General features: G+C 36.5%; 16 protein-coding genes, 1 long non-coding RNA gene and 16 other non-coding genes across 45 annotated transcripts; 23 read left to right on the forward strand and 10 right to left on the reverse strand.

The window, feature by feature from the left end:
- The first annotated feature begins 7422 nt into the window (after positions 1 to 7422).
- On the forward strand, positions 7423 to 10341 carry LOC110784132 (scarecrow-like protein 8). The gene has a single exon (XM_021988550.2). The coding sequence runs from the start codon at positions 7719 to 7721 to the stop codon at positions 10065 to 10067; it is 2349 nt and encodes a 782-aa protein (XP_021844242.2). The 5' UTR covers positions 7423 to 7718; the 3' UTR covers positions 10068 to 10341.
- A 5135-nt stretch (positions 10342 to 15476) lies between these two features.
- LOC110784073 (protein PATRONUS 2) lies at positions 15477 to 18268 on the forward strand. The gene is made up of 4 exons (XM_021988475.2): positions 15477 to 15632; positions 16805 to 17286; positions 17393 to 17454; positions 17846 to 18268. Exons 2-4 carry the CDS (start codon positions 16851 to 16853, stop codon positions 18005 to 18007), a joined length of 660 nt encoding a protein of 219 aa, XP_021844167.1. The 5' UTR covers positions 15477 to 15632; positions 16805 to 16850; the 3' UTR covers positions 18008 to 18268.
- A 2827-nt stretch (positions 18269 to 21095) lies between these two features.
- LOC110784131 (uncharacterized) lies at positions 21096 to 28861 on the forward strand. 4 transcript variants are annotated; one of them, XM_056838339.1, is made up of 6 exons: positions 21096 to 22764; positions 22930 to 23019; positions 23407 to 23705; positions 23822 to 26021; positions 26124 to 26535; positions 27246 to 28861. In XM_056838339.1, the coding sequence occupies exons 3-6, from the start codon at positions 23517 to 23519 to the stop codon at positions 28684 to 28686; spliced, it is 4242 nt and encodes a 1413-aa protein (XP_056694317.1). In that variant the 5' UTR covers positions 21096 to 22764; positions 22930 to 23019; positions 23407 to 23516; the 3' UTR covers positions 28687 to 28861. The 4 variants fall into 4 exon arrangements, with proteins under 4 accessions (XP_056694317.1, XP_021844241.2, XP_021844240.2 ...); XM_021988549.2 differs by having other exon boundaries at positions 21247 to 21730; XM_021988548.2 differs by having other exon boundaries at positions 21247 to 22764; positions 23822 to 26535.
- Positions 28862 to 30400: 1539 nt separating this feature from the next.
- Positions 30401 to 32172, reverse strand: LOC110784072 (germin-like protein 1-1). Its single transcript, XM_021988473.2, has 2 exons — positions 31945 to 32172; positions 30401 to 31193 (listed from the first exon to the last, which is right to left on the reverse strand). Exons 1-2 carry the CDS (start codon positions 32054 to 32056, stop codon positions 30652 to 30654), a joined length of 654 nt encoding a protein of 217 aa, XP_021844165.1. The 5' UTR covers positions 32057 to 32172; the 3' UTR covers positions 30401 to 30651.
- A 1506-nt stretch (positions 32173 to 33678) lies between these two features.
- On the reverse strand, positions 33679 to 41498 carry LOC110784129 (ferric reduction oxidase 4). Of its 2 annotated transcripts, none has more exons than XM_021988544.2 (8): positions 41408 to 41498; positions 39225 to 39324; positions 38891 to 39082; positions 38549 to 38783; positions 37832 to 38159; positions 37146 to 37386; positions 34995 to 35710; positions 33679 to 33997 (listed from the first exon to the last, which is right to left on the reverse strand). In XM_021988544.2, the coding sequence occupies exons 2-8, from the start codon at positions 39290 to 39292 to the stop codon at positions 33858 to 33860; spliced, it is 1920 nt and encodes a 639-aa protein (XP_021844236.1). In that variant the 5' UTR covers positions 39293 to 39324; positions 41408 to 41498; the 3' UTR covers positions 33679 to 33857. The 2 variants fall into 2 exon arrangements, with proteins under 2 accessions (XP_021844236.1, XP_021844235.1); XM_021988543.2 differs by lacking the exon at positions 41408 to 41498 and adding an exon at positions 39444 to 39594.
- On the reverse strand, positions 41361 to 46822 carry LOC110784130 (uncharacterized). 4 transcript variants are annotated; one of them, XM_056838342.1, is made up of 6 exons: positions 46474 to 46822; positions 44474 to 44700; positions 43690 to 43800; positions 42871 to 43023; positions 42510 to 42757; positions 41361 to 41495 (listed from the first exon to the last, which is right to left on the reverse strand). In XM_056838342.1, the coding sequence occupies exons 1-6, from the start codon at positions 46746 to 46748 to the stop codon at positions 41487 to 41489; spliced, it is 1023 nt and encodes a 340-aa protein (XP_056694320.1). In that variant the 5' UTR covers positions 46749 to 46822; the 3' UTR covers positions 41361 to 41486. The 4 variants fall into 4 exon arrangements, with proteins under 4 accessions (XP_056694320.1, XP_056694319.1, XP_021844237.2 ...); XM_056838341.1 differs by having other exon boundaries at positions 41364 to 41498; XM_021988545.2 differs by lacking the exon at positions 41361 to 41495 and adding an exon at positions 41721 to 42202 and having other exon boundaries at positions 46474 to 46816.
- Positions 46823 to 49708: 2886 nt separating this feature from the next.
- On the reverse strand, positions 49709 to 56686 carry LOC110784127 (uncharacterized). 2 transcript variants are annotated; one of them, XM_021988542.2, is made up of 6 exons: positions 56235 to 56686; positions 55284 to 55510; positions 53423 to 53533; positions 52609 to 52761; positions 51904 to 52145; positions 49709 to 50358 (listed from the first exon to the last, which is right to left on the reverse strand). In XM_021988542.2, exons 1-6 carry the CDS (start codon positions 56543 to 56545, stop codon positions 50035 to 50037), a joined length of 1368 nt encoding a protein of 455 aa, XP_021844234.1. In that variant the 5' UTR covers positions 56546 to 56686; the 3' UTR covers positions 49709 to 50034. The 2 variants fall into 2 exon arrangements, with proteins under 2 accessions (XP_021844234.1, XP_021844233.1); XM_021988541.2 differs by having other exon boundaries at positions 52606 to 52761.
- Positions 56687 to 57971: 1285 nt separating this feature from the next.
- LOC110784126 (uncharacterized) lies at positions 57972 to 62320 on the reverse strand. 2 transcript variants are annotated; one of them, XM_021988539.2, is made up of 5 exons: positions 62130 to 62320; positions 60309 to 60402; positions 59220 to 59293; positions 59011 to 59137; positions 57972 to 58591 (listed from the first exon to the last, which is right to left on the reverse strand). In XM_021988539.2, exons 2-5 carry the CDS (start codon positions 60321 to 60323, stop codon positions 58319 to 58321), a joined length of 489 nt encoding a protein of 162 aa, XP_021844231.1. In that variant the 5' UTR covers positions 60324 to 60402; positions 62130 to 62320; the 3' UTR covers positions 57972 to 58318. The 2 variants fall into 2 exon arrangements, with proteins under 2 accessions (XP_021844231.1, XP_021844232.1); XM_021988540.2 differs by lacking the exons at positions 60309 to 60402; positions 62130 to 62320 and having other exon boundaries at positions 57972 to 58602; positions 59220 to 59234.
- A 3472-nt stretch (positions 62321 to 65792) lies between these two features.
- On the forward strand, positions 65793 to 68708 carry LOC110784125 (probable receptor-like protein kinase At5g24010). The gene has a single exon (XM_021988538.2). It carries the CDS (start codon positions 66047 to 66049, stop codon positions 68525 to 68527), a length of 2481 nt encoding a protein of 826 aa, XP_021844230.2. The 5' UTR covers positions 65793 to 66046; the 3' UTR covers positions 68528 to 68708.
- Positions 68709 to 69873: 1165 nt separating this feature from the next.
- LOC110784124 (NF-X1-type zinc finger protein NFXL1) lies at positions 69874 to 74271 on the reverse strand. The gene is made up of 2 exons (XM_021988537.2): positions 74000 to 74271; positions 69874 to 73701 (listed from the first exon to the last, which is right to left on the reverse strand). The coding sequence occupies exon 2, from the start codon at positions 73565 to 73567 to the stop codon at positions 70025 to 70027; it is 3543 nt and encodes a 1180-aa protein (XP_021844229.2). The 5' UTR covers positions 73568 to 73701; positions 74000 to 74271; the 3' UTR covers positions 69874 to 70024.
- Positions 74272 to 78097: 3826 nt separating this feature from the next.
- LOC110784123 (deSI-like protein At4g17486) lies at positions 78098 to 82953 on the forward strand. The gene is made up of 4 exons (XM_021988536.2): positions 78098 to 78632; positions 79958 to 80219; positions 81368 to 81435; positions 82442 to 82953. The coding sequence occupies exons 1-4, from the start codon at positions 78498 to 78500 to the stop codon at positions 82721 to 82723; spliced, it is 747 nt and encodes a 248-aa protein (XP_021844228.1). The 5' UTR covers positions 78098 to 78497; the 3' UTR covers positions 82724 to 82953.
- A 2081-nt stretch (positions 82954 to 85034) lies between these two features.
- LOC110784122 (uncharacterized) lies at positions 85035 to 88027 on the reverse strand. Its single transcript, XM_021988535.2, has 2 exons — positions 87867 to 88027; positions 85035 to 86385 (listed from the first exon to the last, which is right to left on the reverse strand). The coding sequence occupies exon 2, from the start codon at positions 85918 to 85920 to the stop codon at positions 85291 to 85293; it is 630 nt and encodes a 209-aa protein (XP_021844227.1). The 5' UTR covers positions 85921 to 86385; positions 87867 to 88027; the 3' UTR covers positions 85035 to 85290.
- A 3137-nt stretch (positions 88028 to 91164) lies between these two features.
- LOC130471197 (small nucleolar RNA R11/Z151) lies at positions 91165 to 91254 on the forward strand. Its single transcript, XR_008931858.1, has one exon. It is a non-coding gene; the product is annotated as a small nucleolar RNA R11/Z151 (small nucleolar RNA).
- Positions 91255 to 91338: 84 nt separating this feature from the next.
- Positions 91339 to 91455, forward strand: LOC130471204 (small nucleolar RNA Z152/R70/R12). The gene has a single exon (XR_008931865.1). It is a non-coding gene; the product is annotated as a small nucleolar RNA Z152/R70/R12 (small nucleolar RNA).
- A 122-nt stretch (positions 91456 to 91577) lies between these two features.
- LOC130471210 (small nucleolar RNA snoR80) lies at positions 91578 to 91715 on the forward strand. The gene has a single exon (XR_008931871.1). It is a non-coding gene; the product is annotated as a small nucleolar RNA snoR80 (small nucleolar RNA).
- A 294-nt stretch (positions 91716 to 92009) lies between these two features.
- LOC130471187 (small nucleolar RNA Z157/R69/R10) lies at positions 92010 to 92097 on the forward strand. Its single transcript, XR_008931848.1, has one exon. It is a non-coding gene; the product is annotated as a small nucleolar RNA Z157/R69/R10 (small nucleolar RNA).
- Positions 92098 to 92254: 157 nt separating this feature from the next.
- LOC130471185 (small nucleolar RNA Z157/R69/R10) lies at positions 92255 to 92337 on the forward strand. Its single transcript, XR_008931846.1, has one exon. It is a non-coding gene; the product is annotated as a small nucleolar RNA Z157/R69/R10 (small nucleolar RNA).
- Positions 92338 to 92421: 84 nt separating this feature from the next.
- On the forward strand, positions 92422 to 92509 carry LOC130471184 (small nucleolar RNA Z157/R69/R10). The gene has a single exon (XR_008931845.1). It is a non-coding gene; the product is annotated as a small nucleolar RNA Z157/R69/R10 (small nucleolar RNA).
- A 66-nt stretch (positions 92510 to 92575) lies between these two features.
- On the forward strand, positions 92576 to 92660 carry LOC130471186 (small nucleolar RNA Z157/R69/R10). Its single transcript, XR_008931847.1, has one exon. It is a non-coding gene; the product is annotated as a small nucleolar RNA Z157/R69/R10 (small nucleolar RNA).
- A 73-nt stretch (positions 92661 to 92733) lies between these two features.
- On the forward strand, positions 92734 to 92819 carry LOC130471198 (small nucleolar RNA R11/Z151). The gene has a single exon (XR_008931859.1). It is a non-coding gene; the product is annotated as a small nucleolar RNA R11/Z151 (small nucleolar RNA).
- A 92-nt stretch (positions 92820 to 92911) lies between these two features.
- Positions 92912 to 93021, forward strand: LOC130471202 (small nucleolar RNA Z152/R70/R12). Its single transcript, XR_008931863.1, has one exon. It is a non-coding gene; the product is annotated as a small nucleolar RNA Z152/R70/R12 (small nucleolar RNA).
- An 88-nt stretch (positions 93022 to 93109) lies between these two features.
- Positions 93110 to 93248, forward strand: LOC130471212 (small nucleolar RNA snoR80). The gene has a single exon (XR_008931873.1). It is a non-coding gene; the product is annotated as a small nucleolar RNA snoR80 (small nucleolar RNA).
- Positions 93249 to 93789: 541 nt separating this feature from the next.
- LOC130471211 (small nucleolar RNA snoR80) lies at positions 93790 to 93927 on the forward strand. Its single transcript, XR_008931872.1, has one exon. It is a non-coding gene; the product is annotated as a small nucleolar RNA snoR80 (small nucleolar RNA).
- A 160-nt stretch (positions 93928 to 94087) lies between these two features.
- LOC130471182 (small nucleolar RNA Z157/R69/R10) lies at positions 94088 to 94172 on the forward strand. The gene has a single exon (XR_008931843.1). It is a non-coding gene; the product is annotated as a small nucleolar RNA Z157/R69/R10 (small nucleolar RNA).
- A 466-nt stretch (positions 94173 to 94638) lies between these two features.
- On the forward strand, positions 94639 to 94722 carry LOC130471188 (small nucleolar RNA Z157/R69/R10). The gene has a single exon (XR_008931849.1). It is a non-coding gene; the product is annotated as a small nucleolar RNA Z157/R69/R10 (small nucleolar RNA).
- A 420-nt stretch (positions 94723 to 95142) lies between these two features.
- LOC130471199 (small nucleolar RNA R11/Z151) lies at positions 95143 to 95228 on the forward strand. The gene has a single exon (XR_008931860.1). It is a non-coding gene; the product is annotated as a small nucleolar RNA R11/Z151 (small nucleolar RNA).
- Positions 95229 to 95317: 89 nt separating this feature from the next.
- Positions 95318 to 95428, forward strand: LOC130471203 (small nucleolar RNA Z152/R70/R12). Its single transcript, XR_008931864.1, has one exon. It is a non-coding gene; the product is annotated as a small nucleolar RNA Z152/R70/R12 (small nucleolar RNA).
- A 150-nt stretch (positions 95429 to 95578) lies between these two features.
- LOC130471213 (small nucleolar RNA snoR80) lies at positions 95579 to 95717 on the forward strand. Its single transcript, XR_008931874.1, has one exon. It is a non-coding gene; the product is annotated as a small nucleolar RNA snoR80 (small nucleolar RNA).
- Positions 95718 to 98621: 2904 nt separating this feature from the next.
- LOC110784121 (septum site-determining protein minD homolog, chloroplastic) lies at positions 98622 to 100096 on the forward strand. The gene has a single exon (XM_021988533.2). It carries the CDS (start codon positions 98796 to 98798, stop codon positions 99771 to 99773), a length of 978 nt encoding a protein of 325 aa, XP_021844225.1. The 5' UTR covers positions 98622 to 98795; the 3' UTR covers positions 99774 to 100096.
- A 3628-nt stretch (positions 100097 to 103724) lies between these two features.
- On the reverse strand, positions 103725 to 110817 carry LOC110784119 (U-box domain-containing protein 35). 4 transcript variants are annotated; one of them, XM_021988530.2, is made up of 11 exons: positions 110676 to 110817; positions 109750 to 109943; positions 109506 to 109627; positions 108990 to 109111; positions 108663 to 108874; positions 108242 to 108277; positions 107249 to 107832; positions 106754 to 106840; positions 106176 to 106580; positions 105154 to 105912; positions 103725 to 104226 (listed from the first exon to the last, which is right to left on the reverse strand). In XM_021988530.2, the coding sequence occupies exons 2-11, from the start codon at positions 109922 to 109924 to the stop codon at positions 104038 to 104040; spliced, it is 2691 nt and encodes an 896-aa protein (XP_021844222.1). In that variant the 5' UTR covers positions 109925 to 109943; positions 110676 to 110817; the 3' UTR covers positions 103725 to 104037. The 4 variants fall into 4 exon arrangements, with proteins under 4 accessions (XP_021844222.1, XP_021844221.1, XP_021844224.1 ...); XM_021988529.2 differs by having other exon boundaries at positions 106176 to 106601; XM_021988532.2 differs by lacking the exon at positions 106754 to 106840.
- On the forward strand, positions 105925 to 110678 carry LOC130469274 (uncharacterized). Its single transcript, XR_008929705.1, has 4 exons — positions 105925 to 106338; positions 108472 to 108577; positions 108762 to 108958; positions 109759 to 110678. It is a non-coding gene; the product is annotated as an uncharacterized lncRNA (long non-coding RNA).
- A 2162-nt stretch (positions 110818 to 112979) lies between the features above and the next one.
- Positions 112980 to 118546, reverse strand: LOC110784118 (serine decarboxylase). The gene is made up of 6 exons (XM_021988528.2): positions 118336 to 118546; positions 117770 to 118153; positions 115019 to 115250; positions 114725 to 114918; positions 114451 to 114587; positions 112980 to 113815 (listed from the first exon to the last, which is right to left on the reverse strand). Exons 2-6 carry the CDS (start codon positions 118101 to 118103, stop codon positions 113252 to 113254), a joined length of 1461 nt encoding a protein of 486 aa, XP_021844220.1. The 5' UTR covers positions 118104 to 118153; positions 118336 to 118546; the 3' UTR covers positions 112980 to 113251.
- A 12193-nt stretch (positions 118547 to 130739) lies between these two features.
- On the reverse strand, positions 130740 to 135368 carry LOC110784117 (beta-carotene hydroxylase 2, chloroplastic). Its single transcript, XM_021988527.2, has 7 exons — positions 134799 to 135368; positions 134587 to 134646; positions 133978 to 134049; positions 133285 to 133419; positions 132818 to 132943; positions 131653 to 131709; positions 130740 to 131128 (listed from the first exon to the last, which is right to left on the reverse strand). The coding sequence occupies exons 1-7, from the start codon at positions 135225 to 135227 to the stop codon at positions 131051 to 131053; spliced, it is 957 nt and encodes a 318-aa protein (XP_021844219.1). The 5' UTR covers positions 135228 to 135368; the 3' UTR covers positions 130740 to 131050.
- Between the last annotated feature and the right edge of the window lie 1362 nt (positions 135369 to 136730).

Below are 136730 nucleotides of genomic sequence, written 5' to 3' on the forward strand. Positions count from 1 at the left end.
TAAGAAGATGCGTCAAAATCAATCATAGGTGTGACAAAATTAATTTCCGCTAGTTTGGTAATTTCATATTTTCAACAATTGAGGAAAACAGATGGCTAATGAAAGAAAGGGTTTGATCAGTTAAGCAGAATGAGACACGTGTCCAAGCTTTAAGATATGGTTAATTATTTGACAACTGTAAGTGGATTGTCCCTTTATACATTCCATTTCTAGGAAAGACTGCAAAACAATACATCTTTTTTTATCTTCAATCTAAATTCCTGATTTTATTGCCTACACGCAACTGGAACATGATTATTGCTATAAAACACTTGAAATTAGTGTAAATATTTGGGTAATCTCACGTGTTTCCATATACCGAGAATTATACCCGCATAAATTGATGAATAACTCACCTTGTGATTCAGAGCGTATACATGCGTAGCTGTATTTGTTTAATACAGTCACTTCTACTTTATTTACTACATACTTCCTCTGTTCATTTTTACTTACAACGTTCCGTCGCTTTTACCCATGTCAATGCGCAAGTTTGATCATTATTATCTTTAATTCTTTTTAAGTAAAAATTATAAAATAAATAAAAATAATTTGAAAATACACATTAAGACAAATATAACAAGATCTCACATGACTATATTTTATCTTGCGTATAAATCACGAGTAATGGTCAAAGTAGAATATGTGTATAGTGTAAAGATCACAAACGTTGCGAGTACTAAAAATCAGAGAAAGTATTTATTTACGAGGTAGGAAAAAAATGACTCTATAAAGGCTAGCAAACTCATCTAAGCAGATTTATGCTGAGTCACTCTCAAGCATTTCGCATATAATGAGGCTCGACGTACCATGTGATATTCAATTCACAATGTAAACATATTTAATAAAACTGCTATGAGACAATACATCCTCTAAAATACGGAATTTGGATTTGCACTTCATACATAAACTTTGACCACAGTTTTTTTTTTACTACGGAGTAATATATAAAAATCAAATGTTATTGTGTAATACGTCATTGAGTTAGTTTTAAATGTATATTTTTCTTACTACATAGTATATCTATTACTATATACTAAAAGAGATACCAGGATTGACACGTGTCATTTCCTGGTGCGATTTTTTCCCGCCAAAATGTTTTTTTATTTTTTTACTTTAGAATAAATAAATTACATTACGTTTTTTTAGGAAACTAAGATAAAAATATATTTTAATTACCATAGATATGTACTGCATAATATATTATTGGAGGAAAGCTAAATCAATATTTTTTTTTTCCATTATGATATAATTTTATTTATGTATTATTATAACTTTTTAATCTGATAAAAAATATAAAAATATTGATAAATGAACTTCTAATGTTAGTCTACTATTAATAATATAATACATGGTAAGTAGACTAACATATAAGTTTATTTATCAAGATTTTACTCAATTCAAAATATGTTGTATTTGACTAACTCGGTTATGCTCGGGTCTTTTCGAAAATTAGTCTTGAGTCATTCGGGTTTGGTTAACGTTAGTAGATCGTTCTACATACAAGTAAACGACTATAATTTTTAACTTTGTGTAGTAATATGCAAATTTAGTTCATTTGAATATATTTTTTTACACAATTTTGATTTTATACTTTTTCATATATCATTTTTACTTTCATGTTTTTCTAATATCACAAATCTTTTAGTTATTATTAAAATAATAAATTGTTTTAGTAGTAGTCGTGCGTTGCACGGGCCCTAAACTAGCTTTTTACTAATATACAGGGTACAAATACAATTATGATCAAACTAGTGAATTGACAAATATATTCGTTAAACTGTCGCAAATATTTAGAAACGGATATATGTACATTTGTTATGTTCGGAGGAGCTTGCATGTGGTTATTAATATCTTAAAGAAATTAAAAGAAAAACAAATTTAAAAAGTGAATGAAATAGAATGTGACTCTCCATGCTTTGAGATGTTGACATTTGACAATAATTTCAAATTAACCGCGGGTTCAATTCATGAATAAATTAAAGATCGATGTTCCCATCTCAAGAAAAACTACTTAATTATTCTCTAATCTCCAGTTTTATCTAAGTTAATTTGACCAAGTACATTTTTACCCTAATAAGTAAAAATGGAGGTAGGGACTAGGGACAAACAATGACATTATATTAATAGTATTACATACAAATACAACGAGTCAAAACTCATATATATATATATTATTATTCTATATATATATATCATATGTTAACCACGAGTAAAAACTCATATATATATATTCAAAACTCGTTCCATTCTTTAGTACCAACAACCAAGTAGTATCGTTTTACTTGGTAATTAAACATTTCAGATGGGTACTCCCTCCGTTCCGGAATACTCGCAATATTTGGACTGGACACGTTTGTCCATGGACAACTTTAACCGCCAATATAAAACTTATAAAATATTAATATTTTGAAAATATATATTAAGATGAAGCCAACAATATATTATATATACTAACATTTGTTTTCATATATTTAAAATAGAATATGGTCAAAGTGAATTATATAAATAGTGCAAAAAGTCAAACCGTTTCGAGTATTCCGGAACGGAGGGAGTATAATCTTGTAGACTTTTGGTCCACGTACTATATTTTCTTCTAAATACATTATGTATTCCATGAGAAATGATTTTAGTACATCAATTAGTTGATAATGTACCACTCATGCGAGTAAAGCACAATTTTCTATGCTTTCACAAGGTGTGTGTCAACATAAATTTTCTTACTCCACGCTACACTCAATTAATGAAAATACTTGGATAAAGTTATGCCCTCCCTAATCTCACATAAACCACCATTTCTAGATTTGTATAGACCGACTTTGTTCTATTCACATTATTCTTATTCTTATTATTTGTTAATTAAATCATACCAGCTAAAACCATACTAGAACAGACCATAAGAAATAAAAATACCCACATAAAACATTCAGATCAGACTAGATCAGACCAGTCCATACCATAAGCTAGAAATATCAGACTAGGTGAAGAAAATACACTCGTACTCCGCCTCCCGATTTATATTGTACATCAACCTTAAATAATTTTTTTTTTTTAGTGTTAGCACCCGATTCATCTTTAAGGCTAATCCGAATTCGGAGCGAGTTCTTGATGGATAGGTTCTAAACTTCCAGTCCCTTCTAATTGTTGTTGCGAGGGATCGAACACGGGTCCTCCCCTACCAAACTTAACCTCAATCACCACTAAACCAACAGACAATTATTACATTAAATAAAAATTGTGATAAAGTATTTGCTACTAATTTAATTAGATGATGATACGTAATTAATGATCTAATAATACGGAGTAGTAGTGTTGTTGGATATGTGGGAATATTATAATGGTTGGGGGGTTGCTTGGCCAACATAGGCCCAGCTTTTGAGTTTGAATTTTGCATTTAGACGCAAGGCCCCGTGATCACACCGACACGTGGAGGTAAATAAAATCACTCACAAAATAATAATTAATATCCCGATTTATCCGATTTTGTGGCTAGTCTAGATATGTCATTGTTTATTCTATAGGATTCGATCCTAAGATTTTCTACTTTTTAAAACTACGTTTTCACATTTAAGGAGTATAAAAATACTTAATTGAATAATTGAAATACTTAATTGGATTAAAAACATATGGAGATAATGCAATCTATTCATTTTTAAATAATATTTGGCAATATTTTAGATGTCTCAATTAAATAATTCGATTTTCAAATTTACTACGTCGAAAATGTTACCAATGATTTATATTATGATAAATTACAATCGTAATGAAATACCATTCACAAACGATGTTCTATGAGTCATGAGGATATTTATGCATGGTACTTTTAACCAGTCCTTCAAACATCACATTAAATCAAATGTGGATTATTCCGCAATATTAGGGATACAAAGTAATTATTGGGAATTTATAGTTTGGAATTTGAGAAAATAATGTACTTTTTTAGTTGAAACAAAAAAAAATGTAAACATGTTGAATTGATATTGACCCTAAACTTTGGTAATGTTTAAGCATATTTTTACCAATAACCCGAATTGATCTAACTCGTTGTCACATTTGACTTCGCGCGGCCCAACCCAAACCCACCCGATTGACGGGTCTAATTATCATCCATGATCTAAGAAAGTTTTCTTTGGTTAATAAGAAAAAATTGATTCGTATGTTTACTAGCTAGTGACACGTGAAAACAATCTTACATCATCTATCCAAGAGAATTTGAAAATAAACATTACTAGAGCGATTTATACAAAGTGAATGGTACTTTAAAAAAGTTGGAAAGAAATCGCTATCATTTATTCAATTTTCGATTACCCTACCCAGGGACAAATTATGTTCACAATACGTAAATCAATTAACTCAACTTAATCCAAGATAACTCGTTTAGATAGATAAATGCATTTTGAAAAATCAAGTCTATGTTATTGAAAACACTTAACTTGCAAGAGAAATAAACAAATACGGTAAATGTTATTGTATTATTAAAGTTTAATACTTCATATTATGTCTAATACATGTGCAATAAGTTGGAATTAAAAGTTCTCAACTTTTAGCTAGAAATTGGACTATTTTGTAGGGTTATATAAACATAATCCAAATACCTAATAAAAGTTTAGAACTAATGTCCAAAACCTAACATGATAAATTTTCTAATTTTGAGGTAGAAATTATTCAAAACGTGACTTAAAAACCCCCACTTGATTTAGTTTCCAAATCCGCTACTAATCCTACGGCATAATTTATTTAAATTTAACCAACATCTATTGCACTCTCATAGTCTCATCCACGATACTTCTATATCATTATGATGAGATTCCAAAATTTGCACCTAAAAGTTGTTATGCTAGTTCACTATTTTAGCATAAGCTATAATAAGCTAAATTTGATATGGGATTACTTTAGGCTAAAGATGGATGTGGGCTAAGTTGGGCTTTGTACTGAGCCCAAATGCTTTAAGCTTAAACGAATCGTGTCGATGCCAAGCCTACGTTTTTTTGTGTCCGGATGTACCGAAATTCTACAAAAGGAGGTTCGGGCACAAAACAAGCCGATGTGTCGATCTGGACTGTACCTTCATGGGTTTCATGCCTAAGCCTACATTTACCCAATTTAACGCGTTTTGTTTTGGCTGTCGTCACATGTCATGCTTTGTGTTTTATTCTAAAAAAGACCCGACACACAATACACGATTTTGGACTCGTAGCAGACCGTACTTTTTCATGCCAGTGTCATACATCGGGTCGGATCTACGTGTCGGTCTGGACTGTTCCTTCAAGGGTTCATGCCTAAGCCTAATCTTACTTAATTTAACGCGTTTTGTCATGTCAATCATATCATGTCATGCTTTGTGCTTTTTCTAAAAATACCCGACACACAATACACGACTTCGTACTCGTATCATACCGTATTTTTCCATGCTAGTGTCATGCATCGGGCCGGCTCGACCCAATGCCATATTTACTTTATACTATTACCAATCTTTTGAGATCGTTTGTTTTAAATAAATAAAATAAAAATAATAAAAAACTTTTGGGATGAAAGTGGTGTACTATTGTGGGACCCACAAACCATAACCTTCCCATCAAATTGAAGTAGGCGCTCAAAAATACAAAAAAGTGTATTTATGATGCCACACGCGCGGAAGTTAAGAGAGTGTGTGAAGATATTAATAGCAGTAGTGGTATGGTGTGATAGAGCTGTACATTCTACTCATTCTTTAACAATATTGCCAAAAAAAAAAACTTAAATAAAAATAAAAATAAAAATAAAAATAAACATATATAAAAATATAAATATTGCATCTCCAATTACATTAAGGAAAAGAATACGTGTTTGGTGAGTCAGCACCGTCTGATTAATTTACTTTTGATTAACGTTAACACTCGTATTAACCAATCTAACGGCCAGGATTACGCTTCACACGCGTATTATTAGTCTATACGTAATTAACGCTTCCATGGTTAAAATCGATAATTCCATCATAATCCAACTTGGAAAATAGGTACTTCGTATGTTATTATGCGTATAGTCGGAGTATTATGCATTGGAGTAGTTTATACGCAAACCATTAACTTTCATTATAATATGCTTAAAGGGATAATTATTAACATTAACTTTTCAAATAGTCAAATTTATAGTATTGAATTTATATACGCAATTAAAACTTCCATGGTTAAAATCGATAATCTCACAATCAACTTTTAAGTTTTACGGAGTAAATAGTTTTGTTATTGTGGGTTGGTAGGGCCAAGGTTATCAAAATCGTGATTCTACTTTGAATCGGAAGGGACTCTTAGAATTGAATCGTAAAATCGAATCGTAGAATCGTAAGATTCTACAAACAAATATAATCAAGATTTTATTCTCAAATTTCATTTAAAGTGCTTATATTATAGGAAAGAACTTAATAATTGAAATATATAGTTGTTGAATAGTTATATAACCAATAATTATAAATATTTTTCTATTAATTACTTTCTCTATCTACCTTATTCAAATTTACGAGGTTTTCGCTAGTCGAGAAAAAAGTGTAGAATCATGTAGAATCGTGAATCGAATCGTAAGACATATTTGAATCGTAGAATCGTAAGACTCTATGATTTGAATCGCGATTTTAATAACCATGGGTAGGGCTAACTATTACGGAAATTTATATAACGATGTTACGGTTATGATTAGAAATACATGTAGAGTTAAATTACATTTTATTTTATGTTATGGAAGGGATAATTATTAGCATTAATTTCCCAAATAAGAGTATTAAATTTATATAAACCCTCATTTATTCAATAAGCGTAACTCTTTTATTAAGGAAAGTTTTACAATTTATTATAACAATTCTATTTGTGCAATGTGTTCACACTCACAAGTTTGCATCACAAGTGACAAATTGCTCTTATCCAACTTTTGATCCAAAACTCCATCTTCTTTTACCTTTTGTTTAATTTCTTTCAGGATCAATTACTAATGTTCGATAATCAAAGAACATAATAAAGTATGCGTTAAAATCACATATTAAATGCTAATTTGATTGTTTTGTTGAGTTACGTAATACGTTCACACTTTACAAGCTCGCATCATAAGTGTCTGATTGCTATTATCTAACCAACTTGACATTTTGATCCAAAACCCCATCTTTTTCCTTTTGTTAAACTTTTCTCGAGTTCTGACTCAGCCGACTATGTTCATAATCAAAGATCGGAGTAAGTATACGACAAAATCACGTATTAATTGTTACGGAATAATTACTCAACCGCTAATATTCGATAATCAAAGAACGGAATAAGTATACAATAAAATCGCGTATTAATTGTTAATGTGATTGTTTAATTGAGTTACGTATATCATTTTCCTAAAATAAAAATAAAATAATAAAAAAAACTTAAATACCACATAGACTTTTAGGAAAGAAAACTGATGGGGTTTTCTCTCTCCTACCCTTTTCCTTCTTGTTCTTCTTGGGTTATAATTATGAGAATCAATTCAATATCACAAGAGAAACTCTCCCTCTTTTTATCATTCAACAATTCATATATTCTCTCTCTCCCCCCTTCCTTTCCTTACATCACACCAAATGTATGAAATTTCTCTCTCTTAAATTCTGTTTTATCTTCCCTTTTGTCCGTTTTCTAATGTATTAGCCTCAAATCAAACAATCGGAAGGTGAGAAGAAGAAGAAGGAGGAAGAGATGGCGTCTGGATTTTCCGGGGATGTTTTCTACGGCGGAGGTGGTGCTGGAACCGGCGGAGGGAGGGCGGGGATGACGAGTTTCCGTCAACAACAACCGCAACAGCAGCAGCAGCAACAATCGCAGGGGATGTTGTTTTCTCCGATGGACCAGATCGCTCAACGGAGAGCGGATTTATTGATGGGGAAACGCTCTTTTGGTGATTTCCAAGCGTATCAACAACAAATCCTCCTTCAACAACAACCGCAACACCACCAACAACAACACCACCAACAACAACAACAACAACAACAACAGCAGAATCCGCTCTTGTTTTTGCAGAAACATCAGCAACAGCAACAACAACAGCAACAATCGCAACAGCAGTTGTCGTTTTTACAGCAACAATACTTGATGAGATCGGTAAAACAAAGAACAAATGGTTTCGCATCGTCGTCGCCAATTTCTCCTCTTTCGCCAACCATTGATCTTTGTTCTCCGACTAGCAATAACAGCAATTCTCTCTCCTCTTCTTCGGCCCGGTTTGGTGTTCCGATTTACCAGCAACTCCGTCAACAACAGTTTCAACAACTCCAACAACAGCAGCAGCAACAACAACAACAACAGTTTCTCCACCATAATAACCAATTCAACAACAACCCCACAAATAATTGCTTAATCCCCAACCTTTCTAATAATACTAGCAATAACCTCATCAACCCGACCCAAAGCCCGAACACGGGATTCTCTTCTTTGGGGTATTCAAATTACGGGTCGCAGCAGAAACCCGACCCGCAGCCTGATAATTTTTCCGGTGATGGTGGTGGTGGGTATTCGAATTTGGTTGAGCCAAAGGTGGAAGAAGAGTCAGAAGATCATAAGATCCTTAACACCTTACAGGAGCTAGAGAAGCAGCTTTTAGATGACGATGACAACGACGATGAAAACGATGACGTTTCAGTCATCACGAACAGCGAATGGTCTGAAACGTTTCAGAATCTCATGAGCCCGAGTGGGAATCCAAGCCCGACAAGCCCAGTTCCAAGCCCGAATACCACCACCAACAACCACGCTTGTTCTAGCACAAGCGGAAGCAGCAACACCAACATCATCACCAACAATAACAACATGATATCACCTTCTCCAACATCGTCGACCTCCTCCTGCTGCTCCACCTCAGCACCGCCACTTGCGCCACCTCCACCAGAGACTCTCACGGCGAAGCAGCTTATTAAGGAAGCAGCGACGGCAATCTCCGACGGGAAAAATGATACAGCAACTGATTTCCTGGCTCGTTTAGCTCGAATTTCGAATTCCAAGGGGAGTTCTGAGCAGAGGCTGGCGTTTTACATGGGTAACGCGCTTCGTTCTCGCGCGTGTCCTAGTGAGTTATCTTCCCCTGTCAATGAAATCTACTCAGAGGATCAAATGCTGGCGATGTACTCGCTGTACGACATCTCCCCTTGCTTTAAGTTCGGCCTCCTCGCCGCCAACCTGGTGATGCTTGAAGCCATCACCACCGCGTTGCAGGAAGGGATCAAGGTTCATGTAATCGATTTCGACGTTGGCCACGGCGCACAGTACGTTAATCTTCTCCGCGCATTGGCGGAGCGCCGCTCACAAATTATCCCTTCCGCCGGTGCTGGTTCCGCCGCCGGGTCGTACGATCTTAAAGTCACGGTGGTGGAAACCGAGGTGGACAACCGTGGGGTGAAGGACTCAGTCAAAGACGGGCTGATCAAGTTAGCTGAGAGAGTTGGTATCAGTTTGAAATTCGAATCCCTAACTCGGAGGATCACTGAGTTGACTCGTGAGTCACTCGGGTGCGAGGAAGGAGAAGCGATTGTGGTGAATTTCGCCTTCAAGCTTCACCGGGTACCGGATGAGAGCGTTTCTTCGATGGAGAATCTACGCGACGAGCTTTTAAGGCGCGTGAAAGGGCTTAACCCACGCGCGGTTACGTTAGTGGAGCAGGAGATGAATGGGAATACTGCACCCTTTATGACTAGGGTGAATGAGTCATGTGCTTACTATGGTGCCTTGTTGGATTCCCTTGACTTGACCCTACCCAAGGAGAACCCGGATCGGGCCCGGATTGAGGAGGGGATCGGGCGGAAGATGGCGAACTCGGTCGCGTGCGAGGGGAGGGACCGCGTGGAGCGCGCCGAGGTTTTCGGGAAGTGGCGGGCCCGGATGGGTATGGCTGGGTTTGAGTTGAAACCGTTAACCCAAAGCGTGGCGGAATCAATGCGGGCTAAGCTCGACTCGGCCCGGGGTGGGAACCCGGGTTTTACGGTCAAGGAAGAAAGTGGTGGGGTCGGGTTCGGGTGGAATGGTCGGACACTCACCGTCGCGTCCGCTTGGCGTTAACTTCACTCTCACCAAAAGGCCCAAACACACCCTTAAGAAACTAGTAGTAGTATATTATTATTATTATTATTGTTTACCATTACCTTTGCCAACAATTGTCATTAGTATAATTTTAATCTTAATTTTAATATTAGTAGTACTTAATTAATTTTTATTTTCCTTTCCTTTTTGGATTTTGTTAATGGGAGAGGGGAATGTAAGGAGGGAAAACCCCCACCAAACAAAGTAATAAAAAGAAGGTTGGGGGAAGTGTTTGGATGGATGTGAAAGAAAATTGTTGTGATCAATTATTAATTTTCTTGTTTTATTATTTTTATTTTTTATTTTTAAGCGGTTAAAGGAAGGTGGGATTGAAAAATAGGAAAAAGTTTGTTTGGCAAATTGGGCTGACTTGTATGGATAGGTTCTTCTCTTAATTGGCAAAATTATATTTAATGGGGTCCACTTTTTTTTCTTAGCATGGAATTATTTATTACTTCGCATATGATTTTTATTTTATTTTTTTCGAGCAAATTAGACAGGAATATTATTGCAAATCAAAGTTCCGCTAAAATTATACTCTGTACCGTGTAATGCTTTGATAATGCTTTTATTTTATTTGGCAAAGTATATTTGTTTTTCTCTTTTATACGTAGTATTAAAGTTATTGGATACTTTTGGAATTTTGGATCATATTCTTTGAATTTGTTCTTTTTTTCTATTGGTTGTTAGTGCAATAATTTATTTATTTTTAAATACCCAAACAATAGATTAGGCCAGTTTACCCCTTTTGTGGGATATGAATGGTTACTTATAAAAGCATGATTTGACTTAAATAAGAATTTTTATTATTATTTTTCTCTTCACCAATCATTTTTTGTGACATCGGTTAATCATTTATGATGCAATTGCAAAAATGGTATCATAATTTTTACCTTGATGCAAAAGTTAGGTTGGAACGAATTGGTTGCCAACTTATTTTGTCAATGCCAACCAACCAGAATCAAAAAATCATTTGTTACACTTACTTCACCAAATAAATGTTTAAAATATGATTTGCAGTCGAGTAAATAGTTCTATATACTAATAGATCGGATGGAATTAGGAAAATTACACTCACATATACAAATAAAACAAAATTGTTTGAAAATTAAACCTTTTTTTGTGTGTGTAATTAATAGATTATGAGCACTCATTAATCATTAGTTTTTAATTGGTTTGCTGATAAACAAACATCGATTTACATATCGTAATTCACCTAACTCCGTTTAAACTAAAGAGTAATGCATTAAAGACAAATGTATACAAGTACTCCGTATTTCGTATGTTTTAAAGATTTCGTTCTACTATTCTTAATCAGGTTTTTTTTTGATGTCGTATTATTTCCGCCTTTTTAGCATAAAAGATGAAAGGTTTATCCCATTTGATTAAGGAATTAACAATCTAAAAAAGGAAATTGGTTTATTTTCCATGAATGGAAGGCCATATTCAAGTACTTCCATTTTACTTATTGCCAAAAGTTATGCTACCAAAGCTCATGCAAGTACTTTTCTTCTAGGATAAATGTTAGAGTTCTTTCCACTTTTGATTGATTTGTGTATACCACAAAAACGTAGATATGGTTGTAATTGCAAACGTAACATTTGTGTATAATTCCACAGCTCCACTTGATAGTCAAGTACGAGCATGTTATTGTTTACTTCATCTGTCCCGGAATACTCGTAACATTTTGACTAGACACATTTGTCAATGCACAACTTTAATTATTAATATCTTTAATTATATATTATAAAAATTTATTAAATATTATTTTAAAAATATATATTGAGATGAAGCTAGCCAACAATATACTCTGTATTATATACTTTCATACACTATAAAAAATAGGGTCAAAGTGAATTATATAAATAGTGTAAAAAGTCAAACCGTTGCGAGTATACCGGAACGAAAGGAGTAGTACACACCTCATTGAGTAGCGGGGCTAGGATTTTAAGTCGAGGCGACAACGTATTATTAATTTACTTTTTCTAATGAATATAATGTATAAACATTCTTTTTTTCTTTTTAACTTTTTTTGGGTGGTCGGACTCATAGTGACTTCGCCAAGACACCCATTTTAATTTTAATTAAGTAGGCTTTGTTATCTTACTCTGGTTTAGTTTGGTCTGATTTGTCTAGCTTCTGATATAGTATAGTCTGGTATGATATGAATTTTCTTTTGTGAGTGCCTTTTAATTTGTTTTTTCTGCTCTGCTCTAATCTGATCTAGACTGATTTTACTAGTCTGATCTGATAAGTAATAAGAATTAGGTGAATAGAACATAACATTAATGTATAGATTGATAAGAAAAGAAAACTAGGTCGGGAGCCGGGGAGAGTGGTAAACCGTGTGAATTAACTTGGCTAAATTCAAACAAATAAATCAAAATTAGTTAACCATCTATAATCACCACGGAACCATGGACACAACAAAAATACCAAATTTAGTTCCTAACGTACATAATGCTCGACAATTTAAAGAAAGATGTTTGTTTTAGCATTTAAAGATTCTAGGTTCTATTGGACTGCCTGACACTTATTAGGTCACAACATATTTAATTGTCTATCAATTGAATAGTAGTTGGTTGACGTGACATGTTGCATATCAGTTTGATAAACGTTATAATGTTACGAAATTATTAAATTAACATTTCATTAAAAAAGACATGAATACTTATATGGGAGTCAGAACTATATACTCAAGAATAAAAATGGCACCGAGCCTGGTTGACCCTAGATACAGTTCAACCCATCATGAAAAAAGTAATGTCCGACATGAGCATAAAGTCGTGAGCAGTAGGCTGGACCCATGCCACATATTATTTAGAAAAACACAACAAGATAAATCACGTTAAATACAGTGAAACTAGGCTTAAGTACAAAGACACTACCCGACCCAGTACCATAACAAATACGCTCAGTACAAGTCGGATCCGTTCAGGACTGAGACAGGTGAGCTCGGCGCAAAACACACGCCCATCCGACCCACAATCATCTTTACCCGAACCGTAACGAAATTGCATGTTTTCCACCCTCACAAATGTTTAATTCATTGCATCTCACACTATTAATTAAGGGAGTACTGTTTTTCGTTTAATGAGGTAACAAATGACGTACATCATTAACAGTTTTTCAATATGCCAAAGCGTTTCAAGTATTGGTTATTATTAAAATGCAAGTCATGAGAATTTTGTTACAAGTTAGAATCAACTCGTTTTCCACCTAACAATTTCTCATCTACTTGCAATTTTATATTTAATTACTTCTGTTTTATGAGGCAACCACATTTTGATCCAGTAGTATAATTGCAGCTCAAGTTACCCCTTCTCAAATGATAAAATTAAAATAAATGCCTTTTATTGCAATGTATTAATCTCCACATTGACTTTTTACAATTAAGAATTTAAACATGAAAATATGAATTGGAGGCTGGAGTTGTTGTTAGGGCATGTGAAGGGCCATAACGTAAAATAACAGATAAGCTGAATCTGTCAAGGATCTGTTATGGTTCATGTCTTATCAAAGTTAACTTGACCAATTGCCTGTTGCTTCAGTGGTGATTGAGGTTGAACTTGGTAGGAAGGATCCCGTGTTTGATCCCCCCACAATAACAATTGGGAGGGGACTAAAACCTATCCACCAGAACTCGCTCTGAATCCGAATTAGCCATAAGGTTGAACTGTGTGCTAACACAAAAAGTAACAAAAATAACTAATATGACTAATATTCAATGAGCCAAAAAGGCAACTAATATGGCTATTTTTTTTTTTTTGTTCTACTACGAGAAGTTCCCCTACCACCTTCGGTGAGTAGACTAATCTCACACGGGAGTTTGCTTGGGTACCTCGGTGGGCAGCATCCCTCCCAGTTGAGATTTTTTCCATACCCAAGGCTCGAACCGAGATCTTGGTTAAGGAGCAAGAGGCACTTAACCACTCATGACAACCTCAATTGGTATACTAATATGACTAATATGATGAGTATAACATTTGTTGTAAATCTATATTATTAAAGCGTAGTGTTGAGGAATATGAGGGCTCTAAAACCTCAATCCTCATCTCTCATTCATTGTTATTTAAGGAAAACTAGTTTTAGGCCCGGGCGATGCCCGGGGTACTACATTAATAACATTCACAATTACTTATATTTTTTATTTTTGCAATGATAACATGAAACATATAATAGCTTAGTGGTAAAAGCTTCATCCTTTAAACTCAAGTTCAGAGGTTCAAACCTTACGCAAACATTGTTTGATTTTTTTTTTTTATGTATATGAAGATTACATGGAGCAAACGACTCATAAACATAGCGCCACGTGTCACGTATACTTTCTTTTAAACGCCTTTTAATATATAGTACAGATAAGATGGAGGTGACACTTGTCATATAATAATCAATGGTTATCCTTTTTAAATACTAGGTATAGATAGACTAGGTATAGATTAAGCAATTCAAAAACAAAACAAAAAACAACTAAAATCTTCACGCACAATTAATTGTGAGAATATATAAATTGGAAAGAAAAATAATTAAGATTACTAGACAATAAAGATCGAATAAGGAAACATTACATATTTTACACATTGAAGTTGAATTACACAAAGTTAACATCGTCTTTAAGAGATTTTTTATACTTTTTATAGTTATCCGTGCAATATCACGGGCACAGACTAGTATAGATCACCAGAACATGAATTAGAACAAAATTAGAAAAATTGTTGTACAATGATAATTAAATCACTGCTTTGTAAACGAAATCCGGTTAAATGGTTACTTCCCTTATCACTACATGCTTATAAGGTGAAACCTCTTTTTGAGTTTGTAAAATGGAACTTTTAATCTTCTCAAGATAGGTGTGAGTGTGTGACCTTGTTCCATACTTAACATGGAATTAGAGTCAGACCACAACCATAACTTACTAGATTTCCATGAAACATCACATGTCAATATAGATTGAAATAAGAGGACTTGACAGGCAAAGGATAATGTTGAAGTATTATCGCTAAATAACACATGTGAGTGTCCCATATTTTTTTTTTTAAAATACAGTAGAGCAAATTATTGTCAAAGGGCTATTCCCTTTATCGCTATATGATTTTTGATTTTGTAATATGGTTTCTCTCTTCTCCCGATGGTTGTGACCCAAACCCATATACAAAACCGACTTTTAAGTCTTTAACATATCATAGTCTATCCTATGATGGGCCAGGCTTTTTTTCTATGGGTTTCAAAACACGTTACTATATCCTTGAATTGGGCCAAAAATTAATAGCCCAATTAAAAAGCCTCAACTCAACTTTTTAGGCAGACATAACGCGATCCACAAAGTAAAGGAGGGTATTATCGTAAAACCGGCTTTGAAATGTTACCGTTATATGCAAAGAGCGCCTTTTTATACGTCCCACAAAAAGAATCATCGAGAAATACTTTTGCAATCTCTTTCACACAAACTCATACTGTGACATTTTTGTATCCGTTGAGAAGATCATCAAGAAAAGCGCCGGAAAATTCAATCAAATTTCCGATCAACTCAAGCAATTTTCCTAAGTAAGCTTCAATTTCTTCTTAAATCTGTTTAACTTGTTTTCATTTTTTACAATTTTTGTTTCGATTTACTGTCAAATTTGCGAATCGATGACTAAATTAGTGTAGTTACAGTGATAATTCCTGTAGAAGTTTAGTGGAAATAGAATAGTTTCTTCATACTTGTTTGTAGAATTCTTGACAATTTTTTGATGCCGTTGTTTGAATTCTGCAATTGCGATGTTTGGGGATTAGGGTTTTCCGACATTTGTTTTGTCCTGTTTATGTTCTTAATTAGAAGACGGTCCTTTAATTTTGGGATGTAATCCAATGTTTAAGGAATGATTGGTGATAAGCGCCTTCCTAATTTTAAAGATTAAACAAGAATTTAGGGTTCCCCTTTCAAGTGGGGTTGTTCGGGATAAATCCAGTGAATGCTTTGGTTGTAAATCTCATATTGTCAAAAATTATTGTCTGCATTGTATTAAATGGACAGAAATCAGATGCGTAGAGACTATCTATTGATTTTAGAGGATTTCCGATTATTGGAATGCTTATTCATAAGTAAACTCATGCTTTTGTAAAATTTTGGTGTTCATTTGTAGTGAGCTTAAATGGTAGTTTGGGATTGTTTAGGAATTAACCGCAGGTTTGGTAGGTGGTAAGAAATTTCAGTAATGTGCATTGATTACATGATGTTTAGTAGGCAACTAGTTATATTCTCAACAATATACATATAGTCTTGGACATAATTATCAAAAAGATTGCTGGATTGCTATGTTTGTTGCATTTTCTTGGTGCTGTGAATTGCTGTGTTTCTGTATCTTCCTTGTTCTAGTTTAGTAGAAGTAGCTACCACAAAAGTCGAAGATATTAAGATGATTCTTACTAGTGATATGTATGTAATCCTGATTGTATCACTGGATAATTTTCTTGCAGTTCATAAACATAAGTGAACTGATTCTGTCCATTACTTAGCATCAACACACAGTTTTGGACTTCATTATCAAAAAAATTGCTGGATTTCTATGTTTGTTGCATTTTCTTGGTGCTGTGAATTGCTGTCTTTCTTTATTTGCCTTGTGCTTGTTTAGTAGAAGTAGCTACCACAAAAGGCCAATAATATTAAGGTGATTCTTGCTAGTTAAGTCCATGTTTGTGTAATCTGATTGTATCACTGGATAATTTTCTTGCAGGTTCTAAAACATCAGTGAACTAATTCTCTCCATTTACTTAGCATCAATGACTTCATTTGACCCTATAATTCGAATGGATGAGAACGCGTTTAGAGCTCACGAGAAGATTCATCACCCTAGAGTACCCAGAAAACCCCTTACTGATATGACCAACTCTAGGAAACCACTTGCAACAGAAAAATCATCAGTGAAAAACTTCAGTGGTTTCAAAGCTCCAGAAAAGGTGGTTCCTAAGGTTGGCAGGAAACCTCTTGGTGATTTGACAAACTCGAAGAAGCTTCGCGCTCAAGAAAAATCATCCAAAAATAAAAACTGCATTGAGAATCTTCCTGTTGCTGCTGCTGCTGTTAAGAAAGAGCAAGTTCATAGTTTTGCTTGTGGGGAAGGTTTTCTGCACAATCATAATGACTGTATTAAGGCAAATCGACAATCTTTGAGTATGAGCATGGATTATTTCCTGGAAACTGTTGCTCTTAAAAGAGGTGACATTAAACACTAAAGTTGAAATTTCTGTTGCTGATTATACAGTTTCTACTAGGGTTTTTGTTTTCTGTGTTGCTAACAACTGTACATGATTTTTGATTTCAGATTCTTCATCAGTTGCTACTCCTCGGCTACCTGAATTGTCTAAGGCCTCGAACCACCAGGAGGTTTGTCCTAATAACTTGAATATCTAATATTGTCCCGCACCTTGCCCCGTTTCTTGAGAAATTTCTAAACAATGAACTAATATACGATCTAAAAATTATCTAAAAATAATGAACTATACGGCCTAAAAATAATGAACTAATATACAATCTAAAAATTATCAAGTGGCATTCTTGTAAATACATTGAACTAATATACAATCTAAAAATCACCTATGCAGTCTATTTGATATTTAAAAAAAACAAAAACAAAACAATGTTAATATAAAAAGACATTGTATATTTAATATTCAGATTGTATGTTTTGACTATTTCTTTACAAAAACACCCCTTGATTGGAGCTCCCATTTCTTATCCGTGTTGCTCATCTCACACAAGTGTTTCTATGTTTCAGATTGAAATTCTTCCTATGGAGATCGATGAGATGGACTTCGGAACTTGGGATATCTGCGGTCCTCCTAGTCCTCCAGCACCAAAGTCTCCTAGGTCTCCTATGTACTCGAGGAACTTTGAGTTTTCACCATTGAAGCTGAAGGATTCACCAGTCAGGATTTAGGTTATTTTCACATGAAAACCAAGTGATTAACATTCATAGTGTTTCTAGTTTGGTTCCAGTATTGTAGAATAAGATAGACTGCGGATTTCTTATGTTGGTAGAGGAAGATGAATACTTTCTTGTGTTATCTCCTCACTTTTGTTATTGAAATTGGTAGTACTAGTATTATTAGTTGGTTCAACAGTTGTTTGTTCTACCATTCTGTTGTAAGCATCATTGTTTTTAAAGAATCTGTTATCGACTTATCGGCACATATAAGAATGTTTTCGCTACTTTATTATAAGAAGTACACATGAATGAGGAATTTGATCTACTACTTCAAAAGAAGTACACATGAATGAGGAATTGGGAATGTAGGAGTTTCCCAATTGAGTCAGTACATTCACACTAGACCTGGTTATTGGATAGGGTAATCCAATGGATATAGGGTTAGGGTCAAGTTAATAGGGCTTTTATTGGGCAGGGCTCTTATTGGACAGGGCCTTTATTGGACAGGGTCATTATAGGGTCAAACTTATACTACAATTATTTTGAAAATTAAAATCGTAATTATACAAAAAATTACGTGTATAGCTTCGTATTTACTTGTACTTGCACATGGCTCTTTTGTTTTTCATTTTTCATTGCTCGTTTATTGACCCGCCCACTAATGACCCGCTATTGACCCGCGACCCGCTTTTGACCCGCCCATTATCGACCCGCTAAAAATGACCCTTTCAATACCCGACCCTCTTTTGACCCGCACCGACCCTGACCCGCCCCGCCCAATAACCAGGTCTAATTCACACTATCTTCTCAGACAATAGGTAAAAGCAACCCACTTTGTTGCAATAGGAATTCAGCCCAAAATGCGATGTGGTTGAATAACTATCAATATGTGAACATGTTTTCAATTCAGTGAAATGGGTTTAAAATAAACAGCCCAAGCCCACAAAATCTATGCCATGTATTTTTAGGAAACTACAAGCCTCTTGTGTCTAAGTTTAATCTTGCTAATCAAATGGGTCGAAAACTTAATTTGGATACAGGCGCACTATTCACTAATTTCAGACTTGGGTGGGTTCCAGTCGAGTTTTGATGGTTGTGGGTTGTGATTTGTATTTGGCCGCATGCCTTGGCCTGAACGAGCCATACCTACACTAAGCCCACTTGTTTTATGTCGGTCTGGCCAGGCCAACTTTATTATAGGATAGCGCGGGCAGGTCCAAGCCCCTGTGTCCTTGACTCCTTGTGTCGTACCTTTATGCCTAATCCTAATTCTACTCAATTAATCGTGCCTTTCCGTACCGCGTCGGCTAGCGAGCCAACAAAAGTTAATTGACCAAAAGTTAGCCAACTAGCAAGCCATATTAGGCCCACTCAGTGTATATGTCACAATTTTAACCATTTGTGGAATGACTCTGTTCTTTTCACTCTATTTTCACTTATTATATCATTTCTCTCATTTAACCATAGACGACCCATATATATTCCTATTTTCTAAAAAAAATATTTAAAAATTCAACCCACCCCACCACCACCCCTTTATTTAACACATATTAAAAATAATATTAAAAAATACCTCACTATCAAGTCTTAAGGGACGAAGGGAGTATAAGATTAGGGTCAATAAATGCAAAATACGCATTTGTTTTGTCCAATAAGGATCAATAAGATAAGATAAGAGAATACTATGTATAAGATATATAAGATAAGATAAGGGGTAACAATATTCGCCTGTTTGGAATTACTCGCAACTTAGGTCACTTTCACGCATGCAAATGCACAATTTTGATCGCTAATATCTTAAATTTATTCCAAGCAATTTTTTTAAAAAGTTGATATTTAATTTTAAAATACACATTGAGACGACTCCAACAAGATCAGAACATGACTATGTTTTATCTACGTGTAATCACCAATAATAATCAGCGTAAAATATGTAAATAGTGTAAAAAGTTCAAACATTAAGAGTATTTCTAAACGAAGAAAGTATAAGATAAATTTAGAGCCGATATTGGATGATAATAAAGTGTAATTTAGGTGAGCATAACGGTACCTTACGGTGTATTACTTTAAAGAAAATCGCACTAAACTAGACTCGACAATTAAATAATTGATTACAATGGCTAATTTGGCTTTCCCTCCACTGAATTAGTAGTGGCGTGAACTTGGATTGGTATTGTTCCCCACTCATATATGGACGTACGGTATTGATCTGGTGAGTCGGAAGTTTCTCTCTAATGCAAAACCCCAAGCCATGTTTACATAAAGGTAGTGGCCTAATCAAATGGTATGACTCATAACTCATTTTGAGTGTGAGGTAATAAGGTTAGAGTCAAGAATTGACCTTGAATAGTTAAGGTAATCGAGTTCGCCGTATCCTAATAAGTGTTTGGATCAACTAGTAAGGAAGTTGTCCAGCTTACCTAAATATTAGGTCAAGACTTTGGCACGCAATAACTTGTGTTGAGAGAACTTTTCTCAATAAGGGAAGAACTCGAATCGAATTCAGATTAGTCAGAGTCTAGTAGGCTCTAGATTACCGGATGCGCTTATGTAAAAGGATAAAAAAGAGATTCAACTACCACATGTTTATGTTACCCAGTAAAAGTCACATTTATTAAAGACTAACCTAATGTCTCGTTTTCAAGCTCAGTGCAACTCTCCTCAATCAAGGACGCTCTAACCTGAACACGGAGTACGAATTAGTCAAACTTATCATCTTTGAATTTTTTTTTCTATTGCAAAACAACGATTAATCATCTTTTCAAAATGCAAAAACCTCACTCATAGTCATAGAGTCTAACCAAGATTAGTTATCCTTGTTTCAAGAATTTGCCTATTTCAAAATTAAACATCTTTTCATTAAAAAAAGAGTCAAAATATAGGGGCCATTAAACCCTAATTAGGGGGCAAGTGTCAAAAGATTGTTGGTGGAAGCAAGGGTCCCACCACAAAGAAATTTATTTGTTTGGTTCCAATAATTAGGAGAAAAAATAGACTTATTTAATTTCCATGAAATTTCTCCACAAATTAATTTTTTATTTTATTTATTTATTTCCTTTTATTTCCAATACAAAAGATTCCAAAACCACTTTGTTCCACACTTCCACCTCTTTTGCCGTATGAAAGACTCTTCTTTATGTTGACTTTTATGAATCCAACTTTGACTAGGAAAAGGGTAGTCTAGGTAATTATTCCTTTCCCCTAGGGGTAGTCTCGTCATAATTGGATAATAAATGCGTGGTTATCCCCAGTCTCTCTGCATCCCACTCATTGAATTGAAGAAGATTTTAGGGAAGAACACAACTCACAGGGGGAGGAGAGAGAAAAGTTAGGTTATCTTTATTAATCGCCGATCAACGGTTCAGATTTCATCTCTTGAATATCCAACGGCTTATAAATCGTCTTCTTCCTCTGGCGGCTGTTAGAGAGAGAAAGCTTAAGGTTGTTTGGTAAGAGAAAGTTAGGTTTTTCATTGATCGCTGATCAACGGTCCAGATTTGTTTATTCTACGCGTATCCGACGGCTTGAATTTGTTTGTCTTCTCCTTGTCGGCGACGGCGGCCATTAGAGCGGGAAGGCGAGGTTTTTGTTTTCATATAGAGAGAATTATTATTATTTAGCGAGGAATTTCGAGAAGAATTTTGCCGAGGAGTTTTAAGGAATTCGTTTGATTGCTTCGCAGTGGAGATTTTGTGGTTTTTGGATGAGATTGGAAAGAGGAAAAAAAAATTACAGGTATTTGAAAACCCTAAGCTTTTTGATTGATTTGTGCACGCTTTTTGTAATCTGGAAATTATAGGTGTTATTCGAAATCAAATCAAGGTTGTTCTACTTGTTCGTCAATTGAAAATTCAAAATAAAAATTCGTCGAAATCAAATCAAGGTTGTTCACTTGTTCGTCAATTGAAAATTCAAAATAAAAATTCGTTCGATTTCTCAAGGCAAAATTTCACCAGATCCTGTTTCTGTTGGTGGATTGAATTAGAAAACTTGTTTCTGTTCCTGTTTTGGAGAGATGATGACGAATCTACACGAAGAAGAGAAAGATAGAATCTTTAAGCTGCGTTTTTTCAATGGCGGCGAAGAAGTTTCTTTAATAATAACTTGGAAGAGAGGTTTTAGAATATGTCCTCGTTTATTCTATGAATTTGAGCGAGATGCCAGCATCATCTTTTGAAATCGACTTCGCAGAGGCGAAAAATTCGAAGATCAGATCAGTCACTCTTTAGTAAAAAAAATTAGGGTTTTGAACTACTCCTATATTGTTTATCAGTGATTCATGTGAATGGATCTATCATCTATTTGGGTCATATGATTCAGCCTATCAAGCCCTAGGTGCTTTCACCTGAATTTGGAGATGCTTTTTGAATGCTTAGTCTAATAGGTCTTTATTCGCAGCATAGCGATACCGATCCTTGATTGTGTCTTCTTTATGGAGCTAATGGCCTTGAATATGAGAGATAGGAGCTGAATCTACTACTACTTTGTGCTCTTATGTGCTGCCTTTGGGTGGGTTGGTTTGAAAATCGTCGATTTTTTAATGACTGGGGTGACAAAAATGACATCAAATTGGGACTGTTCTGTTTATGCCATGTGATATTTATATGTTTTAGTCAATTTCTTTTGAGGGTTGATGATGCACAGATTCATGAATTCCATGAATCTGTGGAATCTGAAGTGTTTAAAGGTTTCAAAGCCTTCAATTTGAACCTATGGAAATACTCCTTATCACGCAGCCTTGAAATCTGGTTGACACAGTTTGCCCCAAGGTAATGACCTGTGGTGGCATACAGTCTTACACTTGACTTGTTTAGATCTATCTATGGTGTTTTGATGCTTATGTTGCTTGCAACTATATCGTTTATTCAGCTTCTATTGAATTTACCGAAAATATTATGCAGCTGTACTGATTTTTGTCTTCCTTCTCTTGATAGGTAAACTTTTATCAAGTGTTGCCTGCATATATACTGGAGGATTCGCAGTAGCCGTGTTAGTTCAGTCTTTTCCCAGTGCTCAGTTTAACTGTGAGTTCTTAATCCTCTAGTTTCCACTTCTTATTGGTTCATTGCATAATCAGTTATTAGTCCTGTAGTCCTGTAATCCTGTTGTTGTATGGAACTATGGACAAGTATGCGCGAGAGTTTTGTTGGGTATGGTCACTTTTACACTAGTTTACTATGCTAGGATGGCCTAAGCTGTGCACTTCCTTTTCTTAGATCGTTTAGGTAGACAATCACCTTATGTTTTGATGTTAATTTAGACAGCCTACTATTAAAGATGACTGAATGTTGGTATTTGTTGGGAGCGAGGCAGTGCTTGGTGGAGGGGGAGTATGACTTTGTACAACTTTGATTATTTGTATTGTAGAGTTTTTTCTAATAAGTTGTGTCTCTTCCCTTTCGCCCCTGCAGATTTGGTTTGAGCTCTAGCCTGTGTAGTTAAAATATCTAGAAAAACGGCGTTTGGAAAGCGCTCAGTCAATAGATCGGTAGTTGATGGGATAGAATCTCGTCGCGAAAGCATGACCACAGTTGGCCTAGAACTTACAAGTTTTATTGATCCCAGTTTGACTTGGAAGACAGTATCCAAAGGCAGGAACACATCAAGGCGCTCAAGAAGGTCAGCCTCTAAGAACATGAAAATAGTTCAAGAACATGATAAAAGGAGCCCGAAACGGTTAAATAGCTTGCAATGTTCAGAGTCTGAGAAGGTATGTATTGCTTTTTGGTTGATTTTTTATTTTTTATTCGTGCAGGATAGGCTTCTTTCTGCTTTACACTGCTTATTTGGAGGGATTATTACTAATTACAACTATTTTGATTGCAGTCTAATGTAATGCTTCATGGACGGCGTTTTCCTAGCAATATGGAGCATATACCGATCAAGAAGAGGAAGCTTTTCGTTAGATCACCTTCTCCTCCCTTGCCATCTCCAAATTGCCAAGAAGAGTCCGAGGGGCCGGTTACCTGCTCAGAGAGTCAAGTAATGGGAATTAATTTTCCTCAAGGATCAAAATCCAAAACTTGTGAGAGTGATGGTAACATTTACGAGAAAAGTGTGAAGTCCTTATTTGGTGCGCATGGTTCTAAGGATGATTTCTCAGGCATTGCAATACTTGCTGCTGCAGCATGTAGTGACCGATTAGACAACTCCACTGATGATGCAGGAAATAGTCAAAGTCAAATGGGTGGTGTTGATAGGGAGAAAAAAGTTTCATCTGTTTTTGTTTCTCACATGAAAGAAAACTTTTCAAGCATTCATACACCTGACTTACTTGGAAAGGACATTGAACATGTTGAAGGAATTTCCGTGGTCGATTTGCCAAAGGACAGTTCTCAAGTTGTTAGCATGAACTACGATGCTGATGAAGTTGGCATGAGCCCGATAAAGGAGTTTCAACAGGCAGATCAAAATGATAAAGTCGCTTCTACATCTGCCGTGAAAGAAAGTGTTGAATGCCTTGGATTACCTCGCTCGCTCGGAAGTGCTGCATATGTTAACAAGGAATCTCTTTCTGGCTCGTCAAATGAAGTTGCTGATAAAACATCAGAGAACTCTGGCGCAACTCGGGATTGTCGATTCCATTGGGATCTGAATACTGTCATGGATGAGTGGGATGAACCTCTTGATGATACGGGTGATACAGGTGTTTCTTCTGGTACTCAATTAGTGGAAGTTGCTCCAGTTAACATTATGGATTCCCAAAATTTGGAGGATATGGAAGTTTCTGAGACAAAGAGATCCGAGATCCAGAATTTAGATGATGTAAAAGGTTTGGAGGCAGACAGAGCAGAGCCATCCGTGAGTGGTGATAGGGTTTTCTCGCAAGCTGAAGCCTGTGCAGATCCTGAAAGCGTGACATTGCCAGACAAAAATGAAGGCTTTACCAGTGTTAGTCCTACATTCAGCAGACTGGGACATTGTTCAGAAGTGTCGGCTGGTTTTGTCACGAGCATCTTAAAGGAAAATATCTGTCCATCCAATGCCAGCGTTAATGTGGTGGAATCCTCAGTATGTGTAGCAGATTCCGAAATCCAACCGGAGGTGGTGAACGAAGATGCCAAAATCGACCATTCCCTCTCTTTAGGGATAAATGGCACCAAAATTTCTGCATCTGAAGAGACTGATAATGGTGCAGGATCTGAAAACCTAAATGAAGTTGCTGAAACTTCTCGAACTGTTAAGTCCGAGGAGCATGAAATTAATTTCTTGTTGGCACCACTTTCAGGGAAGTTCTCAGAAGTCGTGGATGCTGACTGCAAACATATCGAGGACCCTAAATTAAGGAATGTTTTAGGTGATGAGAGTGATAATAAGGTGGCACATGTGACTCTCGGTAGCAGACAATGTGAAATTCCTGCTTTAGATACACGAGAGTTCAGGGAGATTTTCTGCAGGATCGATGAGAGTGATAATAGCAGACAATGTGTAATTCCTGCTTTAGATGCTCAAGAGTTCAGGGAGATTTCCTGCAGGATGATATATGATCTGAACTGTCAGAATTCCGAGCCACCTAAGCAGATCTCCCTGCTTGATAGTGAAGTTAAACATGAGGAAATCATCAGCCGACCATTAGAATCATCTCAGCCTTCCAGTTCTGAAAATGTAATGGTGGAATCGAAAGATTTTAGTGCCTCTCTTTGCTCAGAGAAAATCATGGATGGGGTTACAAGCTCAATGACTATGGGTAATCATCAAACCTTAGAAAAAGTGATTGACAAAGAAATACAAGAAAACCTGTCTGTCACAGATGCCTCTGAAAGTGACCGATCTGAAGCTCTTGTTCCTAAAATGTTTGATCATTGTGTAGCTGTTGATGCATGCAGCAAACCCAGCATTAGCCCTCTTGCAGAAAAGTCTTTGGGCGGTATTCATGGTTCACATGTTTCTAAGGAAGATTCAAGTCAATTGACTGAAAATGCTGGAACAGTTGCTGAATTCGAAAGAGGTTATGATTCCCATTTGGAAGATGGAGAGTTGAGAGAGTCACAACATCACTGTTGGGAGGAGGAGGATAACGATGAAGGTGAGGAAGGGGAAACCGAACACGTCGATTATGATTCTGATAATAGGGATGGAATTGTCTTTTATGAAGCTGCTGCTAATGATGATTCTGTCCAATTGTCAGGGGAAGTTGTTCTGGTTGGCGGGGAGTGTGAGAAGCAGAGTTTTCGATCGGATAATTTTAGCTCTGCTGATAATCCGCCAAATCTTGATAATAAGAGCATCGAGGAAAGTGAAAGGGAAAGGGAAAGCTGCTCTCTTCGGTTTCAGGGTTGCGTGTCCAATGTTGTGGATGCCATGGAAGAAGAAGCAGTGTGTACAACAAAGAGGGAATCTTCATCTTCAGCTTTAAAGGCATGTTCTGCAGCAAATAATTCTGACAAGAAGGATAATAGCAGGTCTAGTATTGAAGCTGATAGTATGGGAAAAGAGTTTGACAATGTTCTTCTTCCACGCAATTCCAGAGGTGCTTCTGCAAGTGGTAGGGATTTGCAGTTTTCAGATAGAAGATGTACTGATTCCATGAGAAGAAGCAGGTAATAATACATTCATTCCCTTCCTCTACTTAAGTTTTTATTTTATTTTTATTTTTTATGTGTGTGCTTCTCACACTCCCCAACCCGAACTTTTCCTGACAATTGGACAGAATAATCATTAGCAGCTTCATAAAAGACGATTCGATCCCTATTATCAGAATCATAATCCACATGTTCAGTAAAATTACAGAACATGTTTCTCTAATACAGAGAACATCAATAAGTTGGAAAATATGAAGAAGTTGAGAATCCTTTTAAAATGATCAGACAAAAGGAATAAAAAGAACATGATTATTTTGCAACATAAAGAACAACGATTAATCTGGAACAACATTTAGTATGGAAATTTAGATCTTTGTGTGCTAACAATTGGGATAGAATTAAATTGGGATGAAATGAGATTGATATAGTGATCGATTTTAGATGAAAATAGGGAGAATCAAGTTTGTTGGATATGAATTGGTTAGGCGCAAAATCTGGCAGCATTAATTTTATTTAGTTGTTTATTAAATACGTAATCAGATTTTAGTTTTGATTTCATTTTTTTTAAAATAAATGCAAAACTCATTAAAACTGCGTAGTTTTGTAATGGGTGCACATAGACGACTGTGTACCCTTGTCCACTTTCTAAATTCCTCTTCTTAAAGTTTTTTTTTTGTGTGTGTATTATGCGTGTGTGTGCTGACGCGTGAGCCTAATTTTGTATTCAGATCCAGCAACTTTGATTGCATGCATCGTACTGATGGGCCAGATGAGCCCATGACCAGGAACCAGCAGCCTACAATGCGAATGGGTCGGTTTAATGGTCGTTCTTGGAACCCTGAACTGAAAAACTCTGCCTCAGAAGATGATGGAGAGAGAATTCTCAGGACTCCAGGTGGTGATACTTCACCATTTAGAGGTCGCAGGCCCAGAATCATCAATACCTCTTCACGAAGTGGCTACCATTTCATGAGAAGAGGAGGATCACCAGGAGAGCAGCGAGACAGTGGTGATTATGGTATGGGAATGATGAAAACCCGAGACATGAGCCCGGATAATAATAATCCAAGGAGCAGGTTTGGGAGATTCAACGGGATTAATAGGGGTTTCAGGGAGGGTTATCGGGGCAGACCAGGTGTTTATGAAGGCCCGAAGTCTGGTGGTGGTGGGCCCATGTTGAATCGTTTTGGCAAAAGGGAGAGAAGCTTCTCTCCGGTCGGTGGTGATAGATTTCATAGAAAGTCAAGATCTAGGTCAAGAACTCGGTCCCCCGATTTCAGGTGTGAAGCTAGAATGGGGAGGGGCAGGCTGCCGTATCAGCAAACCGAACATACGAGAGAAAGGAGATCACCACCACCAGTGAGGGTGTTCAATCAAAATCAGAGATTTGATTCTGTTGAAAGAATGAGATCTGATGATTGCATGAGACCCGCAATGCGGGGCCCTATGAGGTTCCATGATACTACAACATCTGGTAGGGGTCAGGGTCATGATTTTGAGGAAGGTGATGACTACAACAGGAGAAAACCACCACTCATGCGAAACCGTCAGAGATCTCGGTCAAGATCCCGAAGTTGCTCCCCCGATTTCAGGCCCGATGGTAGGCCCGATTCTAGGATGGGATCAGTGAGAGTTCCATATCATCAGCCAAGGTCACCACCACCAGTGAGAGTTTTCCGTGCAGACCAAAGGTTTGAAAGTGGGCCCGGTTCCCCGCCTGTAAGATTAAGATCTGATGAGTGCTTACGACCCGTGATGCGGCCTCAAAGATTTCACGAATTCAACAACAACAATAACAATAGTAATAATAACGGGGATGATTTCAGGAGGAAACCTCGGAATATCTTTGAAAGAATTCATCCGGGAAGGCAGCAATATGGTGTAGAAGGAGGTGTTAGACGGTTTCAGTACGACAACGAAGATGGCGGGCCTAGTCAGAATTTCCGTAGGAATGAGAGCTTTGGAAGGGGCGGCGGTGGTGGTGGTGATAGAAGGCCGGTGGAGTTTAGGGGCGGGCCTAGAGAAGAAAGAGGTAATGTTAGATACAACAATAATAATAATAACAATAGTAGTAATTCAGATCGAATGTTCTATTCTGGCCCGAAACAGTTTGGAGGAGGAATACGGGATTATGCCGAAGACGGTCCACCCGGGAGAGTACGGCAATGATGAAGATGGTCTTCTTCGTGAGTCCATTTAGGTTTTTATTTTTTATTTTTTCTGTTGGTTTAATTGCCATAGTTTGTTCTTATCTCTGGTTTTTAAATTTCTTAGATGCTTCATTTTTCGTCAGTTCATTTGTAACCGGTTTGAGGTGATAAATGAAAAGTTAGTAATTGAGCTATTGTTTTCGTGCGATTGGGATTCTGTAGTTGCACTGTTTTACCTGTTTCAGATATCGTTGCTTCAGATACTTGGTATTGAACAAGATTTTATGACCCGTAACCCGATTTTATCCGAATCTGAGCAACATGAAAAGTAAGATCAATCTGTTTTTAACCCAACCGATTGAAAATCACGTATTTACACTAATAAATGAGGATTATGAGGAATTTTAAGCAATATGATTATAATCTGAATGCTATATGATTTTAAGCAATATGTTGTTGTTGCTATTGTTGAGTGCAATATGATAATAATCTGAATCATATGCCGTTTTATGGTTGAATTTGACTAAATATAAACTTGTGTAGGAAAGTTTGTTAATTTATACCCATATTTTGTATATTTATTACCTAACTTAATGAAAAATATAATACGCGTTTAAAATCTCCCAACCCGTTAGGTCGACTTAAATACGAAAGTTCTGGATCTTGAGCAAACATTCGTAAAAACATGAGAGCCGTAACATTTCAATTCTATCTTTGTTTCTGTCAATGGCAATATCATGATGCTAGAAAGTTGTTTTCAGATTTTATTTCCAGATCTTGCTGTTATAGAATTGCTTGAAACTGTAAAATAAACTAAAGTCAACTTTTGTCATAAAAACAAACTAAAGTCAACTTTCTACAACTTTTAGAAACATTATTGTTTTTGGAAATGGCCTAAGTCAACCTTCTAAAAACTGCAAATAATTTGCGTGCTTCTTTCAATCAGTTGTGTTAACGTAGACTTTTCATAGTTAAAATTAGGGGTGTGCAAAAATTGGTCCGGACCGAAAAAATGGACCGGACCGGACCGACCCAGACCGGATCAGACCGGACCGAAGACAATCGGTCCGGTCATCGGGTCGAGAAATATCAATTTCTGGTCTTCGGTCCGGTCCGGTCTGGTCCGGTTCAAAACCCGATTTTGGACCAGACCGATTTTTTCTTAATAAAATATATTATAAAATACTTAAAAAGTTAATTCTCTCCTTTAATATGTTGTAAATATTATTATATTGTGATATGTTTTATTTTAGCTTCCAAAAAAGGCCTTAAAAAATTTATTTTTTTATATATATTTTTTCTTTTTTACCATAATTTTTAGAAAAATAAAAAATATATAGAAAAAGGTCTACAACCGGTCCAAATCGGTCCGGTCCGGGTTTTGGACCGATTTTATCGGTCCGGTCCGGGTTCGGTCCAAGCATAATCGGTCCGGTCTTTGGATCTCAAATTATCAAATTTCGGTCTTCGGTCCGGTCCGGGTCGGTCCGGTCCGGTCCGGTCCGGGTTTGGACCGATGAACACCCCTAGTTAAAATCTTGAAGATCTACCCATTTACGGAAATGGAGGGCGTTTAAATCAATACAACTAAGTAAACCCTCGAAGAGTCGAAGATTGAACAACATGAAATTAAATAGAGTTTTGTATAAGAAACAACATACATTATCTGTTCCGACATTTGTCTTTTTTCTTAACAAAAAAAAATGATGTCAAATAACATTAATACACGGAAGTGAAAAACAATGGTTTCAACAATAAAAACATAGGATGAAAATCAAGTACAGATAACAAAAGGATTGTCAATGAGCAAAAAAAATAAAATCCAATCAACTATGATTCTTATGAACAAAATCATTATCGAATATGTTATTAACGAACGTGTTTAGGATTTGAAACTTGGATTTGTCGAAATTCCCTTAGGAAAAACACTGCTTTAGACCAAAGCCCGAACCCGACCCAAATTTTGATCACCTCTGTACTGCTTCTAGGCAGTAAGGCCAGCCCTAATCATCTCAACTTTGTGTTCATCAATGTTAAACGCCTGAGCCAAAATGTCGTTTGATACAGGAGGATTGGAAGTAAATAGAGCAGCTGCAAACTGCTGAGTGCCTGGTAATTGGCTGTTAAAGGCAGCCAAAACAGCTGTTGGATATTTGGAAGTGTTTTTCTGGAAATGAGCCAAACCTCTTGGGAAAACAAATACTTCACCAGCCTTAACCACTTTAGAAATGAGCTTATTCGCGGTAGTTATGAAACCAACAAACAGTTCACCCTGAAGAACATAGATTATTTCAGTGGCCCGAGGGTGGATGTGAGGTGGGTTTAACCCGTAAGGAGCAAAGTCAACTCGGGCCATAGAGACTCCTAGGGTGTTAAGGCCCGGGATGTCCATGACATTTGCCGCAGTGACTTTCGAACCAAGGATTTTGCTTGTGATTTGAACTGGTTGTGAAATTCCGGCGAAGAAGAAGTCATCTGCTGTTACCATACTGATGTTTTTGCAAGGGAACCCATTCACTAGTATTCCTGTCACATTGTAACATTGATCAAATTAATACAATAATAGTGAGTACATGTTGACATATGTAGATAAATAATGTCTGTATCGTTCCAATTTCATCAGATATCTCTGAAGAGACACGTAGCTAGAGCTGGTGATGGGCCGGGTTGGGTGGGCGTCGACCTATTAATAAACGACCGGGTTGAGATTTTTCCAACCTACCCGACCTGTTTACTTAAACGGTTTGAGATTTTCAACCCAAGCCAACCCAACTTGTTAATAAAGGGTTCACCCGTTTAAGTTATTTCCCCCTTTAAGTGTAAATCGACTTGACTTTAAAACTAAAGGAATCATTTTTTTTGAGGCAAATCTTGTAGTATAAACTATACTTAAATATGTATTTGTCATGAATCAAAACCTTAAATAATAATTCAATGTTGAAGGAAAAAAATGAGAAATAAAATCTTTAAAACAACATTTTACAGATCTATATTACATCTTTGCTTGAATCTTGACTAGTTGACGCAATAATTCGGCAAGAATAATTTTCAATAAATGAATGAAAGAAAATCAGATGAGTAGGCGACACTCATAGGTTAAGAAGGGGTTCATTATTTACCTTTTCTTCTCGTCTTCCTTCATTGATTATTTAGAAAATGACAATAATAGATATGATGCTTTATTTGTTGATATAGAGAATCGTAAATAGAGAATAAATCTAGGTAAATAATCTCAATACAAGTTCTTTGATATATAAAAACGCACACATAATAATACCTGATGCAGTATTAGCAACACAGACATCTTGAAGCATGTCAGGATCATTTGCAAAGGCTCCAATTGCAGTTGCCAATAGCACCACCAAGACGACCGCCTTAACACCCGCCATTTCGAAGGAAATATGAGAGGAAATAACTTAAACCACCGTGCAACGGTGCAACGATGCAAATAAGTTTGTGTATGAGTACAAGAATTAGTACTAAACACAAGTTTAGGCTTGGTAACACAATAACAAGCATCATGCTTTATATAATACCAGTTTGTAGAATAAGTCAAGGTTTAGAAAACTAGTGCATGATAGCTCAGGCAAGGATCATGCCTTGTTAGCCTTTGATAATTTCAACAATAATAATACATTTCATCAAATAATCTCCCTTACCCCTTCTTCCCCTGGCCTTAATCCCTAAAACAATAATAAAAGAATGATTTAAAATTATCTACTATCAATTTTATACTATTAATTGACCAAGCTAATTGCACTTTATACTATCCACTATTAGTTGTACAAATTCTATTTCCTAATTCAGAATTTCAGATAGACATTTAAAATGATAGGATAGGGATAATGATTATAGGTTGACATTTTTGGTTAGAAACTTGAATGTCCCTGAAATTGAAAACATAGAGTGACATATGCTAAATCGTTTTACGAGAGGGTCAGTAGAAGAATTAGGCAATATAGTGTGAATTTTAGTCAATTATACATAAATTTTAGGGGGCGTAACTAAAAATATATTACGTAATTTTCCGCGTGGAGAGGTCGGGCCCACCCAAGGAAAAGGGAAGATCCACCATTGAATACGTGCAATCGGATCATTTCCAAAGACTCGAGGGATCCTATTTCGAAAACTCTTGAGATTATGGGGGATGCATATGGAGGTTATACAACTGTTATGCTTCTCATATACTCTATGGGTTCCCGGGGGCGTATTGGGTGCTTAGAATCATATACTTCGTCTATTAAATGACATTTTAGTCGATTATCTTATAAACACATGTTGTTGAATCAAAGTCATGATGTGCTTTTAAATGACCAACTAGTGGGTTTGTGTGATTCCGAATTTCCTTATATGAACATGAGACACATTCTCCAAAAAATTTAGGAGCTTTCAAGACCGGATCCCAGAACCTACAAATTTGGTCAAAACAATGTATGCTTTCATTTTTGACTTTTTCGGACCCAGAAAGGTTAGAGGGCATATTGCGTGTTTAAAACCATCGGATTCGTCTCTTAAATGCATGTTGTTGAATCAAGGTGATTATGTGCTTTTAAGTGACCAATAAGTAGGTTTTTATGATTCTAAACTTCTTTATGTGACCACAAGACACATTCCCCAAATTTTAAGAGCTTTCGAGACCGGATCCCGAAAATGTCCATATTTGGTAAAAAAAAAGGTGTATTATATTTATACCCTCCTTTTTTGGACATGTGATGTCCTCAAGCCTAAAGAAGCCTAGTTCAAGCCAAGAAAAGCAAATAGAGAAGTAAAACAAGTCTAACATAGTCAACACAAGCCAGCACGACTAAGGAGATCCACGAGCTGCCAACACGGCTGGACCGCTGGACACGAGTCACGACCGTGTCTGCCCATGCCACATTGCCACTAGTGCAGTCTCCAGCTCCAACACGACTGTTTTAGATTTTATACACGTTCATACAACCATGTTGCCTACAAAACACATGCCTTTTTTTTGCACAAATACTGAACATGAAAAAAGTGAGACAAAAGATTTAGATTCATGACAAACAAGCTTTCATATTAAGTATTGACTGATTAGTGTGTGATTAATTACAAGCAATCCGTCACCACAATCAAGTCTGTACAAGAGAAGTAACTATACAAAGAATAAAAGAAAGAAAACAAGTGAAAAAAAAGAGCACAGAATTTGAACTATTTGTGCAATCAGAATCACCAGTTGAAGCTAAGGTACTCGAAATGCAGGTTGGTTGCACCAAACCCTGAACAAATTCTTGCAACATCATGTCTTAATCCCCTTGGCCCGGAAGCCATCACTCCGACATCGTCTCCTTTGCACTCTAACAATATTTCTGCCAAAATTCAAAACAATTTCAGATTTCACTGTAAAAGTTCATGAAAATCAATACCTTTTCTGATACAAAACATAATCAGAGAACAACCCAAGAAGCTTCACAGACCTTTTTTGTTTGATATAATCTGACCTAACTTTTTTAGTTCCATATTATTTGTCACTTAGGGTGCGTTCTCTTCGACTATAACACCTTATTTAAGTAAGTTTCAGGTCTAATAAGTTCTAATAAAGTCCTATAAGATTTTATAAGTTTGTAACATCCTATAATGTCTTATAAGATCAATAAGGTTCTATAAATTCCAATTAATAACGTCATATAAGTTTCAATAAGGTCTAATAAGGTATAATTATTATTTATTAATATAAGAAGTAAATAATAATTACTTTAATGTATAGTTATTACTAATGGTTTCACAATTAACTATTACAAATATTCTAATGGCTAAAAGTTTAGATATCATTTATCCTTAAATATTGCACCATGTATGGTTGACTTTACGCTTCCCAACACATACTTTGATCTACGATATATCGAATTATGTTTAAATAAAAATTATAAGTTGATATTAAGAAAATATATCGATACGAATCTAACAAGTTCCCCATATGACTATAATTTTTCTTAGTTATGAATCACAAAAGACGACCAAAGGTCTAGTGTAAATAGTGTAAAAAACAAGATGATGCGATATATATGGAATGGAGGAAGTAATAAACTTTCTATCATGTCTAACAAGGTCCAACAAGTTCTTATAAGTACTATAAGGTTCTATAAGTTAAATAAGGTTCTATAAAGTCCTATCAGTAGAGATAGGTTCGAGTCCTATAAGTTGAAGAGGATGCATCCCTTAATATATCAACAAACACGATATTATTTGTTGGTTTACAAAACTAATACCCTGTTATTTTCAGTTTTGATATTAATGCAACAAACACTTCCTGAAAACTTGTAAATAACTTTTTAAAACTTGTAACAACTAGACAAAGCAACTTACTCTGGAGATCAGGCCTCCCTCCGTAGTTCACCTGGGTAGCTTGAACAAGAGACTGGTACGGGAGACTTTCAAGCTCTCCGCCCCCGCCGCACAACCAAGATCCCGGTGAAGTCATTGGTGTCGGCACATCCACGTTCTGGATCTGCTTCTCTTCTAACGCGGCTATTTTCCTCTTTTGAAATAGGAAGACGATGCTGCTAATGAAGATAATGCTGACACACATAAGAAACACATCCCACAAAACCCAGATAGTGAAGTCGTATACGTTGTTAGTGTTTTTATCTTTGGGATATATATGGTATTGAGTCACAAAAAATAAGAGGGCAAGAAACAGAACAAAGGAAGAAGTGATGATGAGGCAAAGGCATAGCCAACTATTTTGTCCCAAAACCGGGGTGATAGGTGAGTCCAACGGGCTGGGTTTGAACCACTTGGTATGAACTACCATATCCTGGTTATTGATTGCAGGTGCATGATCCTCTCGAGTAACGTATGCCTGAATTTCGAGATCAATGTTTGAAAGATCAGCAGGAGTGCTCTCGGTAGGAAGCAAGAGATCGAGCATGGTGAGATCAGCTGCTTGTTTGAAGGCACAGATGAGGAGAACCTTTGGAACCGGGCCTTTTTGGGTGTTTGATTGATGTATAATTTCGCGTATTATGGATATGTATGGGGTCATACCACTGCCTCCACTGATCAACACCAAGGTTTTATGCCTGGAAGAAAACATAAAATGTAGATTAACATTTAAGATTAAGCTGGTACTAGAGAATAGAAACATCCATCATCATTTTAAGCATTTGATAGAGTTGATTCTTACGCACACTGCGAAAACAATGAATTAAGTCTAAGGATGTGTTCTTCTCAATTTATTTTAACTTATTTCAGAAAAAAACTAATATCTGAAAAGTTGGCTACAAGAAATAAAGGGTTTGTTTGTCATTGTCGGAGTACAAAGTTTCATACACCACCTTCTCAAAATTTTATTAAGTTTAAGTACTACCTTTTAAAATCCTAACATTCTAATTTTGCTACTCCCTCCGTTTCTTTTTGTTATTTACGTTTGACTTTTTACACGTTTATTAACGACTAATTAATGTATATTGAGATTCCTCTATTTTTTATTATTTAAACAAGGCAAATTACGTTTATTTATAATGTTTTCACTTTTATCAAAATTCTGATATTGGGAAAATGAAAAAGAATTAATGTCCCAATGGAAAAGTGTGAAAGATTAAATGACCCAATGAATTTAACTAGTTAAAATAATCATTGGAAACAAATTTTGATAGAATATTAAAGCATTTATGTGATAATATAAAAGGAACTGTAAAAAAACATTTTGAAGCACCCAAAAAGGAAAACGTAAAGAACAAAAAGAAACGGAGGGAGTACCTTATAACAGGTTTTGTTCAAGAATTCGTCAAAGTGGGGCCCACTAATGGTTAGTTTTTTTGTTTTCCTCGTCTTTATATCTCTCTCTTTATTTATTGTAAATTCTCTTACACTACTTCTAGTTGTTCAGGAGACATTTATGCATATAATATCAATTTAAGCCACATTTTAGATAAAAATGAAGTTAAAGAATAGATATTAGGCTAAATTTGGGGAATCTATTGAGTTCGAGAGAATCCTCAAATTGTGTTATATTAACCGTAATTGCAAATTTTTTCCTACCATGAAGAAAGCCCAATTATAACCTAACCATTATAACAATTGGGCTAACAAATGAGTGCAATGTGAGGTAATTACTGCTACCTCTATTTCTTTAATGTCCTTTTCTTTAAGTTCTTTACACTTTATCTTCATTCCATTTATGGCATATGTTTTTACAATTGTACCCTCATTTGACCCATCACAACCACCCACTCACGCTATTTTATTATGGGAGTCCACCACAACTAACCCACCTGTATTGTTGGTGATTAATAAGGACTAGTGAAGTTCGTTTCACAACTGGAATTAGTTTAGACAAAATCAGATAAGTCAAACTCAGGCGAAGAGAACACACCCCAAAAATGTTTTATCCACAAACAGCCCTTACTCGCGCGCCACAGTTGAATATTTAAGGGCATACTAGACGATGAAACTATGAAGCTACGCCTTCGCTGAGCAATTCATAGTAGAGTTAGGGTTCACCACTTTACTTACTTGATAAAGCTGGTAGAAGCTGGTCCATATGGTCCTTCAACAGCGACTTCAACCCTGTCTAGAGAAGAAGATGAAAGTTCTTTGTATAGCTTGGTTGTCCAACTCCCTCCAGTCTTGAAGATGATACTTAGCCTATCAGGTTCCATGTTATCATTTGAGCTCACAGTAAAAGGGTGCCACTGTAACGTGGAAATTTTCGGCACGCTCACGAATAAATTACTTGCGACATTGTAACGTACACCTGGAAAACAAACAAGAAATTTATAATCCCAGGAATCACTCCTAGTTTTGTTTCTAGCTAGGAAGGAATAATACTTACCTCATTTCACAATGACTATCCTATTAGAAACATTATTTTTGCCAATTTAATTGTCTTTTACAACCTTAGTCAATAAAAGGTGCGTAGATACAACTAATGATAATACAGTCAAATGGGAATTGATATTTCTGTACCCTATTCTTAAGTGGGAATGCCAGGCCAAACCAATTCAGGAGTGTAGAAATTACTATCTGTAAAGACTCGATAACAATATATTCAAGCACTAGTGGATTAGTAAAAATCAGTTTCACACATTGATCAAGTGAAGAGAAAAAGCTCTAGTCATTTTTATCAAGGGTGAAATGAGTAAACTAGAGCTCATACACATTAATTGTAAGTAGACAAATGCTTAAAGTTTGATAGTCACCTCGACTCTTGGAAAAAGTCATCTCCACTGTCCCACCGGGAAGAACACGAACTGAGATTAACCTTGCACGAGAGCGCGATTGTAAGAATCTTAGATATCGATCGAGCGTGAAGAGGAAAATTCCAGGAAGGAGCTGCATCGTCCAGGCAACTCCTATGTGCACGACGTAGAAGAAGGTCGCAAGAGCATAAAGTTGGTGAGTGTAGAAGAAGACTTCGAAAGACTTTCTTCTGGTGTACGCAAAGCTTGTTACCCACATTGCTATCAAGAAAACCCAAGATATTTCTCCAGCTATATTCGACACATGAGTTTTGCTCCATTCAAGCGCCTACATGACAAAAATCCCTATTACCACCAATTACCACCATAATGTGCCCTAACTATATTGTCATACATTAAGATAAAATCATCATGGATTAATTTGGCTTCTTTCTTATCATCTAGATTTTCTTTATCTGAACTTATTAGCCCTGGTCTGCATTAGTATGGCTGATCTCAGAGGAACTTAGCTCATTTTTTCCTAAACTTACTGTATCTTACAAGTTGAAAAGAACAAAGCAAAGCCTTAATCAACTTCCATACATAATTAGTCAAAATGTATTATTGTCATGATCAAGAAACTGGAAAAAATAGTATACTTTTGTGATGGTGAAATTTATATGTTATGATAAGAAAAAAAAACAAGTAAATGACATTGGTATGTGAAATACCACTTACCAGATACAGTTGGTTAACTATAGCCCAGTATATGAAAAAACCAGCACTGTGCAACGCAGAAGTTATCATGACAACTTGTCCAATCCATATATGATACTTGACGCTGGATTCAGATGTGAGACCAACCAGAGGTAAAAGCGATGACAATCGAATCACAGGGAAGAACACAAAGGCCCAGGATATGTTTGAGGCATAACCAAGTCTTAGTGACACAGTCCGGAAAGTAATTTGCCACCTGAAAATTATAAACAAAAAGTTTCAAATAATTAGTAGTAGTACTTGCTAGATGTGTAGATGTAGCATACCAGCACATACATATATTATAGTAAGTTTCGCACATACTCTTTCTGATGCTCGCGGCCATGTCCCATGAACGGATGTTTAACGCTGACATAATAGTAATGGCCAAATTGCCAGCACACAAGCGCGATCCCCATAATCAGAAACATGAGCTCCATTGCAGTAACCACCCCTAGAGGTCCCATAACTAAAAGAGGACGTCTCAACATTGCCAGATGTTTCTGAGGTGAAGTACTGTGTACAAAGATGAATGATTTTGTTAGATTTTTATAGACAAAAATCACAACTAAAAGCCAATGAGAAAAACTTCTCCAGCAAACATTTATTGAAGACCAATATGAAAAGTCCAAATATGGAATGCAAGAAATGAAAAAACCTTTCCAAGGAAGATTCTCTTTTATTCTTCAGATGAAGGTAAATGCAACCAAGAACAGCGATTAACATCACAGGAAATGTGAGGAAGAAAAGATTTACTCCTGCAAAACAATGACATTTATCATTAACACTACTTCTAACTAAAAGCATAAATAAGTTTTTTAAAAAAAAAAGAAAAAACAAATCAGCAGTAATACATATATCAAGTCCGGACATTTACCTTGCTCACCAATGTATGTTGGATTGAACTTCTTATCTAGTATGGGAAGCCAATTATACTTATATATTTCCAAGGGTAACACAATCCATACCACCATCCATCCAAGGAATACCAACAGGCATATTAGCTTCAGCAACACAAGGCTACTCATTTTCTTCTATCTTCACAAGTCACAAATCTTTTTTACGAGTAACTTCCTTAGACAATTCCTTTTTAATTTATTTGGAAATTAGCTTCTTACAAGACATATATATACAAGAATAATGTAAGTCAGTTTCGTCGTACATCATCAGAAAATCTTGCAGTTTATGCTACCCAGAAAGGCATGATTCTTGCAGCTTGTGACTCCAATCATATAAATTAAAGACATTTTTCCATTTTATGGTTTACTTATCATATTCAAAAGAAATAATTCTTAAAAAAAGTAATTAAAAAAGACATAGTTGCTAAGTCAAAAATGAGTGCACTCCAATGAAGGCTCTTCGTATTGAGTGAAGGACAGCATTGTGCAATACAGCCTCAGGTTAATGAATTTCATTCTATGTTACTTTAACTCGTGTACTTATATCTGACACGAATACATGTCTTGGCTAGTTTAGACTTAGCTATTTTAAGAAAAAGTGTGTTTGGTCCAAAATAAAGTGTCAAGCCCATAACCTTGTTGAAGAGACAAGGATCCAACACAGGTAGTTGAAGTAAAATGGCGAGTCATCATTATCATTATCAATATCATTACCCCATTGCCTCAAAGAGGCTCCCGCAAGAAGCGGGGTAGGGGGGGGGGGGTCGGGTGTACGCAACCTTACCCCTGCAATTGCAGATAGGTTGTTTCCTATTGACCCAAAAGCGATAACGGGACGACAAATAAATTGAAGAGTCTGAATAACAAATATCACTTACCAAATTACCATATTCTCCAATATTTTACATTGACATATCAAGTGTTGGAGATATTTTCAGAGAAAAAAAGAAGATTATATACAATTATATACTTTTTATTATGTTGGTACTACACAGCATCAAAGAATGATTCTGGCCCTCAAATACAACTTCCTTTGGATGTTAGTACAGTTGACTTGAGCACTCTCAAGTTCCTGTACTACACTGAAGTACGATACATAAACAGCACAATCCCAGATAACATAAAAAATGATTTCAGTTGCATACTTGTACAAGTACTACACATATGTACCGCAGTTTGACAAATTAAGCCTTTTTATTAAGAACATATACATATAGATATTGACACAGTATGACTTCTTAAAATGAGTTAAAATTAATTAATAATCAGTTGGCTAACAATAATATAATGTATATAAAAGTCAAGGCTATCAAATTTTTTAGGAGATCTTCTGTGAAGTCGTCTCAACTTTCAAGGTAAGACGGCAATGAGATGTATATAAGTGACAAATTGTAATATGTTGCTAACGTCATCCTGAAAATCAAAATGTTGACACTAAATTTTTTTCTCTTCCACCAACAGTCACTATTTAGGAAGTTCGGAAAAAAGGTTCACCTATCCTAGTGTAGAAGTGGTTTATGATTAAATTCCAATAAATCAGTACTTAAATTAAGAGATGGAAGAGGAATAACCAGATCCAACATTTATTAAGCATCTACGTTACAGGGAAATCCCGACTCTAAGTATACTAAACGAGAAGACTTAGTAACAAGAACAAGTCAACAAGTAATACTTTGGACTGCACCATTTTGTTAACAGAAGCACAAACCATTTTTTACGAGTGATATCAAGTAAGTGCAAGTCCTAACCCAGCAAAGTAAAAACGGACAATACTCCCTCACCGCAAAAAAATAATGTCCCTTCTAGCTTTAACTTTTCCCCATCTGAACATGTGTACCATAATCTGAATGTGTGATATAGACTCTCTTATAGTGATTTTCAAGAAACTCATAGACAGTGAAATTTGAATTTAAAGCAATTAGTAAGAAACTAAAAAGCATACTCAGTATCAGACTTCCAAAATTTGACCAATCCTTCCACGCGTATTATTTAGCGCTCGTCTTTCTTCGATATGGAACGCTTCACGACACCTGCTGCATATATAACCAACTCTCACTTCAGAAGAGACATCATTCCTCACAAACGGAATTAAACTACTAAAAACAAAACAAACCAATTGAAAATATAAATTATTATGAAAAATAAAGTAAGAGAATTATGAAAGGAGCTCACCTTTTACCATGGAAGATAACTTATTTAAGATAACCAAAATCCAAGGTTCTAGGGTTTCTTCCAAACCCAATACACATTAGGTGAAATAAATTTTTAAATAAAAGGTATCTTTTTTTTAGGGAGGGTTCTTTTTGCAGAATAAATTATTTAGGTTCCAAAATTGTTAGCATCTGCAGCATATTCAACAACAATATACTAAAATAACCATCTGCCATTCAATGCATCATTTGAATTCATAAAATTACATGTGCTTAAGGACTGTTAGTCCAACACCAATAGCAACAAAAGTTGCAATCGATATGCCAAAAATCCCAGTAAGAATTCCAGGAATAATCAGAGAATTCCACCCTTTGGCCCTGGCCATTCCTGAAGCTGTAGTTGGGCCTCCAATATTGGCATTGGAAGCCAAAAGCAACAGCTTCAGATCAACATGAAATATCTTCCCTAACCACAGAATGACGGCCACATGGACCGTAACTTGTACAAATGCAAACAAGAATATACTTGGCGCGGTGCTGATAACGCTCCAGATATTACCACTTGCTCCAATCACAACGAAGAACACCTATTATTTAATTAAATAGAAAAGATCAAATCTTAAAAGTCAAACCAATATGTACAACCACCACATATAAAAACTTGAGACTCTCCATGATCAAAACAAACCAATGGGACGTATTGCAGCCGAACAGAAAAATATAAATTATAAACTAATACTCCAGCCATCAAGAAAGAAAAAAAAAAAAGTTCCGAAGTATTGTTGGGAGATAGGTTGCTTTGAAATAGATATTTCAACATAAAAATAGCATGTTGTCAAATGATACATAGAGACCTATAAACTAGAAGGATAGTAGTTTTTATTTTATTTTTACCTGCATTAAAACCAAAGACAAAACCTCTGCAGAAGGTGCAAGGTACTTAAACACTGGCGGGAAGACAGTAGCTAGGACCACCACAATTGCCGTAGCTATTGGAATGGTGCCTCCTCGGATTCCAAACAAATTTGTGATGAAGATGGCACATCTGCATATTGCAAAGGATACAGCAATAGCAGTAGCAGTAGCAGTAGGTAGCGTGTGGACCTTCGTCTCAGCATTATTCACTGATGTCACGGGATCATCTGATCAGGAATATAGGGAGTGGTTATCAGTTCTTTTTAGAAATTATCAATATATCATACACATGCAGTAATCACTTCTTCATAAGGGTAGTGTCCAAAGTAGAAAACGATACCCGTGCTGGATTTTGAGGCCTCGGGAACTCTGGATGCTATTGCAAATAATGCCATAAAGTAAATAGCACAAATGACATTATCTGCAGCTACTCCAGCAGCTATATTTGATGGGGAAATACCAAGAGCCTCAGAAATTGCGATGTAATTGACAGCTGCAACACAAGGAATAACATTAAAATCATTACAAACGATGACAGCATTTTGTTTTCACATTAACGTAGAAGAAAATGTGTTCACAATGTTATTATTTAAAACATACTTGTCATTTTGCTAACATTTGCTATAACTGAAAAACATAGAGTATCTGCAAATGTGAGCTATCTATAATGAAACGAAAAGGAGAGCAGGTTCCAATTATATCTATTGAATCAAATTTAGAAAATTAGCTCCACTTATCTAGTGAAAAGATCAGCTCTAGATGAAATGCTACTGAGAAGTGAGAAACCCAATCATCTCAACTTATACACCATAGCCTACAAACATGAAGATCCCATGAAAAGAACTTGACAGAACAAAGAGAATTCGGCAGCGGACAAATATTTCTGACCAAGGGCTATGAGTTAGACTGTTAGAGAATGATGTTAACAAACAGCCAAAACAGGCATTATATGTCATTTCCTCGGTAAGGCTTCAACAATAAACCTTCCTTTAATTGGGTGAATTGGATAGAAGTGCCTCATAATTTCATATAAGGCAAAATTGTAGAAAATCACGAAGCTTACAAGTTAAAGAACCCCACACAAATGGGACAAACCTAAAATTTAAGAAATAAAATATGAAGCTAAACAGGTTTCGAATAGTTGTTTCACAAAGCTTACATCCACCAATATAACTTCCCATGAGTGCAGTAGCAATTTTCCAAGCATCAGCACCAAGCGATCGCATAGGAACTATAAAAAATGCAACCACTGTCCCAATTGCTGTAGCCACTGCAATAAAGAGACAAAACAAGAATTCAAGAATGAGGAACTATAATTGGATATTCATAGACCAAATTCAACACAGCAAGGGTAGATTTAGAGGTTTGAATAAAGTAAAAGCACTAGTTTAATTAGTTTCCTTTAAATATTTTGATCTGTTAATTGTGTTATTCAGCAACACATAGCAGGAAGCCAGGAACTAATCACTCCAAATTTTTATTGAAGACAAGTAAAAATATCTTCTACACAAGACAGTGGCGAAAATCATAACTTCCGATTCATATGACTGGCACACTGTAGTTTGTGGTAAATTATGATAATTCAAATCATAAATCAAGGCGAGTTAAATTGTCCAAAATAATGATCACAAGCACAAAAGAATAAGTTTTCGTGTCTTACTTTGGCCTAGTAGAATGTTGCCTAGCAAGTTACTAGAAATCCTATGCATAGAGGATCAAGAGGTTAAGTTTAGCTTTTTCACTACTCTCAAAACACTCTCCAGTCCGGCACCATTAAGTCACTTTTATGAATATGTCCACTATCTTACAATGCCAAGATAACCACATATAACTAGTGCTCATCAAATACACCATTCACCATCCGAAAATTTTAATAAGCATATATTATCGTTTTCACAAAACCTAATAGAAAATAAAGTATTAATCTGCAAAATGTGTACCACCTGATCCCAACAAGAATGCCAAAAGTAAACTCCCAGTTGACTGAATAAGCTGACGCATGTTAGCTCTAAACAAGAGCAAAGGAACAGTTAAGGGTAACAAGTATTCCAACACAGTGGAATATGCCGGAGCTTCGTAAGGAATAATCCTCAAATTACTCGCTGCTAGGCCAATCAAAATGCTCACAAGTGCAGAACTGACCATGCTCCCAATCTTTGTCTTCGCCGACCTTGCATCCCCAAAATACTCAATTGCCTCCATTTGACAGAAGATGAAACATAGTTGAAGCAAGAAGCAGTAAAATTAAATTATCTTCCAGCTTAATAAGAGTGTCTTACCGCCAAGGTCAGACATAGCTAACTCTTTTCTACGAAGTTCCTTTATCATTATATTTTCTGATACAACCTTTCAATCCCGAACTACGTAACAATTTATCAATATAATAATTCAGAAAAGAAACCACACAAGATAAGTGGGGCATCTCCTTAGTTCAGTTCTACCCTGGTATAATAAAGAGCTATAAATTCCTAATTTCTGTTTGAACATCCAATTTCCATTGGATTTTAATATAAATGAATTTTGGGTATTCTTCATTTCCCATTCAATCTGATTTTTTTTCCCCTTTCTCTAGATTCAAATATTCATAAAAAACATAAATCTCCCTATAGTATGAGAGAAAAACTTATCTGAGTCAGTTTCGCTACAAAATATGTGTTACGAGTACATGACCTTTAACATTGTTGAGAGGGTGACTTACTACCTCTGTCCAGATTGGTTTATCATATTACTTATATTAAACAGTCAACGGAACAATGATTCTGGACATTGTTATATAGTTGAAGGGTGACTTTTATCTATTACGGGACAACTTGAAAGATTGTTTAGGTAACTTGTTGTACATCTCTTACATACAGTCTAATCAAAGACAAACTATAAAAGTATTCCCCATTATAAGTAGTTCTTCAAAAACAACAAAGTAACCACAGAAATAGGAAAAACATGATTGGTGTAACCCTAACTCCCTAAGGGTTAAGTATAAGCATTAACCTAAAATATTTGTTTACAACTTTGTTTAAGAATTACACGTCGATCGGTTTTACTAATGTTTAGTTAATGCTTAATGTTTCTTCTTTATTCGGATTATATGGTTTTGATTAGTATTATCATATCCCGAAAAAAAAACAAAAAAAAGAAAAATTTCCTCATCTCAAACTATAATATGGAGTAATGATAAATGTTGCCTACCAATGACGTCTAGGCCTAGTGGAAATTCTCGCCTAGAGTCAAAGACTAAGGGTCTGTCTATGATAAGTCACATGTTCGAATCCCCCTCCCATATGTAAATTGTAATGCCTTCGTGGCTCATTCGGACCCCAAAAAAAATGACAAATGTGGTCTGATTATAAGGAAATATCAAGCATTAATCAAACATTAAACACCAGTTTTGTGATTCTTCTATGAATTGTTAAACTAATACAACCAATTTAGGTTATATTTATACACTTGATTCTCATAAATCAAAGCCAAAATTCAATTATTAATGCAGTTTGTGGCTCATTTGGACCCCTAAAAAAAATGACAAATGTGGTCTGATTATAAGGAAATATCAAGCATTAATCAAACATTAAACACCACTTCTGTAACTTTTCCATGAATTGTTAAACTAATACAACCAATTTAGGTTATACTTATATACTTGATGCTCATAAATCAAAATCCAAAATTTAATCATTAATGCAGTATCATATACAGAACTTTGACTAAACAAAGCAACTTAGATTAAATTAATCAATGCAGTATCATATACAGAACTTTGACTAACAAAGCAACTTAGATTAAATTAATCAATGCAGTATTTTATCAATTTACATTATCAAAGCAACTTTGATTAATTTAATCAATGCATAATTACATTAATTTACATTACCAAAGCAACTTTGATTAAATTAAACGCACATTCTTACTTTTTAAACAATGAAATGGATAAGGAGAAAAAGATTACCAAAGACCGAAAGCTCCAGTGGATAGAAGAACAGACCATAAACCCCAATGATCGTCCGGCGAAACGATTGGGCAATTGAATTTCAATTGCGAATTCACTCTTAAGGAATTCCCCAATTTAAGATTTGTGGTTAAGAAATTAGCATTTGAAGAAGTTGTAACGCAACTGCGAAATTGAAGTTTAGACGACGGGGAAACTGCATTGCGGTGGATTATGGTTGGTGTTGGAGGTTTCAGGAGAGAGAAAGAAGATAGTCTGCTGCTTAGTGACGCCATTGTTTTGAGATGATGCTTAGTGACAACAGTTGCGGTGTTTTAGTTGGGCTTTTTTTTAGGATCGATTAAAGGTACTCCTCCGTCTCTTTTTGTTCTTTACGTTTTTCTTTTTGGGTGTCCCAAAATATTCTTTACATTTCCTTTTATATTATCACATTAATGATTTAATATTATATCAAAACTTGTGTCCAACTATTATATTAACCAATTAAATGAATTGGTTCATTTAATCCTTCACACTTTTTCATAGGGACATTAATTTTTTCTCATTTTCCCAATATCAGAATTTTTTATAAGAGTGAAAAAATTATAAATAAACGTAATTTTTCTCGTTTACATGAAAAAACTTAGAAGAATCTCAATGCACATTAATTAGTCGTTAAAACACGTGCAAAATACCAAACGTAAAAAACAAAAAGAGACGGAGGGAGTAAAAGTTAAAAAGAAAAGTTTACATTTTAGACTCATGCCTTAAAAAAAAATTGGGGTTATCTTACTTTTGCGCAATTTGGATTATACATTCGGGTGCACAGTGCTCATTGTGTACCCTGTTGAACATTTATTGAAAATCTAATGAACACTGAGAACGATTTCAATGTACATGTACTAGTGAAATATTTAAACTATATGGTCTATGGATTTGAACTATAGGTTCAATGGCTATATGTTCTTTGAATATGAACAATATGTTCTTTGTATTTGAACTATATGTTCTTTGTAAAAGAGGGTGCACAATGCTCATTGTGCACCCGGGTGTATAAACCATATTTTGTTACTTTTGGACGAAACTAAATGCATGGTAATCCATATTAAATCATTAGTTTAATTCTTGATCCTAAATTACATATATGTATACTTGTATTTGTATAGGTAAAGGCTATATATACCCCCATCTTTTAATTGGCTTTCTGTTTAATCTCACTGCCATATCACCTTTAAATTCAGACATTTTTCCATAAAATAAGAACGCGTTGGTGTATTGGCACCACTCAGCTTTCAGCGTATGAAAGCCCCACTTAATCCCGAGAAAAGTGTATCATTCAAATTAGTTTTATTCATTATTCTAAAATCTAAACTAAGGCCGTGTTCGGCAGTAGCGTTTGAAGTAGCGGATAGCGTTTTGACCTAGTTAAGACGCTACTTGTAAAATTTGTGAGTGTTTGGCAAGGTAACGGTTTAGGTAGCGGTTAGCGGTAGAGGTAGCGTTTGGGTAGCTTTTATCAAACGTTAAAATTAGTAGCTTTTAAGGTAGCGGGTAGCTTTTGACAAATTTATAATAAAGTTTTAAAAAATATTCTACCTTTTATTTTATTTTAGAATATCAACCGCTACTTTTACCGAACACACATATCAGTTAGCCGCTACTTTGACAGCTAACCGTTACCCGCTACCATTCACCGCTACCCGCTACTCAAACCGCTACCCGCTACTCAACCGCTAACCGCTAGACCTGGTTATCGGGCGGGGCGGGTCAGGGTCGGTGCGGGTCAAAAGAGGGTCGGGTATTGAAAGGGTCAGTTTTAGCGGGTCGATAATGGGCGGGTCAAAAGCGGGTCGCGGGTCATTAGCGGGTCATTAGTGGGCGGATCAATAAACGAGCAATGAAAAATGAAAAGCAAAAGAGCCATGTGCAAGTACAAGTAAATACGAAGCTATACACGTAATTTTTTGCATCATTACTATTTTAATTTTCAAAATAATTGTAGTATAAGTTTGACCCTATAATGACCCTGTCCAATAGAGGCCCTGTCCAATAAGAGCCCTGCCCAATAAAAGCCCTATTAACTTGACCCTAACCCTATATCCATTGGATTACCCTGTCCAATAACCAGGTCTACTAACCGCTACCCGCTACCGCTAATTTTGCCGAACAGGGCCTAAGTATATGTAAGTTTAGCCATGCAAAACTTTTTACTTATTTTATGAACCATGCAAGTACTTAATTAAGGTCAATTCAATTGCAAGAAGGTGATGATTGTTTAGTTAACTTTCTTTTCTTGGTTTATGAGGGAGGAAGGGTTCTTTGATAAATATGAACTTTTATCCCATTTTGGAAGGCATGTTTCTTGGCTTCTTGCATGGCTTATCCTTAGCATGATAACAGCATAAGACTTTTTTCTTCGTCGGAAATGCACAACCAGGTCAGATCACAAGCAAACTCCTTGGGTCGAAAGTCACTGGAGTAAATGTCGTGGACATCTCGGGCCTTAACACCTCCCTACGGTCTAAACCCACCTCACATTCATCCTCGCGCCACTGAGATGATATATGTTCATCAGGGTGAATTGTTCGTTGGTTTCATAACCACCGCGAATAAGCTCATTTTCAAGGTGGTTAAGGCTGGTGAAGCATTTGTTTTCCAAAGAGGTTTTGGACAGAATTATTAGGCTTGTTTTATGGGCCCGGTCCTTTTTTGGCGGGTTTTGGACAACTTAAAACCACAATTTTAGTTATAAAGTTCACCCGGTTCGGAATGACCCAAATAACTAGTTTTGGGCGCACAAAATCGGCCCAAGGTTCAGCCTGGCCTAGTGGCCTGACACATTCGACTGGTTTTTAAGGCCGCGGCCCAGCCCGTCATTTGATCAGATCTAGGTTTAGCGCTTTTCCAGAAAAACCCTTCCAAATATCCAACTGTTGTTTTAGCTGCCTTCCACAGCCAACTACCAGGCACTCAACAGCTTGCAGCTGCTCTGTTTAGTTCCAATCCTCCTGTGTCAAACGACGTGTTGGCTCGGGTATTTAACATCGAGGAACACGAAGCTGGAATTGATCAAGGCTGGCCTTACTGCATAGATTTTCTTAACACTGACAAACTCTTGGTAAACCCTTTGTTTTAATTTAAGAAAGGACTCTGAATATTAGAGAGACTGGTTTCAACAGCTATGGAAAATAAAAGATAATACAAGAGAAATATTAGAGAGACTGTAAGAAGGAATTGATCAGAGAATTGCATAAACTTATTTCAGAACTATAATCCAACTTAATAAAGAATTACCAACATTACATTGTTAGAAATTCGACAACTTGTCAGAAAATTGCATAGCTTATTTCAGAACTGTAATCCAACTTAATAAAGAATTACTAAGATTACATTGTTACAAAGTTTGACAAATTTAGCCATTTAGGTCTATGCTAAATTACAGGTAAGATTACAGACATTATACTTCATGCATTGAACAGAATAATGTAATACGAAGTATTTCACAGCTTTTTCTCCTGCCAAAATCCCGGTCTGAAACTGTATTACTGTACCAAAGAACTCGCCATGAGGAAGTGATTATGTTCACATGAATTGAAGAACCTTAGTACCAAATCCGTAACCTAGGAAAGTTGCAATGGCGATACCAAAAATACCAGCAAGAATACCAGGAACTACCATTGAATGCCACTCTTTCGCAGTTGCCATTCCGCAAGCTGTTGTGGGACCCCCGACATTGGCGTTTGAGGCTATTAGCAACATCTTTAGGTCAAACCCAAACAGTTTACCTAATCCGAGAATCAGACCGAGGTGGACGGAAATTTGGACGAGGCAAAACAAGAATACACTTGGTGCGGTGCTGATGACGCTCCAAATGTTACCACTCGCCCCTACAACGGTGAAGAATACCTGTGTCGAGAGCAAGGAAAATGTTTTAGATGTCAGATGATGTTTGTTTACCTGGAAACGCTGGAATCAGCAGGGTTGGACTCGTCAAAAGTGGTGGACAAAAATGTGTTTGTATCAGAACCTTTACCATCCAAGGTCGGGTTTGTACTGAAAAACTAGTAGGAGGGTTAAGCTAGGATTTAGAACATCAGCTTAGCTAGCTGTATAATCACATACCATGTCTTATACTCGCGTAATTACAAATGGAACTATAGAGCTGTTTACTGTATTCTCTTCTTTTTTTCTGGAGGTAGCAGCTATGATGATACTAAGGCTCTGTTCCCTTCACCTCATTCCTATTGCTTATTGCTTATTCTTTCAAAAATCAGACCAAAATAGACCAGGCCAGAAAAATACACACCACACCAGGAAAAACAAAAAACATTCAGACCAGACCAGACTAGACGAAGAGAACAAAGCCTAAGCCTCTTCTCTTCACTACTAAAAACTTATCTGGACTTATAAAAGATTTTGAGTTTTGTTGATTTGTTGTGAGATTAGCAATATGTTACATCAAGAGCCATCATGAATAACAGCAATCACAGGCCGAAAACTTGTACGCCGTATCTAATTTATGACCAGAGTTAACATAATGTGACTAAAAAGGTGCAAAAATTAACAAAAGAAACAAGGAAAACTAAGACAGAAGCATCTAAACAGTGTTGCTGTTATATGCAATTAGATAATAGTGGTTTCAGAAATGGCAGGTCTCAGCTCATTTTTGCAAATTAATGGCAGGATTAATCTGCACTCTATGTATCTAAATGAGCCATATTATAGGAGTCAAGGGTCAACAAGTGCCCAACACTAGATATCAGTATCCTCTCCATCGCATAAGAAGTAAGGAGTAGAGTTTTAGAGTGTTATACATGGATTAAGGAGGGGCTAATAGAACTTTTTATTAACTGGAAGTAACTATAAGTACACTAACATGCTTTTAAGTTAATTGGATAAAAGTGCACTCACATTGACAAGGAATCACGGAAATAAGTTGAATATGAGGAGAGTTCGTCAAATTCTTACACTGGTACGGACTACGGAGGGAGTATAAAAAACACAATTATTTCCTAATATAATGATTCTATATTACATCTCCCCAAATGACACTACTTAAACTAAGTGAAGCGGCGGTGACAGAAATTACCTAACTATAACAAAGGGTCATCTTGTCAAATCATGTCATATTCTTTTCTATTAGGTCTGGGGATAATGTGACAAGTACAACTGATTTTGCAATGAGGGAGTATATATCGAAACAAAAAAAATCTTGGCTTATGAAGCAAGAACTGGGATACCAGATGTAAGCACTACTATCCATGATGGATATGTTTTGATTTTATCTAATTAACTTAAAAACATGTTAGGATACTTTATTCAATCAAATGAATGAATATCAAATGATGCACATTTATAAATACATTCATTGAAAAGGAATTAAGCAGATTGTCAGAATAAGCTCACAACAAGGAAACAATACCATATTCAACCGAATCAGAAACATAATACCTGCATCAAAATCATAGCCATAACTTCTCCAGAAGGCGCTAACTGACTAAACTGTTTCGGGAAAACCGTTGCCAAGCAAACCACGATTGCCGTTATTGCAGGAAGCATACCACCCTTAATTCCGTAATATTTGGTAATAAAACTTCCAGCTTTGCATATTAGAAATGACACTGCTAGAGCAGTTGCAGACTGTAAAATAGGGAGCTTGTCACCATCACCAGAACTCATGTCCGCCATGCCATCTGTGTAGTGAGCAATTTCACTTTAGAAAGCTTTGGTAGCAACTATACATTATCAATGAGGGGTGGCAATTCGGGTCAATGGGTCAGGTTCCGGTTTGGTGTCGGATCGATTTTGGGTTGTGTCAGAAAAATATCAGAAAAACTGTAAAACTTAATATTACTACAAAATATGATAAATGGGTCAAATCGGATCGATTTAAGGTCATTCGGGCTCGGTTCAGGTCGGGTTCGGGTTTCTCTCAGTAACTTCAGGTCAGGTTCGAGTCGGGTCAGGGATTGCCAGCCCTAATTATCATGATCTTCAAAATAACAATAAATATGAAATTAAATGATGCTTTCCCCTCAGAGAAGAAAAGTGAAGCTATTTCACAGATAAACATCCCTTGTAAAAGGAAAGATGAATAAATAAGGGCCTCTTTGTTCCATTGAATAACTAATGCTTAACTGTCAGATTACATACCACCTGTTGATACTTCGGCTTCTGGTGGCACTCTGGAAGCTAATGCGAACAGTGTGGCAAAATATACTGCGCACAGAACATTATCTGCGGCAAGTCCGGCGGTTAGCACTGAAGGAGAGATCTCAAGAGCTTCCGCAATCGCAACATAGTTGACAGCTGCACTCATTACAAACAAGGTCTTATGAATTTATGATTCACAGCTTTGAGACAAAAGATACAAAGATAAAAAAAACAATCAGATTCAATTTTCACAACAAGAAACTCACTAACTCCTTACCTTATCCTTATTGATTATTAGATTAGACCAGAAAAACCAGACCAGACCAGAAAAAGTAAAAAGCACTCACAGAAAACATTCAGACCAGTCCAAAAAAAGGTTAAAAAAAAGCACTCACAGAAAACATTCAGACCACACCAGACTAGAAACTAGAAAAATCATACCATATCAGATGAGGAGAACAAGTCGTGAAAGGAAGGTAAATAATACGGAGTATAAATATCCTTAAAGTTGATTGTAGCAGACAAGAAAACTTCAGTCTTTGATAAATACGAAGTAAGAAACTCTAGTCTTTAAAACATTATACTGCCAGTTAACCGGCGAAAACGAAAATCATATAGGCCTCTTAATCCAACCAAAAAGTAGCTTTAAAGTTAAAGAGAAATAGTAAACTCAAGGTACAAATTTATAATATCCAATTCAAATTGCATCATTTAGGAAAGTTCTTTAAGCATCTTCATAAAAAGGAATATGTCCAAGCAAATATCACTAGAAAGACAAGACAGCAAACACCAGTAAAGTAGAAAGTCCATTCATTACCTCCGCCAATATGTCTACCCATGAGAGCTGCAGCTATCTTCCATGCATCTCCTCCAAGAGATCGCATTGGCACCAAAAAGAAAGCCACAACTGTTCCAACAGTGGTTGCAACTACATATAATAAAAGAGAACTTAGCTTGATAAAAACTATGTAGTAATATAGGAGACTCGGAAGTAGACCCGCAATTCGGAGAAAATTCCTCAATAAAATTGAAAGAAAGATAACTTTTTCACACTCATTTTATTTCAATGCATGCCATCGGATGGTTGATAAAGGAAAAATTGTGGAGAACTACCTTTATACGAAGTACTCCCTCCGTCTCTATTTGTTCTTCCTGGTGTTGACTTTTTTTGTCTCACAAAAAGATTCCAAACAGGAAGAACAAAAAGAGACGGGGGAGTATGTCGTTTTATATAAAAAATTACCTTTCAAAAAATTTACTCACATTAGGAACTCACAAAAGAAAATCAAATAATAGTGGCAAGCAAAAATATTAACAAGGTAGGATTTATTTTATAGTAAAAATAACACGATAGTCACTGGGTAACCAAAGCCTAAGCACGAAAACGTTTGCATATTCACCACATTTAAAGATAAAGAGTAAAGACAGCATACAAGAATCATGTTCTCCACAATCTTTTCCCCGCTCTTGAATAAATAAGAGGGTGTGAGAAATAAGCTCCTTTCTTTCGTTTTTGTTCTTAATTAAATGCCCTTGTTTTTTCCAAGAGGAGGTACGGCAGATGTGAACATTGAGAACAAGGAAACATTTGAAATGTAAATTACAGGGTAACCAAAGCCTAATCATGAAAATATTTGCATATTCACCATATTTACAGATAAAGACAACAAACAAAAATAATGTTTCCATGATAGCTAGAAGTCTAGAACCTTCTGGGTGATACATATAAGGGATATAACCAAACATCAGGTTTAAGACCTCAGATGAAGTAGCAGAAACTGAAGCAGCAACTTAATTCGTGATCTAAGAAACCATTTAGACTAACACCTTACTGATGTTTGAAAAAGCAAGTAGAGGAACTCCGAGAGAATTCATGTTTTACAAGATGGCTTACGGTCCGGTCCGTTCTCTTCGCCTGAAATCTCTTGAACTTATCTCATCAACTTATCTAGTTATCTTTAAGCGAAGAACCTAACTGGAACTTATCTGAATTTATTGGACCTGGAACGATTTTTTTATTTTAAGGTAAAGATAATGCACTCTTAAAGTAAATTATAGCACCAAAATCCACTAAACATCCATGATTATCCTCTTCCCCGAGATCTTGAACTCGTGGTTGAAGGAGATATTAATGAACAGTCGTACTAAAATGACTTCTCTATATGAAATCAACTTGGATCAAAATTATATAAACAGCCATGTAGGAGTAACCTACCAACTTACGGAAAGGAAAATTTCAATATATTTCAGATGATGTTCTCAAAGTTATTTCTTACTGCAGCATCCTCCTGGTTGCAGCAACCTAATTCCATCTCCCGATAACTTTTTGTCTTTTCTCTGCTGAGAGCTTCTTCCATGTCTTTGTTCCTGGAGATCTCAAATCTCAGATGCAATGCATTCGCGTTTAACCAACATCTCCATTCAAAGAAAATTTAACACGAACTAACCAAGTTTCAGGCAACCAGTAGACTCCCTGACTCCCGGGTCCTGAAACGGTTGTACAAAAGGGGCATGCTTAAGGTACGGGTGCGCCAAATGTTCCACTTTACTAAGGACTGAAGAACATTTTAAAAACTAAACGTAGCTATATCTTAAAAAGGCCAAACAATTGTCCAGTACCAAAAGACGTTTTATTGAGATTTGAGAGTAACAATTCAAAAACATCTAAAGAGTGCTACCTGATCCAATCAAGAATGCCAAGAGCAATTTTCCAGTAGATTTTATCACACGGCGTATATCTGCTCTATATAACAGCAACGGGACAGCTAACGGGAGCAGAAACTCCATGACGACTGAATATGCTTTCGCTTCAGAAGCAATAATCCCCAAATTACTCGCTGCAAGCCCAACTAGTGTAGCAACCAAAGGACCACTCAGGGCACTCCCTATTTTGGTCTTCTCTGACCTGAAACCATAACAAAAAAAATTAACATTGCAGTCCATTGTCAACAATTACTCCCTCCGTTCCTAAATAAGTGTCCACTTTGAGCGAATTCACGGTAATTAAGAATTATGGAAAAGTCGGAAAAATGCATGTCCAAAGATAGAAACAACGCACTTATTAGTTATTAGGAAACGTCCGAAATAGAATGGTGGATATTTAGGAACTGTGGGAGTACCCTTTACATCTAAAAATCGTATTCTGGTCTCGAGATTAGGATGTGTATCCTGATCTTGGATTACAATATCATTCAAAGATTACAAACCTATAATTCATATAGTTCAAAGATTATGAACATATAATCCATTTAGTTCAAAAATTATGAACAGACAATAGTTATTGTTTTACTTCAGCAGCAAAACTGAACTATCTAGTTTAAAATTTGTGAAGATAACAAAAGAAATTTGTAATCTTTGAACAATATGATCATTGATTCTGAACTATAAGTTCATCCGAGACTAGGATGCGCATCAATATATGATGTATAATCCAAATTGCGGATGCACATTGTAGACTAATTTCAGCAATTCCAATTTACACAGAAACAAAATGCAGCAAATTCAAACAATCTTACTTCTTCATCATACACTTTGATTTCAAAATCAAAGCAAAGGAGTGTTCAATCAAATACTGGAAAAACTCAATTTTATTGCCAAAATCACTAAACAAGGAGAGAGAGTAAACAAACCAGAAACCGAAAGCGGAGACGGCGAAGAGAACAGTCCAGGTGCCCCATGAATCGGTCGGAGATATGATCGGCGACGACAACGATGATCTCACGGTGGTCAAAGGTTTGACCGGACTGAACCTTTTCGGAAATACTGGGAAATTCACCAGCTCGCGGTGGTTGAGAATGTGGCTTTTCCCGTAGAATTCGGAGTTTGATGTCGACAAGTTTCTCCGCGAGAATGGAATTTGACGCCGGAGGGTCGCCGCCGGCGATGTGTATAGCGATTTTTGCGGCGGTGAGGAAACCGCCGATGGGAAATTCAACAGCATTGCCGGAGGAAGGTCGGCGGAGTAGTAAGCCTAATCTATAGGTGGCAAAGAAATCGGAATTCTGATGAGGCGTTGACTATGAACTAGTGAAGTGATGAAGTAATGAACTCCTTCAGTCCCTCTGACTGCCGTTTCTTTGTTACTCGGTTACTCCACTTGTTTATGTCGTGTGATTGTGTGAAGCTGGGCATGGGCCGGGCCAACACGTGGGCTGACCGAGCCTGGCACGAAATTGTAAACCTAACACGGTACGAGACACGACGATGGACAATGGGTCGTGTATGGAGTTCATTTTGTAAAGATGGCGCGAGCATGATGGGTCGTCCCGCATGTCAGAACACTTATTTTGTAACAAAAAATCTTAAAATCAATAAGAGGGTCTGTTAGCACGGCACGGTCCGACACAGCACGACACGTGGCGCGAGCACGATGAGTCGTCCCGCGTGTCGGAACACTTAATTTTTAACAAAAAAAAATCTTAAAATCAACAAGAGGGTTTGTTAGCACGGCACGATCTGGCGTAGCACGACACGTGGGACGAGTTGTGCATGGATCTCATTTGTGGAAGAGAGGCACAAGCACGGTACTACACAACTTTTCCTTTAGCTTGTTAGGGCACAAGGCACCCGACACGTGCCCACCTCCAACGTCATGTAAACCAAAATGTTATAAAACTTTTCATCTGGTCTCGTTTGGAATCTCACCCTTTAATTATTTTAAGTTTTTTTTTACAAGAAGTTCATTCAACGAAAAGATTGCAACCTAATCTATGAATTTAAACAAAGCAAATTACAACCAGCCGCATGCTAAAAGTGGCTATACCACATGGCTGGCAAAGGATACACCACATCCCGAATGAACTTGCAAGATAAACCAAGCGAACCCTTACCTGCACGTTGTCAACTGCCACCACCGCTTGACTTTCTCTCTCTTTAATTGTTAAGCAACACTTTGTAGTACCAAAATACACGAGGAATGATCAAGACACAAATATAACATAACATGCAGAAACATAATAGTTCGGGGTGTATGAACACTTTGCAGTATCACTACTTTGGTGGACCTTGGTTTGCAATAATATATTTGCCTAACGTTTCCCTAAAAAAAACTCATAAGATTATATTTGGATCGCAAAATCTCGTGTACATGATATGACTTGAGAGATCTTTGATTCTAAACAACAAAGTCACAAAAAAATGTTGCTCTTTTTACATGAACTATTGTGAGGGTGGAAACATAGAAAAGCTTCAAAAAATAGCTTCAGTCAATTTGGTGAAGAAGTCCGTTTATTTTTCAGTATCTCCACCTCGTACGAATCGTACTCCAACAGATTAATCACCTCCAATGCATATTTATTCCCAAAAAATCTCAAGGATAATCAGAAGTTTCAAAGTTCCATTTCGTATTTTCAAACACCCATGCAAAATTGCAAACCAAATCTTTCATAAAACTTGATTTCTAGCATTAGAGCATTCATTCCCACTTAAAGGATGTATATAATGCACGATACATAGGGATGGGCAAGGGTCCAGGACCCGGCCCGACCCGGTTGGACCCGGCCCATTTTTAAGTGTCTGGCCGATACATGTGCTCGCCACGCAAATGCAAGTAAGAATTCACCAAAACAATTTCTAATTTACCAATAGAAACGGCAAGGTGCATAAACACCGTCACACTGTCATAATCATCAACTGAGCAGAGCACATAAATGCTGCTATTATCGCTCCAACTGAAACGGTGGAAGATAAATAAAAAAAAACCAATGTTAAAGAGCTATGATGAAATGTGCTCAACCTGCTTTTGCTTCTTTGCTCTGTTGCCATCTTCTTCCAATAGCTTCAATTTGTTTTTGATTGCGGCAATTTTTGCACTTCGGCTCATTTGTCCAGAAGAGCTGCCGGAATGGGTTGATCTGCTGACAACTCCGGCAACTTTAGATGAATTTTCAGCTGTTTCTGCAGCAGATTTCTCACTAGCAAGGCGTATAACCAAAGGTCGTCCACAAGCCAGCCTCCCGTGCATCTTCTCCTTGGCTAGTCTAGCTTCCTGCATGCTCACTTCAATGAAGAATGTAAGAAATTGGTTTTTGATTTGTTGTCTTCGCTCCGTTTGGTTTGGTGTAAAACGCTTTCAGTGTAAAATGATTTTCCAAGGGAAAACAAAATTCCAAACTAGTTTTCCTTTGTTTGGTTCCTAAAAGAAAATGGGAGAAGATGGTGAAGATTGAGGGGAAAAAGGGAGAGGGAGGTGAGGAGGAAACTCCCATTCAAATGGAAAAGGTTTTTCCACCTTTGAAGAAGTTATGGAAAATTATTTTTCATCTCTTGTCAAACCAAACAACGTAAAATGATTGAAAAGGGAAAATTCATTTTCCATGAAAACGTTTTACACCCTACCAAACGGAACCTAATAGTGAAAAAAAGGAACTACGTCTGCGAACGGGATTCAATATATAAGCAACTTACCTCTTTGGTGCTATATTGGACAAAAGCAAAGCCACGTGGTTCTCCTCGCTTTGGTCCTCGGGTGTGCAACAAGAAGTCCTCAGATTCAATTTTTCCATATGGAGAGAACATCTTTAGGAGAGTGGCCCTTAAATGAGAAAGACCGTGTCACAAGGGCAGAAAATGTAGGGGGGGGATTTAATTTTTATTTTATTATGCATAATACTTACTCGGAAATTCTATGATCAATGTTACCAACGTAAATCCTTCTGTTAGATGTCTCGTCACTCACACCATTTAGATCCTGTACATACAAACACCAAAGACATTTCTTTAAATGGTACTAGAGTCTCAAGTGTGGACTCTTTTATACAAACTAATCAGATTAGCAATACTGTCAACAAAAGGCCTTAATAATACTCAATATGACGGTGTAGCATGACCTCTTATACCAAAATAAGATGGTCTAAGCGTTTAACTAGCTGTTTTGAGATGCTCAGACTTTGAAAGAAACAAAAAGGGGGTTCCCCTATTATACCCACATTCTACTCTTGGCAGTCTGTACTATGCTCTGCCATAAGGTTCAAGTGAAAAACAGTTACTTGGGTAGGAAAAGCTGGTGCCTTAATTAAAAGCGTAAAACATTACCCCCTTGAATCTATCCTATGTTCCTATAAAAATATTCCCAGTCCAGTTTTTCGATCCCCAAGGTAAATGTGAGCTACTATTTCTATAACTCTGCCTTTGTTTTGATCGGACCTTGTAGGATATCTTAATGTAGTCCTGCTTTTGTGATACTAAAGTTTTATTAACCAACCGAAATTCTGACAAAATCGATGACCAATAATAGAACTAGGATTCTAGGAAAATTTATGGAAGGAGATGAGACAGAGATATAATAATATAATCAGTAGGATGTAAATTCTCGCCGGCGAGATGAATGTGAACCTTTGAAACCACCAAGAATGAAGGTATGCTCTGATATCCTAAATGACTCCAAGGGAACAAAAGTTGTTTCCTATCTGTCTACAGAAAGAATTTATATGCTGAAGAAATCTAAATCAAACAATTCTTCCTAGCCTTAGCAGACAGTGACAGATAGGAACTCACACAGATAACAATACAGGGGTGAAGTGCAACCGTGAACCAAAGGAAGACAAAGCATGTTATACAATGACATCAATAACGGCATTTCATCTCACATTATTCTACAGTGGTCCACAGTTCATAAAATCAGGGCCACTAAAGTTTACCAAAAAGAAATTTTATCACAGTTAGACAAAGCTATAAGATACATGTAAAAATGGATGATGCATTACCATAATCTTGGACATTGAATTTGATGATGATCAAGCAATGATACCCGCAAAATTAGCAATTAATATGATCCAGCACATCACTATCTCTCGTTAACTGCATTGGAATAATTCAAATTCTGATCAATAAAAGTGCCCTTACGACAATCAAGTAAGAAAGAAAGAAAGATTACGTTGAGAAAGAAAACGATGATAGAGAAATTAGAAGCATATAAACATGGAGAAAGTCTACGGGAAAAAAAAAAAAAAAAAAAAAAAAAAAGTAGTTTCTCCCACCATTAATGCACAGATAGCAGAGCTTTTAAATATTGGTTTTGGGGACAAAGAAATATGTATAGTCCTATTTATCTGGAGTTCTGAACCACAGTCAACTCGGAATATAATTCAAAGAATTGAGTTAATTCACGCACACAAAAGCTAGAATCTAAAATTGCTGGATTGAGCCCTGTAGAACTCCAGTTCACTATGCCCTTACTAAGCAAGAAGCAAACCTTTTGGAAAGGAAGTCGAAAAGAACCACAGGCTAATACAGAGACGCAGGGTAGGCGCAAGAGGAAGTCAAGGAAGTGAGGAACCCATTTAATTATAAAAGCAATCAATTCAATCAGGGGTTAATCGCCCAGCAATCTTTTAAACTGTGCTCAAGATTTAACTTTGCCCGGTGACCACTATATCAAATACAAGTAAGATTTATTATAAATAAGGGATGTGAGAGGTTAGTTGGTAATAACTTGGTATATCCCAGGAAGCTGCCTACACAACTAGATTTACTGTCTATTTCAAAGCAGCGCATCGAAGCATTTCCATTTTTGTTTCAATCGCCCATAAATATTAGCATAACAGGCGGGATTCGGCAAGCGCCTACTTCCCATAATTCTTTGGCTGACAGCCTGAGATTCTGCTAATCTAGCACCAGGATACGCACACACTCCCCTAATTCCGGTGAAATTAAAAATTTCCTAGTATATTCACAACTTCTATTCCTCCTTAATTTCAATGAAACAGCTCAACCCTTCAGTAGTTTCCATTGCCCAACAAGTACAAAAACCCTAGACATTTACTTTGTCGATCAAATAACCACCTAAATGGCAATATGTACACATATCCTTACCCCATCGCTAAGATCTCCTAGTCCTTGTCACTAAACCTATCTCATAAACCCACTGAATACCCCAGATCCCCAAGATCACCACCAATGTTGCATACTCACCTCAACCTCAATCTCAATCCACCATTATCACCACTATAGCATGCCAATTGCCAACTAGCTCAAAGCCTGTTTCTAAAACTTAAGTAACTTTTACACACCAACTAATTCAAGATTTCCTGCTGGTTTTGCTATGAGGGTTGGTCCTATCTATTTCAAAATTATGCTTGATTGCACATATATAAACTATCTAAGAACCATAACTCATCCAAATGTTCTTGCTCGGACCCGAGTAAGCGAACACATTATATGAGGTGAAGGATTAATTAACATAGTTGATACAAACTTACCATGAAGAAACTACTACCGCAACAATTTGTGATAATTCAAAGCTACTCAATGATAGGTCTGATACAAATGAACAATTCAGTTCCATATAACAACATCAACAAACCCTAAAACATAGCGCAGATAAATCAAAAGAGTTCATAAACAAATTTAATCACTAAATATATCAAAATCAATCAACAAACAAAATTGATACATCAAACCCTAGAAAATCAAACTAAACCCTAAGTTCAATCATAAAAACAGCGATTCAATGTTACTCATATTCGGAAAATGGGTATGATTAACCAAAGTTCATTCAATAAAAACAGATTACAGAGAAGAGATACCTTAGTAACTGAGCTCCGACAACATAGATTGCAACTAAAGATGTGATTTTGGTACAGAAAAACCCAGAAAGTACGGTGATTCAAGGGTTTGAACTTTGAAGCTCCGCCAATTGATACTTCTCTCTCTCTCTCTCTCAAACTCTGGTTTGGAATTGGGAGTTGGAATGTGAAATTAGCGTCTTGAACCGGTGGCCCGGTGGGTAATACGAATAGGGTCAGTAAGGCTACCCGGCTGGGATGGGATAGTAAGGTGGGCCGGTGGGCCATCTGACTCGGTACGATAAAGCATGTTGTCACGTGTTATGTTCCCCGATATTATGGCACTACAAGTTAATAGTATTACTTATATGATGCATGTGTCTTTGTGTAGGTTAATGTCATTGTGTGATATTTTCTTAAGCATAACTATGTTATTTTCTTAAGCATAACTATGTTATTTTCTTGTTGGGCATATGGGGCAGGTTGGCCAGGATCCAGTTTTGAGGATTTAGACGTTGTACGGACGGTTTAAGCAACAACCAACTATGATGACAAACCCCGCGAGGTCATCAAGATTTGTTATGGTGCGGGTATAAAGGGCATCCAAAACTGATGCTCTAGTGGGGCTTCATTTGGAGCGTGGGTGGTGCACTAACCATGGGAGTAGGCGAGGAAGCTCACTACGGTAGAGGAGCTCCTCTAGGTGGGACTAAGGTGTATGTTTTTCACTGCAACATGGAAAATTAACGTTGAAGGGGGCGTATATATTGAGCAATCAAGACAATGCGTGCAACAGATGAAGAGGAGACATCTCTGGTGTTAAGGAGTGGGATTCTTTGTGCCAATATGGCAATATCATAACTAAACGTAGGGCGAGTACAGTGAAAGCACGTTACTTTGTGTTGTACGAGATCGGCATGAGCAATATGTTGTGATAGGAAGCAACGAGTATCAAGCCTTTGAACGTCACACGAGGGCGTTTATGGATTAGGCGGGGGAGTTGGTGACGCGTTGGCATTTTCTCCAATGCTATGGCACAACGTATAATGTGAAGCTTGCTAAGTTTGTGTGATACGAATACATATATCTCGTTGCAGGTTAGTATCATTGCGTGTTATTTCTCTAAATATAGCTCTATATTCAATGCTTGTACAATTACGGAAGTAGGTTACCTAAATCAAGGCTCGGGGATTCAAACGTCACACATGCGGACACCTAGCCTAAACTCCAATTTGGTAAAATAATAAATCTCCATCAATGAATGTTGGAGTATTGTAATAAGATTATGAATCATGTGATAAACATTTTTCTATTTTTATCATTTATTTATTTTTTTTTTTTTTGCAAGGTAAGATGAATAGCCCTACTGGGTCGGAACCCCGCAAGGGTCAACCCACCCGGGTTAGCAGGCTAGACACTTTGAGAGTGGGGCGAGTGATAAGGGGAACCCTCCCTCAAAGTGCCCCTAGTGGAGATTGAACCCCCAACCTTTTGGTTGAAAGGAGGAATCTTTTCCACTAGGCCAAGACACACCTGGTTTTTCTATTCTTATCATACTTACCCATTTTCTGTACCCATTTTCTATACGAATACTTTGGTAAAGTCTTTTTATATTCCTATAAATCCCCAAACACCCCTTAAGGCTTTAAGGTATTGGACTATTGGAGTAGTTTAAAATAGTGCATTCCAACTAATTGAGGGTTGTCATTAGCAAAATGAGCATCAAAAGCATATTGAAAGTTCAATCAGATTCGTCGTTACTTTATGTAGTGCTCTAGCTAATGCTATTTCCCGGTGGAAGTATTGGATGTGCCCACTTTTTTAGCTAACATATGCATTATTGAGTGACCTATCACATCATATACCATTCTTCCCTTTTTCTTTTTGCCCATTTCTTAATGCATATTATATATCATTAACATCACTAATTGTATATTAGTAAAATTATAAAGTTATAATATTCTTTAATTACTCGTTGATCATTATGCATGGTACAACTGGTTGTATCTTATAAGATATGAGTAGGGGGTTTATTTTTGCTAATTTACCCTTTAAATGAGCAACTTGGCAAAAATATAGAAACGGGCACACCAAGCAAGGTATGTATAACATTGTGTATAATAAAAACTACTCTTGTTGAGTTGATCGAGATGAAATCATAACAAGACCCCAAATAACGTTTTTTCTTATAGAAGTTACTCATATAACATTTTTCAGATAGTCTCCTATCAGACCGCCTGACACTTACTTAAATTTTAGCTATGACTAATAATATGTCAATTGGGTAGGAGATGAATGACATAACATGTGATCTGACAATTAGTAAATCATTAGACTATCTTTTACAAGCACTTGTAAGAAAAAATTCTTTATCATATTACCAATCAATATTTTTTTAAAAGAAAACATGTAATATGACAATTTCTACTCTCTACTGTTGAAACGAATTGAGGATCAATATCAAAGCATCATTATATGTTATTATTAGTAATCATCTTCTAACTTTATTATCCCAATCATTTAGATTTTAAACTAGCATTTTTACTTATATGGGGTTACCGGCCAACTTCAAGACTCACCAAAAAGATAGGTAATGAAATTAAGAAAAAGCTCTACCCCACCTTCTTCCGTTCTTAGTGTTATTGCTTTACATTTTAGGGTTATTATATCTTCTAATCATGTTTCCAAACTTTTTACAACTAACTATTTATTTATAGGTTAGATTATGGGCTTTCAATTCATAGCAAGATAACTTAGCTAATGGGGAGTATGATTGTTAAATAGTGTACTAGTAATATCTAATAAAATAATCAAAATGTGTGATGATTAAATTTTTCTTTTTTAACCATCTCCATCTCCATCTCCATCTCCATCCCCACCCTTTAATATTCAATTTTTACGTATAATTTTCAATTTTTACGCACATCATGTTAGATGCGAGTGTGAATATTGCGTATTCCATATAGAAAGATGAAATAAAGATTCTCTGGTTTACAAATATAACTCAAGTGGGCTCCTACAATCCTACACATCGTTTATATCATTGTGTTTTTCCCAAGCCTTGGAAGGAGTCTTGGTGCAATACTTTAGGTAGTTTTGCGCAATAATAAAGCTAGTGCAAGACTATCATGAGTCTCAAAGTTGGTCTTGAAAATACAAATTAACTCATATTGCAAGACTCTTGTTTGGTCTTGGTATGGGTGAAATAAGGATGCAAGTGACATGTCAAGCCCACTTGCTATGCCGAAAACTTCAAAAAGCAGCTCAAGTGCATTCCAAGCCCACACACCCTCGTAGGGGTCGGGCCTGACAGTTATGTCTATGCTCAATTTCAATAAATTTAACGTGTTTTGTCGTGTACAGTCGTGTCTTATCATATTTTTTTCTTAAAAGAAAATGCTGCCAAAGCCTAACCCACGACTTCGTGCTCGTATCAGACCATACTTTTTTCATGCCCGTATCAAACCGTGCTAGACCGTGACGTGCTGTGTCTACCCGACCCAGTATCATCTTTTACTCATTAGTCATTACCCTTCATCAATCCGATTAGAAAACATAATGTGTACATAATCTCTGACATATGATCCAAAACCCTAAAAGTCAAGATGTCAGAATCCAAAAAATTTCATTCATTCAAATAGAAAAATGGGAAAGAAATTTGACAAAGTGGTATTTTGGGCCCCCCAATTCCCAAAACATTGCACAAAACAATTTCAATTTCACTATTAATCCACAATCCATCATTCCATGTGAACACCAACGGTCCTAATTCTTCTTTTTTGTCAAATTAATATAAAAATTCCCCATTTTTTCCAAAACTTTACAATCTGCAATCACACTCACTCTGAACAGTGCCCATAATTTGATAAGATAAAGTGAAAAATTAAACTAAATGACACAATTTTCTGTAAAATTCAGCAACAAAAATAGATACCCAGATGATGGATTCTCTCTTTTCTCTGTTAATCTTCTGTTTAATGATCAATTTTTCTGCTTCTTCTTTTAACCCACCTGATAATTACCTCTTAAACTGTGGTTCAAACTCGGAAATTTCAGTTGAAAACCGTGTTTTTGTTGGAGATTTAACAAAACCCAGATTCGCTTCAGTTGATTCTTCAGCTAAATCATCACCAATTTCGGTTTCCAACCCAAACCCATCTTCAAATTCACCCTCAATTTACAGCACAGCTAGGGTGTTCTTAGGTGGTTCCAGAACAACTTATGAATTCAGCATCAAAACAAGGGGAATTCATTTGGTACGTCTTCATTTCTCGCCTTTCAATTCTGAGAAATATAATCTAAGTTCTGCAATTTTTAGTGTTTCTGCAAATGGGTATTCACTGTTTCATGGGTTCAGACCTTCAAAGTTGTTTTTAAGGGAGTTCATAATTAGGGTAAACTCTGATAAGCTTGGAATTGAGTTTAACCCAGATGGTGGCCCAACCGGGCTCGGGTTTGTCAACGCAATTGAGGTGATTTCAGCTCCTGAGAATTTAATCCTCGATTTTGGGGTGATGTCTCTTGGTAATTATGGTGTTAAAGAGTATAAAAACATGTCTTCAGAAATTTTAGAGCCTGTTTTTAGGGTTAATGTAGGTGGATTGAAGTTAACCCCTTTTAATGATACCCTTTGGAGAACTTGGATTCCAGATGATGATTATCTGGTTTTACAATCTGCTGCTAAAAGATTGAGCACAAATCATGCTCCTAATTACAAAGTTAATGGTGATAGTAGAGAGATTGCACCTGATAATGTATACATGACAGCACAAGTTATGAATCAGAATAACATGACAGGTTATTCAGATTTCAACATAACCTGGAATTTTCCTGTGATTGATCATGTAATGTACCTTGTGAGGCTGCATTTCTGTGATATTGTTAGTATTGGGCTTAATCAGCTCTATTTCAATGTGTTTATCAATGGAATGATGGCATATAAAGACCTTGATTTGTCGGCAGTTACGTATCATTCGCTTGCTTCTCCTTATTACCTTGATTACGTTGTGCGAATGGACCATTCGGGCCCTATTCAGGTTAGCGTTGGGCCGTCTTCGTTGAGTACTTCTTTGAAGAAGAATGCTATCTTGAATGGAGTTGAGATTATGAAGATAGTGAACAGCAAGGTTACCGGGCCCAGGTCCGGGCCCAAGAATATGTGGGTGGTTTTGGGTTGTGTTCTTGGTGGTGTTGCTGTTTTGAGCTTCGTGTTGGTGGTTGTTTTTGTTGCACTAAAATGCAGGAAGAAGAAACCGAAACCTGCATCAGAAAGTGCAGGTTGGACTACCTTACGCCCAACGGGTAGCATGTATAGTAGAGTTACAGAAAGTAGTACTTCACCCCACAGAACCGGATTGAAAATCCCGTTTGAGGAAATACAATTTGCAACAAACAATTTTGACAGGAGTTTGATTGTTGGTACAGGCGGATTTGGGATGGTGTTCAAAGGTGTTCTTAGAGATGGTACTAAAGTTGCTGTGAAACGGGGCATGCCCGGGTCAAGACAGGGTTTACCCGAGTTTCAGACTGAAATATCCGTTTTATCAAAAATCAGACACCGCCACCTCGTGGCAATGGTGGGCTACTGTGAAGAACAGTCGGAAATGATCCTAGCATATGAGTACGTAGAAAAAGGGCCGTTGAAAAAGCACCTATACGGTGGTAAAACACCACCATTATCGTGGAAACAGAGGCTTGATATCTGCATTGGTGCAGCTCGGGGTCTTCATTACCTTCATACCGGTTTTGCTCACGGAATCATACATCGAGATGTTAAATCCACCAACATTTTACTCGATGAAAGTTTCGTTGCCAAAGTGGCAGATTTCGGGCTTTCAAGATCCGGCCCGCTTCTTGATCAAACCCATGTCAGCACCGGTGTAAAGGGTAGTTTTGGGTATCTTGACCCGGAATACTTCAGAAGACAGCAACTCACTGATAAATCAGATGTTTACTCTTTTGGTGTTGTGTTGCTTGAAGTTCTTTGTGCTAGACCTGCAGTTGATCCTCAACTCACACGGGAACAAGTAAATTTAGCCGAATGGGCGTTAGAGTTTCAAACACAAGGGCTTCTAGAAGAAATTATCGATCCCAATCTAAAAGATCAGATCAAACCGAACTCTTTGAAAAAATTCGGAGATACAGCACAGAAATGTTTAGCTGAATACGGTGTTGATAGGCCGACAATGGGTGATGTTCTTTGGAACTTGGAGTATGCATTGCAACTTCAAGAAGGTCAAACGACAATGGATACAAATGATACATCAAGTGTTACGTTTACTTCAGAGATTTCAGGAACGAGAATTGTTCCTCGTGATTCTGGTAATGTTGTTATTCCTATTGAGGATATAACTGATGAGAATTTATGTAAGTCAACTAGTGATGTTTTCTCTCAATTAGTGACTAATGAAGGCAGATAGTCTACTACAATGTGGTTGGTTAATCAAGTCCTAGTTAGTTGATGTTCTTCAGCACTGTATATTATTGGTAATCATCTGAAATTTCATACCCTTCTTTGAAATTTGATTTAGGGTTTTGATTTGCATTTTTTGGTCATTGTTTCCACTTATATATGGAATATTTCCTCCGTTTCATGATAGATGTTCCAGTTTCTTTTTTCAAGTTTGTCAATGCACATTTTAAATCATTTTTCTCTATAATTACACATATTAAAAATTATAAAATTTTGATATTTTTATTTTACTCACCAATCAAAGATCATCACATGAATATGTTGTTTTTTTTATATATATTGGAATTTAGAAAATTCTCTTCAGTTATAAATAGTGTGAAAAACGTGAACTGGAACATCATAATAGAACGGAAGGAGTAGTTCTATTTTCATAGTAATGTACTAGAGATGGTTTTGCCTATGGATGTGCTAATTTGCTTATTATCTGCAGTTCTCTAAGTTCTAGAATCTATTCTTGGACATTTAGTCAAGATCACTAACTAAAACAGAAAAAGTGAATAACCATACTAATTAAAAGTCTATAACAGTTCTTCACACATATTAAGAAGTTGGTTGGAACTTAACGTAGAATCTCTATTCTATAAGGGAACTCGTGAGGTCGATTTAGTAATTGTCATTTTGGTGTCCCCTATAGGATAGACCAAAACACCCTTTAATGTCTCATATAAAATAGATTAAAAAAACTGATAATTGAATTAACTTAAAAGTAAGTGATAAAAGTCGTAATTTAGTCGCAAGAGTGACGTGGCACGCTTACATGTCATATTTTGAATTGAAATTTAAGATACTTAACATATACTCCCTCAGTTCAGAAACACCAAAAGGACAGTGAGCAAAGTTAATGCAATTGACTAAAAAAAAATCAGCAACTACAGTTAGGATGATTACCTTCTTTTAGCAGTTTTGTTATCAGCAAACACATCTTCTGTACTACAGATCAAGAACCAGAATATGATGCAGCACATTGCATCTGTAACCTATTTGTTGTGGAATAATTTGCAGTATGAATATGATGTCTGACAAACGGTACTGTCGGCGTTCACTAGCCACAAATTGGATGCAAAGCAAAACTGCAGTTAAAAGACTGCAGATTCTTGAGAGTTGAGATTAGACAGCAGTGGTTCTTGCTCCTCAACAACACATTCTCCCTAAAGTTCTCCAAATGAACTTGCTTCTGATGGAAATGCTCTTAACAAGGGAAAACAAGAATATTACAGCATATTACTTTCAGAAAGCAAATTACAGTGAAAAAAAATGGCAAACTGCACTTTGTGGCCAAAAAAAAGGCCTTAGTTAGCCAATCTCTGAATCTCATTCCTCTTCAAAATTTAATAGGTACATCCATTCAAGAACAATAAGCGCGTTCTTTTGTCAAAAACAAGAGACAAAAGAACAAGCTGTAAATTTGAACATACAACCAAAACAAAGTACATTGACTTCAACTTCACTCATAAGCCTTTTCCCAGTCATCTACAACTTCTGCACTGTCATCAGTAACACTGTTTAATGGTGCAGTCTTTATTTCCCTGTCAGAAGTAGTGGGTTCAGCAGCTGCTGCAGTTCTTTTGGCATTGTCCATGGCTCTTGTTGAGCCCAATGAAGATTCGGGGTTCAGAACCGTCCACCGGTTCATTGTCGTGGTCACTGATGGCTCACGGCCTTTCGTTGATGAAGAGGGTCCCACATCAGATGTAGCCTGACCACTAGACCACTCCTCCTCCTCACCCCATGAATCTTCAACCCAATTATTACCATCCTTCAAACCCGTTTTTTTCCAGGGGTTACCCTTAGGACCTGAAGAAGCTGCAGCTGCTGGTGCACCTCCCCAAGCAGTCACTGCAGCAGTTCCAGCACCACTGTGTTGAACGACAGCAGCACCTTGATAAACCGATCCATTATCTAACCTTCTCATAGCAGTTGCTGCTCGAGCAGGATCACTGAAAACAGCAAGGGCATTCTTGTCATTCAACCACACCAGTTCACATTCACCACCAAACCGTAGAACCAACGTGCTGATGTCTGCATCACTTGGAAGATCAAGCAGGGCAACAACAAGCCTAGGGTCCATATCCACCAGCGGGTCAAAACCGGGCGGGTGGTGGGCGTTCACTGCGGCTAAACCCTTAGGTCCAATAATCCGAGCCGGGGCTTTGGATTTTGGAGTGGCGTGAACCACTACGAACCGCTTTGGCTCCCAACCAGCAGCACTGATGGTTAGTTTCCATCTCTCTGCTATTAGCCGGATTGCATCTCGTTTCTCCTTCTGCATTGTACAAAACACATGAACCTTGATATTGCTGGTACTATTTACTTTGCCTTTTCCGAGTACCAAGTGTTTGCATCTCTCCTCAACTGCAAGTACCCATTTTGGATCACGGCGAAGTAATTCTGATAACACTTGTGAAACAGCTGAATTTTCACCAAAATGAAGAGCATCAAGACTAGGCTGAGAAATATCAAAAGCATCTGCAAGAACACGCTTCCTCTCAAGCTTGGCACATTCATCATCACACATGAGCTTCCTCTGTCCGAGTGGAACTCTTTTCTCGTTTGCTTCCACAGGTTGAAGTGGTGCCGGAAGCTTCTGAAGAGTAGAAGCTTCTAGAAAATTAACAGCACTAAACCCTGAATTGCTTCCCCCACCAGCATCACAAGGCACCGTTGCCGTAATTCTACCACAAGAGCATGTGATTGTCACAGGGAATTCACATCTCGAGTCGGGACAAAGAGCCGTAGGGTGGCAGAGAGCTTGACATGTGTGTCTACAATCTCTCCTCGGTGCACCACAAACTTGCCCACAAGAACCCTTTATTAGGGCAGAATCTGATGAAGATCCACCCGTTTGATCACAGGGTGCCGCGTGGCAACTCCTGGCACAGGCGTGGAGCCCACATCGCCTCGTCTTTCCACAAAGTTTGTTACAAGTTATCTCCTTTGACCCACATGGAATGTTGCGAAGAACCACGTGACCACCCACGCATTCCTTTGCTATGGGAATTGAACAAGGAGGGCAGTCTCCAAAATGGCAGCTGTGAGTAGATTGGTGGCCACAAGGTTGAGGAACAGAACACGGATATTGGCACGTAGGAGGAGGGGTCCCACAAGGTAAGGGTGGTGGGATTGAAGTCCTTCCACACGCGCATGTAAGGTCGGTAAAAATTGTTTCCAAGCAAGGAGGGCAATGGCCACAGTGACAGAAAGCCTCACAGGAATGCTGCCCACATTTCAACTTCTTTCCACACGGCATAGAACACAAGTGTGGGTTCCAATCATTAGATATAGATATAGTGTTGCTAGAATCGGAAAGAGGGCAGCAACGCTCACTACAACGATGCCTTCCACAATTCTTCTTACGCCCACATTGACGATCACAGACGAATTTCTCACCGGCTAGTGTGGTTTTATAGCATTCCACGGTGCGAGAAGTTGAACCACAGCGGCATTTTTGAGTGACAAACTCAGAGCACGGAGAACAATCTCCAGAATGACACTTATCCTTACAGTAATGCTTCCCACAAGGAAGACGCTTGTTGCAAGTACCTGAACATGTCGGTATTGGATCAAGACAACTCCTTCGCGGAACCTTGAGAATAGTCTTCCCACAATAACAGGTCTTCACTTTGCTGGGTAACAAGTCACACTCCCCACATGGGCCCGGGTGGCAAATTTCAGCGCAATAATGGTTTCCACACCTCAACTTACTTCCACATGTAGAACTACAAGAGAAAAGACCATTATCCGGGCTTATCTCTCCCTTCAATGACATATCTCCACAAATAACCACTTCGGACCTCTTCTTACAGAAGCAAGAGGAGTCTACGGGAATCTGACACGGCTCACACGGACCCACATGACATTTTCGATTACAACGGTGACGCCCACATTCGAGAATCTTATCACAGACCTGACCACAAGTGTGCACAGACTTCTGTTCGGAACATCTTGTGGTAATTACTTTTTTGCCACAAGGACAAGGCCGAGGAGGCGCAAAAGCCTTGCATGGAGGACACGGACCGGGATGACACTGCAACACGCAAAGATGAGGACACATAACCTCCTTGCTTAAACCAGGTCTTGGAATTTCCCTCTCCAACGGTTTTCCACAAGGCTCGCCGCAAGAGTGTGGTGTCAAGTACAAATCTGATGACGGGTCGTGCCTCTTCCCACAAAAGCAAAGATAACGAATATCCTTCGACGTTGTTAGCTGCACTGCTTGACATCCGGGGCACCGCCAATTGAATCCCTGGATTTTCTCAGCAGATGTATCGGCAGAAGTAGGCGCACGAGCCCATTTCTTGATACAATTCAAGTGAAAAATAGAGTAGCAACTTGAGCAAGACCAAACAGGAGCATTCCTTCTCACCATATCATAACAAATCATACATTCCACAGTTCCCTTACTTAACTTCTCTTGAATTTCTTGCACCAATTGAGGTAAATCCGAATCCACAACTTTTCCTCCCCATTTTTTCTGATTACCTTTATCCTTGTTTACAGCTGCTCCTTTCTCTTCCACACCCTCCCTTGTTTCATTTCTCTCCCTTCTTAAGTACTGAGGTCGACCCATATGACTTCGACCCCCACCACCACCACCTCCACCACCTCCTCGAAATCCTCGACCTCCTCTACTTTCCGTTTGTCCCTGTCTCTCTCTATTATCCCATCGGCCCGGCCTTTCTCTACTGTCAAATTGCCCCTGTCTCTCTCTACTGTCAAATTGCCCCTGTCTCTCTCTACTGTCAAATTGCCCCTGTCTCTCTCTGCTGTCAAATTGCCCCTGTCTCTCTCTACTGTCGAATTGCCCCGGCCTCTCAAGGCCATCACCGGCATTTTGACCGGCATAAACGTTGAAGTTCGACGGAGGAGAAGTTAAGATACCAGGACCTCTTGCAACCCACTGTTGGGCCTGGGCCTGGGCCTGCTGGCGACCATTTTGGCCAGGGAATCTAGAACGATCTCTACGAACATCTTGAGTTTGAAAACTCATAATTCCAGCAACAATTCTCAAAATCAAACTTCCCTCCTCACTCACAAGAATAACCCTCTAAATCAAATTGGGAATTTACAAAATCCACCCAGAAAACAAAGCTCGATTTAGGTTTTAAGTTTCTTCTTACACCCCTGAAATAATTCCATACATTTAATCAATAACAACCCAGAAATTCAAACATATCAGTACAAAAAATGAACAAACCCCACATTAACACACCCAAAAAAAACAAAATTAACAAGAATAATTCATCTTTTTCGTAACATTTCCTATTTAATTCGCAACCCTAGCATTATTTCCCGATATAGCAATACCATAAAATCACCAAGAAAATCAAAAATTACAAACTACCCAGAAAAAATTCAACCAAGTAAGAAATCATAAACATCCAAAATTGCAGAAATGAGCAAGAACAAAAAGAATACTAACCTCTGATAGATGAGAATTAGGAAAGTTCAACAATCGAATTTGTTCCCTCTCTCTCTCCTCTCTTTCTCGCTCTAGACTTGGGTAGGAGAAGTTCACGGGGTTCTCTAGGAGAGAGAAATTGAAACCTGGGGAAAGCTTTAATCCTGAGAAATGGGGGTGACCGACTTTATAAGGGGGGGGAAACCAGAATAATTAATTTAATTTTTAATTTTAATTTTAAAATGGAAATTAGAAAGAGGTGTCTTGGAGACCAAGCGAAAGGGGGAAGATGACGACTCGTTATAGTGTTTGTAGATTCGAAGAAGGTCAATAAACCGACTTTGGATTTGTTGAGCCCATATTGTGTATAACGGGTCACAATATGGGCTTTTTGGTACCTTCATAGCACTTGTGCCCTTTACCCTATATTTTGAGTACATGAGTGTATGTTGTGTATCTTGTTGTTGATCTGTTTCGATATTCGATCTTAAAAGCGGTGTGTAGAACATATGGATATATGATGTGATAATGTGTGACGAATTCTAACGATGGACATACACAATCCATATGGATATATGATGTGATAACGTGTGACGAATCCTACATTTTGGGTGCATGAGTGTATGTTGAGTATCTTGTTGTTGATCTGTTTCGATATTCGATCTTGCAGTCGTGCTCGGAAGAGCGGCTTGAGTAATAATAACCAATACGTATGGATATATGATGTGATCATGTGTGGCGAATCTTGAAGATGGATTGTGTATGTCATTCGTTGATTTGGTGCGCCAGATTTACAGGCGATGTGTATGGTAATGGTTATTATGGAGGATATTGTCATACTGACAGCGAATCAGCTGATGCAAATTTGTAGAAGTCCACGAGGATTTGTGATTGTGTATGAAGAAGAAGAAGAAGAAGAAGTAGAAGAAGGTAGAAAATGGATTTGTGTGATGTGTATGGTAACGGTTATTATGGAGGATACTGGCAGGGAATCAGCTGGTGCAAATTTATAGGAGTCCACGAGGATTTGTGATTGTGTATAAACAAGAAGAAGGTAGAAAATGGATTAGTGCGATGTGTATGGTAACGATTATTATGGAGGACACTGGCAGCGAAACAGTTGATGCCAATTTGTAGAAGTCCACGGGGATTTGTGATTGTGTATGAAGAAGAAGAAGAAGGTAGAAAATGGATTAGTGCATGACTAGAGAGTAAGAGTCATTTCACATGAGGATATTTTTGATATGATATCATGTTCGGAAGTGTCAGATTTTTTACCTAGTTACAATGTTTCATGAAATAAGACATTTTGCATTCAAAAAATTTATGCCGGACTCTAAAAAACATATATGAGGGTTATATCACAATTAGGAAACTATCTTGAATGTATCCAAGAATATTTTAAAAGTTATCTATATATTATTATTTACGTATTGTACTACGATGCATGTTGCGAAATGTTTAATAACACGTGGATATAAGATGTGTGATCATGGATTGTGTATGTCATGCACCCACTGATTTGGTGTGTGATTATATATATTGTATGGTTACAAATGTTGTGATAGCAGACTTGCAAGTGTGTGTTTGTAGGAGTCAGCGAGGATGAAGGTAGAAGAATAGTAAAGGCATGGCTATAACATAAAAAAAAAATCCGCAATGCGCATGCTTTCGCTCTGATGCCATATTTAGAGGTGTCTCATTTTATGACCTAGTTAATATTACATTTTATTTTAAGAGACACATTAAAGTAATACCCCAATTAGAAAACTATTTAGAAGATTTCAAAGAATATTCAGATCGAAAACTCATCTACGACTAGTTACGTATTGTATTGAATCGCATGTTATGGAATATTTTGATATATATATATGAATATAGGACGTGTAATATTATGATTGATTGTGTATGATTGTATGCATGAGTTGATACGTCAATTTCGCATAAAATACGCATGCATCAGTGTATGTATACGTTATATATGCAAATGTAGTCGATAGGAGCATGATGATCTTCATATTCTTTTGAGTTTGAATAAAATTAGAATTAGTGGATTTTAAAAAAAAAAATACGACCAGATTCAGGATATTAAAGTCATTTTCTGGCCTTAAATACTGCAGGTCCCTAAAAAAAACCGTAATTAAAACCCGACCATTGTAAAGATTTTTTTAAAAGCTACTCCGTACTCCGTATTTCAAAAGTAGATTTTTTTAACTCAAAGCTCTCTACCGATTCTCTCTCAATTAAACATCGATAAGAGGTTTTGATTTATTAAATATTTGGAGATTTGGATTAATGTTAAATGACTCATCTAAGTTTCTGGCCAAAACTCTTTGATTCCCTAAGGTTCTCTCAACCAAACACCTCATTTATCTTTCTCAATCCACAACATAACACATTTGAGGTAATTAACTAATCAAGACTTCAAATTTGTTATAAAGGGGAAAGTATTAAAAACTTATAATAACATGCGAAATACGTACACGTTATGAGTTCACATATTGTATAGATAAGGAATTTAGGAGATATAGAGTACAAACTAATTACTCCGTACTACATATCTCTCCATGCATGCGTGTCTAATAAAACATTTATTTTGGCTAATTCGACCGTTTCTAAGTAAGCACATCACTTGATTCACTTCTAAAGGAGAAAATATGCGATTGTTTGTTGTTTGCATATCACAATGTCAATGTTGTTATACCGATTATATTTTTTTTTTACAAGCTACTAATGAGAAAGAGAAATTTAAACACAAAACCTCTATTTTACTCACAATGCAAATATAAGTTTTGAAAGTTAATATGTGAGCATAATTAGATGTTTGATGATAGGTGTAGTCATAAACAACATGTGACAAAAGATAATGACAGTCGTTTAATTAGTGGGCTAAAGTAATCTGCACGGACTTGGTTGGACTTGGGTCGGCCCCACTTCCTTCATAATTGTACTAATTCGACCAATTCCTCTAATCTCATCCCCACCACCCCAAATCATCATACACCTTACTAATTTCCATGAATTGCCAACCATAAAATAAAATTGTTCGCAATTATTTTGAAATCGAGGTAGTATTAGTAATGAACGGATTATGATGATGGTTATATTAATATAATTTATAATTATATTAATGATCATAAATACATTAAGAAAAAAAGATATATGTGCTCATTCGGTGTTACTGCCAATTTTCAATTTTTGTTTTTTTGTTTTGTTTTATAAGTCATATGATTTATATTGAATCATGAACTAAAAGATAATTTCATTTATGGTAATCATGTTAATTTTGAAAAATGGCCATAAAAATCTGGAAGCTATTGTTTGTGGTTTTCATATTTTGGTTTTAGTTTTTTAAAAAACAAAAAAGTGAAAACAAAAGACGATATCGAACGGATCCCAAGGCTTAAGATTATGTTTAATTGACATTATAAGGGGAAAAAACGAATAAATAAGATAAGTGCAAAAAAAGTAAGTTTCAACAAAATATGATCATCTAAGGAATACAATTAATTTAATACATGATTGATAGGACATAACCTTAATCGAACGAACAAGTATCATTCGTTTAACAACACATCGCAAACGAGATCAACTAATTAATACGATTAATTTAATACCCGATTGATTGGAACATTACCTAAATTACACATACAAGTATCATTTGTCCGATATTCGCAAACGAAATCATATAAGAAATACGAATATTTAATACCCGATTGATCATAACATAACCTAAATCGAATGTACAAGTATCATCATCAATAACATATCACAAACGGGATCATCAATAAATTAATACTCGACGGATTAGAACATAACTTAAATCGAACATATAATTACAATTCATCCAATAACACATCGCAAACGAGATCAGCTAAGTAATACGATTAATTACTTACTACTATGTTGATTAGAACATAACCAAAAACGAACTTACGAGTATTATTATTCGTCTTATAACACATCGCTAAGATTCCAATTTCAAATTGAATGTCTCGTTATCGTAGATTCTAACAGATAAAGAAAAAATAAAATGGTCATTTAAAAATAATACTCTCTGTCAAAATAGAAGGTCATTTTCGTCATTGAGGTTCCATCATTAACAAAAACAAAACCCAGATAATTTCGAAAAAAACCCTCTCTGTCACTTCTCCTTCCATTTCCTTTTTCCCTTTTTTTAAATCCACAAAAAGGAAGAAGAAGAAGTTCAACTTCAAGATAATTGCAGCATTCCCCATACAAATTCCCCCTTCACAGCTCCCAATTCCCCCTAAATTCGCCGACACTTTCTTAATGCGTCATAAAAGTGCCGCAAACAGTTGAAGATAGGCAGTAGAATTGAATCATTGTTGCAATTTGGTGTCATTTCTGTTAATTGAATCACCATTTTTGGAGAGAGAAAAGGTAAGCAAGGAGGAAATTATTCAAACCCAGAGAGAGGAACATTTAGGGTTTTGCGGGATTTAATTAGGGTTTTCTTAATCTCGTAAAATCGTTGTTTGTTTGTTCTTGAGAAGAGATGACGGATGTGGTACTGCACATATATGATGTGACGAACAGCGGTTCTGATAAGACGAACAATACTATCATGCATATCAACAAGATCTTTAAAGATGGTATTGGAATTGGTGGTATCTTTCACAGTGCTGTTCAGGTAATCTTGATTTTCATTAGTTTTGGCAATTTTGCTTACCAGATCTAGGGTTTTAGCTTGTTCATTTTTGTGAATTCATCTTATTTAGTTTGTTTTTATTGAATTTGTTCTTTGTTTTGTACTGCTGGATTATTGTTGTATGCTTAATTTGCAGTAATTTTGTGATTGGCATTATCCGAGTTTGAATAGCAAAAAGCTCCTTGGAGTTTCTTGATTGAATTTGGGTGTTGTTTGGTTGGTTGGTTGATTGTGGTGGCAAAGCTGAGATGTTATAGTAGACGTAGACTATGCTGCGAAATTTCCAGTCTCATTTTCAGTGAACTTCTGGTGGACTTGACCGATTGTAGACTTGATCGTGTTGTTGAATAGTTTATTTATGCAATAAGAGGAATACTTTTATCAGACTTATCAACGTAGTTAATTCGGCATCTTTGCATAAGGTGGTTGTTGTAATTGTGCTTGAGTTCCTGTAATGAGTTGCATTTGTTTGCCCAGATTAGATCCTTGTTATGTGAATTGAAGTTTCAGGCTAAAGGGAATAGGGAATACTGTGATCTTTATTCATTTTGGTTTCTGGTCTTAAGAATTGTACAATTAGCTGCCGCCGTGCCCTTGTCGTCCCACTAGTTATTTTCTGCAATTACTGCTTTAGTCTTAGGCATCACAAAACTGTCTGTTCCCAGCCCACTTGAGCCGATCAAGTATCAAACTATGATGCTTCCTTGTGACGCGGCTGTTTTATTTGTTTCAAAACAAATATTGAGACTTGCGTGTGTTGATCGGATAGGTGGAAACTCCCCTTATTTGTCACATCTTAGATTGTCCAAGTATTTGGATCTACAGTAATCTGCGTTGATATTTGGTTAGCGCTGACTACTTACTGGCACAGTAGTGCTGTTATCTATTATACCTCAACTTTCCCTTGCTGTCAAACTGTGACCTGCCTATTTTTCCCCTTCCCTTTATCGTTTTAAACTGAATTCACACATTTAACATATACTTGTAGTTGACTTCATGGGGTGTTAAGTGTGAACTTTTTAAATTGTCATCAAATTGTACAATTCTCATGCAATATCTGTATCTATATAATCATGGTGTGGTACTGCTCTTAACTTTCAATCATGCACACTAGAATTGTAGGACGAGAAATCGTAAATGAGTTCCACATTGTGCTTGCCTGGACTTACGTCTGTGTTTACAGAGTATCTATTTTTGTTGCTTTCAAATATTTTTGTAGTCGACGATTGCCTGTGTTGATTATAACAAGAATGTGTTATGAAATGTACATAAGGTCGGTGATGGTAAGTTTCTTGTAATGATTACAGGTGCATGGGGATGATGAATGGTCATTTGGGTTTTGTGAACAAGGAACTGGAGTCTTTAGCTGCCCTGCTACAAAAAACCCCATGTATACATACCGTGAAAAAATCGTTCTTGGACAAACAAGTCTTTCTAACTCCAAGGTTAATCAGATTTTGAGAGAACTCAGTAGAGAGTGGCCTGGGGAGTCCTATGACTTGCTCGCAAGAAATTGCAATCACTTCTGTGATGAGTTATGTGAAAGGTTTGGTGTTCCCAAACTTCCAGGTATAACATCTTTTCAGCCCTGCTTTTGTAATAGGCGAGAGTTAATTCATGACCCTTATTATTGATTGTTTATGTGAATATGCATGGTTATTTTGTTATTGTCATGAGTTGACATTTACATTCATACCCTTTTGTATGCAATCGTTTAGCTGATCTGAAGTGAGATAGCATTGTGACAAGAAGCAAGAATCTGTACTTTAAGAGTTAAAGGCCAACAACTGCTCAATTTTCTGTGGTGGTGCAATATCTGGCATCACATGTCATATTCTCAAGAGGTTTAGAAGTTCGAATTCCTGATGGAAATGTTACACTAGTGTGTTCTTAGGCATATGTAGTAGCATTTTGTGTTCACTATACAAATCATTTTCATGATTCTTTCTGAACTAGTGGAGTTCGAGGGAATGCTGGTGGAAATTTGAGCTATCTAGTATCTATATTCCTTTTCAATCTATCCCTTGTTGTCATTCACTTAGACCTTTGTTCCTTTATTTCACATCAAAATTTTCTTTTTAGTTTGATAGCGATCTATATGGGTCTTGTGTTGACCCAACATGGATTCTCTATGCCGTTATCTCGTTTTCCTTCTGCAGCTAGTGTGTATTTTTAGGATTGTTAGCCTTTTGTGATCTTATCTCTCCATGTTTACCAGATAACGTTTCTACTGCTAGATAAAGAGTGAGTTTGGGAAGTTGTACTGCGTTAATCAGCCTGACATTTTCACTATGCATCACATGATGCTGGAGCAACTTCCATTATGTTTTTAGTTTATAATATGGTGAACGATGAATCATATGTCCAGCCTTGGCACTGCATATATTTTGTGCTCCCATGCCATTCTTCTTTTTTTCTCATCCCTTGCGAACTTATGCATGCGTGCATATGGTGGTGATAAGTCCTGATAACTGAGATCCTGTCTTATTTGTTCCATGTGGAAATTCTTTTATTAATTATTCCTGATGTTTACATTAGTGCTTCGACAAAATTCAAATTAACTCATACAGTAAGTGGCCTTTACAATGCACCTCTCCTTCCTCTTTCCTGACTTTTTTTTAAAAATCATTATGCAACTCAGAATGTGTCTCTACTCTTTAAGATTTATTTGAGTCTCGAGTTGCTTTTAGATAATAGATAGCCCCTGATTTTTGCAGGCTGGGTTAACAGATTTGCCAATGCTGGTGATGCTGCAGCTGAATTAGCGGGAAACACTGCATACCGTGTAAGCTTTGCTGCTTTACTATGTCATTAGAACTGTCTTTTTCATTGTTGCTGGTGAAGTATTAGCATATCAACTTTTTATATTGCATCCGAAAAGGTCAGGGAAATGTTCCATCCCTTCAACATACCACAGATGTAGTATCTTGTGGTTGTGAACCAACAACATTATAGGTCATTGTGTAGCGTTACGGCATGGAGCTGGATTGCTTAAATTATGGAAGTGGTTATAGGTCAGTTCTGTGGTGAAATTAGAGATGTCTGCAAAACGTTGGTGGTTTTAGGGAGGGTGGTGTAGATTGATTGGGAAGACGGCTTTAGATAGAGTGCTAATGTGATTATAAAAAAGAAAAAAAGAAAAAAAAGTGCTGGTGGTTGGATGGTTTCAATGAATTCGAATTTTGAGGCAGTGAAACTGATGAAACGGGTTGTGCAGTCATTTCCCAATAATGGTTGATTTGTGCAGTATAATATCAATTTTCTTAGCCCCCCTCTCTTCCAGGGACGATATAACATGTATGTCTAGGGATAGCAAACTGCGAAAGGACTTAAGATTGCATTCCCAAAAGCATTAGCGGCCTGTTTGGTAGCCGGTAATAAATGATGGGATTGAGAATAAATCTAAGTGTTATTTAGCAAGAAATTAACATCATGATATCCATAGTAATGAAATATTGTCTCAAACTTGGTGCTTTTCTTCGTAAATTTGCATTCCTACCTAAAACCACTCCCCAAATGGAAATGAATGGAATAGAAAATTATAAAGAAAAAGAGATAATTTTGAGTGAACTAGTATTACCATGGGAATTAATATTGATTTTCCTTACCAATTTACATACAAATTCATTTTCATTGACACCATTTATGGCCGGCTACCGAACGGGCCGTAAAAGTAAACGGTTGGTTTAATATTATTGCCATCTATAGAATTTCTGTACAGCCCTCCCGCCCCCGTGTCATTCTTTCAAGTTCGTATGGCTGATTTGAGCAATTTATGTTGACAACTGCAGCTCAAACAAGCTAAAACAGAGATAGTCTCAGCCAGCAAGGTTGCATACCGTTTCCTCTCAGGCATTGCCACGAACTCACAAGTATCCCCTGATAACCAGAATCCTAACAAGACACCGCCCCGGTTTCAAGTTTCTTGGTTTAAGAACATGATTGCTGCTGGTAACAAACCCTCCTCAAGCTCAGTACTCGAGGTCCCAAATCAAGACGTGATTCGGCAACAGCAGCAACGACAGGGAGAAGATGATGAACCACTCAGACAGAATGCTCGCCGTGGTAGCTGATCATGGGAGGAAAGAGTACATGATTTCTAAAATGATGAAAAAGGAAACCATGGTTTTTCTCCATGAATTTGCTGTGTAAACTGAACTGTGTATCTATCCTTGTAAAATTTACTGCTCTTCTTAAAACTTGCACTTATGACCAACTCAAGATGTATGAACTATGAAGTAAAATGTGAAAATTGTTGTGATCCTTCAATTTCTTGCAATGAAATTGATATGCCGGTTTTTTACATCCTGCTTCACCATCCTTTTGCTAGACACTAATGTTCTAGTTTTATTTTTAATGGTGTTTGTAAGTTACATGCTTACAACTAGACATGGCAAACGGCTTACTTGGATCAACTTTGACAGGGTCATTTCGGATCACTCCTACTTCGGGTTGAGAATGGGTTTGGATCTAAGTGGAATACAATTCGTTTTATGCATGATCGGATAGTGTTTGGCCCGGGTCAAGATTATGGGTCAATATCAGTTCGGGTCAAATTAGGCCAGTTCACATCGGGTCGTTTTTTTCGAGTTAGGGTTAGATTAGGTTATGATTTAGTAAAATAGCTAATATTTGGGGCAGAATAACTCGACGATTTGGTTATTTTCGTTCACCGATTCTGTTCAATTACTTTGTTCGGGTATTGGGACTTGTCGGGTCAAATCAATTTCTGGTTTGTTTCGGTTTTGATTCGGATCATTTTCGAGTTAACTTGGGGTTGTCATTTCGTGTCAAAATTGTGTATCGTGTCAGGTTAATCAAATCTGGATGAGTTTTACCGGGTCTACTTACCCTTCTTTAGAAGAAGTTTCGTTACACTAAGGGGGCGTTTGGTTCACACAGGGTAAACGGAATGAAATCAAGAATGGGATAGAAGGGGAATGGGAATGAAACCCTTTGATTTAAAATGTTGCTTGGGATGTATTTTTCATTTTCCATTCATCTTCTCCCTCCCTTGCTCCCTTGCTCCCTCCCTCCTCCGCCCACCCTCCCTTGCTCCCTCCCTCCCTCCGCCGCTCACCCTCCCTCCGCAGCCCACCCAACCACCTTCTCTTGCTCAGCACCCTCCGCCACCATGCACCCCCTCCCTCTAATCTTATTTTCTCACAATTTTATGGATGAATTTGATGTTTAAATGTTCTAATTCGACTATGAAATCCTCAGATCTGAAGATTCCATAGCCGAATTTGACCATTTCAAGACATAAATTGCATAAAAAAAAGGTAATTTCATTCTAAATCTTGTTTTTTCTTCAATTTTTTAGGGTTGGGGTGGAATTTGGGGTGGTGGTGGTGGGGGGTGGTTTCGGGTCATGGGGTGGTTTCGGGTGGTGGGAGTGGATCAGGGGGTAGTTTCGGGTGGTGGGGGGTGGGTAAGGGGTGGTGGTTTCGAGTCATGTAGTGGTTTCGGGTGGTGGGGGTGGGTCAAGGGGTGGTTTCGCGGGGTGGTGGTGGGGTCATGGGGTGGTTTCGGGTGGGTAAGGGGGTGTTTTCGGGTAGTGCTGGTGGGTTTAGGGTGGTGGTGTCGGGTGGTGGGGGTAGTTTTGTGGGGTGTGGTGGGGTCATGGGGTGGTGGTTCAGGTGACTTTGGGTGTTATAAGGTGGTAAATGTTTTTTTAGAAGTGTTGGGGGAATGGGAATGGAAAAGTCTAGGGGGGGTGGGGAATCAGTGTAGAAGGTTTTTGGGGTAACCCAAAAATGAAATTGGGTAAAGGGAATGGTGAAACATGCCAACCAAACAATAACAAAGGGAATGATATCAGTCCATTCCCATTCCCTTTCCTGAAAAACCCCCAACCAAACGCCCCCTAATAGAAAATGCTAATTACGGAGTACATAAATCTAATTGCAACTAGATTCTAATTGCAACTTGGTCTTCGAAGCACATAAATCTTGTTTGTCCCTATCTCTAGAACAAGTCAAGTCTTTGATCCAAAGGCAATTTAGTCCTCAACCCTAATTGGGACTTAGTCTCCAAGGTACATCAAATTTGTCTTCCCAAACTTCAGCTCCGTTCGATATCATTTTTTTATTTTTTACAAAACTAAAAACTAATATATGAAAACCACAAGATGTACTTTCCAGTTTTTTGTTGCCAGTTTTCAAAATCAATATGATTTTTTAAGTTAATGATTCAATTTAAATCATATGATTTTCAAAATAAATAAATAAATGGAAGTGATATTGAACAAGCCCTCAGATGAAAAAACTCGTACCTAAAACATCGACAACCATTGCTGAGAAAAACAGAGGAAAAACAGAGGAAGATAAACATAACACCAGCCGTTTAAGCAACCCACAACCGTCAACCACAGTGACACATGAATGAAAAATAACCAAACAGAATCTCCCAATGTCTACAAAACACAATTCAATCCACCGTTACACAGTAAGAACAACTTAGCCACACAGAAAGGAATTCAGAACACAAGACCATAACAATGTTGACAATGTTCCAGGAACTCAGAAAACAAAAGGGCATATCAAAGCAATAAGTATATACATTCAAAGATTATTCATTGCTATTCAGCCTTTTGACATGAGGATCATATCTCGAGTTTTTTACCCTAGTTTTAGCAATCTCAATATCGGTTGAAGAAAAGTCTGTCAACGCGTGCATCTTCTCCAATCTGCAGTGATGAAACAGCTTGTGCTGCAAGGAGACCATCATCCAAATACGACATCTGGAAGTTATTCTCGAGAGGAAATGACGATGAATAGGACCGATTGATATTGATATCTCCAAAGTGATTGCAATCACATTCTTGTTGTCCATAAGATCCCGGAAACCAGCCAACACTCTCAACAACGGAATATTTCTTTAAACTCTTCTGATGATGTGAAAAACCGGATTTCTCCATAAAAAGTCCGATATTTGCAGCAGCGTGGTGGTGGTGCCAACCGCCAAAGTCGTCTTCTTCTTCCTCTTTTTTCAAAACTATTGTAGTAGGCGTCGTGTCATCGGAGTCTTCTCCAAGTAAAACATGGAGAGCAACTGCTTCAGCAATTGCAGCACCCTCTTCGTCGAGCCTTTGTTGCTCTTCTTTCTTAAGTTGTTTCTTTTTCTCAAGTTCAGAACGAATGGCAGCAGAAGTTGCCAAGGCTTTCTCTAATCTTCTTCTTTTCTTCTCTGCTTGCTTCATGCGGTCTAACTCGTCCTTCACCTGCTTCTTCTTTGCCTTTTTCACATGGGGGGTTTTTGCTAACTCCATCTTCGGCCTTTCAAAACTCCAACTTATCTCAACTACTATAGTATGTTAGTAAAGATTTTCTTTCCTGAAAATAAAAATCTATTTTTACCAAGTATACATTTACCTTACCCTCTAACTATTGTCTCTTCTTTTATTTCAACATTTCGGGAGAACTGTTAATATCCATCTTTTTCCTTCTATTTTTTTTTTTTTTTTGTGTTTATATCTTTCCTATCAGCCGGGGACCTAAAATGCTTTCAGAGGTAAGGCCTACACCCACTCAGGACTGTAATTATACCTTATCTTACGAACAAAACAACCCCAAAATGAGACAACAGGAGAAAGAAGAAGACCAAACTGGTAAGTTCTGAATGATTCATTCCTTCGCATCATTGTCCTCAATTCACCCATCTGTCGTGTGCCAGAAGTATAAACAACTTGAATTCACATATGACAGCAGCCAATTCAAGAAGTTACATGATTTTGCTGCAGTTATGAACACGAAAACATAGTCAGGGTAATGAGCAGCACAAACTTAACCCAATAACGCAAAAAACCTTCAATAGAACACTAATATATGTGCAATGACATTATTAACACACACATGGAATTAGGCTATGTTCTGTTCACCTTATTTAAGGAAAAATAAGTTCATGTAAAATAAGGGTTGACCAAGTATAATTTATACTCCGTAACTAAAATAAGTTTAGATAAGTACAGATAAGTTCAGATAAAATAAGTGAAAGTTCAGAAAAAAAAAAAAAAAAAAACAAGTGAAAATCAGATAAATAGAACGCACCCTTAGTATAAAACTGCCCCCACCCCCTCCCTTACCCAAAAGCCAAAAGCCAAAGGAAAAAACTGATTAGGCGATAAAGTTGCAATTAGGTGCAGAAAGGAAACAAGACTGTCAACACCGAGCTCTCAACACTTTTACAGTTTTACTCTCAGCCTGAACACGAAACTTATAGTTACACAATCTACATCCCAATAACTGCAGCAATGATATTATTTACACTACAAAACCAATCCCAATAGCATAATTTGCTCCAAAAATTAAATCAACAAGTGTCTTACAAACTCATTGATCTATACATCATGTTTGAAGAAGCTTCCCCACACTCAATCTTTTACACACATCCATTGTTACCTGATTCGCTAGTATGAGATTGGGTACGGGATCGCAATTCGCTACCTATGTTGCTAAATTGGACCAAAATTGTACCATTTTCATGTTTAATTCGCCCTTTTGGTTCGCGGGGTGATTAGACAATTAGGTAACACTGCACAAATCCAAACCAATTAAACCTCATGGCCCCAACCCATTATTATCCAAGACAATTAAACTCTATGACTCCCAACCCTTAAAACATTCCAAAGTTCGAGTATCAAATATCCAATTCATGAAGTAGTTTCTCTCCAAAGAAGGTAAAATGCCAAAACTCAAAAAACCTGGACTAATAGACAATGAAATATTGAGTACCGTAGCTGCATAATTCATACAATACATTCATAATATGTCACTCTACCTAATTTTTTCCCAAATTTTGGTCACAAGATCAATCAAATTACATGGAAATTCAGCTTGAAACGGACAAAACAAGCGAAACGCAATCAAATTACAGAAGAAACGAATTCAGCTTAACAATTATAGCAAAAAAGTACTAAATTTCTAGGTCCAGAATCATAATCAACAACATAATCACACAAAAATAATCGCAAAGGTATTATTAAATGGGGAAAACAAAAGATCTACGACAAAAAAACCTCATATCCAACGGAATCACATCACTACCCACCGAGATCGATTATACCCACATCAAATTATCAAAAATCAAACAAACCCAGATCATGAATTTCATAAATTAACCCTAAATCAAATGAACCGACAATACAAATTATTAAATTAATTTATCAAAAACAGTTCAACAATTCAAAATTTCCGTACATAATAATAAATCAATTACCTTGTTTAATTCTTCAGAATATAGAACCCTAATTCTTACATCCAATGAACAAATAACACAGTTCGCGAGATCGAAAAAATGGCGGAAGAGAACAGGAGAGAGAAAATAAATATAAAAAAAAAAGGGAAGGAAAAGAAAGAAGAATATTATGAACTGATTATCACAAAGATATTGGGGTGAGAGAGAAACACAAGGGCAAATTAGTCATTTTAAACAACTGAGGGGACAGGTGTCGGTTTCTGATTGAGTAAAATGAAAGTTAAATCTAGATAATTAAGACACGTGGGTTTTACTGTTGTGCCAACCAGTGTAAGATTTGAAGGCAAGTTTGTGGGTCCCACAATTTTGTTGATGTTGAGGTTAGTGTTGGTAATTTTGTGACGTAATTTGAGATGATCTTGACCGTTGATTGTAATGAGATGATGATCATAGGGTAGGGAATAGACGGTTGAGATTTACAGATCTGTGAGGTGGTGTTTCTGTGGGCAATTGGGCTTACGTTGTTTTGGGTTGACTACTTAAAAAATCTATTGTGGGAAAGTGGACATCTTTAATTGAAATTTGCTACTTGCATTATCTTATCTTTAAGTTTTATAATTAACAAAAATATAATTAAAGATTAGCAAGTCTTAAAGTCATTGTTGAATTCTTAACAATAGATGGTGACTTGTTAAAAAAGAAAGCAAAAAAAGTACTAGTAGTTGGTAAACCATTTTTCACAAACAAAATATCAATGACTGAAATTCGGACCAGGTCGGATATTAACAAAGAAAATAGTGTTAAAACTATAAATTTGAACCTTAAACAGATTTTTAGATCTTTGTTGGCGGAGCTCGTGTTTTGGTCTAATTAACTATGTTTGAGCGTGTCCAAACCCATTTTTCCGCGACAAGTTGAGTCGAGCCACCGAGTCTAGTTGATCGGATCTACTTTGTGCTTTTTGTCTAAAATAAGGTGCTTTAATTTGAATGATGTTGGTCTATGGAGTATTGCATAGTAATATACTTGTTAGATGTATAGTGAGGTCTTAAAATTTTGAGTTTTTTTAGTACATCACTCGGTGATATAAAGCTAATTCAAATTCCAGTTGATCGAGTTCCAATTAAGTTAATCTCTCTCAGCAAATGTTGTTGCAATCTCTTATCTAATTGGTGAAGTTATAACAATTCTCTTATCAGTTGATTCGAACACTTATTGGATGGTTTGATTTAAGTGTGTGTTTTCCATATGTCTAAGTTTAATAATTAATATTCTACTAAAAAAAACATATGTCATGAAGCAAACAAAATTAAGAAAGTTCAAGTCTAAGATATGAACTTTTCTTATCTAGTATGATTCTGGTACTACGACTCTACAAAGCAACTAATGCAAAAACATTATGCCATTTATAGGTTACTACTACGTCTGCCCAATTTCATAACTCTCGTTTCATTTAACACACCGACATAGAAGATGATGGGTGTGCTTTGTGTTGTTAACACCTTTAGAGTCCACACAAGTGGGTGAAGACCTGCTAACAAAATTGGAAAGGAACATTCTTTGTGTGACAAGTAAATACTTAAATTGTGCAATCTTTAAGGCATGGATAGCTAGGCAATTATTTATTACACAACTTATATATCCTACAAAAAGTTGGACAAATAAAAACTTACTAGGTCATACCCAAATAAACCAACTAAAAATGATACCCAATTAACCCAACCAAAAATGATAACGACACGTCTCCCCCTTCATAATCACCTACGTGACCTAGAAAACTTACGCTTCCTTTTTCTATATATTTAATATTCATTTTATTCATACGTACGTCACAATTATCTTGGTGAGACTTGACTCACATGATACATTGTACAATATAAGAATCAACACAAAGTCGATATAGTACAAATTATGTGTCATCTTTAAGTATAAAATCACACATCACCGTGTTTCAATGTGAAACATCCAGTACATAAAGATAAACACTTCTAGAAACAAGGGCGACATTAGTGAAGTCATAACAAAATACGAAAAAACAGTACACGAGCACGAGAAAGGAATTGCAACACGTTGTGTGATCTATATGAACGACTTAACTTGAACCACAAACTTCAGTTGGGTGAACACCCCGGCTCAACAAGGCATACACGAGCACATTACAAAGGACAATTGAATTAATGTTATTTTCCAAGGCATAACAATATGTCAAGCACGTTGACGGATGTGTATTTGGGCCGACCATTTGAAATTTCTGAAATAATCATCAATCGTCCAACAAACATATAATAATGCAAATCGAACAGGATCCAGTGCATGTTTAATTTGAACACCTACAAACATAAATATGAGGAGGAGCTAAATTTCAATGCATGTGCATAGTTATGAACGTATGAAGAGGAAGGAGAAACTAGGACAGTCATACACAATAAAAAGGCATTACATTAGCACGAAAAATGAATTGCACAACATTTTGTTGCGTGGTCTATGTGATTGAGTTGTACTTGAACCTGACACTTCGGTTGGGTAAACACCCCAAAATCAACCAAACGAAAAAGCATTACATGAACACAGGAAAAGAATTGCACATCATGTTATTTTGTGATCTTTAGAAATATGTTGTACTTGAATCACAAAATTTGGTTGGGTGAGCACCCCCGACTCAACAAGGTAGACACAAGCACACATCGGAACACAATGAAATTAATAATATTTTCTAAAAGCAAACCAATACGACAAGCACGTTGACAAATTAGTGCCTGAGTCAACCATTTGAAAAATCTAGGTCAACAATTAGTTAGCTACCGAACCTACAAGCATGTAAATTAGACACGATTCAATACTATCTTTAACCAGAACGTCTAAAAGGATTAGAAGTTAGAACTAGAAGCATTAAAAGGAGCCACAATTTGTAATGCTTGGGGCAAAAATGAGTCTAATGATTATTGAGGCCCATGTAATGAAAACACAAAGCCAAGTAGCCAACCCATTGGATCCAAGCCGCAACCCTAAATCCCCAAAACCCTAAATCATCCCCCTTTTCTATCTCCTACATAAACCCTAACCCTAACAATTCAATTTCATCTCCATCTCTCTCATTCCATCTTCTGTTTACGGCTCTCTCTGAAATCAAATTTCGCCCTGTCTTCTTCTAATCTTCGGATCCAGATTTCAATTCAACACTCACGAGGTGACATCTTTTCATTACTTTTTCCCCCCAATTCAATTGGAAAGATACTGTTTTTTGTTTTAAAACTTCTATGTTGTTTGAGTTTGATAATTATGTCTGTTGAATTAGATTTTGTTCATGCTAATTAAATTAGGGCAAAATGATGATAAATTAAATAAATATCTTAGCGGATTTCAGTGAGGTCATTGATCTATGATCTGATTGTTACACACACTGATGCCCTTTCATCAATTTCCAAACCCCCCCAAATTTTCAATGTTCATTTTTTCGTATAGTGTTTTTTCAATCCCTAAAAATCCAACAGTTGATGCGATGATGAGACAAAAACACCTGGAAGTGTTTACAGGCAGTGGACAATATCCAATTTATTGGGTATTGCCGTGAGCTTTTCAATTTAAACGACTTCTCCTTCCACTGAGCTCAACAACAAACCCATTTATTTTACAATAATTTATTAATTTCATTATTTCTGGTTAATTTGTGTAAAAAAGTACGATCTTTTTAGTTTGTTTGATGTGGGAATGTGTAATTATGTGGCGCCCATTACCAATTCTGGGGGATAAAATCAGTTCCTTCAGGTATAATGGCTTGGGCCGCCAAATTTATGTTAAAACAGTGTGGTATATCCTGATCATTGAAGTCTTTCTCGTGTCAAATTGGTCCTGGAAACGCCACATATATCTCAATTATTTGTGTTTTCCATTACAGTCTGCTGCTGTTGTATGAGCTTATCTCAATTACTTGTGTTTTCCATTTTCAATTACTTGGTCCTGGAAACGCCACATATATCTTTGTGTGTTATTGGTGTTTATCATTGATGATTATGTGACTAGTGTTGTGTATTTGCGAGGAGCATAAGAATTAATGCGTCTATTTGAAATATTTGGAATACAGTGATATTTCAGAGAAGAATTTGACATTAGTGATTAACATTGCTTTTGTTTTTTGAGGTGAATTATAGTCACATCAAATGTTGCATAGTGTGGTGCAGTGATGAAGCTTTGTGGACTAGAGTTTCTGACCTTTTTGGTTTGAAGACAACCCCTTGGCTGTCTGAGCACTTATTTTCCTGATAATCATTGTCACTTTAGTGTTAACCTGTGAAATTATTACGAAGATTGTGATGTTTCTTGGTGGTCTTTCATGTAGTTTGATCATGTGTTATCTGCATTGTTCAGTTTAGCACAATTATGTTTGTTTTTTTAGCTGAATGATTTTGTGTGGGAGTGCAGTGATGAAGCTTAAGTGGACTAGAGTTTCTGATCTTTGGATTGAAGACAACCCCTTGGCTGTCTGAGCTCTCATCTATCTGATAATTCTGTATTTTTTCCCAATGTTTTTCACATGAAATGATTCTTTTCATATAAATTTTAGTGTTTGTGATTATCTGGTGGTATACATTGATGAAGCTTTGTGTGGACTAGAGTTTCTGACCTTTTGGGTTGAAGACAAACCCCTTGGCTGTCTGAGTAACATCATGTACATTTTGTTAATGGTTTTTTCATGTTAATGTCAATGTTTGTGTTCATTTTCAATTATTTGGTTGCATACATTGATGAAGCTTTGTGTGGACTAGAGTTTCTGACCTAATGGTTGAAGACAAAACCCTTGGCTGTCTGAGTAAACCTTTGAAAACTATAGTTTCAGCTCATTTTTCTTCTAAAAATGATGTTTTTATGTGAATAATTTGTTGGGTGATTAGAGTTTATGATGATAATTTACTTTATCTTAGCGGATTTCAGTGAGATCAATGATCTATGATCTGATTGTTACACACACTGAAACTCTTTTTATCTCACTGTAATTGTTTTTCTTCAACCGTGTTGCATAAATGTATGATATTATAATAGTTGTTAATATTTGTGCATGTGTATTGTTGATTGCTATGATGTGATTAAGAACACGGGAGTGTTCTGTAGGCAGTGGACATGATCTATTGGTCTTGCCGTGAGCCTTACAATTAAACGACTTCTCCTTCCACTGAGCAGTATATTATGGAACACAGTTTTCGTACGAATGATGCATTTGATTTCGATTTTTTTTGCAGTTGAATGCGAATGTGAGTTTGCATCCAAATACCAATTCCGTAGGAGAAAATCCGTTCCTTATGGTGTAATGGCTCGGATGCTAGATAAATTTATACAAATGTGGTTTATCCTGATCAGTGACTTTGTTTCTTTTGGTGTCATATGATCCTGGAAAGGCTTCATACATTTCAATCAATTCATGAGTTTATTCTAAATTATTTGTTTTGCTGTGATGAAATCTAAGTGTTTGGATAGCAACTCTGATCTTTTTGGTTGAAGATATCCAACTTGGCTGTGGTTCTGAGCAAACACATACTTGTATTTCAGTTCTGTTTTTAAAATTTGTTGTTCATGTCTAATAAAAATTCTGGGTTATTACTTGATTGTTGATTGTGGTATGATTAATGTTGCTTATCTTGCATATCACAATCAAAGTATTATCTTGCATTAATCATATCACTCGACTTTCAGTGGTTGCTGACTTGCAGCTACAGGTTGCTGATTGATAATGGTAGAGGATCTGAAGTGAGAGTAGAGTTTCCTGAATGCTCTGCTAAAGTTAGTCTTTTAGCTTGTATTGATCGGATTTTGATTGTAAAACATAATTTGAGTTGGAATTGTAAAGATACTTTATATATGATGTTCAAATGAAACTATTTTTGCAATTGAATTTCTTTTTCTTTATTTATGTATTTGAACCTGTTTACATTTTAATAATGTGGCGCCCATTACCAATTCTGGGGGATTAAATCAGTTCCTTCTGGTATAATGGCTTGGGCCGCCAAATTTATGTGAAAACAGTGTGGTATATCCTGATCATTGAAGTCTTTCTCGTGTCAAATTGGTCCTGGAAACGCCACATAAATCCCAATTACTTGTATCTATAAATTTCTGCCTGCTTGTGTAATGATATCTGGGTATATCGTGTTCTTTCATATTTTCCATGGCGGATTTTAGTGAGGAGCATGAGAATTGTATATATTGCTGTTCCTTTTTGAGGTGAATAGTAGCGATAACAAATCTTACAGTGTAGTGCAGTGATGAAGTTTCAGTGGACTAGAGTTTCTGACCTTTTTGGTTTGAAGACAACCCCTTGGCTGTCTGAGCACTTTTTATGCTGAGAAATACATACTTCGATTTTTAATACTCGCAACATTTGTGAATTTTATACTATTCACATATTCTACTTTCACCATTATTAGTGATTTATATATAAGATAAAACATAGTCGTGTGAGATCTTATTAGATTCATCTAAATATGTATTTTCAAAATATTATTTTTTTATAATTTTCACTTAAAGAGAATCATAGTTTAGAATGGTAAAAGTTGTGTATTGGCATGCGTGAATGTGACAAACGTTGCGAGTAAAAATAAACCGAGGAAGTATTAGTTTAGTGTCATTTTTTTTTTCTGGGGTTGGTATGGTGATTGGTAACTGGTATTTCAGAGTGATGGTTATGAAGATAGCAATGTATCTTGGTTGTCATTCATGTAGTTTCATCAGGTGTTATTTGGGCTAATTAGTTTAGCAATATTGGGTATTGGGGTTTAAGCAAAGTGATGATTTTTCTTGGGTGGTGTAGTGCTGTGATGAAGCTTAAGTGGACTAGAGTTTCTGATCTTTGGATTGAAGACAACCCCTTGGCTGTCTGAGCACTCATCACATTGATAATACTGTATTTTTTGTTACTCATATGAAAGAATTCTTCCCATATTAATTATACTACTGTGATTCCTTTTTTGGTGATATACATTGATGAAGCTTAGTGTGGACTAGAGTTTCTGACCTTGTGGTTGAAGACAAACCCCTTGGCTGTCTGAGCACAATCACACTGAAAATACTGGCAAAAACTGATGTGTTTTCATTTTGTAATTATTTTTTTCATGTTAATTTTAGTGTTTGTGATCATCTTCAATTCTTTTGTTTCATACATTGATGAAGCTTAGTGTGGACTAGAGTTTCTGACCTTTCGGTTGAAGACAAACCCCTTGGCTGTCTGAGTAAACCTTTGAAAACTATTGTTTCACCTTTAATTTCACTCAAAATGATGTTTTTATATGAAAAATTTGTGGGGTGATTAGAGTTGATGATGATAATTTACTTTATCTTAGCGGATTTCAGTGAGATCAATGATCTATGATCTGATTGTTACACACACTGAAACTCCTATTACCTTACTGTAAATATTTAGCTATCATTGCTTTGCATAATTCATGTTATTTTCAGTAATTAATCTTTGTATGTATATGTTGTTGCTTGCTATGATGAGATTAAGAACACGGGAGTGTTCTGTAGGCAGTGGACAAGATCTAGTGGTCTTGCCGTGAGCCTTACATAATAAACGACTTCTCCTTCCACTTAGCAACATATAATCACAGTTTTCATACAATGGGTGAGTTTATATAAACCCAGTTTCCATACAATTGTTGAGTTTATATAAACCCAGTTTTCAAAAAATTGGTGAGTTTGATTTCAATTAATTGTTCTTGAATGTTAATGTGAATTTGCATCCAAATACCAATTCCGTAGGAGAATATCAGTTCCTTATGGTGTAATGGCTCGGATGCTAGATAAATTTATACGAATGTGGTTTATCCTGATCAGTGACTTTGTTTCTTTCTGTGTCATATGATCCTGGAAAGGCTTCATACATATCAATTCACAGTATATTCTTTGAATGTTAATGTTTGCTGTGATGAAATCTAAGTGTTTGGATAGCAACTCTGATCTTTTTGTTGAAGATATCCAACTTGGCTGTGGTTCTGAGCAAACACAATACATGTATTTCAGTTCTGTGTTGAAATTTGTGGTTCGTTTCTTGTTACCAACAACTACTCTGATCGTTTCTTGTTTGATTGTGGTATGATTAGTGTTGCTGTGGCTCATTTTATTGTTGCCTATCTTCTTCGAGTACGGATTGTCTAATGTTATTCAGAGGTTGCTGACTTGCTGCTCTCAAAAATGGCAGAGGTTTCAAGTGAGTTGATATTCCGATTGCTGCTGGAGGATGCTGTTCTTCTATTGTACTGTAGCTTAATTGATCGTATTTGGTCTGTAAAACATTTTTTTTAGCAGAAATGGTGTTGAAATTGTGAAGATATTTGTGTATATTCAATGAAACTAATTTTGCAATTGAATTGCCTTAATTCTTTTAATTTTGCTGCAGAACTTGTTTCAAAATCCAGCATTATTGCAGTGTACTTAGTAATAACAAACCATTAGATACAAATTGCTACAAGCTCTAAATTGTTGCTTACCATTTGAAATTTGGTAATTGCTACAAGCTTCAACTCGTTGCAAACACCAAAATGTTAAATGTGTTGGTATATGTCACTACTAATTTAGTTATGCTTACTTCATACTCCCTCCGTCCCAAAATTATTTTTCTGTTTGACCAATTTCACGGTTTTTAAGAAAAATATTTGGAGTAGATAAGTCTAATGATTGGATTGTACTTGTGTTGGAATAAGCAAAATGGTCCCCTCCTCTTTTGCACATGGATCCTAATCAAAATAGTTTAACCAATAAGGCTGCGTTCCATTCACCTGATTTACACTTATTTTTTTCCGAACTTATTTTATCTGGACTTATCTGAACTTAACTGAACTTATCTGAATTTATTAAAACTTATCAAAACTTATTTTAGTTATAAATTGTACTTGACCAACCTTATTTTTCTGAACTTATCTTATCTGAACTTAACTGAACTTATCTGAACTTATTTTTCCTGAAATAAGTGGAAATAAGGTGAACAGAACAAGGCCTAAGAATACAATAATATTTATTCTCAACCAATCAAAATGCTCAGATTTAAAGCACACAGATTCAACACAAATAGGGGTAATATGAGGTCGTTTCTTCCATCAAATGGTCCCCTCCTCTTTTGCTGATTTTTGTGTTATTAAATTAGTTTTCCTTGTTTTTTTTTTTTTAATTTTAGTGGTCCTAAACAAGGGTAAAGTGAAAAGTTAGTACATCTATAATTGCAAAAACAAGAAGATAATTTTGGGACGCTCATTTAGAAAAGCAGGAAAATAATTTTAGACGGAGGGAGTACTAAATTATGGTTAGCCTTCTCAAACAATTTAGTTGTTAGATAGGATAATAATAACATATGATTAGTATCACTATAATGTAAAAGTTGATGTATTGTGATAACTTTATAGTGTTAAGGTTGGATACTTGGACTGGGATAAAATACGATTGCAACTAGAGCATGTAGTAACATAGCACTATTTATGAAAATTGTACAGAAGTGCAGTGAATTTAGGGGTAGTTCGGAAAAACGATCAGGTTTTGGTTGGGTTTGGTGTATTGGTTAGGGTTGAAATGGTATGGGGATAACATTAAATGGGTTGGTTTTGGTTGGTAGACATGAGTTCATATCGGGCCAGCTTCATCGTGTTGGGGTATAGCCGGGTCGGTTTAGGTTGCGTTGGTTGCAAACCAATTTAGCTAGGTTGTAACATGTTTTGTTCAGGTCGGGTTCATATTGTGTTGGGGTATAGCTGGGTTGGTTCAGGTTGTGATGGTTGTAAACGGTTTGTAACATGTCGGGTCGTGTTATAGTCGGGTTGGGTTGTGTCGGATTATAGTCGATAACGGAGTAATAACTAATATGGAGTAACTAATAAAAGTGTTATACAATTTAAGACTAGAGATGATGGGTATATTGTATAGGACTTAGTTTAATAATCGATAACGATGAACTAATAACTAAGTAAATGTATCACTTCGTGTTAATGAAGCATTTATTGATGAAATATGAATTAATAATGTAGTATTTAAAACTGAGTAATCGATAATGATGAATTAATATCTTATAAATTTGTAAAGTTTGTAAATGCAAGTCTATCATATATTTATATTGGTTTAGACAACAATGAGACATACATGGTCAACAAAACGAGACAAACAAGTTAAATTGTTAATAAACTAAGTCGATTTAGTTATAACAACATAGATTTTTGATTAGTTAGTCGGTTATAAGCTTATAGTACTGATTAGATCAATTTAGTTTAAACGGTTGGGGTTGTAAACGGTTCGTGTTATAAATGATTCGGGATAAACGGGTTACGGGTTGAAACAATTTGGTTTGTAAACGTTCCTGATTAAACGGGTTTTCTCGGGTCCAAATGGTTCGGATTGAAACATATCGGGTTTCAGATCCATTCGGTTGTGGTTGTCTCATAACGATTTGTTATTGAGTTTTGGGCCTTAATCAAGTTAATATTTTCGAGTCGGTTAATATAGTTGGATCGGGTTCCATGTTATATCTCACAAGTTATTAATGGTTTGGGATCGGATTAACTTAGCCGGTTCAAGTTCAAACGGTTCAGGTTGAGAATGTTTTTTTTTTTTTTTTTTTTTGGTGCGAATGAGCCAATAAGGCGGGGATGAAAATCGATCTCAGGATCACCTGAAACCGGGATGAAAGCTCTAACCAACTGAGCTATCCATCACTCTCTTCGGGTTGAGAATGTTCCAGGGTAATAATTTACGAGTAACAAAAAATGTTCTAAGATGTGACATGTTAGATTTTGGACACTAGGAATCCTAAATGTTCATGCTCACTTATCTCACAACCTTCCTATCAGCCTCTCTGCCGCTATCCCCACAAATTTCGCCCAAAACTCACTTTCTGCATCGTCTTCAACCTTCCATCTTCCCTTCAAAATGAGCTCCCACCTGTAAATTTCCAATCACCCATTTTCACCACCCTTCTCCGCAACAATGCTGTCCCTAAAACCACCCTCCACCACCACCTCTCTCTCTCCAACCAACCCCTTCACCTTCAAACCCCTCCTTAAACCCTACCTGACCCCACCTCAGAAACCCCATTTCACCCCAATCAAATCTGTCCTTCAATACAATCGCAAACCCCAACTCGCCGGCACCACACCTAGAGTCATCGTCATCACGTCCGGTAAAGGCGGCGTTGGAAAAACCACCACAACTGCCAACCTCGGAATCTCCCTCGCTCGCCATGGATTTTCTGTTGTTGCAATTGACGCTGATGTCGGGCTTCGGAACCTCGACCTTCTCCTCGGTCTTGAAAATCGTGTCAATTACACTGCTCTAGAGGTTCTAAACGGCGATTGCCGCCTTGATCAGGCTTTGGTTAGGGATAAGCGATGGTCTCATTTTGAGCTTCTTTGTATTTCCAAACCCAGATCGAAATTGCCGTTAGGGTTTGGGGGGAAAGCCCTAATTTGGCTCGTCGACGCCCTGAAACACCGCAATGAAGGATCCCCTGATTTTATCATAATTGATTGTCCTGCCGGAATTGATGCCGGGTTTATTACAGCTATTACGCCGGCGAATGAAGCGATTCTGGTTACGACGCCGGATATTACAGCATTAAGGGATGCTGATAGGGTTACTGGGTTGTTGGAGTGTGATGGGATTAAGGATATTAAGATGATTGTTAACAGAGTTAGGACAGATATGATTCAAGGGGAGGATATGATGTCTGTTTTGGATGTTCAGGAAATGCTTGGGTTGGCACTTTTGGGGGTAATTCCAGATGATGCAGAGGTTATTCGAAGCACGAATCGTGGGTATCCTTTGGTTTTGAATAGGCCACCGACATTGGCCGGATTGGCTTTCGAACAAGCTGCGTGGAGGCTTGCAGAACAGGATAGTATGACTGCTGTTATGGTTGAGGAACAGCCCAAGAAACGCGGCTTCTTTTCGTTCTTTGGAGGATGAAGATGAAGCGAGTTTTGGAAGATGTAGAAATAAAGTTCATCATTTGGGGAGGTCAATTGTTGGAGTTCGATCATGAAAATGCTCTCAGCAGTTTTTGAGTTGTGTACAGAATGCTAGGTACGGGATTCTTTGGTTAAATGTTAATTTTGGTATCGATTTTGCTCTCGATTTTTCAATGAAAGTAGCTAGATGATTGGAAATGCAGCTCTGGATAACTGTACTGTGGAAACTTTGTAACTCATTTTGCATTAGATTGAATGGAAAATTTATGTATTTTTGTTGGTTTGCTATTAATTTAAGAGCAGAATTGACTTCTTTGTTGCTTTGCTTGTATTCGACTTAGCCATGTGCAGCTAATTGCATGATCAAGTTGTAGGACTTGATCGGCTTACTTGTTTTACTCGCTTGTGAATATATCTCAATGCTCTTTGTTTACACGTGTTCTGTGTACTATCTACTATCCTGTCAAGGCACAAGAAAAACATTTAAGCTTTCTAGATTTGTTCTTTTTGTCCATTTTTGCTTGTATGTGAGAACTCTGAAGTCATTGAAACGACGATACCCGTCAATGGAGTAGTGTATGTTAGCAAATGCTTTTTCTTTTATCATAGTATTGTGATCTGTAGTCTGTAGATGATGAGCTCCTGGATGATGGGATTTCTTGATATGTTGCAGCATTGCCTGAGGTCCTGTTCTTAGGATCCCATTTGTTGTAGGGTGGAGGTTTGGGTCGTGTTTTCCAGCCCTTAACTCTGTATTTTCAGATATGCTTTCCGCCTTTTTGTTATTGGGATAGGTAAAGGCTATTATCGGGCTAATACATCATAACAAACGTTTATCATTGAATGGTATTGTAAGAATTTATTTAAATCACCTATAAATTCAAGTCTGGAAAGTTGAACAGTTGTGAGTTGGTCAAATTTTCTTAAAGTAGAATCATTCAGCTCACTATAGTGAGATATGATCAGAGATTTTCCAAAATCAATTAAAAAACTGATAGAAGTCGTGTTGGTTTTGGTCTTCTATTCTCTTAGCATTAGTTGTTGCAATTCCATGATTGTTGTTAACAAGGGTGGCCCTGTGCCTCTCCTACCATTCATTAAACTCCCATGTAGTGCGTGCAAAATCTTAAAAACGGAATTAGATTGAAATACGCGATGTGTGTAGTTCACAACTTTGGTTTTGAGCTTTCTGGTCATTTATTTTAAGGGTTTTCTGTGGGGCAGAGGGTGATAGGGAAAACTTTAGGCTTTTTTAGAGTCCATATTATCAAAGTCGGGACATTCTTTAGTCTTTACTAAACTTTTCGATTGAGTATAACCCTTTGTTGGGCGAATGCTGGTGGTATGAAAAGGAGGGAGTTTGGCTTAAACTTTGTGCAATTTCTTTAAATTATTGGGGAATATTTCTGTTGTAAGCTTCTTAGAAATGTAGTTCATGTTCCTTTGCTTCTTGGAAGTGATGTAAAATCATGTAATCAATAGGGTACGACCTTAAGGTTCTATAATAGTTGGCATTAGGCGCCTGCTGTTATAGAGTGATTGTGGAGATCTGAGATCAGTATGCTATTTCAGATGAGGTTGCTTTCAGTTAATAAAAATGTCGAGGTAAAAGGCAATCTGGAGTCTGGAACTTAAACTAGATAGTGCATGGTCAACTACAGGGTGAAGTTGAATAGAGTGCGAAGTTTTATATCCTGCAATAGGGAGACATAAAACCTTGAGAAGATATGTATTCTGGAAATGAAGGAAGTCCGGTGGTCGGTGTGAAGGTGATTAAGCCCTGCACCTCCAGCAAAACTGCCAAGGGTAAGATTCTAATGGATTTGGCAAGGAGATGTTTATAGCTTGCTTTGCAAGTGATCCAGTCAAAAGGTTTTCTGTATGATGGACTGAATGTGGCTCTAACAGGTAGCTAATGTTAAGGTTGCTGCTGCAGATTTTTTTTTCCTTCCGTCTTCTTTGTATTTCACTCTCTAGTATCAGCCAGACCATACAGATAAACATTTAGCTCCGAATGCTGTATCACAAAATTCTGTTATATATTTATATTCTATTAAGATCGGGATAGATCAGTTATGAATTATAGTTGCACTAACAATACTTATTGGAAGATGGTATGTAGATTCTTTTATACAGCCTTTACCGTGGAAGAAGGTGGTGTTTCACGAGGACATGATGTAAATAGAGAACCGTTTCCTGACGGTTTTAACTTCCATCCTATACCGAAGCTAGAAGTTCATCACTGACGGTGTTGCTGAATTCGTCAAGCAATTTCATTTTAAATGAAAATCTGCAGAAGGTATGATCTCTTTTTCATCTCTCCTATGTTACACTTTAATTGTGCCTGGCATGAGGGTATTAGACCAATTGGTTATCTGGGACTCTGGGAGTTTCTTTAATTTGATTGGAATGCTTTGGGTTCTGGTTGCTTATATTGATGGTTTTATGTTGAAAAGCCAAAGAGAACTGCTTTGATTAGTGAAGTTCAGTTTCAGAAGGGTTTGTATGTTTTGAATGTCTATTTTGGATTGTTTAGTAGTGACTTAGGTGCTTCTTTCTAATTAACCTGGCCAGTGGTTAGTGGAATATGCTGCTGTTTTTTGGTTTATGCTAATGAGAATCATGAAGCAAGTATGTCCATATTCCAATCGGTCATGATCTTGGATTAATGCTGTAATGATCTCAGATTTTGGATTATGCTGTCCTGATCTATTCTTTTCTGTTTCCCGGTGTTATTTTTTGGAGATCCATGAAAGATAGGATTCCTTTTCCTTCAGAGAGGATTATTGTAACATTTTGGGTGGCATGACCGCATGAGATCCTTAAGTTAGGGCAAGTTGAGAGTGGAGGTTTCATGATTGCTGATACAAAGGAAGAATAAAAACAAGTGCTCCTTTCTGAGTGTTGATGTGCAATTTAAGAACTGAAAATTATTTGTTGGAAAGAAGATGGACACTGCCAATTTTACAAAATGATTTTAAGTTTTGGTTCTTGCTTTTCAAGCTATGTGAAAAGGGTAGGTGATGTTAACCTTGATAAATTGTGATGCTTAACAGCTGATGGTATACTGGAAATCTTTTTGGCAGAGTGATTGTACTTGGATTTGCAGATACCCCATCTCTTAATTCTTTTTGCCGATTATCAGAAGTGTGGAATGGGTCATGTACTTGTCTGGAAAGATGATAAATGGCATAGTTTTTGAATGGATGAGGGAAGCAATAGTTTTTAAATGGATGAGGGAAACAGAGTTTGAGGCTTCAGATACTCTGTTGAACTGCTTCTGTTAGATGGACTCTGAGAAAAAGATGGGTTTGACTCCTTGACTATGTTGGCGCTTGGTGATGGCTGGAAGCCTGGATTTTTATGTTTGGTTTTGCTATTCTATTTTTGTAATGAGGATGAGAATGAGGGGGTTTCAATTAGTAGTAGGATTGTAGGAACTAGGGAGTAAGCTGTCTGACTGTTGTATACTAGTCTTGGTAGCGGAGGTGTTCTGCAGACTGCTGTTTCACTCGTAAGTGAAAGCTGATTTAATGACTACGAAGACTATCTATGAATTTAGACTTTTGGGAAGGATGGATGCTCGACAAAAGACGTGAGCTTGGTGTATCGTGAGGATCCGTATACAATTGGGTAAGACTGGTCCAAAAATTACTTAGTTGCGTAGAGACAATTTGCCTTGGTTGTGAGAGGATTATTAAGATAGAGAAGCTAGGAGTATGTTCTTGTAAAAACATACAGCACCAGACCTCATGAATGATTTGAGGAAAAAGTTGAATTTGCTGCAAATAGCCTGTTCTTAAGAAGTTGAATCTTTGAAGATGAGAAGTTTGTTTGAGAATTTTTTTTTACTTTGGAATGGGCAAAGTTATCATCGGGGAACGACCTTACTTTAACATGATATATTCTATAGGATCACACCTCTGAAGTTCTAAAAAGTGATCATTGGGAAGACATGTCAAGGGAAAAACCCCGTAATTCTATTCGTTTAAATATACAGAGTAAATGTTATCATGCATATCCAAAGATGGGGTAAGTTGATTTATATTCTCATTAATGGACATATTATCATGTCCAATTACATTAGCCAAAATATAAGTGTAACACAAGAATTAATCAATCTTTCCCGTTCTAGATCCTGTTAAAGCTTAGGACAAAGTACAGTAGTAGTTGCTTAAGTTCCATGTATACACACACCCTCTTCCACAAAACAAAGCCAAGCCGTAGTGGTCTAGAGATGCCAATGCAGCAAAGTACATCAATTATTTTGTCCGTTTTTTAGATTTCCATTGTGTAATGGCCTCAAGCAGGGCGGTGTTTGGCATTATAAACTTGTGAGGAAGTTGTTGGTTTGTTGTAGGCGATGTGTCGTTTTCTGTCAGCCATTGCTCTATCGCCCCCCGGTCGTATGTGTATCCATCGGCTGCCACATATGGGTCCTCCATTAGCTCCTGTTGCAAAACCGCAAGATTTTGTAAGTTGGTATTAAACAATAGCTTAAAGAAGATTTCCGTGACATTCTTTTTTGTTCCCCTGACAACCCTTGGTTTTTAAAGCTAGTTATCGTTCTTATTCTGATACCTTATTAAACTGCTTTATGCGTTAGGACAGATGGATTCAGAAAGTTCTGTTATTAGATTGTTCTCCAGTAGAGTATCTCGTTAAGACTATATCCTTTCGAGAGCTAAACAACAATCATCCAATATGAATTCTACTGTCGGGATGTTTTTAGGGGATCTAAATGTATGCCACCTTACTGTAAACAGAAGAGACATGTAGGTAGACTTTTCAACCTTATAAGAATACTAAGAACCATGAAAATTTCTTTTGTAAACTCTGAATGCAATGTTGCTAGATTTTGTGTCATAAGATGATTAGCAAATTAAGTATTCAATCTTCTTGTGCACTCAAGATAGAAATATAAAGGACTTTTTCATATTTACCACCTTTTAAGTTTCAGGTTTTTGTATTTACCACCTTATAAAATGTAATTTCATATTTACCACCTTAATTTTATGAAGAGTTTCGTGTTCACCACTTTTTAATGGATTTCATCCGATTTTTCATCTATGTGAGCTCCACTTAACCGACTTCTTTAATTTCCCTCCTCTTTCATTAGGTTTTCAATTAAAGAAGTTAGTTAAATAGGGTTCACATGGACCAAAAATTGGATGAAAACCGTTAAAAGGTGGTGAATTTAAAACATTTCATAAAATTAAGGTGATACATATGAAATTACATTTTATAAGGTGGTAAATACAAAAACCTAGAACTTTTTTTTTTGATGGAAACAAAAACCTAGAACTTAAAAGGCGGTAAATATCAAAATATCCTAATATAAATTGAAATCTGACAGGAGGAAGGGATGATTGGCATACCTTGAGAATGGGGCAGATATAGTGTGCTGGTGTTGCTGTTTGGGCATATGAAGCCGATTCCCGGGCAATGTCAGCCACTTCTTTCATTCTCTCTAGGGCAGGAAGAACCTTCTCTCTTAGATCAGGCCTATCTCTACCCCTAAGCTCAGAACATTGCAACCCTAATAATGCCAACTCTAGCGATTCCTTCTCTGGCCATTCCCCAGCTTCGGGATCCAAGAATTCTGTCAAAGTGCCTTCATCAATTGCATCCTCGACCAAATAGGAAATCCCAACTGCAGGTTTTGCTGTCAACAACTGTAAGATCACCACTCCTAAGGCATAAATATCCGACTTAGTTGAAACTCTTCCAGTCCTCTGATACTCGGGATCAATGTAGCAGAGTGTACCAACTGGGCTGGTTTCCTTGTACATGGTTTTTAGGGACACATTGGTGGGCTCTACATTGATCATTGTACCGAGACCAGCGTCACCAATCTTGCTAACTAAGTTGTGGTCAAGCAAGATGTTTGCTGGTTTCAGGTCCCTGTGAATAATAGGTCTTGGTTTCGTGCTGTGAAGGAAGGCAAGAGCGCCTGCCACCTCAAAGCAGATTCTGAATCTTTCATACCATGGTAGAGGAGGTCTGCCGTCTTTCTGGAACAACCTATCATCAAGGCTGCCATGGTCCATGTACTCATATATGAGGGAACTTTCTTCTGGAACGGCACCAAGCAACAGCAGCAAGTGAGGGTGACGAATGTTGCTCAAGATTTCTAGCTGTTAATCACCAATATTAAATTAGACAGCATTATGTGATAGTGTGATTTACTCCCTCCGTTTCCATATTATCTGCCCATTAGATAAAGACATAAAACCTCTTTTGGCATGGAGATTAAGAAGACCAAACGAATTTTTTGTTGGGGTATCATAATATTGTTTTGTGCAAATTTATTTTGGAACTGAGAAAGTAGTTTTACTGTTGCCATGGATTATACTCAGCAAAACATATCATTTTCTGTTAAGATTCTAAATTTTCATACCTCCTGAACGAACTGCTTGTTTGTGACGCTATTTTTGCAATGCAGAACCTTAACCGCCACAGTGGTGTGGTGCAACTTGCACTTGTAGACAGTCCCGAACGCACCCGCCCCTATCTTATACTCCTCTGACAAGGACGAAGTGGCTTCTACGATCTCGTCCCAGGTAAATTTCTGGTACTGAACAGCTGGGCTTAAAAACAGCTCTTTCAGCTTGTTTTTACTCTCTTCCTCCTCTTTGGCAGCCTTAGCTTCTGCTTTATCATAGGATCTGTTTCTTGCAGCTCTTCCCCTGTTATCTACAGCTTCAAATTGTGCTGTTTTGTGTTTGTTCTTCTCGAACTCGTTACACTGTTCCGCCTTTAGTTTTAGTGCTTCCTCCAGTCGTTCCTTGCTTATTTCTTGGAGCTGATCAAGTGGAAAGTGGAACTACAAAGGTGAAATTACATAAGCAGGACATGGAGAATATGTAACAGAGATACCTTAGATCTTATGACATGGTGTGATTATAGTATTATAGCTATCTTTTAGGAAGCATTTTGAGACATTAGCAATGAAATTACTCGATTTTAAGAACTTACCCTTTCATCAATAGAACTATTCTGAGTCAGTTCATACATTTTTTCTATATGCCTTAGTTCAATCCTTAGCTTTTCAAGTTCAGACATCTGCAGTTTCGGGTAATGTGAAATCCACCAGAGGTACTAGATAAGCATTTAGGCTCCGTTTGGTTTGGTGTAAAACGTTTTCAGTTCAATGGAAAACATTTTTCAAGAGAAAACACAATTCCAAATTAGTTTCCTTTGTTTGGTTCCTTGAAAGAAAATGGGAGAGGATGGTGAAGATTGAGGGGAAGAAGGGAGAGGGAGGTAAAGTGAACAAGTGTTATCCCTCCTTTTCAAATGGAAAAGTTCTTTCCACCTTTGAGGGAGTTGTAGAAAATTGTTTTCCATCCTTTGCCAAACCAAATGATTGAAAAGGGGAAAATCGTTTTCCATAAAACGTTTTACACCCTACCAAACGAAGCCTTAAAGTAAGAAGAAATTCAGTGATACACTATTATGAGATAAAAGTACCTGATTTGGAGAAGCACTTAGTTCAGAGCCGGACGGGCCTAGAAAAGAAACTGAAGGTGGTGGAGTCCCAACATAAGGGACAGCAGGAATGCTGCCCACATAAGAACCTCCTGGTGGAGTTCCTGGGCGAGACATTGCAAGAGGAGTGCCTGCATAAGAACGTGTGGGTGGAGTTCCTATAGGAGAGACCGAAGTAGGAGTGCCCCTATAATAACTTGTTGGGGGTGTTTCTGCATAAGAGACTGCATGAGAAGTCCCAACAAAAGCACCTGAAGGTGGTGGGGTTTGTAGATAAGATCTCGGGGGTGGGGTCCCCATAGGCGATAAGGCATCAGATTGGGTCCCGGCAAATGAACCTCCAGGAGATGTTCGATCAGAGATCCATGATCCAGAGTCTCCACTGCTAGAACTGTGACTCCGAATACTGGCAAAATTCATGTTTGTATCCTTGAAGGCATAATGCCTGAGTTCTGTTGTTTCCCTTGCTAATGTTTTATGCCCAACATCAGTTCTTGGGAGGGGTTCGTGTTGTTTAGGTTGGGAAGTAGAGGGGGAGGGTTCTGAAGGAGTAGCCAAGCCTCCGTCTGTCAAAGTCACACAGTATCAAATAACCTTAAGCAGGTGTGACAAAATATTGTGTTTAAGATTCCGTTTGGTTTGGTGTAAAATATTTTCAGTGTAAAATGATTTTTCATGGAAAACATTTTCCAAGAGAAAACACAATTCCAAGGTAGTTTTTCTTTGTTTGGTTCATTAAAAGAAAATGGGAGAAGATGGTGAAGATCGAGGGGAAGAGGGGAGAGGGAGGTAAGGAGGAAGGGTGGAAAAGTGGAAAAGTGTTTTACCTTTGAGGGAGTTTTGAAAATTTGTTTTTCATCCCTTGCCAAACCAAACAACGTAAAATGATTGAAAGAGGAAAATTGTTTTTCATGAAAATGTTTTACAACCTACCAAACGGAGCCTAAATAAACAGTTAGCTCGTAAAAAACTCACATTGTGGCGATGAAGGTTTGCTTTTCAATAGACGGCCTGCAGAACAACAAACACCCAAGATTCAGAAAGCAGCTTAGTGGTCATTTCCCCCCGCCTTCCCATAGCTTTGACTTATTTGGAAAATACGCGATATATAAGTAACTGACTTGTACATGTCTAACTCATGTGAAAAAGAAGGTTTATTTTCTAACCATCCTTATTACTGTATTCTTTATTATCAATTGTGACAGATACCAAATCAGAAAGCTTGACAGTCACAGTGGGATGGAAGGCGTAGGACTGTAGGTTTGTTTATCTTGACTAGCTCTGGTCGTGTGATCTTTGCATTACTTTCAAGTAAGTTTACTCTAGCAAGTTTAAAAAACCTGTTATAAACAAGTTCAGAATATATCTATCTATATAATAATTTATGCAGATGTACCTATAGTAAGAGAAGAAGAGCTAGAAGAACTGTCAGTCGATGTGGTTGACAGATTACTTGTCTCATCTACGGTTATTACATTCTGTTCTGAATCTGCAGGACGTAGTTGCTGAAGCTTTCCATCACCAATGACATACACTGAACAAAAAGTGGGAGCATTCTCTGAGATAACTTGTGATAAGTCATCTCCCCTGATCAGTGACAGATTTTTCCTGCAAGAAAAAAAGTGATCTCCTAAAATGAGCAAATTCGTCATGGAAAGAAGACGTGAAAACATCAATGAATCATGCAACAAGGTAAGGTACTTTCTCATTGTCTGTTTCTTACAGTGAAAAAATGCCATTTGTTGAAACACCGATAACAAGATGTCGTATTTCTTGTCTAGTAGTATACAATGAGAGTGCCATTGCAACATCATCTGACTCAAGTACTATAATGTCTGCTTTAACCTGCATTTATCATTAAAAGTTCCCGTATCAGTAAAAATCAAGCAAAGAGAACACAAATATACACTCCTTGAAAAATCATTACTCCCTCCGTCCCGTTTTTATAGTACTGTTTCTATTTTGGGCGTCCCAAAATTATAGTCGTGTTTCTACTTTTGGCCATTAAGTTTCCCACTTTTCCATGCATTATATTAATAAAAAATGCATTGAAAATCCAACAAAACTTCCACCATGTACTATATTTCCTTTTTCATGTACTATATTACACTTTCTCATAAAAATCAATCATCAGTGTACTATATTCCAATTTCTCATGTAATATATTCTACTTTTCTTAAAGCCCGTGTTTTTAGTCAAACAAGACTATAAATATGGGACGGAGGGAGTATAAGAAAACCTTTTGTGCTCTCAGTATTTTCTGGTATGGAAGAAGCTTCCTCTGTTTCTTCCACTCGGTTTCCTGCCTATAACCCGTTACTACGTCCTCCCGTACTTGTGCTACAGGTAGCCAAGTGCCCACTGAAAGCAATTTAGAAAATGTATGTCAGAATCTGATATGTCTGAAGTCTGAACTTCTGTACCTTCACAAATTTGGAATTGTGGTTTCAGATGTTTTTAATCTGAGACTTATTATTACTCACTTGCTGTAGGTACTATTGTTATTTTCGGGTACACGTATATGAGCTTGAACGTGACATCGCCCTCTGGAAGGAATTTATCCAATGCCCATTTCAAGATGAACTTGCTTTTACGACTACAAGTTAGTGCGACTCCAACAAGAAATTTCCCTTCATCAGCGGCTTTCCTTTCTGCCATTTCCTGACAGTTAGCGGTTCTGCGTGGAAAAACATGGTAAGTCTTGCACAAATATTTGTTTAACTTGCATTGTTCTCTAATTCTGTGATCACTCATTATGATCTAGGCAAACATTTCATATGTATCTAGCAAACTGAGACATGATATGTGCTCATTTATAGACCTAGGCAAACATGACTGAATAAATGCTTGTAGGCCGCTTTTCAAGCCGATCTCTGCAAAACCATAGCCTAGCCACCCAGGGGCGTACCATAGGGGGGGCGGGCGGGAGCCTCGGCACCCCCTAAGTCCCGATTTTTTAGAAAAAACTAGTGTAATAATATTGAATTTTTTTTTAAAAAAATAGGTAAATTTCTTACTTGGCCTCCCTAAAAGATGCAAAAATAAGGTTTTTTTCCCGCTTCTGTAACCAACAGTTCATCGGTTGCCATGGGGAACCCAAGCATGTTGCCAAGAATCCATCTTAAAAGCACCAAAACCGTGATATAACGGTACCCGGTTTTAACGGTACGGTTCCGGTTCATGAAAATGCCGAACCGGAATTTCCGATCACGGTGGTTAACTACCCACGAACACCCCTAGTATAAACTTATTGGCATTTCTTAAAACTACGAGTGCACAACACATAAATGTACTTCCTCCGTTCTTTTTCAATTGCAATACTCAATGATCAGAATGCTTCTACGCGTAAAACACAATTCTATTTATACCAATAATCAAGAAAAAACAATGTGAAAATTAGAGAACATACCAAAATTTGGAGTCCAATGTTGTATAATGTGCAAAGTTTAAGCCAAAATGTGGATTCTATTTTGAGCTCTCTGACATTGAAGATGATCAAAGAATGTCTCAAATTAAGAAGATCAGAAAATCGTGTCTCATGCCATTGAATTGGAAAGAAAGGGACCCACATTTGCACGTCTTTGAGTTTTTGTTGGCTTATTTACATATTCAAGGAAGTGAAAGATTAACGACTTTTCATGATTAGAGCTTAATTAATTTTGTTTATTATTGATGTATTTGCATAGGTTGACTGGTGTTGCCGCCTTGACGCCTTCTATGTATTTTTAAAGGCTTTGCAAAAATGTTGATAGATTTTGATCATAGGTTCTCAACAATGTCATCTTTTAGTGAGTTGAATAGCTACATCATAGATGACATCCACTAAACGACAATTTTCTTGCAGGGTACACTTGTGACTAATTTATTTTTGCTCATTTGTTTATTTGGAGATTTCAAATTAGCAAATCGTCAAAAAATAAGCCTTGATTGTAACTTACAAGGTATAATCGGTTGTATGGTGAATTTTCTACACAAAACTAGTTCTATTTTAATCATATTATTCACAAGATAAGATGTACTCATGTGTTGCCCGTTTGGAATCAATAGAGGCGAATAAGATATTATGAAAATGTTTTCGCTTTACTATTTTTAACTTTTTGATAAATTGTAGTGAGGATTTGTGATTGAATCCATTTTCTTAATGATGTTTTAAAAAGTAGAAACAACAAAAGGTAAGTAGAAGTATCTTACTTCCTCTGTTCCACAATAGATGCATCATTTTTCATATCCTTATGGACTAACTGGAAAAGTACAACCTGTAAGTCCTCGGAAATTGAGAGTTGGTGCAAATTCGCCTAATTTATGACCTACCAATTTGCGCACTATTCATCAATCCCCTTTGAAAATCTTTCTTTCACCGTTTTGTAAGAAAAAACATAGTTAAGTGAGATCTTGTTAAATTTGTATTAACGCAAGGATTCCAAATATCAACTTTTTATAATTGTTACTTATATGCATTTAGAGATATTAATGTTCAAAGAAGTGTGTTGGCATACGTGCAAAAAGAAATGATTTATGTATTGTGGAACGTAGGAAGTACTAACCAACAGTTCAATACCTATCTCAGGTTTGTCAGCCTAGCTAATCAGATACACATGTAATTATGTAAACGCTTGAGTCACTCTCACACATAACGTAGTTGATGAGTCTTGACCTTATGAGATCCAAATCACAAGATGAGCACTACACCAACTTGTGTTGGTCGTAAAATCACGTCATTATGATTGTTATAATTAATTTGTACTCCATATTTCTTATACTATACAAAATTACTTTGGACCCCCAAGTACAAGAACATACAAATGGATGTAGTGCAAACTCCAAACAAATTAAAACAAACATAAATTCATTAAAAATGAAATGATGTACTTTGTAGTTGCATGCACGTCCATCATATTCCTAGATCCTCAACGAAATTGACAGAATGTTTTGAGGTTGTCAAACTTCAAGAACCACACCAACCGTACTAATGGCTCTTACATAATTTCCCTCTCATTTTTGTAATTTTTTTTTTCTTTTGTTAATGGAAATTTGGATCGGTGGTTCGGTACACATGGATTTCGTGTCCATTTGTTAATGCATAAGGGTAATTTCACTAAATTTGTTGTGCCGGGTCTAGTCGGTGCCGTGCCTTGTCGTGTTTTTTCCCAAAAAAACTAGGCCCACGGCCCATGACTTCGTGCCTGTGTAGGGTCGGGCTTCAGGCTGGCCCGGCCCATAGCCATCTTTACTCCACCCTACAACAAACGGGATCCTAAGAACAGGACCTCAGGAAATGCTGCAATATATATCAAGAAAGTCCATCATCCAGGAGCTCATCTACAGACTACAGGATCACAATACTATGATAAAAGAAAAAGCATTTGCTAACATACAAAACTCCATTAACGGGTAATCCAACAACCAATACATAATTTTCCATTCAATCTAATGCAAAATGAGTTACAAAGTTTCCACAGTACAGTTATCCGGAGCTGAAATTCCAATAATCCAGCTACTTAATTTCATTGAAAAAACAACAGCAAAATCGATACCAAAATTAACATTTAACCAAAGAATTGAAATCGATACCTAGCATTCTGTACACAACTCAAAAACTGCTGAGAGCAATTTCATGATCCAACTCCAACAATTGACCTCCACGGCATGAACTTTATTACTACATGAAATAGATAATCTACCACTATGTAGATTAAGTCGAACAACCCAAGCATGAAGAAGAAATACAAACATCAGTAAATGCACTAACAACAACAACAACAACAACAACGATACATTGCTGGAAGCAAATCTGAATGAAATTATACTCGAGTTCTTACGAAAACTTAGTATAATCCACCACATTATTTATGCCACATGAAATAGGTAATCTACCACTATGTAGATTAAGTAGAACAGCCCAAGCATGAAGAAGAAGAAATACAAATATTTCTGAATGAAATTATACTCAACTTGGCAAGCAAGAAAGCAAGCAAATATTTCTGACTAATGCAGAGGGCACGCGCAGTTATCCTTCCCCATCTCAGATGCAAGACACGGTGGCTGGTTACCACCATCGTTAAACCAACTTAAACGTTTCTCCACCAACTCGTCAAGGAAAGTATCAAGCTTCTCAATTGTAACACTAGGCATGACAACCACATGAGCTATTTCCCCTTGGCAAGCGAGCTGCCAACGCCGGATAAACTCCTCATCCCTCGGCCGCTCAAACACGACGGTGCTGCTTAACTCGTTGAGCATGGCACTAACGCCAACGTCTCTAAGCCGGTCTTTGAGGTAATGGGCGTTTCGTAGGCACTTTTGAACCTCTTTTTGGAAACCACGATATCCTTTTCGATTCAATGTATACCACATAAAGATAGGGGCATGGCCATTCCTGCTACCCATGATTGTTGCATCCCTTGAAGCAAGATACTCCACATTACTTGATAATGTGTTGATGTGATCCATCCTTGTTATTTGTACACCACAGGGCATTGGGCATCCTACAAATTTGTGGCCCGATACACTTACACTACCAATTGGCTTCTTGAATGTTACCTGAGGCGCCTGCATATATAGTGTAATATGTAATACTCATCAGCAGTTGCACAAATCTATTACATTATACTAAAACTGAAACCAGAAATAACACATGTCACTTCCTGGTGCAAATCTTTCCCGCCAAAAAACACTTTCCTAATAAAACATATTTTTTTTATTTTCCATACTTTTATATAAACTAGGAGTATTTATGTATGGAAAAAAATATTGTATAATAGAATATGACAGTACAATTTTGATAAATTTTAGTCAAATCGTCATATCAATCAAAGAAAATATATTTATTCAATATGTCGGTAATATTAACATATTGAGCATATCGAATATTTTGATCATATTATCATATTAAACACATAAAATCTATAATATGTAGTAGGGAAAATATTGCACATTAAATGAATAAATGAGTACGATCAAGATTTATTAATTACGCATTAGTTTTAAGGGATGAAAATTTTAGTTGAATATTTTATAAAAAAGGAGGGTCGAATAATAATTTTCGAATATCCGCATGCATGGGACCTGATCTAGTATAATGTAAAAAACATTCCAGAACTTATTTTACTAATGCAACCACCATCTTCATCAACACTTTGTCACAACTAACCAGGTAAAAGTAATATACTAATATATCCACTTACTCGAGTAACAAATGGCAACATGAGACCAAATAAGGCACCATCACAGTGGATGTAGAATCGGTTATGGGGGAAGCCACATTCTTCAAGAGTCTGTATCACAAGATCAAGATCATCAACAGCTCCTTTTACAGTAGTTCCTGCATGAAAACATTTTAATTATTAGACACAAGTCATATGAAGGAAGCACAAGCAGTAGTTGACTACTAGTTTCCTTGAAATTCTCTTTCCGCACATTACATTGGAGGACTCAAGAGCCCTAGTAAAAAGGATTTACCTATGTTGACATTGATGATGGCTGGTTTATCTTTGTTCTGGAGAAGCTTGGTCCTAAAATCGGCACAATCAACCTCCCCAGATGATAATGTATCAATCTTAACACAGTCCATCCTATACATGCGTGCAGCTTTAAAGATCGAGTAGTGTGACTCTTTTGAGGCATATAAAATTCCATCAGGAAACACCTCTCTCCTGAATATTCATGAACCAGTAGATAATTAGAAAACCATGTCCACCCTTAGATCAAGAGTCCAAAATGTGGCAAAGGATGCCAATTTCCAAGTATACTTACCCCACAAGGATACCATGAAGGTTTCCTTCTGTACCACAGTTTGTAATATATCCCCAGTACTGATCCTTCTCGATCTCCCAAAGACGCGCAAACCAATCTAAAACACCCACTTCAAACTGCCTGGAATGCACACCATAGTTGCTCTCGATAAATGGATCACCAAGGTTGTTTATCGAGAAGTGCTGCAACTGACTCAAAGCGCCATAATCAAAGTCCAGGTTGTAAGGATATCCTGCAACATAAAACAATGCATGCATACAATTAAACACAAGTCCAGCAATATGTATCAAGTATTTCAATATCAGTATGTTAATTATTAGGTTAGGGTTCTACTTTATGAAAAACGATGTGGTATTTGCATAGTTTATGTGTTGAATATTGACATTTGGACCTGGTGTATGTACTAGAGACGTGCTCGTTTGGATTACTGTAATACAAACTCGCAGTTCGGACTTCTGGAAGTTTTTGTGATGATATTTTTATTTACTCGTACAATTTGCATCTAATCTACAAAGTTACAAATGCAAAACGGGTCAGTAGATGAAATTCTGATGTCTACAGCAGTCATCTGAATTCTTTCATACTCACCCCCCACCCCCCCAATTTATACAGATCATTTATTAGGTACTATCGCGCATAAAATGTGAGATACAGGCTTAGCAGTTTAGAACAATCGATGATGGGTGAGCCGGTAGCATCTCCAAGGGGACGTTACTGCAAGTACGGACTAAGATATAACAGGACACATCTTTTGACACGTGCGCACGTCCAATGTCAAGCTTTCTTATACCACTCAACTCTTCATTCACCCAAGTACAATTGTTGGATACACAATATTTTGGCATGGATATGAACACTGGATACATTGACTTGGACCAAAAACATGGAATGCACTCATACTCCGTATAATTGATGAGCTTATCAGTTGGACATGTAGTCATACACTTGTAGCCAATCAAAGTTACATAGGTTCTCATTCATATTATCCAGACCCCCACATGAATAATAACTTTCATTCTTTCACCAAATGGCCATGATGCACATGCCACACACCAGCTATGGTAATTAATCCCTAGATTATACATGAAACACGGAGCTCCATAGTACAAATTTGTCAGCGTTTCTATCTTCGGAAAAACAGGACTCTTTCTAAAAGTGACTTTCAAAACAATTGTGATATCGAACTACTCTCTGAGAGATCAGATGACATTAAATGGCCCTCCGTTAGATTGTTTAATAAATTTGACTGGTTCATCCTCATTTTTTTTATCTCAACCCAAAAGCTAAATTCATCGACATATTATTTCCATTGTATGAATTCTTTATAAGACAATGGTACGTTACTGTCCAAGGTTTGTCAGGCGAACTATGTAGAACATTATGAAGAAACAAGTATGTCCACCATGATTGAGAAATTGTGCACAAAACGAACGTGGAGTTGTGGTTCATACTTCATAACTTATAAGAACCATTCAACTTGGACAGATCACTATTTACTTTTTCTCCAAATATTTAATAATGAAGCTGTGGTCCTTAATAAAAACAAACCTAGGAAAATGACTAGCACTAATAATCCATACTTGTGCAGCACATGACAAAAAAGAAAAAAGTGCAACAACTTCCCCTGAATTTGATCTTCTCAACTTAAGAGAATCTTTCTCTTTTTTAATATGAGATAAAACCCTCTTTTGTAGTAGTACAGAGTAGAGAGTACTCCAGTATTTTTAATTGATACCCTCTGCCTTCCGGTCTCAGTTCACTTAACCTTTCCGGATTTGAAAAGGAAAATTTATCTGTCAAGAGATTCCAACAAAACGTTTTTTTTTGCTTTTATCTTACTCCGTATTTATGATCAGAGACGCCCTTCAAGTCTCCAACCCCAACCCCAACCCCAATCCCCCAAACAAAAATATGAAGTATGGAGTATGTTAAACAAACCTATAAAAAACTAACACACACACCATTCTAATATTAGAGCGTTCTTTCCAAAAAAAAAGTTTATTTACAAGTGTGTATCATCTACTCGGTAATCCAACATGCGACCTTTAAGCCGTGTCACAATGATGACATGGCATGCTTATGTGTCATGATTTAAATTGGAAACTAAAATATTTAACTTATATAACCTATTATAAAATGTTATAAAAAAGGTAGGAAAATCTTAATATTCTAATTTGTTTATTTCTTTATATCGACAAACTTATTTGCATATTTTTATAGTAAAAATATTGCATTGGTAATAAAAATATTCTGATAATGCATATTCTACGCGGCGCCTATATGTGCCAATCAAACTGCCACATGTAAGATTGCGACAACTAAAAGTTATCGCAACTTGTGACCTTTATCATCACCCTTTTCATTTATTGTGTCAAATGTCTATAGTTTTCAAGAAAAAAGTCTAAGTTGTGGAATGATTTATTTTACATTTCTACTTCAAACAGAGCAAACAGCCAATTTTTTTCACAAAAACTACAATTTCAGTCCATGAGTAAGATGACAGACATAAAAAGCAGTAACAAGTTAACAACAGTATAAACACTGGAACAATGATTCATAGTCTACAGAAAACACACATGATCATCACTTGCACAACAGACCATTAATCTATCCAGATAATCATCAGAAAGCTAATCTAGAAATATGTGATTGATCCAGCACTTCATAATTCAACTTTTTCAACACATTAAACTGTCAACCAAAAGCTTAAAACATCAAAATAAACAACAAAGTGAAATAATTGATCATTACCCAAATGATATTTAGTCCTCTCAAGCAAACTCTGCCTGTATCTAGCCAAAATGCCCGCCATATACGCCTCCTTATCGCCGGTAACCTCATCGTTAGCCTCGGGTTCTGTGATATCAAGGCAGGAGGAGTGAATATTCCGACCCATAACAATCTCTCTCTCCCCATTTTCACCAGTCTTCATCTTCTTCACCACACCATTCTCGCCGCCGTTACTGGTGACGACAACAGGCGGAATCGGATCGAAAACCACGGCCGTCGGATCCAAATCTGTCCGGTTCAATAAATCAACAACATCTTGGCTCAATTCCTGGGGCAATGCTGCTAATCCCGCCATTTTTTAAAAATCGGCAAAAAAAACCCAGTGATCCGGAACTGTTCTTAGCTCTACATAAAAGAAATTTTTACCAGAATCAAAGTCAGATTAAGATCATCAAAATCAAATGCAATAATTTGAAACAAATGCCAGTAATTAACACTGGATTTTTTTTTTTTAATCAATTAATAAATTGTGATTGAAAATCTAACAGATTGAAATTAAATTATTGAAGGTTATGAGGGTAACTGACCTGTGTTAATGAAAGCGAATGGTGAGGAAAAGTTGATCCGAGATGGCAGGAGAGAGAAATTTGGGGTTTCTGGAAATTTTTAGATTGGAATTTGGAAGGGAGGAGGCTTGTTGAGATAGTACCAACTTTTATATAGTGTGCGAGTACAGTCGAGTAGCCGATTATACCAAACTTTTTTTTGTGTATAGCTATTTGACGTTCGCGTACGCTAAAAATGTTCGCAAATTCTAATGTAAAAGTACGATTTTACCTTATAAAAGGTCACTCCTACCTCTTTCACTTTTCATCTCAAGTTTTCAATCTCAAATTTTCGGGAGTCCAATCTAAATTTCCGGTAGCCCCACTCTAATTTTTCGACAACACTATTTTTAGTGCCATATTGCACCACCACCAAGACAACCCATGTTGACCACTATCACCTGCCGCCCCACGCTACACCATCAACAACACAAAAGCCGCCCCACGCTCCGCCATCCACACCACCACAAGAGCCCCGCGTATCCATAATCACCACCATCACCTGCCGCCCCCGCGCTCCACCATCAATAGCACAAGAGCCGCCCCCACGCTCCGCCATCCACGCCACCACAAGAGCCCCGCGTATCCATAATCAACCGCACGTTTCGTCGTCGGAGGTTATGATTTTCTTTTAGTATTGGGCCGCCTAGAGATGGCGGCCCGAACCATGTAGGAGCCGCCCATAATTGGCGGCCGGAATCATGTCCGGGCCGCCAATTATGGTGTCCCGCACATGGTTCGGGCTGCCATCTCTGGGCGGCCCACACATAGTTCGGGCCGGCAATTTCGGGAGGCCCTTGTGTTTAAAAAAAAATTGAATTTTTTTTCCCACCATGTAAAAACGAATGTAATAAAAATAAAATTTTAGTATATTGTTTTGTTTTTAATTTCGGACTTTTAAAAAAGTATTGCCAAAAAAAATCATAATTATTGAATTTTATAATTAATATAATTTGAAAATAAAATTGTTTCAAATTTTTGTTTAATTAATTAATTTGTTTATAATCAGGGAAGGGAAGTGGAGGGGTGAAGTTTGGGAGGGGTTGACAGTGGCGGCGGTTCTTTAACGTTGCCGGTGGTCGCGGCGGGGTTCATTTCTGTTGAAGGTGGCCGGATAAAACATGGAAGGGAAGGAAGGGGAGGGATGAAGGGTAAAGGGTGAATTGAGAGAGGGGTGATTTTTTTTACAATTCTAGTACTCCGTATATATAACAACACTTTACCGCATTAATTTAAGTGGATCTCTTACTTTTTTATAGTTCATTTGAATATTTACACATTTTATATTTTTTTAATGGGTATGGGCTTTTTTACCGTTGGATAACAACTATCTATCAATCAGTCCTCGTGATTAGTTTACTCCGTAGATAGATGAACTTTTATGAAATTGGGAATATCCTAAGAAAGTTTTTTGAGCTTAGGAAGAAATGAAGGATGATTAAGGCATGAGCAAGAGAACAAACCTCTTCAAGGTTTGTTCATATGCCATATCATCATCACACAAATCTCTTACTCCCTCCGTATTTATTTAAGGGATACATTTGTATTTTCTGGCCATATTTATTTAAGAGATACACTTGCCATTTTTAGTAACTTATCAACCCCACTATCTAATTAAACAATCTATCTAATATATCTTATGTCCCGCCACCATTTTAAACAAATAATTTTAGGACTACACCCCACCCCTACCCCCTAAAATGACATGATCCCCACTTGTTTTACTTATTAAAATTATCAACCCCACTTGTTTTATTACGGAGTACTTTATTTCTTTTAATTTTTCTTCTTCTTATTATCCGTATCGGGCCATAAATAAATACGGAGGGAGTATTCTACAAACATTTCACCAACAATAGACAAAGATTTGTCTAGAGGACCATGTACCTTTTGCAAATCCTCCACAAAGCCTTTTGTCATGTTTCAACTTCTCCCATGCATCAACTATTCCACTTAAGGTTTATTTGAGGTTTCCTCGAACAAACTTCTTTATTTGCAACCTCATCAAACAATAGCAAAATTTGTTAACAAATCTAAAAAAGAAAATGAAACAAACCTCTCCACAAACCCTTATTGCTAATGCTGTTATGATTAATTATGGAAGAAAAAGTGGTAATGATTTTCCACTATACATTTAGAATCTCGTGATGATAGATTAACCATTGATTTAGATATTTTAGGAAGTGATTGACGGCCAAGATTGAAAAAGGTCCAACAAAATTGAATACTCCCTCCGTCCCGGAATACTTGATCTGTTTTCCTTATCGGGCCGTCCCTTAATACTTGACCTGTTTCTAAAAATGGAAATATTCTAACAATATTATATTATTTCTCACTCCACCCCTATTAACCCACATACCCCCTACTCCATACAAAAAATAATTAAAAATTCAACCCCTACTCTCCCTCAACCCCCACCTCTTAACCCACCTCCCACTAACTACATTAAAATAATACCCCACTATCAACTACTACCTATTAAATTAAATAAGTCAATTCAAGTTCCTTAAACTATGTGGCGATTAACCGGGTCGAGTATTCCGGGACGGAGGGAGTATTCAATTGAAAATAACCATTTGACTGTTTATTATAATATGTCCAACAGTGCAACTTCAAGCACGTGTATGGTTGTTGCTTATTCGATTGTGATTGGGTTGCCAATTGCCACGCGTGCAACAAATCACACGTCTGACAAAACAATCAATCACTAATTTACGACATCAATTTTTTTTCTTTTCTGTGGAGATATTAATGTAACATCAATTTGTTAACATCAGTTGGACCCTTTGTGGCACAAATGCACAATCCATCTTCCAACATTGTCGACATAACAGGGGAGTCGAATCGGGTCATTGATTCGGTTTCGATTCAGGTTCATCCACTTGGGTTGAAATGGGTTCATTTTGCTACCGGGTCGGTTCGATTCGGGTTGAAAGATTAACGGTTCAGTTGGGGTTCGGATTAGTTGGCATGGGTTCATATCGGGTCTGGACAAATGCGTGGCAATTGTTGGTGGTCAACTGGTGAAACGTTGGTAGAGGTCTTTTCTCCAATAACGGGAGATGTGAAAGTTGGAGGAGAGAGAAATGGTAAGTTGGATAAGGATTTTAATGTAAAATAATAGAACGGTTTTAAGTACATTGGGGCGACTTTTAGAGCTCCGTTATAAAACAATCAACCTTTTTAATTAATTCAATTTCATAATGAAGTTATGGAGGAGGGTATTTTAGACTATTTTATAGGGATACCAAAATACTACCATTTACGAAAATGACTTTAAGAGTTCTTTTTTATAGAATAAAGATAATCTACGTAATAACTCTTAATTAATATGATGTCTACCTAAAATTAATATCTAAAACCCCTTACTTTTATTCTCTCTTAAAATGTAATATTCTTCGATGTTCATGTCAGTATACGAGTTGTCCAATATGTATTAAAATTTTACGCATGCATAGCATGTACTCCGCATATAGATCTAACATACGGGGTAAGACGGAAGTCGGGAGGTAGTTACCATAAGCATTATTTAAAATAAAACAAAAGTATACGTAAAAGTTTTGGCGGAAAAAATTTCACCAAGAAGTGACACGTGTCATTTTTATTGTTTGTTTTACGGAGTAGTATAATGTAATAGATGAATTTAGTAGGGGAATTGTCCTTTTAAAATCAATTGTTGAGGCTAGAGACCCATAAAATTGATGAAACTTGTCCTTTTTTCCCCATAATATTGTCTTGTACTCTAGTTGATTATTGCAAATGAGTAGCTAGAATTTAAAGTAGAATAAAGACACATAAGATGGTAGCTTTCCCTTTCCCCCTTTCTTTTTCATGAATTAACAACAACACTTTAGTCTTTTCAATAGAGTTTGGGGCAAGTTTATCCACAATAATTAATTGCTTTAACTTGATAATGATTATTGCAAGGGTAAAAACTTTGGGGAAAAGTAGTTTCTCAATTGAAAAAGTAATCCCTCATTTTCGTATTTTTTTGAAACTTTTTTTGCAAAAAACTTCTCTTTTTCGTATTTTAGTGTAAAAAAAGTTTAGGTTACTACTCCGTACTTCATAACAAAAATAAAATACATACAAGTGATGGAAGCTTGTAAAAATTGTTACCCAAGAACTCAAGGAGGAAATGAAAAGGACTCCAAACTAGGTGTTAATTTTCTTGAGCATAGATGATTCTTGTAACTTGTTTTATTTGGCTGTTTGATAGCCGATAATAGATGGTGTTAATGAGGACAAATTTGTTGTAAATTGTAAGGGAAACTATGTTCATCTCCATGATAATGCTATTCACCCCAATTTGTCTCAATATTTTTTTTAATAAATTTTTATATCATCAATTACCGTTTAGGGGTGGTATGAATGAAAATACGGAGTATATGAAGAAAAATAAAAGTTTAGGATAGAGTTGCATTATCATGGATATTACGAGGTTACTATTCTTGCAAACTTAACCATACTATATCCCCTCGTGTTTGAATATGCAAGTAAGTAAAAGTTAATGATTTTGATTAAAAAGACCGATTTAGTTTTCATAAATTACCATCCCAATGTGAAGAGATGAACTCCAAGACAAAAAAAAAATGTACTACCTCCGTTCCTAAAAGTTCTTTACGCTTTCCGTTTTAGTCCGTTCCTGAAAGTTCTTTACACTCCTACTTTATTCCATTTTTACTCTTATTTGGCCCACCATAACTTATCCACTCACAATACTTTAATATTAGTTTCCACCCACTCACATTGTTGGACAATTTATAGCCACTCATTTTCCATTTGTTACCCCACCATCACATGTTCACCAAAATTCCTTAATTACCGTGCAAATAGTAACCGTAAAGATCATTTAGGAACGGAGGTAGTAATAGAAATTTGTTGTCCACAACTTGTGTAATTTAACAGAGAAGAAGCACTACATAATGCAATTTAGAAGGTGGACCATGGTGCACATAGAGTATGGTGCACCTTAAGAACATTAGTATATAATTAAAAGAACATCTGGTTACGTAAAAAGAACATTGACATATATTTTTTTTATATTTTTAATAAATTGTGATTTTTTATAACAAACATGTAAAACATTTTATTGCATGTTCTTTTGTCGTAGTATCTTGTTCTTTTATTTATGCACATGTGTTCTTTTGGTACACATGGTGCACCATGCTCTATGTGCACCATGGTCCATAGTCCACGGATTGCTACATAACTTGAATAAATCAGCAAATTAAAGTTGATCAGAAAAAGGGATCGGGAAAATGAAATGCAGATTCTAACATACATGTTGACTTTTAGAGACTTGTTTAGGCAAACAAAGACTTCTTTACTCTCAAGAGTCAAGAGTATCCTAAAGGAAATAACACACATGTTGACTTTTAAAATCCTGGCAGGGCCAAAGTTTCAGTGGTAGACATATATGTTGACAGATGTTTGGAATAAAGTGTGAAGCATTGAGAAAGTGCAACAAGCAATAGTACGAATGTGTTTGGAATCAAGAACGATATGACAGATTGTATGAATTTGAAACTTGATTCTTAATACCATGTGTTTGATTCAGTTTGGGAATGAGTTTTTCTCCTTTTGATGTGATACCTGTTGTTAAGGTATAAGTCATACCCACCTCCCCCTAAAGATGGTTGTGGGCCGGGATGGGCCGAAGTCCGACTCGACCTAACACGAAAAAAGCCCGCCCCGCCCCAGACGCAAAGTCTCGGGCCGAGCTTGGGCCTTTTAATTTTTTGAAAAAAGCACGACAAGGCACGCTAAATTTTGTAAAATTAGTCTTAGGCACGACGGCCCGGCATGAAAGCCCATGGGCTCAGACCGGGTCTTGGTTTGAACTTTTCGACCCGGCTCGGCCCGACACAACATGGGCCTAGATTGGGCCCGGTCTGGTTAGGCCCACGACCCGTTGACTCGGCACGAAGCCCAGCCTGACCATGCTCCCCCTAAGTTTCTAAATCCCAAACCTTGGACCCCGATTTGAGGCATGAGTTTACTCTTAAAATTATTAACCAAATAAACTCATATCGCATATCTAGAATTCGCGAAACACCCCCTAGGGGGATACAAAGCCGAAATATTTTATGGGCAAGATACTTGGGCATTTAAGCAATAATTTCACGTGATATCAGATTCCCCTTCAGAAGAATAAATATGTCAATGAACTTGTACAAGTTTATGATGTGATCGAATCTGATACACAGAATAAATATAAAGCAAGAAAATAAAGCCAATGTCGACCTTACAAGGTAAAGTTACATGAAATTAGTCATTGCCTGCCTTCATCAACCAATTTATCTACACTACCTGGTTTACGAACTCCAAACTACTCCCTCTGATCAGTCCCTTTTTGTTTGCTCCATTTCCCGTTTTAATCAGTTCCTAAAAGATTGTCCCGTTACTATATATGTTCACGATACCACAACTTGACTCTCATATAAAGTATATTTGGTCTCACCACTTTTGTTTATTCTCAATTCCACTCAACTAACTCTTCATGAAGCACTTTTAGTGCATGGGACAAACAATTAGGGACGGAGAGAATAGTAATTTGCTTTCTCCAAAACTGTAGTCATAGTAGAAGTTATTGTTGCAAAACCCAAATGTTACTTGTATCAAGAAGATATATTAATGGTTATGTATTGCATTGGAGTCCGTGCAAATAGTAAGCGTAAAGAACTTTAAGGAATGGAGGTAGCACTAGCTACTTTATTTTTGAACAATTCTTTCGTTACTCAAATATTTTACTAAAACAATGATCCAATTATAATTCTATAATATACGTGCATGCATGAGACCTAATCTAGTTATCACGGAGTATAATTTGTTTGTACTCCTTATTTCTTAAATAAAATTAATTTGGACCCCCAAGTACAAGAACGTACAAATGGATGTCTTACCAACTCCAAACAAATTAAATCAAACATAAATTCATTAACATGATGTTTTGAGGTTGTCAACTTAAAGAACCACACCAACCGTAAAAAATGGCTTTTACCCTATTTTCCCTTCTTTTTTGTAATATTTTTACCCTTTTTACGGATTCTTTTTTGGATCGTAGTCGGTACACATAGGTGTCGTGTCGGGCCCAATCCAAGTATGTTTCAGATATATTAAACCTGGTCCATTTGCAAACCTAATTCATTGTGCAACCATTCAATATGGTAGCAAACATTCCATGTAGAATCCTATGAAATTCGATGGGAGGGGATGCCCAAAACATCCTTGCGGATATCAAAATTACGATCGTTGAGTAGATCTATGCAAGTGTAATTTTATGACAGTGGTTATTGTTGCCTTTTTATTTTCTTACCTATACTAGAAAATCTTGTAATTTAAAGGAAATTAAAGCTAATGTTTTGTTCAGTTCACTTTTTTTTTTTTTATTGATAAAACTTATTTTACCTAATTAAAATTGAATTTCAGTGATAGAAAATGCGAGGAGATTGTTTTGGATAGTGGCCCGATTCTCAAGGCTTGGGAGGGCCCACCTCCCGAGTGAAAAATTCTGTAGTGTATTTTTGGTTACCCCATAAAATTTGTGTATAATTGCGTATTACTACGTATATTGGTTAATTCTTTTACTTGTCCTCTTCGTAAAACTGTTCAGAATCCGTTATTGGTTGCAGAATTGTTGGGCCGTCCAAACTATTGAAATTCTGATATCTCACTTGAGCCCAACACATCCATGGATAAAAGGCCCATAAAATTTTCGTAAAACTGTTCTAACTCCGTTACTGGTTGTAGATTTGTGGGCCGTCCAAACTCTTGAAATTCTGATATCTCACTTGAGCCCAACACATCCATGGATAAAAGGCCCATAAATTTATGAGCCCAACTTGAAATCCTGTAAGTGGCAGATGTTCATATTTTTTTGGGCTGAGAAAGGCTGTCCGCCTGTTCTTTTGCTCAACTGTCTTCTTGTTTGTTAGGTTGAACAGTCAGTCAACGTAGTTGTTTGACTACATATACTTCGTATCATATACGTATAGTTGGATAAAGGATACGTACACTAATACATACATAATACACGTTTTTTTAGGAAAAAATTTGGATGCAATTTTTTTTTTTTTTTTTAAATGTCACGTGGCTGGCCGGGCCAAGTTAATGCCGAAAAGTTGAGTCAAAGGTCGAAAATGGGTCAAGTTCCTATCTCACAACCAAAAATAAAGAAAATATTAGTCCTAGTTTTTCCACTTTTGAAAAGAAAATATTTGTAACAAAAATGGTGTTATAAAAGGTCATTTTGTGAAGAATTGTCCAAAATATGGAGTAAAAAGGTTAATATGAGAAGCGTTGATCCACTATCAAATACACCTTGTCTCAAATTACCAAGGGGAAGCATTGTGTATGTCAACTAGGTTAGTTAATAAAGTTCGAAGAGGTGATGTTGAAGATATGAGATCAATCCCGTGTGCATAATTTATTGTGGCACTACAACGTTATGTATTATTATCGACGAAATTTAAGACGGATACTATAAGCATCTCAAATTTGAGATGGATTGCTAAAATTTTATCTCTAAATTAAAATTGAGATGAAATTGTATATGGATTTTCTATAATTTCGTCTCAGTTTTATAATGGATAAGCCAAAATTCCGTCTCAATTTTGTTTTGAGACGCCCTTTATAAAAACTCCCTATTTCTGTCTCAAATCCGTCTCTAATTATCGTTTTGAGACAGATTTAGACTATATAGAGACGAAATTTCTCATCTCTATAAAACGATTATTTTATAGTGGGATCCACTAGGGAAAAAAAATATCAAGGGCGAGTACAGACCAATTAGTTAGAACTTTAAAAGGGAATGACGCGTTAGTTTACATGATATTTGGATTTAGATTTGGATAAAAAAAATAAAAAAGCTCCATGATTAAATGGTAAAGTTAGGCACACGTGTCATCATTGGACAAATTTTATAATGGCTTACCCTATCGTGGTATTCCATTTCAGTTAGCGCTGCATGCATAGCATTGGGTGTATTTGGATGTCTTACTTTTGTGTTATTTCCTTTACCACCCGGTTCACCGTTAGGGGGCTAATTCAGATTTGGGGCAAGTTCTTAGTGAATAGGTTTCAGTCCTCTTTCAATTGTTGTATCGGGGGATTAAACACGGGGTACTCCCTACAAAATCCAGTCTCAATCACCACTGAACTAACAGACAATTGGTTGGATGTCTTACTTTTGTTATATGTTATATATTCTGTTAAGATATGACTTGTATATGAAACATAACATGAGAGTGTCTCATATTTATAAAAGAAAATGGAGGCATTCACTTAAGGACTTCTTCCTTTTTGTCATATGGTTCTAAGGTGAAATCTTCATAAATTTGTGAAGTGAATTCTCTTTTAATGATAGCTACTATCAAAAAAAATTAATCGAATTAGGTTCAGATTATTTCATAGTTATGTCATACATGTCGGATTTGTATTTCTCTCAATAACTTTGTTCTAATTCGATCTTGTCTTACGTGTCCACCAAATCTACGCTAAGTATCATGAATTATGATCTACTATCTTTATTTCAAAATGATCTTTACATTTACTATTTGCACAAATATTAAGCCAATATGTAAAAAGGTGAGGGAATATAATAAAAATCTGAAAAAATAAGAGAGATATGTAAAAATGTGGGTGGGCCATGGGTATAAAAAAATTGAATAAAGTGTGTCGAAATTTGTAAATATTGTGAGATAAGAGAGGTAATGTAGTAAATTTTCATGTCAAAAAATTGTATAAAGCACAATGTAAAAAACAGTATAAAACGGACTACAACTAAAAGTGTAAATATCATTTTGAAAATAGATTTAGTATTTGATAACGTCATGTACTGTTTACTCCTTTTTTTTCTATTTATTTCATTAAAAATAAGTGAAAATCATGTTCATAAAACATATCCTAAACAATCTCTTTCTTTTTCAAGGAAATTAATTCGTCACCTCACACGTAGTACAAACATGAATTATTATGTAGGGAGAGAATAATTGAAGACCTCGCCAGAAAAAGAAAGTGGGTTGACATAATCACATAATCCAATTAGAAAAGAGAAATACCTAATTCATCCTCAAATCAATAATTAGGAATTAGCCGACTAACAAATTTAGTGGAGACATTTGCCACTCTTTGATTGGATAAACTCAAAGTTCAAACCTTCTACATTTCCACTTTTAGGGGCATACTTTTCCTTTTAAGTCAAATCTTATACGAAGTATATGAAAATGACATTATAGCCATGTTTGATTTGTATTGTAGGGGATTAAGGGTGGAGTAACATCCCAAATGACCTACTCCCTCCGTCCCATACTTATAGTCCCGTTTGACCAAAGACACGTGTTTTAAAAAAAAAAGGAATATAGTACATGGAAAAGTGAAATAAAGTATCAATGATGATTGAGTCGTATGAAAAAGTGGAATAAAGTACATGTGAAATAGAATATAGTAAATAGGAAAGTGGAATATAATACATATTAATTAATATAGTACATGAGAAAGTGGGACCTTAATAGCTAAAATTGGAAACAAAACTATAATTTTGAGACGTCCAATTTGAAAAACAAGACTATAATTTTGGGACAGAGGGAGTAATATTGTTGTTGTATTTGGAAGTCAAGTGGAGGCAAATCTCATTCCTAACATGTAAAAGTAAATGACACATAATCATATTCTTGATTTGTTTTGTTTGATAACTTCAATGTTTTAAACACGTCAACAAGTGAAACACTTAAACAAGATTAATAGACACGAAACATATCAAGTTATCAACAAGTGAAACACAAATTATACACTATTTTACATGATCGATGCAATCCTTTGGTTATGAATAGATAAGAAATGTGTAGTAATTGTTGATATAAATTTACTAATTAAGAAAGTTGAGGCATCTGGAAGCAGGTAGTAAATTATTTGGTTGATAAAACCAGATAGAAAGTACAATTTTAGATAAATTCAACTTATTCATCAAATCAGTAAACTGCTTACTTACTTCACAGTAAAAACACTGCTCATTTAAAACACGTTCGACTATTTAAAAAATGCATTTATCAAAGTTACATACATAAGACATAATATATTGCAACATCTACTCAACAATCATACTCCGTATTATGGGTGAAAGAAACCTTTAATTGATTCAATTTGTTATTTGAAGATTCACAATCTTCACTAATCTCTATAATTAATAGCACTATATACTTCGTGCATTATATGACTTTTTATCTACTTGAAAAAAAAACATTAAAAACGAGATTAGGGTTTGATACTTTCGGTTATAGGGGATGACCTAAGGTGTAAAGGTTTGGTAAAGAAACCAAAGATATTTTAATGGATATAAAGAATTTTGTAAAGTGGTTAGTTATGTTGTTGCTAATTGTCTATTATCAAAACTTATTTCCAAAAGTGACGTGGAAGCAAATGAAAAAGCATGATGAAGTATACGTAAATAAAAGGACAGGTATTTGGAATTTTGGATAAAATAGTAAACAAGACTCCAAAAAAAAAAAGAAAAAAAAAACTAAAAACTAGATATGGCCAAAAGAGTGCAAAAATGTAAGTTAACGAGAGACGGGCACGCATTACTTAAACAAGTCCTTACACAATTCACTTTGTGTTATTGTGTTTTTAGTAATGTTGATTGTATGGGATTCACAAACTCTTAATTGCACTTGATACACAGTACGATAAATATTGTAAGACAGATATAAAGTTAGCTCAAAATGTTTAAAAGTACGTTAAACTAATATAACATATAAGCTTTTAAATTGAGTCATAAATTGTATTGTATTCGAAAGCTGGCATGGAATATGTAAGCTCATAAAGGGCTTGTTTGATGATTGACTTTTTGTTGCATTTTTTATTTGCTTTTGGCTTTTAGCTCTTTCATGTGGTCAAACATCCAATATAGATGTTTGATAAGTTAGCTTTTTCCTTGACTAAAAAGCCGATTTTCCCGCCAAAATCAAGGGAAAAGCCGGTTTTTCCGCCAAAATCCAAAAGCTAGTAAGAGTAGCTTTTTACATTGGCTTTTCATTTTACAGTACATTTTATGATGCATCATCTAGTAGTCAACAACCAACTTTACCAAACAATTTTTTTGGAAATCTACAGTCAAACATCCAACATAAAAAGCCAACACAAACCACCAGTCAAACAAGCCAAGTAAAACAGCCACTAGCCAACAGCCAATTGCCAAACAGGGCCAAAGTCTTTCTTGATCAAGCTCTTGCAGTTTGTTTCATTGCATAAGGTGAATTGGTAAAATACGCATACTATTGTATTGCAGGTTCGAATCATGCATTTCACCCTTATTTATTCAAACACTTCATATTTATGAACAGAAAACCCCAAATCCTGTTTTATTGATCTTATTGTAATCCACAAAATGAAAATAAACAGGATCCTATATCTTTTTTTTCTTCGTTCTTTCCATTTCAGAGCTTCATACACATTCATCAATACAGTTCATATCCAATTTAGTTTTTTCTTTGGCATGACACAGCTTGATATACAGGGCGCAAAATCGCGCAAAATTTACAGCTATACACATACTCCGTAGAATGTAGTCATCCTAATTCGAATTTTCCTTCCTCAAAGGGAAATCTAGAAGTCAAAAGACCAAAAAAATATTAAAAAACTTCATCTATAATTCTATTTTTTGGACATTAATAACAAAAACAGGTCTCATATTCGTCAATTATGAGCCCTTGGATGACTTGATCCTACGGTTTATTTCTTTCTCCAACTCCTCGAGGCCTCCTACCTCCTCAAGCTCCTACACCACATAACACGGTTAGAGAGTGCCCGTGTATTTTTTTTTATTCGAATGAGGAATAAATCCAATTAAAGAAAATTACAAGAAAAACAAACAAAAATAAAGCAAACTAATGAGGAAATAAACGAGGGAGAGCTAAAATTTTACTTAGGATGCAAATTGTATCAGTTAGACATTTTCTTTGAATCTGTGGTATGCGGATCTATTTGATCATTGTGGATGTTGTATGACTGATTATTAATGATATTGTTTCTTCCCCGTAAAAAAAAACGAGGGAGAGCTAAAATTCTACTTAAATCTAACGGTGCATGATCAAAGGTAAGAAGACGAGTGTCTTGGATGACATCTTGCCCGTATATGACCATTAAGCAAACACTATCAGAAACTAGTTGTCACGTTGATTGTGCAACGATTTGATTAAATTAGGACTGATTAGTGTATTATGGAGTACAGTAATGGAAATATTTTTAACAATATCTTACGAGATGGAAAAAAAAAAGAACGCGTAATTTGTGGGGTCGTACCTTCGGCCCTAAGAACAGCCCGTATGGAACTCCTTCGAACTTATCAGAGTGGTGTAGCTGACATACCAGACATCAAAATCAAAGAAGATATCGACAGTTAGATTCAGTTACAAAATAATTTCATTAACAATGAAGCAGTTGTAAAATAATACTAGCTTTTCTATTAAAATAGTTACATAATGCAGTTTACACATGTTTCTTGTTCTAATATTAGCAAGTAATCGCATAAGCTATCTAAACATAGCAAGAATATTAAGGACTTTTTGAGATGCATTGAATCCTTAAAAGAGTTAAAGATATATTATGAAAAAATGAGGATCACACCACTAATCTTGTCCCCTACACGTTCATGATAACGAAAGTGGATGTCTTTTTAATTTTTTAACAAAAAGATTGGCTAAAATATTATTTAAGCTTAATGACCATCGACTCGAATTGAGAGTATTATATTATTTCTTTAGTTAAGGATACTGTGCAGAGTATATAATACTCATAGGTGAAACTCACATTTTTTTCCTTCGAACGGACAATCCTTTTCCCCCTTTCCCTCACAGTAGAAGTCTTCTTCAGTAGAAATCTAAGACTGTAACAGTTGTATGCATATTTTGAGTCATTTTATAAGTCATTTTATCCAAAATTGAAATTGGAAGGTACTCATCTGATCCAAAATGTAAGTCGTTTTATAAGCTGGCTTTTGAGTTTTGATCCAAATTATAAGGCATTGGACAATAGAAAAAGGACTTCGAATGTTATGGGATTCATCAGTAAAAGTCACTTTGCAACACGGCCATTACCAATGATACTCTAGTATGTTGGATCATAAAGAGTACGGAAAGGGGTAAAGTGAAACAAATATTAAGATCAAGGATGATTTTCTAATTAGATTAAAGACTATTATCAGAGTACAAAAAATGATAATGATGATGATTAATGACTATTATCATTTTTTGTACTCTGATGTTTAGCCCAGTTATCAATAAAATAAATGAACGATCATGAAGTTCTGAAAATTATTCTCCAAAGATATTGGTAAGTGTAATTTTACCCCCTGAAATTTTGATGAAGTAAATGGAGAGTGGTTTTCAAAGTGCAGAGTTACTCTAGAAACTAAAGCTGAAATGACAAAGTTATCTGAAAGAAAAGGCAAAGTGCTAGTTGAGCTAACCTTATGGGCAGAAGCCACCCTTCTGAAATAAGGAACATCGGCAATGGGACCAACTGGGAATCGCTTGTGAACAAGACCATCATGCACAAACATGTAGGCTATCCCAAATACTGTTATTCCAAGTCCCTGCACAATAATTAGGGTTGTCATTAACTATTCTAAACATGATTATACTATCATATTCAAACGAGTAATACAAAGTAGTAAAAAATGAGTGTACAAAATGATCCGCTCTATGAAACATTTGTTTAGAAAACATACTTCATTACTTCCAACATACAAGCTAACTAGTGTAAGACAGTGGAAAGTCGGAAAATCCTCAATCCAGGTTCTTAAAATATTAGCACATCAAGATTTAGATAGTGGATCATTACGCCTGTAATCTCTAAAACCGGTTTCTACTAACAATGTAACGTGATTGTTGCACCCATAATAATAATGTACTATAGGCAATTACGGAATCTTACAGCTCCAAAGCAGAGACCAGGGACAAGGCCTTTGTGGAAGAAGCCAAAGTTAAGAAGGGCAATAGCCGGGACTGCATTAATTATGGCAAACACGTCATTTAGCTCAAAAGGTCCTTCTCTTGGCTTGTGATGAGACTGCAACCACAAATCACAAACAACATAGTACAACGAACATGGTCAATTTGCATGGCAAATGTGATTGCAACCACACAACAAACAACTTGGACATAGCCACATAGTACATGTGGAGTATGGCCCATGGTCAAATAACAAAACTAGTGCATCTTCCAAAACATACAACTTAGGTGACCTACACATACAATAAGCTCAAATTTTGTATGGAGTATAAGAATTTACATACCATTTATAAACTAACCTCAACTCCAAAATCTTGACAGTGAACAAATTACCGTTTGAGGTGAAGTAAAAAATATACTGATTAAAATCGACATACTCAGACTTTGACAGCTGAAACCGTGTTGCGATCACTTGATTTTTACTGATTATTAAAACCGACTTATACAGATTAAATAGATTTTACCAATTCACTATTGCAATTGTTCTACTAAACTAAATTGCTTTCAACTAACTAAAACTGATTTTTGAGTATATTTTGTTCAAGTAAAGAGAATCAACCTAATAAAGACAAGTATCATCAAAAAAATAAATTAAGCTGAAGGGAAAAAAAGGAACCTCGTGCATATGCCATAAAGAAGCATGCCAAAGAGCTTTATGTGCCCATCTCGCCCAAAACTCCATCCCCACCTGTTAAAATTGGAAAGCAGAATTAAAATACAATTCAAACGAAAATCCGCATGTTATCTTGTTTGATTCAACACCACTCAATTATGAACAACACATGAAGCATTATCACATTAAATTACACATAATTTATGATCAATTATTCTATAACCGGAAACTTTATAAGGAAAGTGTAAATGTATTCGAGAGAGCTACAACAAATCGACAACAACAACAACAACAACAACAACAACAACAAAACCAAAGCCTTATTTCAAGAAGAACATGGTGGTAATACATTAAACAACACCAAAAAACGAGTGATTTTGTCATGAATTCCGGGTTTAACAAAAACTCTTTTATAATATGGTGGTGGGAAATCAACTGCGAATAACAAACTCAATTATTTAACATAGTTCTTCCTTAAAATAACCAAAAGTGACACACATTCTTACATTAAAAAAGTATATCATTCGTAAATTAATCTATAATAAGATTAGCATACACTAATTGAGTAATTATATCGTAATTATAGGAAGGAGATAGATAATGGAAACTTACAGCAGCTCCAACTGATAGTGCAAATGTCCCGAGCATTTCCGTAACCGGCACTTCTCCTCCCTAAACCCCAAAAAAATCAAAATGAAAAACAAAAATGACAACGAAATTCCAGCAATTAAAATAATAAAAATTAGGGTTTCAAACAAAAAAAAACGAATAATTAATTAATTAATTGAATCATGAATCCATCACGAGTTCTTCAAATTGTATACCTCCATTTGCCAGTAAAACCGGTAATAAACAGCCATAATCGCCATTGAAGTGATACCTAAACTAGACATAACAGCCGCAATCAAATACGTAAACCGCTCAGATTTCTTCCTCGCCAATTTCTCCGATAATCTCGTCGCTGCAATTTGTCTTCCATCGTCGTTCTCGCTGCTCAACAACTGAGTAACATTGATATTAATCACATCGTTTTCACCGCTTGTACTCGTCGTACTACTTTCCGTTTGAACGCCGCTTAATTCCCGTTCCTCGAGAATGACGCAGATAGTGAGGCTTTTCTCTCTCCTCTTTTTTGACCGGTACACAGGGAATCGGCGGTGAACGGGGCGGCAGAGGAAGGAGATTGAGCCTGGTCGGTGGAGGAGAGGGAGGAGGGATTGGGAACTCCCGACGATGGAGAGCCCAATTGCCATTGAAAAACCTTCGAGAGAGGTGTGGAGAAAGTGTGAAAGTTAGAGAGAGAAAGGGGAATGGGAATGTATGGTGTAATATAAATGAACAGAGAGTAGGAGAGAGAAACAGAGGGAAATGCTAAAAGGTTAAATGCATGAAGAATTGGAGACCACATATTATAGAGTACGCTTGGATTTTATACTGGTTTTTATTTACTGTGGTGCAAAAAAATGGCGATGGATAGTGGGCTTCGGTTGGTAGAACTGCAGATACAAATGGGGTGTTAAATCGGGTCATCGGTCGGATACAGATTGAGTATAATCGATTCGGGTATAATCGGTTCGGATATAATCGGATAAAGTAGTTGTGTGGGGCCATTATGCTTATGCGGATTGAATGTGAGAATTTTGTTTTTCGGGCCACTTCGATTTTGTCACAAATCAATTGGATTTGGTCAGTTTTTGACAGCTCTGATACAATTGTACAATAGTCGGCTACTTTATTCGTTCCTAAAAGATTGCATAATACGAGATACTCCATAAATTATAAATGGATACCCTTATTTGTTTACCTCATATAGTTATAACTTATTTGGTTTTTGTCTACCCTCATTGAAGTCTTCACCACACTATTATTTAATCTCGACCTGACTATCATGAGCCTGGGCCGCTAGCCGGCTGGAAAAATAGCGGGTTATGAGCAGATATTTTACAATCGTTTTTCGAGTCAGGCCCAACACGATTTTAAATGTTGTGTGGGCTTTAGGCAACTCAAATTTGGAATTTTAGTTATAAAATTGGGTAGGACTGAAAATGGAACGAAAATCCTTTTATTGCCCGGAATAATGGGTTTTGGGCAGAAAAAATTGGCCTGGCCGGACTCAGCACTACCTAATATATAGAATTTTGTCATGACCCGCCCCAAACTTGGATCGGCGCGTCTTATGATCAAATTTAATTTAATCTAACTAAAAGACAAATCCACCCTTCAACCTTTTGAATATACTCAATTCTTGGTAAAGTGACTAAAAATACTTGGGGCAATCTTTCAAGAATTGAAAAAGCATTTTAGTCGGTTAGTTTGATCCGTTGTTACTTATGATACGACTATACATTTTAATGGCTAAACATTACGTACTTTCATTTGTTTGGGGGCAAATAGTTCTATGTCTAGCCATATTCAACTTTAAGTGGTACAAAGATCAATTGTAAGTCAAATTTGGTCAAATCTCATGTTATTATGTATTTATGCACATGTAAATTATGTATAGCCAAGACCAAAATTTGGAAATCTCTCGAGTTACCAATGTACCAGTTTCAAATATCACAATCAATAGCTACAAGAGCAAGATTAGCGCTAGTCTGAGCAATAGTCTTTTTGAGTATTAATCTAAGACCTCACATTTATGTAAAAGAATATGACAAAAGTCTGAGCACGAGTCTTGGAATTCCAAGACTCTACTTAAGACGTTTAAACAGTAAATTCAATCTTAAATATTATTATTTTTTCTTTTTTATTTTATT

This window comes from Spinacia oleracea, chromosome 3 (assembly GCF_020520425.1).
Source record: "Spinacia oleracea cultivar Varoflay chromosome 3, BTI_SOV_V1, whole genome shotgun sequence".
Taxonomy (NCBI): domain Eukaryota; kingdom Viridiplantae; phylum Streptophyta; class Magnoliopsida; order Caryophyllales; family Amaranthaceae; genus Spinacia; species Spinacia oleracea.

Bases quoted from the DNA above. Each gene is read 5' to 3' on its own strand.
- LOC110784132 (XM_021988550.2), top strand. From the start codon at position 7,719: ATGGCGTCTGGATTTTCCGGGGATGTTTTCTACGGCGGAGGTGGTGCT.
- LOC110784073 (XM_021988475.2), top strand. From the start codon at position 16,851: ATGACTTCATTTGACCCTATAATTCGAATGGATGAGAACGCGTTTAGA. The intron at 17,287-17,392 runs GTGACATTAAAC...TTTTGATTTCAG, and splicing joins AACTGTTGCTCTTAAAAGAG to ATTCTTCATCAGTTGCTACT. The intron at 17,455-17,845 runs GTTTGTCCTAAT...TCTATGTTTCAG, and splicing joins AGGCCTCGAACCACCAGGAG to ATTGAAATTCTTCCTATGGA.
- LOC110784131 (XM_021988548.2), top strand. From the start codon at position 23,517: ATGACCACAGTTGGCCTAGAACTTACAAGTTTTATTGATCCCAGTTTG. The intron at 23,706-23,821 runs GTATGTATTGCT...TTTTGATTGCAG, and splicing joins AATGTTCAGAGTCTGAGAAG to TCTAATGTAATGCTTCATGG. The intron at 26,536-27,245 runs GTAATAATACAT...TTTTGTATTCAG, and splicing joins GATTCCATGAGAAGAAGCAG to ATCCAGCAACTTTGATTGCA.
- LOC110784072 (XM_021988473.2), bottom strand. From the start codon at position 32,056: ATGGCGGGTGTTAAGGCGGTCGTCTTGGTGGTGCTATTGGCAACTGCA. The intron at 31,194-31,944 runs GTATTATTATGT...ACAATGTGACAG, and splicing joins TGTTGCTAATACTGCATCAG to GAATACTAGTGAATGGGTTC.
- LOC110784129 (XM_021988543.2), bottom strand. From the start codon at position 39,594: ATGAGTAGCCTTGTGTTGCTGAAGCTAATATGCCTGTTGGTATTCCTT. The intron at 39,325-39,443 runs GTAAATGTCCGG...ATTGTTTTGCAG, and splicing joins AACATACATTGGTGAGCAAG to GAGTAAATCTTTTCTTCCTC. The intron at 37,387-37,831 runs GTGACTATCAAA...TTTGTTTTCCAG, and splicing joins GACTTTTTCCAAGAGTCGAG to GTGTACGTTACAATGTCGCA.
- LOC110784130 (XM_021988545.2), bottom strand. From the start codon at position 46,748: ATGGCGTCACTAAGCAGCAGACTATCTTCTTTCTCTCTCCTGAAACCT. The intron at 43,024-43,689 runs GTAAGCTTTGTG...CTTGTGTTGCAG, and splicing joins GGGAAGTTATATTGGTGGAT to CTGTCAATTACATCGCAATT. The intron at 42,203-42,509 runs GTAAAAATAAAA...ATTAAATAATAG, and splicing joins TGTCTTTGGTTTTAATGCAG to GTGTTCTTCGTTGTGATTGG.
- LOC110784127 (XM_021988541.2), bottom strand. From the start codon at position 56,545: ATGCTGTTGAATTTCCCATCGGCGGTTTCCTCACCGCCGCAAAAATCG. The intron at 53,534-55,283 runs GTAGCACTCTTT...TATTATATGTAG, and splicing joins GGCATTCTTGATTGGATCAG to TTGCAACCACTGTTGGAACA. The intron at 52,146-52,605 runs GTATGTAATCTG...CTCACTACACAG, and splicing joins AGCCGAAGTATCAACAGGTG to ATGGCATGGCGGACATGAGT.
- LOC110784126 (XM_021988539.2), bottom strand. The intron at 59,138-59,219 runs GTAAGTATTATG...TTCTCATTTAAG, and splicing joins ATTGATCATAGAATTTCCGA to GGCCACTCTCCTAAAGATGT. The intron at 58,592-59,010 runs GTAAGTTGCTTA...GTGAGCATGCAG, and splicing joins TCCAATATAGCACCAAAGAG to GAAGCTAGACTAGCCAAGGA.
- LOC110784125 (XM_021988538.2), top strand. From the start codon at position 66,047: ATGATGGATTCTCTCTTTTCTCTGTTAATCTTCTGTTTAATGATCAAT.
- LOC110784124 (XM_021988537.2), bottom strand. From the start codon at position 73,567: ATGAGTTTTCAAACTCAAGATGTTCGTAGAGATCGTTCTAGATTCCCT.
- LOC110784123 (XM_021988536.2), top strand. From the start codon at position 78,498: ATGACGGATGTGGTACTGCACATATATGATGTGACGAACAGCGGTTCT. The intron at 80,220-81,367 runs GTATAACATCTT...TGATTTTTGCAG, and splicing joins TGGTGTTCCCAAACTTCCAG to GCTGGGTTAACAGATTTGCC. The intron at 81,436-82,441 runs GTAAGCTTTGCT...TGACAACTGCAG, and splicing joins CGGGAAACACTGCATACCGT to CTCAAACAAGCTAAAACAGA.
- LOC110784122 (XM_021988535.2), bottom strand. From the start codon at position 85,920: ATGGAGTTAGCAAAAACCCCCCATGTGAAAAAGGCAAAGAAGAAGCAG.
- LOC110784121 (XM_021988533.2), top strand. From the start codon at position 98,796: ATGCTGTCCCTAAAACCACCCTCCACCACCACCTCTCTCTCTCCAACC.
- LOC110784119 (XM_021988529.2), bottom strand. From the start codon at position 109,924: ATGGCAGAAAGGAAAGCCGCTGATGAAGGGAAATTTCTTGTTGGAGTC. The intron at 105,913-106,175 runs GTATGAAAATTT...GGTGATTAACAG, and splicing joins ACAAGCAGTTCGTTCAGGAG to CTAGAAATCTTGAGCAACAT. The intron at 104,227-105,153 runs GTATGCCAATCA...GTTTTGCAACAG, and splicing joins ATATCTGCCCCATTCTCAAG to GAGCTAATGGAGGACCCATA.
- LOC110784118 (XM_021988528.2), bottom strand. From the start codon at position 118,103: ATGGCGGGATTAGCAGCATTGCCCCAGGAATTGAGCCAAGATGTTGTT. The intron at 114,588-114,724 runs GTAAATCCTTTT...GTTTTCATGCAG, and splicing joins CATCATCAATGTCAACATAG to GAACTACTGTAAAAGGAGCT. The intron at 113,816-114,450 runs GTAAGTGGATAT...CTATATATGCAG, and splicing joins TGTTGCCATTTGTTACTCGA to GCGCCTCAGGTAACATTCAA.
- LOC110784117 (XM_021988527.2), bottom strand. From the start codon at position 135,227: ATGGCAATTGGGCTCTCCATCGTCGGGAGTTCCCAATCCCTCCTCCCT. The intron at 134,647-134,798 runs GTATACAATTTG...TTTGGGGTTTAG, and splicing joins GGTTTTACTGGCAAATGGAG to GGAGGAGAAGTGCCGGTTAC. The intron at 132,944-133,284 runs GTAAGATTCCGT...ATTATTGTGCAG, and splicing joins CTGGTCTCTGCTTTGGAGCT to GGACTTGGAATAACAGTATT.